Source organism: Meriones unguiculatus, chromosome 4, assembly GCF_030254825.1.
Source record: "Meriones unguiculatus strain TT.TT164.6M chromosome 4, Bangor_MerUng_6.1, whole genome shotgun sequence".
In the NCBI taxonomy this organism is placed as follows: domain Eukaryota; kingdom Metazoa; phylum Chordata; class Mammalia; order Rodentia; family Muridae; genus Meriones; species Meriones unguiculatus.
The window spans coordinates 112,296,956-112,416,884 of NC_083352.1; the positions used below are offsets into that span (position 1 = coordinate 112,296,956).

Below are 119,929 nucleotides of genomic sequence, written 5' to 3' on the forward strand. Positions count from 1 at the left end.
TGGCTGGAAGGGGAGGGAGAAAGTGGCAGAAATAGCTGCTGAAGGTCTTGCAGGCTGCAGGCCTGGTGTGCTAGGGAAAGCCCTTCAGAGCCCCATCTTAATTGAATCAGGCTGGGCTGTCCCCAAGACGCTGACCTGCTCTCCGTGAAGGGCTGGTTCCCTTTAACGGTGGCCCTCCATGGAGCCACAAACACAAGGGGAGATGGTTAAGGGCAGGCAGCTCCGTTAGGGAGCTGAAGTGCTGAAGCAGCACGCAGGGGACAGTGTTCACGTATGCGCTCGTTTTAATTTCTTCCATTTCTCAGTTCTTTATCATAAGCTGGGAATTTGGCTCAGTCGGGGGAGCGGGTGGCTAGCACGCACGAAGTCCCGAGTTCATCTCCAGTTCTGAATAAACCGGGTTGTGGTGGTGCACGCCGTTAATCCCAGCAAGGTGGGGGCAGGAGGATCAGGGGTTCAAAAGTCATACTTGGCTACATAGTGAGTTGGAGTCAGCCTGGGATACACAATTCTGTCTGAAGGGCAGGAGGAGCTGGCAGCTCGGAGGGAAGTGATGAATTAGCCACCTGCACAGGCAGGATCTCAGTTCTCCGTGCCTGGCTGTATTGGGTGTCGCAGGATGTATGCTAGCGTCTTCAGTTTGAGCTGATGACGTGTTCCCTGGGCCACTTCACTGCGTCTGCCATTCATCCTATGTCCTCCTTTAAGGAGACTCACTTTTCACACTCAAATCTGGTTTTCTAATGCTGGCAGGAGTGGGCCTCTGATAGCCACACCCCACACAGAACTGTGCAGAACAAACCGGCCCTGGACAGTGGAGGTCTAGACTCTGGGTCTTACGGCCTGTGTCCTTGGGTTACATGAGCCAGTGTCCTGCCTTTCTGAAGGCCACACCCATGATGTCCTCACCTTTCTCATGGTGGACCCACTGGGTGGCGGGGTGTGTGTGTGGAGAGTGTCAAAAGAAAGGTGAAATGCTCATGATAGAGACAGGTAGCCCGGCCTCCAGATAGAGAAGCCAACTCTGCCATCTCTCCCACACATTGGTTCCGAGGCTTTTGTTGTTATTTCTAATAAACACAGTGTCACAGTGTGTTTCCGGGGCGGCATGGTGGTCGCACTTTGCCACTTCAACACAGCGCTCAGGCTTCATGTCATACTGTCAGATGGACATCAAAGTGGCCTTGCCGATAAACGGCCTCTCTGTGACTCCGAAGAGGGGGCCTCTGGTCTGGAGGTGAGATCATTTGCTGGGAGGTGGACAGGAAGTGCTACACCTGCGCCCTCATCCTGGGAGCTTGGGAGCAGCAAATGCAAAGGACTGTAGATGGGGGAGCTGGGAGGGTGGGCTAAGAAGACAGATGGGAGGGGATGTGGACAGCAGGGAGCATTGGCGAAGGAGTGTAAAGAGGAGGGGGTGCAGGAGAGACGGAAGGGTAGGGAAGCTGAGCTCTCACTAAAGTGTCAGAAGCCTCCACTTGCTTGCCCTTGATCTCTTCGGCTCCACGTTCTTCTTTTGCTGACTCCTTTTGTGTGTCTTGGAGCTCCCTGGCTCCGCTGAAGGGAAGAGAGATTAGCTCACCTTTAATTGCTCTGCTGGAAGCCTGTGCCTCGGTTGTTCTTGCATTTTATCATCTTTTGGCCCTACATCCTGGAAAGTCAATGGATTTCAAAGTCCTAGCCACAAAGAGGCTACCTCTGTGGGGACATTCTGGTGACATGCATAGTTCTTCCCAGGGAAAGAATCCAGGGGGCCATGCTGGGGCATCACAGATCACAATGTGCACAAAGCCATTGTTAGATGGAGAGTGGGAATGTTCAAGGATGGACAGGTGGAGGGGTGGGTGAATGGGTAGACAGATCCATGGGTGGAGAGATGGATGAGCAGAGCAGTATTTGGGGTGGGTGAGCGGTTGCATGGCTAAGTAGGTACATAAATACGTTGTGTATGGGGGGAGGCTGGCTGGCTGGCAGATGAGTGAGAAGTTCGTGTGTGGGTGGATGGATGGATAGATGGATGGATGGATGGATAGCAGGACGATGGATGGATGGATGGACGATGGATGGATGGATGGGTGAATGACAGCAGATGGACATGTTTAAAGGGAAGTAGCATGTTGGTAGAAAGACATGGGCAAGAGGATGGGTGAATGACTGGAGAGACAGGGGTGAGCAGGCAAGTGTGTGGTGGGAGAGTGTCTGAATTTCTGGGCAGGGCTTAGCAACTGAGAACACGGAAGAGGGACGGTGAAGCTAGTGGGTAGGGGATAGACTAAAGGTGAGCTGGAGGAATGAAGAAAGGTTGGGCTGATCAGAAAACAAGCTTCGTGCATTTGCAGGAACTTGAGCCAGAAACCCTAGGGCTTGACAAAGGCAAGTGGACTCCTAAAGAAAATAGCAGACACTGGAGCCAAGTCTGGGGGTGCAGGCTCAGGTCCCCAGCTACTGGTGCAGCTGAAGCAGGAGGATGGCAAATTTGGGGCCAGCCTGGGCTATGCAGAAGGACTAGACTCAGACACTGGATCACTCAGGGTCATCCAACAGTTTAATAGTCTCCTTTATGTTGTCCTCGGTGCCTAGTGCCAGGGAGAGAAAGAAGCTACGGTGGGGTCATGCACACAGACCCCGAGCACAGTGCCTGAGACACAGCACACAACTGAGCCAGTCACTATCGTGCTTGCTGTTTCAACGAATACTTCCCAGCGTCGGGCGGATGCGCAGCATGTCATGTGCTGTGTCATTCATCCTCCCAGCAGCCCCGCCCGGTGGAGCCTGCTATACTCACCGTAATATTCGTTATGAAGCATGACAAAGAGGCAACGGAGAAAGAATAAGCAAGCCCAGCGGATAGGACGATCCCCGGGGCCTGAAGGGGTCCCAACGGAACATGCCCCCCATAGGAACTATGTCTCCATCTTCCTGAGTCTCTGAGGACCCCTCTGTCCACCCTCTACCATGGAATTTGTGCACGAGCTGTGTACCTGTGTGTGTGGTGCGAGTGTGCATGCATGTGTGTGTGTGTGTGTGTGTGTGTGTGTGTGTGTGTGCGTGTGTGTTTGCAGGGGCAGGGAGTATGGTATTCATTAGCCTTGCTCATCCCCAAAACTCCCAAGAAACCCAAGCAGGCTGCCCAGTCGGCATAAATGATGGATGGTTCCCTGGAATCTGGAGATCAGACTTCAAACAGCTGAGCCTCTTGCCGGCACTGGTCAAAGGGAGCGGCATGGATGGATCTCAGCTCCTCCCAGCGAGGTGCCAGGCTGAGGCCCCAGCAGACATGTTTCGAGAGAGCAGTGGCCAGGAATCAGACGGTCCGATGCCGGGACCGGGCCGCCCTGTGACGCTGTCCCCTCCATGAGCGCTGTGGTTTTGCTTCCCTTTCAGTCACAGGGCTAAGCGGCAGCCCTCCTCTATGAATATTCTAAGTTGTAGTTTGTTGCCCCTCCCCCTCCCCCTTTTCTTCCTGTTTGTTTATTGGGTTTGTTTGACACAGGACCTCACATAGCCCAGGATGGCCTTGGGCTCACTATTTAAGCAAAGATGACCTTGAACTTTTTTTTTTTTTTTAAATTAATGTGTATGGCTGGCTTGCCTGCCTGTATGTCCGTGTGCCGGGTACACGCCTGGTGCCCACGGGGTCAGAAGAGGGCAACAGATCTCCTGGAGCTGGAGTTACAGTGGCTTGTGGACTTTGAACATCTGATCCTCCTGCCTCTGCTGCGTGAGTGTTGGGAACACAGGTGTGAGCCATCACACCTGTGACACTTGTTTGTTTGTTTGTCTAGGATTTATTTTATTTTTAATTACGGGTATTTGTGTGTATGTGAGTGTGTGCATGTGAGTGCCGGTGCCCAAGAAGGACAGAGGTATCCGATCCCCACGAGCTGGAGTTAACAGGCAGCTGTAAGCCGTTCGCTTCGGTGCTGAAAATGGAACTCAGGTCCCCTGCGAGAGCAGTTAGTTACCTGCTGTCAACCGCTGAGCTGCCTCTCCAGCCCCCTTGCCTGTTTCTTGTCTATCTGATTTCTTCTTGAGCTAAGAAAATGTCTGGTCTATGGAGAGAGGACTGTCACCGGCCAAGCGCTCTTGGATAGGCTGACCACTGGCAGGACAAGAGGAGTTATTATTCCACAGCTCACATACCTGGACTCCAGTGGCGCTGGCTTCAGGCATGGCTGGATCCAGGGGTCCTAAGGTTAGACCTCATTTGGCTCTCCTTTGCCCTGGGATGATGTAATTTCAGGGTGGCCTTGGGTAGGGAGGATAAGAGGGTTTTTTTTGCACATGTGTTCATAAAGCTGGCGTGGCAGTGACCCTTTGGTAACGGCCAAACGCCGTGCCTGAGACAAAGAGCCTTTATGCTGAGAAGAGCAGAGCAAAAAGGTTCGAGCAACTCTCCCTAATTCCATGCCCCGACCCAATTTCACCTGGATCAGTTAAGCATTTTTAGAGCCTTTCCTTACTTCCTCTCTTGTTTACTCGTGGGCGGCACATTTTGTGCATCTCACACGTGTTCATATGCATGGGAACAGTCACGCTCCACATGGGGTCGAGCGGCGTTCCTCACTGAACCGGAAGCTTACTGATTCTGCGAGCGCAGATGGCTAGTGGGGTCCGGGAATCCCCCTGTCTCTCCCTCGCACTGGGATGACAGGTGCACACTGGCACCCCTGGTTCTTCTCTGTGTGTCCTGGGGATCTGGACTCGGGTCCTTGTGCTTCGGCATGAGCGCTTTACTGACAGACTCACCCGTCTCCTCACCCACCAGCTAAGCACTCTGGTTACTTAGGTTGAACTGGACACACTAGCCCCTCCCTCAGTAACCCCCAGAACCTTAGTGTGTGTAGTTGACCAGACAGCGCCATCAGTGGTAAAGAGTTCCTTGTGGGCTGAAGGGATGGCTCAGTGGTTAAAAGCACTGGCTGCTCTTCCAGAGGACCCGGGTTCTGTTCCCAGCACCCACACGGTGGTTTGTAACCATCTGTAACTCCAGTCTCGGGGGATCCAATGCTCTCTCCTGGCATGCCCATGGCGCACAGACATATGTGCAGGCAAAGTACCCACACATATAAAATTAAATTTTAAAACTTTTCAGACACCTAACATTGACCTCTCTCCTCAACATACATGTTTATATACATACAGATTTATATGAATTAGAGTTTGTTTGTTTGTTTTAAATCCCCTCATAACCTAAGAAAGCAGGCACGTTCTCTGTGGCTGATCACTTTAGGGATTGGAACAGTGCGGTTTAGGGAGGGTAGCGCCCTTGTCCGAAGTCATTCTGTACCGGCTGTTCTGTCCTGAGCCCTCCCTCTTTGCCACGAGGTCACACTGCTACCCTACGGAACCTTCCAGGGACTCCTTGTAGAGTAAACACACAGGCACAAGGCTGAACGGAGCCTGGTGGAGTGGGCCTCTTTGCCTGCACTTCCAGGTGTGTGGGGATCCGGGCACATCTCCCCTGAGTTTAGAGCCCGGCTGTGTAGGTGTTCACTCAATCACACAGGATCTTTGGCAATGGCCTTGGGCTTACAGAAGGACCTCTGCAGAGTCCTGTGGCTGGTGGATTGCCTACCACCTGGCCCAGGGCTCATTACGTTGGTATGGACAATCGCAGGGACCTTCTTACCGGTCTCCTGGGATCACCTTGCATCACTCAGCTCTCCCTGGTACCCTCTCTGATGGAGGGGTCACATGAAGAACCATTCTGTGCTCAGTAAGATGTTTGGCGGCATCTCTTTGCCTTCATCACCTAGACAGCAGGAAGACCTCCCCCGCCCTCAGAGCTGTGATAACCAAACCCCTGTGCGGATGTTGTCACGTGTCCTCTGGGGCAAACAATGAAACATCTGCCTCTTTCGCTGGGAGAAGTGCTCTCCCAGGCTTTCAAGACAGGTTTCTTCCCAGAGACTGCAGGTTTCAAGGGTTCCCTGGACAGAGGGGAACTCTGGGTAGGAGCTGGTGGCAGGCCGGTGCTTGGGAATAAGATATGACAGCCAGGGTTGCATGACTGTCCCTTCAGGACTCACTGAAAGAGGAGGGTAAATAAGCTCGCCCTAAAACAGAAGAGCAGGGAGAGCAGGCCTCACAAGCTCAGCATTTAGAACCCCATGCAACTCAGCACAGGGTCACATGGGCATGAGGACACAAGGACCAGAAGGGCAGGCAAGGAGCTTGGGGGTCTGCAGATGGCAAAGGCAGCACCTCAGACCTGTGTGGGAAAGTAGCTTGCCCTAAGGATGATTTCCAAAAAACCACCTACAACCAGGCCTGGCAGCTCAGGCCTGGCATCCCAGCTGATCAGAAGGCTGAGGCAGGAGGATGGTTGTCAGGTTTGGGGGCAAGCATCACTGAGCCATCTCACAGGCCACTCAAATAATGTTCTGGAAACAAAAGGTATCCAAGCACAAACTTGACACTCAGGTGACAGAATAGAAGGTGTTTACTACGTCCAAAGTCAACGTGGGCCTTAGCATCTAGATCGCACGAAGGAATCCTGCAAACCAATCGCTACAATAACAAGCACGACAGTAGATACCACAACAACCACAGCAACATTCACCAGCCATCACAACAACCATAGCAGCAACCACCAACCATTATAACCATAGTCACAACACAGCAACAAACACAAACTATAAGAGGTGAAAGTAACTTTTTATTTACCTGATGTAATTGTTGTCTCTGAGGCTTACTCCCTCCAGCTGGAGGCTTAGTCCTGGGAGCTTTTCGCCTCCACATGATCTAATCTAGGCCTAGAATGTTTTCAGCCTCTGAGACTTACTGCTGAATAAGCTCACCCTTTCTAGCTCTTTCTGAATTCTGGCTGGCTGGTTCAACTCAGCTGTATAGCTCAAAACTCCTCTCCGAGCTGACTGACTCAAACTGGCTTCTCTTGGTTTTTGACTGAACTACTTTGCTTGGCCTCATACTAACCCTGGCAATATGTTCTAATCTTCTGACTCCTTCTCATTCTCTGGCTCATTCTGTCTTCCCTATGACTGGCTTGTTTTCTCTCTGCAGTCTGTCTCTGTACAATTGTCCCAGCAAACTGCCTCCTCTCTCCCTCTGCACTGCTCTCCTAAGTCTCCTCTCTTTCCTGTCTGTTCTTGTGAGAACTGGGCATGTCCTCTTCTGTCAAATCTTTCTCTGATTCATCACATTGTCTGCCTCTCAATTAGACATAACTTTTAAACATGGGTGCTTCCTTCTACAAACTAACTCTGCCTTCATTGTTTGCGATTAAAGGTGTGTACTCAGGGTGTGTCTATATTCCAGCCAGAGTAGCCATGTTGCTGGATTAAAATCCTCTGCAGTGAGAACAACTACAACCATAACAACAACCATAGCAACAATCACATCAATAGCAACCACAGTCATAACAGTGACCACCACAACAACCATAACAACCACAATCATAATAACCACAGAACAACCACCAACCATAACAACAACCACAACAACCACATCAACAATAATTACAACAACTGCAACCATAACAGTAACCACAGAAACAACCACCAACCATAACAACCACACCCATAAAACAACCACAGCAACACTCACCAACCATAACAACTACAGCCATAGCAGAAACTACCAAGCATAATAACCATATCATAACAATAATCACAGCAACAAACAAACTATAATAACAATCACAACTATAGCAACAACCGCCAAACATAACAATCATAAGAGTAACCATAGCAACAACCACCAACAATAATAGCAACCACAATTATAACAACAACCATAATCATAACAACCTCTCAAACATAACAACTGCAACCACAACCATAACAGCCATCACCAACACAATCAATGCAAAGCAATGACCCCAAGCAGAACCATGACCACAGTTATAACAATAGCCACCAGCACAACAACAAACACAACCACAATAACCACAGTCATAACAACTGTAACCATAGCCATCACCACACCAATAACAACAGCCACTACTACAACCATAGCTATATCCATAACAGCAGCCACCATCATCATCACAACAGCTCAAATACACACACATACACACACACACACACAAACTCAAATGCATATAAAGCAAACCCGAGATTCATTAATAGTCAATGAAAGGAATATTTCAATATTCTGAGCTGTTTCCTGGCACACACCGGACAGCCAACATTCCACTCTGGATAAAAGCTAATGGAGGCTGAGATTGGGGCTGGAGGACTCTTAGCACTCAGAGGAGACGCCATCAGAGGCATCAGAGTCCGGGCGCACTTAGTTAAGAGTGTACACACCCTGGAACACAGTGTTTCAAAGCCACACAAAGCATGTTTACAAAGTCACATCAGGGCCGGGAACAGGGCTCAGTTGACAGGGCACTTGCCTAGCATGCGCGAAGAGCTGGGCTCAATCTAGCGCAGTGTAGACCAGGTGTGGGGCACTCCTGTCAGCTCAGCACCTAGGAGATAAAGGCAGGAAGATCGGAAATCCGAAATCATCCTTGGCTCTGTAGCCAAGTTCAGGGCCAGCCTGGGTCTGTGTTGAGAAGAGAGGGTTCTCTTGGGTGCCACTGAGAACTAGGACGACAATGAGTGACTTTGAGGGGAGGAAGCAGTGGACTGGTGAACCCATGTCAACATGAGTAGGTCTCTTGAAGATAGGAAACAAGGGGGGCGGAGAGATGGGTCAGTGGTTAAGAGCACTGGCTGCTCTTCCAGAGGATCTGGGTTCAGTTCCCAGCACCTACAAGGTAGCTTCCAGGGTCTGTCACTCTGTTCCAGGGCTCTGGCACCCTCGCTCAGACATACATGGAGGCAAACCCCAATGAACATAAAATAAAATAAAAAGAAAGAAACAATGTCAGAGTCACAGCACAGAGCACATGGGTAAGCTGAAGCAAGCATAATGTTGCAGGCAGGTAGGTCTGTAGGTCAGGAGGATGAGGCACAGGTGAGTTCAAATCCATCCTGTGCTACTACACACTGAAATATTTTCTGGGGGGAAAGAAGGCCAAATAAAACAAACAACAACAAGTATGAACTGAGACATACACAGGAAACACTGCTTTTCAAGATCTAGCACAGAAAAAAAAAAAAACCGAAACATAATACCCACTAAGCGGATAACAGCTGCTGCCTGAGGCAGAGAGCATGGCCCGAGGGGGAGGGGGAGGACAAGGAATAAGGAATGAGTGGGGGCTGGGGAGATGGCCACCAGCAAAGGGTTTGCCTCACAGGTACAAGGACCTGGGTTCAATCCCCAGAACACAGGTTAAAAAAACAACACAAACCAGGCAGAGACAGGGGGCTCCCTGGGGCTCCCAGCCGGCCTAGCCTGCTTGCTGAGTTCCCAGTCAATGAGAGAGGCTACCTCCAAATAAATAAAATGAAAATGGATGCCACCAAGGGAACATACCCAAGGTTGACCTCTGGCCTGCACGTGTACATGCGGACACGTGTGCACATGTGCCCCGTATCAATGGGGTTTCCTGAAGAAGCAGAACCCTTTGCGTATTAAAATGTAGAACATTTTATATACCAAACATATTCAAGAATGGGTTTAACTGGCTTACTCTGAGACAGTCCCAACACTGTGAGGATGGTAATGTGACAGCTGCCTGGTCCTTGAGGTGCCTCAGCAGTCCCAAGCCGGCACCAAAGATCGGGAGGTTCCTGGAGACCTGAAGGTCCTTAGTCCGTGATGGAAGTCTGAAAATGCTGCTTCTGGTATCAGTGAAGGAAGCAGCGGCATCAGGAGGAGCTGCAGGGTCAGTCAGCTCTTCAGCAAGAGGCAAGGCCAAGCCAACAAAAAGCAAGTGGTCTTCCTTCCTGCATACCTTTAATCTGCTGCCGGCATTTGGTAGGTCCTCCTACATCAATTAAGGAAATTAAAACAATTCCTCAAGTGAGGCTCCCTGCTCAGCGCTCTCTCTCTCTCTCAGAAGTGAGAAGACAAGCAAATCTTGCATTTTCTTTTTGTTGTTGTTCGAGACAGGGTTTCTTTGTGTGGCCCTGGCTGTCCTAGAACTGACTCTGTAGCCCTGGCTGGCCTCAAACTCATAGAGATCTGCCTGCCTCTGCCTCTTGAGTGCTTGCTTACTCTTGCATTTTCTGGGCTGCTCCTGTTGTGGCCAGGGAGGCATGTGGCCGCCCATCACCTGCCCTTGACCTCTAGCCTGGACACAACTCTGCCTGGAACTCCTCTCATCTCCCCATATCTGACTCCCTTCTTACTGTGGAGTCCACCTTCACCTCTGAGAGGCCCTCCCTGACCAACTGGGAAAAGCTCTCAGCAGAGCACATGCGTCCTCCCCCCCACCCCCTAACACACACACACACACACACACACACACTTGTGATTCCTTGGTAGCACTCGTGACTGGCTGAAGCCTTTTCATTTAAAACAAACAAACAAACAAACAAACAAAAATGTGTTTCGTTGCTTGTCTTTCTTCCGTGATGGGCAAGCAGAGGTGAGGAGGGAGGGACTGAAGCAGAACTATCAAGCCGGAGCAAGAGAAAACCCTGCTGAGGCTTTACTCCAGTGACAACCACATTCAGCTCAGGAAATGGAACATTCATTCTGACAGCCCTGGCTATGTAGGAGGCAGAGGAGGGATGGGGGAGCCCAGAGCAGAGCAGAGGTCACAGGGAGAGAAGGCAGTGGCAGCTTGGGTTGCGTCAGGATGATGGAACCGATGAGGGTGGGTAGCTTCCTACAAACCGATCTGTGTGATGCAATGGAAATGAAGCCAAGGTGGAGAGGGCAAAGGCCTTATCTTGGGACACCACGTCTCATTAAGTTTTCTCCCTGCAGGGCAAGGCTCTCTGCCGCATCTCTGCCTCCTTAACCACACAACAGATATGTATATGAGAGAACAAACCAGCAAAGGCCAGGAAGGGCCCAAGCGTGGCCTGTGGAGGGAGGCCTGACCCCTTCTGCGTGCAAACCTTCCTACAGTCTCTCACGAGATAGAGTCTGTCCGCCCCACTGCACAGGGTGAAATGGGGGCGGTGGCTCCCCCCCCCAGCCCAACCAACCCTCAGCTCTCCAAAACCAGCTGTCCAAGATAGCACGACAGGATGACTGACCAGTCCTGAGTCTCAGCTGCCCCCTCACCTGGCCTTACGTTTCTCCTCAGTAGCTACCACCCACCTGCCCACCCATCTTGCCTGCTTGTTTGTTAATAGGTGACTGTCCACCTTCCTCTCGAATCTAGCCTTGTATTTTAGAATCTGGAAGGGAATCAAAGCCAGGGCTATTTAAAATTGCCACCTGCCTTCCCCAGCTCTCCCATCCTCCTCTCAGCTTCCAGCCTGTCTGACATAGTCTCCCCCCCCCACTTCTGTTTACAGTCGCTCTCCAGGGAGCCCGGCGGACCCGGAGGCTGGTTGGCTTCGCAGCTGTATCTCCCACGCCCGCCCTACGTGCAGCGCCCGCATGCAGTAGGCGCTCGGCGGCGTCGTGGCCCGGACAGGCAGACAAGCAGCCTGGGTGGGCCCCGCGGCCTGGGCCGGGACCGGGCCGGGCACGGAGGGGTTAAGCCGCGCGCGCTTCCGACCCGCAGGTGGCGCCGTCCGGCCTCGGTGCCACTCGCCGCGCTCCGAAGTGCGGGACAGATTCGCAGCGAGCGCGGAGCCGAAGCTCAGCCCGACTTGTTGATCTCGCGCAGGCAGCCGCGGCCGCCGCCGCCGCCGAGCCGAGCCGGAGCCCGGGGTGGAGGAGGCGGAGGCGCTGCCGATCGCCCGGGCCGCGCCGTCCCCGCGCCCCGCAGAGCGCCCCCGCCCGCGCCCCGCAGCCCCGGCGCCGCCCGCCCGCCCGCCCGGCCGGGGTAGGCCCAGCCCGGCCCCGGGACCGCCGCTGCCGCGGGCGGGGGCGCGGGCGGCCGGCGGGATGCGCGCGGCGCGGCCCCGGGAGCCGGCCGCCCTGGGGGTGAGTGTGGCTGGGGTGGGGGGCGGGGGAGGGGATGCGGGCCCCCCCCCGGGGCGGGGGGCGGGGCGTGCGGGCCCCGGGAACCCCCCGAAATCACCGGTGCGTGGCGGAGGAGGGCACGCTCCGAGAGGCCAGAAGATTCCGCCGCTTTCCCCGCCTCCCACCTCCCCCACCCCTTCCCTCCCGAGCCCGGGCAAAGGCGCAGAACCCGGAGTTATAAAAAGCCATCGCCGGGAGGAGCGAGGAGGAGGAGCGGGAGGAGGGGGAGGAGGAAAGAGGAGCGGGGAGGAGGCGCAAGAGGGGGAGCACCGAGCAGGCGGATCCCCAGGACTCCGCGTCCCTCCTGCGCTAGGGTGGGGGGTCGCGCAGGAGGCGCAGACCCGGCTGGCTTGGCTGCTCTGCCCCCCTTGGTCTCGGGTCCCGGTGCCCTGAGGAGTGGGGTCGTCCCAGGACAGGGCTTCCCGGTGACCTCCGACAGGTGGGCAGCTGGCAGCCGCCACAATCCCCGCTCGCCCCAAATTCTCTTAATATTGAGGAGGAGCGAGCCCAATGCCGTCGCTTCGCTCCCACCCCAAATCCTGATCCTGTTGGGGTGGGAGGAGATGGGAACTCACTAAAGAGAGGAGAGAGAAAAAAAAGAAAGAGAGAGGAAGAAAGTTCTCCCGGCTTCTCCCCGGCCTCCCCGCTGCGGGGCTGGGCCGGGCGCTCCAGCCCAAGAGCCGCAGAGCAGGAGTTTCAGCACTCGACGGGGCGGACAGCGCCCCGGGCGGCCGGATTGCGCCAGGGCGGGGGCGGGGCTTCCTGGGAGCCTCCCGGGGACCTCTCCCGCCGGGAGGGCCACCCCTCCCTCCATCCCGGGGTGGGGCTGACTTCAGCACCGGAGGGAGGGACAGCGGCCAAGCGGCCCTCCCCCACCCCCACCCCCACCCCACTCCCCTGAGCTGTTTAAACCTCCGGAAGGTCAAGGCCAGCGGGGGGGGGGTACCCTGGGGGAGGGGCCTCCCGGCGCGGCTCTCTGACCCTCGTCCGCTCTCTCGCTCTTCTTTTTTTTTTCCCCTGCCTGGCAGCCGTCGGGATGGAGGTGAGACGGTAGCCCGGGACGCCCGCCCTCGCGCACCCCTGCAGCACCGCGGCCCCGCAGCGCTCCCCGCCCCCCGCCCCCGCGGCAGCGAGCCTCGCCGTCGAGCGACAGCGGCCTGGGGTGGGGGCAGGGGGGGGCGGGGGCGGCCAGACCAGCGATGCCGGCGGGCATGACGAAGCATGGCTCGCGCTCCACCAGCTCGCTGCCGCCGGAGCCCATGGAGATCGTGCGCAGCAAGGCGTGCTCGCGCCGCGTGCGCCTCAACGTCGGGGGCCTGGCGCACGAGGTGCTGTGGCGCACGCTGGACCGCCTGCCCCGCACGCGGCTGGGCAAGCTCCGGGACTGCAACACGCACGACTCCCTGCTCCAGGTGTGCGACGACTACAGCCTGGAGGACAACGAGTACTTCTTCGACCGCCACCCCGGCGCCTTCACCTCCATCCTCAACTTCTACCGCACCGGCCGGCTGCACATGATGGAGGAGATGTGCGCGCTGAGCTTCAGCCAGGAGCTGGACTACTGGGGCATCGACGAGATCTACCTGGAGTCGTGCTGCCAGGCCCGCTACCACCAGAAGAAGGAGCAGATGAACGAGGAGCTGAAGCGCGAGGCCGAGACCCTGCGGGAGCGCGAGGGGGAGGAGTTTGACAACACCTGCTGCGCGGAGAAGAGGAAGAAGCTCTGGGACCTGCTGGAGAAACCCAACTCGTCGGTGGCCGCCAAGGTGAGTCTGAGTGGGCGTCCCCGAGGGCCGCTGCCCCGGGGGAGGCCTGCGCAGCGGCCCCTGGCTCCTCGCGAGGCGTGGACCCCAAGCGGGGGTCACCAAGGACCGTCGCTCCAGCATCCTTCCCGTGCGTCGGCAGACGTCCCCGCGCCCCCGCGCGTCCCCACTTGATTGGGGGCGGAGGGGGATGGTTTATAAAACTCTAAACCGCAACAGCAGAGGCCCACGTTGTCGGGTAGTCTCGGGTCCCTCCCTCCGGCCCAGGTCCAAGCCAGGGTAGCTAGCCCTGCAGTTGTAGTATCTGTAGCCCGTATCATAACCCCACTCTGTCCACAAGGAAGGGTATGAACGCAGCCCACAGGCTCGCCTGCCAGAGCCTGGGGCACCGCCAAGTATTTTAAGAGATGACGAAAGATAGGGAAGGGTGGCTGCAAGAATAAGCCTGCCTCCAGGCTGGGGGACTGTGGGTGAGGGGCCACGCCGGCCCTTGCTCATGTACCTGCAGTGAGTGTGGTGCCCTTTGCAGTTGGCTGTTGGAGGAGGATGTAAATTTCCAAACCAGATAAACACAGAGAAAGAGGCAGGAGCGAACACGGTCACGAAGGGTGGGTTGCTGGGCAGAGGCGTTCGACTTGGGGACCAGCAGAGGCCTGGAGTGAGGAGCAGGGCAGGTGTAATTCCTCTGAGTCAGGCTGGCACCCGGGAGTGTCTGGAGGGTGAGGCCTGCCTCACGTGGCCTGTGTACTGGGCGCCAGGAGCAGAGGACAGCACAGCGTGTTCAGGGCTACATGGGAGGCTGGGAAGGGGCACAGAAAAGAGATGTGTAGGAATCCAGAGAGATCAAGTTCCAGAAGAGACAAGAATGTCTCTGAGAGCAGGGCCCAGGAAACAGAACCAGAGGCAAATGATTGAGGTTGCCTGCTCAGCCAGCCATACTTTTGTAGCAAGGCCTGGCTCTTGGCCAGCCTGGTCTTCCAGTGTGGAGTCTTGGTGGCTCAGCTGACCACTCATTGGTCCCTTCTCAGAGGGGCCTCTGTGGGGCTATTTCCAGATAATTGACTTGCTCAAGAAGGGCAGTAGACACAGGAAGGTGAGCATAAAGAGCCCACAATCATTTTCTCTTGCCTCTGTGCTCTGAGGACATAGAGGCCTCTGGGCTTGGTCTCCTCCAGGAAGACTGTGACCATAATCCTTCCCCAGTTTCCGTGTCCAGAAAGCCTCTCTCTAAGACGAAGGTACTCACCCTTAGCCGGCTTAGGATCAACAGACTTATTTTGCTATTTCTAGGCCTGACACAGGTTCCCCCACTGCTCAGCCCATTGAGGCCCAGGCAGGCCCCTCCTTCCTCACCTGCCCCATCCTTAAGACACAGATCCAGGGACAGGAAGTGGGGATTTGCCCTCCCCGAGAAGAAACAGGCAAAGGACTGTTTGGGTTGGCATCTGGCTTCAGGGCACAGGCTGTCGGCTTGCAAGAGGCACTGTGTGGGAATAAACAGTCTTTCCTCTTGCTCAGCTTAATCGGCTCACCCGGACAGCATCATGACCTCGCTGTGATCCCAGCCTGGGCTGTCAGCTCACATTCTTGCAGTTTCTGCAGCCAGAGCTGAAATGGGAAGGCGGTCAAGCCCACCGTCTCTCAGTACAGAAGCCCTGACAGCCGCTGAGCAAACCCCCAACAAATGCAGGGCTCAGAGCGGTGAAGTGACTTGCCTAAGTTCACAAAGCATAGAGAGAACGAGGAGTTTCTAGAAATGTGTCCCCCCTCCAAGTGAGGTTCTGAACAGCCTGTTCTTTCTGTGGTGACGGGGGGCCACAGACGCACCCTTAGTGCCCTCCCTCACTTGGCTTCCCACAGTCCCTTCCCCAGCAGCCCAAGGTGCAAGTTGAGATCGAATTATTCATCTGTTTGAAACCCATGGAGGTTTCCAACACATTCAGCATGAAATCCATATGCCACCACGAATCCGAGGTCTAGACTCTATCCCTCAGAGCGTTCTGGTCTCATCTCTCCTGTTCTCTTCTGGCTCATGTGGCCCCAGTCCTACTGGCTTTCTTCCTGTTCCCAAACATCCGAGGGTTTGTTCTACCCCAGGACCTTTGCATTTCCTTTTCCAGCTGCTTACAGTTGCCTTCCCCAGATCATTCCATGGGATCGTTCTCTTCATGTCCTCATTTGCTACTGTCCCTCAACTATTTCCTCCTGGAAACTTCCTCGTACTCTGTCACCTCATGTAGTATTTTTTCTTCATGGTTAGAGATCGTATTTGGTCTACATGTTTCTGTTTTACACCCACAAGGATGCATCATACACATTACTGTGTTCCCCAGCATGTATCATGGCGCCTGGTTCAGGGGGCTCCAAATAAATATATGTAGGTGGATGGGCGAGTGGGTGGAGGGTTGCGTCTGGGTATTTGGGTGGATGAATGGGTGGGTGGGTGGGTGGAGGTATATATGGGTGGGTGGGTGATGGATTGGTGGATGGGTGGGTGGATTCATGGATGGATGGATGGATTGGTAGATGGGTAAGTGGGTGGGTGGATAGATGGGTTGGTGGGTGGATGATGGGTGGGTGGATGGATAGATAGATGATCATTGGGTGGATAGATTGGTGAGTGGATGGATGGATGCATGAACTGATGGATGAGTACGTGAATGAGTAGACGGGTGGACGGATGGGTGGATGAATTGGTGGATGGATAGACTGGCGAATGATGGGTGGATGAATGAATGGGTGGATGGGTGGATGTACCAAACAAACAGTCAGGCACTGACTATGTCAGGGTTCAGGGACCTGTCAGCCACTTCTTCCTCACAGCCTTCCCCGAGCCTCTGTTCTCTCTGTCACTTGCACCTGGCCCCATCCACAAGCTCCAATGTCAAGCCTGTCAGCACAATGAGAAATGGGGGAGGGAGGAAATCCTCAGAAACCACACAGGCTAAATGCCAAATGTTCAGTCATTTCCAGGTGCCTGTGAGAAGCAGAAATGGCCACATCTCATGTGTCCTAGAGAAAGGAAAGACCAGGGTTATGGGGTCAGACAACTCATCACGGCTCTCCGGCCTGAGGCTGTTTCTTCACCTCTCCCTTTCCTCCCTCCCATCTGTAAAATGAAGCCTGGGACCACTTTGCAGTGAGGTTGTGCTTGTGGAAGCTGAACTTAGTGCTCAGCACTAGTGGGAGGATGCTGTTGTTACTGTGCTAAGTTGCTGCATCCTTTCTCTGGGTGAGGCGGGGTTCTTTCTCCGGGCTGGGTGGGCAGCAATCACTTTCCTCCCGACAACACCCTGGGGAGACTGAGCTGAGGCTGTGAATAATTGATGGGTTGCTCTGCCAAGTGAGGGACAAACCAAAGCCCAGGCCCTGGATTCTCCATCAGGGGAGTGGAAATCAAAACCCCTCAGGTTGTTTGGGAGGCGGGGCTAGCCCTGGCAAGGAGGCAGTGCAGGCATGCCAGGGCCTCCTCGGAGGCTCTGCTGTCTGGGAACACCTCTCTCGGTAGGGTGTGAGGAGAGCTGCTGTGTTTATTGGGCTGGGCACCCATCAGTGCTCCCTGTAGCTGATGTGATCCAGAAATTTCTTCTGCAGCCTTCCTGAGCAGTAGGGTGTTCATTAGGCCTTCTTTGGGTTAAGTGACAAAGCAGGAAAAAAAAAAAAAACACAAACAGCTTCATTGAGGAGGAAGATGTGTTTTCCTGACATTCTAGACTAGTGGAGCTTTGGACTGAGTGATCCTATCAGGATTTTAGATTATTTTAAAAGTTTTTTTTTTTTAATTACATGTATTTTTTTGCTTTGTGTGTGAGAGAGAGAGTATGTATGGTGGTCAGAGGATAATTCTGGGGAGTCAGTTCCCGCCTTCCTCCGTGTGGATCAGGCTTCGAGGAAAGGGTCCTTACCTACCTACTCATCTTGCTGGCCTAAGTGTTGTTGCTTCAAGCCCTTTGTATTTTGTTACATTTATTTACTATGTATTTATCTGGCGGTATCTGTGTGTGCTTGTGTGGCCACATGCAATAGCCACACATCCCAATGGCTGTGGGAGTCAGAGGACAGCTTGTGAGAGTTGCTTCCCTCCTTCTGCCATGCGGGTCCTGGGACTTGAACTCAGGTCATCAGGCTTGGTGGCAGGTGCAGTCTGTCCTCCGTTTCGCCATCTCGCCAGCCCGGATTCGAGATTCTTTCCATCTCTCTGCTTCTCTGTCCCTGAAAATGACTTGTCCCTGTGCCTGACGCCTCATGTCAGGGGATGGCTGCCAGATCCAGCCCTCAAATGTAGACACAACAGCTACCCCACAAAGAGGGGCATTTCCCTCTGTTCTCCATTCTGTTTCCCTTCCAGGGGAACCTCCCCCAGGAGCACCCCAGCAGATGCTTCCGATGGTGTTGGCCATTGCTCACATTCTCATGCTTTCGTGGTAAGGGAATCTGAGAAAGCGAGTGGCTGTTGTTTTCGGGTGGTTGAGGGCACGTGTTTGATGAGTGAAAACAAGACCCGTGGAAACAGGCTTTGGGAGGTGACATGCCTTCACCTAAGCCTATGCTAAAAGGTGATGTAACCGTGTGTCAAGTGAGTGGAAATGGCGGAGCTGAGTGTCTTAATTACTGTTCTATTGCTGTGACAAAACGCCATGACCAAGGCTAATTTTTTAAAAGAAAACATTTAATTTGGGGCTTGCTGACAGTTTCAGAGGGTTCATCCGTGACCATCACCGCAGGGAGCATGGTGGCAGGCAGGCAGGCAAAGCACTGGAGCAGTGGCTGAGAGCTACCACCGGGCACACTGGGCCCGGCATGGGCTTTTGAAACCTCAGAGTCCGCCCCAAGTGGCACTCTCCTAGTCCTTCCCAAACATTTCCTCCAACTGGGGACCAGGCATTCTCATTCAAACTACATCAAGGTTTAGGTCCAGAGTCTTCCCAAGCTTGAATGGGTCAGTTACACGGTCTGAGTGAGTGTGTCTGTCCAGTGGGGACAGTGGCTACACCCACCCTCAGGGTTATTCCAATGAGTCAAGGGAGTTGCAATGAAGTGTATCTCGAGAATATAAATCATAAGGGCAAAGCCAGGAGTGGCGGTGCACGCCTTTAATCCCGGCATCCAGGGAGGCAGAGGCAGGCAGAGTTCTGAGTTTGAGGCCAGCCCGGTCTACAGAGCAAGTTTCAGGACAGCCAGCGCTACACAGAGAGACCCCGTCATGAAAAACCAGAAAGAGAAAAAAGGGGAGATGATAAGGGTAAAATTTGGGGACTGGGAGATAGATTAATTGGCGAAGCGCTTGCCTTGTGGGCATGAGGACCTGAGTTCAATCCCTAGCACTGTGTAAAGGAGCTAGGTGTGGTAGCAAACAGGTCCGCGTGAGAGACCCTGTTTCAAAAAGCGAAGTGGAGGGTAACTGAGGAATGTCACTTCTGTCTCTGCCCTTCACGTGTCCACCCCTCCCCACCCACACTCTTCTACACAGACAGACACATACCATGAGAAGGCTATGTTTTATTATTATATCAAAAGCGGGGGTGGCCTTTAGCTGGGGACAGTGACAGGAATTTGGTTCCCACTGACTTTGGGGTGCAGTACATGTGGATTGATTTCTCATCATTTCTTCAGGTGAATGACTCCCTTTGTTCCTGGGAGTCTGTCTCCTGTGCAGGAGATGGGAGTGAGGAGGAGGCCTCCATGTAGGCCCAGGACATGACCAAGTGCCAGTTCCTGGCATGAGGCAGCACTTGGCAAATGGCCACCCCAGCTCCTGGCAATCTCTCAGAGCCCCCCTTTCTAGCTCTAAGTCCTATTGTGGTGCTGGATGCGGCTTGATGAGGTTGCAGCTTTCCCCACCTGAGTTTTTATGCGCTCCCATCAAACATGAGGAGCCACTGGGAGCCCAGGGCCCCCTGTGCTCTGTGCTGCCTGGTGAAACCAGCCAGGGCATTTCTGATGCTGACTTTATTTAGAGGGATCACTTGCCGGAGACTGTCCCAGAGCGGGGTGTGCGTCCTGCCTTCTCCTGGCTGTGGACTCTGTACCCTTCTTAGCCTTGCTTCCCACTCAGTACCTGAGAGTGCTACAGACTGGCCCCTTGGGGCCATGGGAGGGTGAAATATGGCCGTGCCCGGAGAGCACTGAAGTCACACTCACCAAATCCAGGCTCCTCACTGGGCAAAGGGAACCCAGGGGCCGGCATGCTCCTTTGACTTGACTAGCCACAGTGAGATTGGGGCCATTCCCAGGCCTTTGCTGCCTCATCTGTGATCCGGGATCTCCCCACCCCAGAGGAGGGGTGACAGGGTTGAGTACTGGCAGAGGCCCTTAGGAAGGCAGAGTGCTGACCAAGGGAGCATGGAGGTGGGGAGAACTCTCATGACCAACTCCAAACCCAGTGCTGTGACACCCACCCCACCCCATACTTGGTACCTCTAGGGCCGGGGTGGGAGCTTCTTGGCAGAACTGGACAGCGCAGGCTCAGCCTGGCTCTTCACCCTCTTAACCCTGAGATTTGGGGCAAAGCATGATGGTTCCTTCAGGTGACAGCCACCAGGAATCGGCAGCACTGCCCGCCTCATTGAACTGCCCCAGAGGTCAATTGTCAGCCACACAAGTGGACGTGACCTGAAAGGTTTAGGGTCTTACCGCGCCTCTTAAGCCTTCTGTGGGATAAACTCCTTTCAAGACACCATTCTGAGCAAATGCCACATGTTTGCTGTGAGCCTGCAGGCTTTTTCCTTGGCCGCTGGAGCCAGTGTCCCAGCGAGAGCCGCCCTCAGCCGCTGGCTTGTTGGAGGAGCAGACTATTGAGGCATCGCAGCTGCCTTGTTCCAGGCTGGCTTTCAGCTCCTCTTCAGGATGGAGCTAAGGCCATGAGTCCCGGGGGTTGCTCGCTTGCTAACTACTTTTGGGGGCTGTGGGGCAGGGAAGGCCACTTCCCACATCTCGCTGCATGTACTTAAGATTCAATTCTGAAAGAATTAACCAATGATCGGTCAGTGTGAGTGTCCCTTGGTGTGTCCTGACTGTATTGTGAGCTAGGAGAGCCCCTTGCAACAGAACACCTAGCTAGGGTGGTCTCAACAGCACAGACCCCAGGCCGGCTGCACACACTCCATTTTGCCTTTGTTTCTTGGATTAAAATAAAAACAACAGCAGCAGTGGTGACAGTCACTGTCGGTGCTGAGCAAGTGCAAAGGGCATTCAGTGGGGCTGGGGAGACTTCTCGGTCGGTGAGTTATAAGCATGAAGACCAGAGTTCAAGTCACTGGAATCTACGTAAAGCCAGGCACCGTCCCACGCAGCTGTAACCCCACAGCTTCAAAGGCAAGATGGGACGGGGAGACAGGAGAGTTACCAGAAGCCGGTGGGCAGCTAGCCTGGCATATGCAGTGGTAAATAACAAGGTAGAAGTACACTCGAGGGCACCCTCTGACCCTCACACACCGTCGCACACCTGTATCCTGCACAAACAGATACAAAGGGGGCTCTGTAGTCCCGTTGATCTGTTCTCCTCTTATGGCAGCAGAGACTGAGGCCCAGGGAGATGGAGTGGCTGGCCCAGGACCACACAATGAACAGGAGGCTGGGAAAGAGCCCACCCCAGTGCTCTGGCTGCTGTCTTGGGCAGTGAGAAGTACAGATAAGTCCCAGGGATGGCGCCCCAGAGGCCGCTCTTCTCCCTGGGAGGCATGAGGAGATGAGAGAGCTGTCTAATGTCTCCTGCCTGAGTTGGGAGTGGTCCTGCCTGGCCCCGCAAAGCACCCGATGGACCAAATGGTCCTAGAGACACAAGAGCAGCTTGTGTTATCTGTAAGCTAATCTGCGAGGAGGAGTCCCTGCCTTCTCCCTAGGTGGGCATTCTCGATTTGTGCGTCTCTGAGGACTTAGGTGTCACGAGGTAAGGCTGTGACAAGAAGGCCACTTGTCCAGTTCCAAGCAGGAGGACGGGCACAGATAAATGTCCAAGGTGGCAACCCTCATCATGCTTTCCCGTCGGCAACATAAATAAGATGTGATGTTGTGTGAGACTTTCCCACAGCCTGGGGTGTGTCCCGGGTTCAAGCCCTGCCCTTTGTACTCCCAGGTTGTGTGTGCCCCAGAAGCCCCTGGCCTTGCTGGGACTGGGAAGTGAGCGTACCCTGGGCTCACCTGAACTCTGCTGACCAGGACCTCATGATGGGAACATGCCCCGGGAGATGATTTTTTTTTTTTGAATTTTCTAAAATTTAAAAAATATAATGTGGTAGGATCCACATCCTATAAGATTTCCCATCATCACCATTTTTAAGTGTGTAGCTTAGCGCACTCTGGTGTTAGTGCAGCCAGCCTCTGGAGTGGATCATTATCAGCAGGGAGCGTCCATCCCCATTAGACAGCACTCACCCCCACCCCTGGGAACCACACTGGGACTTCCTGTCTCTGGATTTGACTCCTGTAGGAAGCTACAAACGGGAGTCACACACATCGCCTTTCGTAGTGCCTGGCTTCTTTTCTTATAACATAATGTCTTTGGGGTTAATCTGCCCGGTTGCCTGTCATAATTTCTTTCCTTTTAAGACCGAATGCTATTGCTTCGTATAGATATCTACCTTTCGCTCCTAGCTTCATTTGCTGATGGACTCTTGGGTACTCTCACCTCTTGGCTGCCGAGAACGTGGGGCACAGAGAGCCGTTAATGCGACTTTCAGTTTTTCCAGTCTACGCCCAAAAGTCCTCTCTCTCTCTCTTTCTCTCTCCCCACCTCTCGTGTGTGTGTGTGTGTGTGTGTGTGTGTGTGTCTAGGTTGGAGGACGAACTTGACCTCAGGAGTCATCCCCTTGCTTTTTGAGACAGGCTGTTGTGGCCTGTCGTGTTAGGCTAGGCTGGCTAGCTGGAGAGCCCGGGGAAAGCCCTGTCCCCGCTCCACCACATTCTCTTCTTTGCTGTGACTTCTGCTGACTGGACTCAGGTCCTCATTCCCGCCCAGCCAGCGCCTCACCCTCCGAGCCATCGCCCAGCCTTCTGAGCCCTTTATATATTCAGGACATTCATTTTTCATCGGCTGTGTCGACTGCGGCTGTCTTCCCCCGCCCGTGGGTGTGTTCTCTCTGTGGACAGTGGCGTTTGCGCACAGCTCCTTTCAGTTTTGATGAAGTCCAGCTCGTCTGTTCCTCAGGCAAGGTCTTGTGTCGGCCAGGGTTGGCCTTGAACTCACCACGCAGCTCAGGATGACCCTGAATTTCTGATGCTCCTGCCTGCACCTCCCAAATGCCGTTCTTAGGATAAATCCAGGACTCTGAGCCTGCTAGGCAAGCGTCTGCCGACTGAGCCGCATCATCCGCCCGGCCTTTGTCTATTTATCTATTTTTCTTCTGTTCAGGTGCTTGGGTGTAGTCGCTAAGACACCACTGCCAAGTCTAGTTTCTCAGCCTCGTGGCCTAGGTGTCACATTTGGCCGTTTGCTCCCGTGTCAGCTTAGGAGTGAGTGTCATTCTTTCCCCTGATATGCTGTCCCCAACCCTGTATGTTGTCCTGGGTGACTCTGGAGGTCAGGAAGTGCCCGGCAGGTGCAGAGGATGGTTTGGGAGGAGAGTGCCACTGCTCATGGGGTCTCACACCGCAGAAGCTCTAGAAATGTCCGTTGTGGCCATCTGGGCCAGGGGCGGGTGTCATTGCTGTAGGATGATGGACATTTTCAGATGCATCTCATGCGGCCCCTTTTTACCCAGGGAGGCTCGCCGAGGAAGGGGTGTGTTTTGGCCTGCGGTTGAAGGGGGTATGACCATGGCTTGGGGGAAGCCTGACAGCTGGAGTGAGGACTCTGGACTCTTGTCCAGATGTGGGGGCTGCTCACCATCCACTGCTCTCCCTGGCTCCTCCTCCCAGAGCTCCTCCCACCTGCTACTCCCCCCCCCCCAGCCAGGAGCCTGCCTTCCACACCCAGCAACTCACTCTTTTGCTTAAGATCCTCCGTGGGGACTGAGGACGGAGCTGTCAGTAGAGAGCTGGCCTAGCACGAAGGACGCTCCGGGTTCTGTGTAGACCAAGCACGGTGGTGCACACTGAGAAGTCAGCACTCAGAAGCTGGAGGCAGAAGGATCAGGAGTTTAAGGTCATCCTCCACTACCCAGCGAGTCGAAGGCCAGCCTGGGCCAAATGAGGCTGGCTCAAAACCACAGCAACAACCCTGACAGGGCCCCCACAGCTTCCCTCTCTCTGTGCCCTTCATCCTCCTTCCCCACCACTGCTCAGTTCCCCTCAAACCTCTCTTTCTCACACCTACCAGACACCTTCTCACCTCCTGGGCTAGCTCTTGATTTTGCCGGGGTCACTCCTCCTGGAGATGGTCACATGATCACTCCTCCTCACTGTGTTCAGATCTCTGTTGGGATGCCCGGATGCCCACAGTTCAGGCAGTCTGTGGTCGGGGGGGGGGGGGGTCCACTCTGCATTAGAGGCTGTCCCCGGCCCAGTCTATGCCTTTCCCCTGCTGGCTTCTTACACACACACACACACACACACACACACACACACACACACACACAGTGCTCCCTCTGAACAGTGGGCTCTTCCCCCATCCCACTGTGATTTTAAATAGATGGCTTTGTCTGCTTAGCTTAGGGCTGCCTGGCCAGTGCCTGAAGCAGTAACTGCCACAGAATAAAACCTCAAGGCCTGTGTGATGAGTGAGTGAGTGAGTGAGTGAGAGAGTGACTGAGTGAATGAATGAATGAATGAATGAATGAGGCTGTCACCAGGATAGCTGAGAACTCCTACTAATTGCAAAAAAAGGACCTTGCTCGAGTATGGGGGACTGTTGCTGTCAGTACTGACATGTGGCTGGAAGTAGGGCTGTCAGTCACACCAGCTGCCCTTCCCTGAAGAGCCCACCCGGAGCCTCACACAGCCCAGCATCTTGCTCTCAGCTCTGCCTGTTTAGGAACGGACCTGGGATGCGTAGCTGACCTGTGTGCCCAGGCAGCATCCCAGTGTGTTGATTGCCCAGTGGAGAGAGGGCATCACCAAGACAAGGGCGAACCCTGCCCCCAGGTGGTGGATTGTAAGAGGGTGGAGTCAGAGCACCGGGCGAGGAGTCAGGATCCCGGATCCAGAGTGTTTGTGAGATTATGAGGCAGTTCCAGGGAGCCATTTCCCGGTGGGCACAGGTATTCATTCTGCCTGTGGTGTTAGCCTAGGGCAGAATGCCTCAGTTTCCTCTACTGCACAATGGAGCTCACTGCAACCCTGACTTGTAAGGGTAGTGATGAGATGATGGTGATGGACCAAAGCCACAAACAGACAGCCCCAGTCCGTGTCTGTGGGGCCTGGTCATGTCCACTCAGTCAGGGCTTATCGCGTTCTTGCTGTACACGAAGCACTGTGCTGGGAGTTAGTGGCCTTGCAGAGGGCAAAACAAAGACACCGGCCTCGTAGCCTGCTTTCCAGAGGGAAGGAGGGGAAGACAAATACAGACACTGATGGGGCCATAGCAACCACAGAGAGGAGTCATGAGACAGTCAACAGAGGTGGACACTCTCTAGAGAGGTCACAGGGCAATAACAATTGCCCTCTAGTGAGGAATGCAGCTCTGACTATTGTCGGTGTCTTTTCTTTATCTTACATAGGAAATATTCCTGGATGGAAGACAAACCCGTTTCTATTTTTTGTTTGTTTGTTTGTTTGAGACAAAGTCTCATGTAGCTTAGCCTGGCCTCATGCTAACTACATAATTGAAGATGACTTTAAGCTCTTGGCATGCCTGCCGAGTGCCGCCATGATCATAGGAGTGCCCCACTATGCCTCGCTTTCACATCATTCTTGAATGTGGAGGGAATTGTGGAGTAAGGGCTGTGGAGTAGGCAGAGAGAAGGGGCCCTTTGCCCTCACTTACAGAGACAACTATGGACACTTGAGGTGCCCGCCCATTTCCACTGTTCCACTTTTGCTTGTTTCCACCATAATTGGCCACTGAGGCCTGGCAGGCAGGAGCGGGCCCTGAGAGGAAAAGTTTACTGTCAGCCTCATGCTGTGGCTTACACCCAGCAGGTGTTAGTGAATCGCAAAGCTTCTAAAACCAGACTATCATAGTCAATAACAGCCATCAGGACCCAGCCCTGATTCTTTCCCTTGCTCCTTGGAGCCTGTGTAGACCTGCTTGTGCCCAGAGGTAGCTTTGACTGGCCAAGGCAACTAAGAAGAAAGTCCAAGGCAGCGGGCATTGCAGCAGGCCTCCTGTCACCGATCCACATACCGAACCCCTCTACCTGCATGGAATCTCCCTCTTACCTGTTCTCACATAAACGTGCCTCTTTGTCCTTGCTCTTGAGGTGGGGGTGGGGCTGCAGTTTGACCCAGTCCTCCTCCCAGCCTGGGGACAGTCTGTGCCGCTCCAAAGTTGCCTTTTCTCAGGTTAGGTGGATGCGCGTGTGCCCAGATGTCACCTGTTTGTGCAATAACCGATTAGTGTTTGTTAGCATATGCTGGGCACTGTGCCGAGTGCTGAGGAGGCAAGTGTTAGGACCCTTTAATCACAGGTGGCAGAGATGCAGCTCAGAGTACCGAAGGCTATCTGGAACGTTCTGAGCTAGGTGAGGCTTCAGGTGGGGCAGGATCTGGGAGCCTACAGGTGCCATGGGATCTTGGTCCCCTCCATCTCTAAGTTCTTTCCTTACCTTGGCTTCCAGTGGGGAGCACCAGCATGGCTCCTGGCACTCCGAGCTTCTTGCAGAGCAACTATGACAGCAAAATCTGAGAGCCGATTTTCACTGGCCCACGTCTGGGCCATCCAATCCCTTAGCTGTGTCTGCTGTCTGGGTCACCACTGGCCAGTGCTGAGAAAGACTGAGAGTGGAAACGAGGGGCTCCCTCCGGAAGGAACTGCAAACACTGCGGCCGAGAGAAGGGGACCTATGTAAGCTGGCAGGAAGACTCCTGGTCACCATGGTGTTCACGGGCAAGTGAAGCATGAACAGAGTGAAAAACCAAAAGAAAGATAGTCACGCCACACAGAGCAGGTGTGCTGTGAAGGACACACGGGAGGCCTGCTTCAGAGGAAGGGAGGACTCAAGGGGCTTTAGTGTGAGTCTGGGGTGCAGACAGAGAGGCCTTCTCCCACAGGTGAACTCTCCTGGCTGTCTAACCTCTGCTATGTCCCTGGAACTACAGAGTCCCTGTTCCCTACAATGCAATCCCTCTTTTTTTTTTTTTTTTCTATTTTGTTCTGCCTTTTCTTCCCTCCCTGCATGAAGTAGGATGTTCTCCCCCTGCTTTCTTCCTCTCCTTGTGTTCTAAAGTGAAGTGCCTGGTTTATAAATAAAATTTGATGGGAATGCAGCCAAGCACATGCATTGACCTGTTAGGTACAATTCAGACGTATGACCACAAAACCTAGATTGACGACGATGATGATGATGGTGGCGATGGTGATGATCGTGGTGATGATGATGATGATAGTGATGATGGTGATGATAGTGATGATGATTTCGGTAATGAAGCCTGAGACAGGAAAGCTCACTGACCTGTGATCTGAAGCTGCCTTAGGGCCTGGTGCGGAGGAGGGAGAATGCAAGCTAGTTGCGTGACCTTGCGCAAATCGCTCGACGTCTCTGTGTCTGCCTGTGCCCACCTTACCCTCCAGACTTTGGCTCACATATCAGCTCTTTAGAGAGACGGTCCTTGACCCTGAATGACTAGTTTGGATGTAGTGGTGCTGAGGCCTTTCCATGATAAAGTGTTTCTGGTGTGTAGGAAGGTTAGACCTGCTATTCAGGGGCCTTCCTCCCCTTCCAGAAGCCAGCCCTTCCTCTCACACACAGGTGTTCTAGGGGGTGGGTGGGGGAGAGGGAGTGTGTCCTTAATCCCTGTGCATGGAGTGGGCAGCGTCTGGCCTTGCTCACCTTGGCCCTTCTCAGCCTGTTTATCCCTAGCTGGGAAGTAGGCGTGGTGGGCCCCAGTGTTGGGAGTTGAGCATCTCACAGGGTGCCACTGTATGCCCAGCAGGGTGCAGAGACAACACTGGCGTTCATCTTTTCCCTTCCCCAGCCCTTGCCTAGCAGTACCAGTGACCTCATGACCTGTTTACCTCCACACAGTGGCCGTGCAAGGAGTGGCAGGAGTGGGAAGGGAAAGGCTCCCACAGTCACCCTCATCCTGGCTGGGCACAGATGGCTTATCCAGCTCCACAAGGCTCTGAAAGCACATCCCATGCAAGGTTCCCTTGTCCTGCCTTCAGCAGGCTGCATGAAGAGCAACCTTAAAGCGTTAAGCATTTGAGCTCAAGTTTGCATCTGGGCCAAGAGGACACTCATTGCATGCTGGCGTGCCAGATGGGTGAGCAGGCCTGGGGACAGAGCAGGCAGGGGTTGGGAGTCTCTAAATCCTGAGGCACCTGTTAGCAAGGGCCAGCTACACATTTGTGAGGTGCAGCCAAGAAAAAACCAGGGTACCCTCCTTCAAAACACTGTCAAGTAGGGACAAAGTACTCTTTAAAGGGGCACACCTTTAATCCCAGCACTCCAGGCGCAGAGGCAGAAGCACAGGTAGATGGATCTCTATGAGTTTGAGGGCTGCGTCATCTACAAAGCAATTTCCAGGACAGTGAAGGCTACATATTAAAACCCTCTCTCAGACAACCAAAATCCATAAAAACCAAACTAAACCAACCAAACTAAACCCCTCTAAACCCCTCTAGATATAGAATGGAGCCCTTGGGTGCTAGCATTTGGGGAGGGGTTGGTTTTTTGAGCCAGGGTCTCTCCGTGTAGCCCTGGCTGTCCTGGAACTCAGTCTGTAGACCAGGGTAGCCTTGAGCGCAAGAGATCTACCTGCCTCTTCCTTCCAAGTGCTGGGATCAAAGGCATGCACCACCACACCCGGCACCCAGCATTTATTTGAAGATGAAGGGTTTCTTTACCTTCATTTTGTATGCGTTGGCGTGGTGTGGTCACACATGGTGTATGTGGAGGCTCACATCACACCTGCCTTTTATATGGGCTTTGGGGACTCAACTTGGGTCCTCATGCTTGAGCAGCAAGCACTTTACTAATGTCCTGAGTCCTGCAGGAAACACTGGGCCCTTCTTGTCTGGGCAGTCCTTAAGGTCCTCACCATTCAGAATGATGGAAGGCTCTCTGGAACTGTCCATTCAGGTTCTTTGTCTGGGGATGGGAGGGCTACCAAAGGGTGACGCCAACAGTCAGCAGCTGAATGGAAGGACCGCAGGGGCGGGTCCCAGGTGGCTGCCTGTCAACCCACCTTCGCCAGAGGTGGGTGGCAGGGACAAGTTGAGGCCACAACAGACAGGCTATGGAGGTTTTGGCCCTGCTCTGGAGAGATGGGCCCTAGTAAGCAGAGAGATGCCCACATGTCACGTGAACTATACCAAGTTCAGCATGCAAAAGAAGCTGTAAAGTATAGAGACTGTGGCCCTATTGCCGAAGTGCCCAAAAGCCATGAGCATTTTACAGCTTACAGTTGTAGGCGGAGGGTGTTTTTGAGACAGAGCATAACGTAGCCCTGGCTGGCCTCCAACTTTCGATGTAGCCAAGGTTGACCTTGAACTCCCGATCCTCCCGCCGACCCCTCGCCACCACCCCGAGTGCTGGGATTACAGGTGTGTGCCACGGTGTACTGGTTTCTGTGGAACTGTGGTTATGTGGCGTACTGGAACCCAGGACCTCATGCAAGCTAGACTAGACTTTACCCTCCAAGTTGTGGCACTCAATCTTCCCTGGCCTCTTGTTATGCTCAAGCCCTCAGCAGTTGGGGGGGTTCTGGCCAACCTCACCAACCTCAGCCTGAAACAGGCTGATGGACATGCCTAGAATGCTTCCCCTGCCCACACCACGGCACAGCCGCTTGACACATGCTATGTTAACCATCTTTTTTTTTTTTTCTTGTGGTGCTAAGGATGGAACCCAGGGCCTTGCATGAGCCAAGCAAGTGCCCTACCTCTGAGCCAGGCCCTAGCCCTTCCCTTGGGGGACTCTAGGAAAACACTCTACCACACCATCACTGAGCTATCTCATTAGATTCTAGGCCAGTTCTCACTGCTGACCTCACCCCCACCCCCAGTCCTTTCGGGGGTTTCTAGGCAAGTGCTGTACTGTGAGCCAGGGCCCTAGCCTTTCACTGGCGTGTGCCAGGTAGACACGCAAAGCCATGGCCACAGCCACAGTCCTCTGCTCCATCTTTTTATTCTCAGCATGAACACAGCCCAGGGTGGCAAGGGTGTGTGAAATGGCTTCTGCTCAGATGGGTCTTGGCTTCCCAGACCAAGTCGGCTCCTACCTGGTAGACACCAACACCATTCAGAGCAATTCGTGAGTTCAACCCATTAGGTGACGAGTGACTTCTGAGTCTTTCACCCCACCTCTGACTGGATCTGGGAGAGAAGGCCACTGCAGAGGCCAGAGCAGGCCGGCCGTGGATGCTGAGGCTGTCGACTGAACTGGCTCCAAGCGCTGGTCCTTCATCTGTAACACGAGGGTAATAAAGTCCTCAGGGATGTCAGAAGCCACAGGGAGATGAAGCACAGAGCAGTACGGCATTTGGCAGTGTAAGCCACTGCTTCCCCCATCTTCCTCCTCGCTCGTCATCTGAGAACCTGGTGGATTCCCAGCAGCCGGATTTGAACTGTGGCGGAGGATGACCTTGAACCTCTGATCCTCCTGTCTCTACTTCTCAAGTGCTGGGATTACAGCTGTGTGCCACCACACCTGATTTATGGGGTGCTCGGGATGGAGCCATAGGCCTTGTACGTGCTAGGCAAGATTTGACCTACTGAGCCACATCCCAGCCCCTTGAAGGAGTCAATCATTCAGTGTTTTGTCCTTATGGAGAAACACCAGGTCTGTTTCAGGCAGAGGGGCCTGGGTGTTCAGAAAGTCTCCAGGGATATTAGGGTGCTGGGGTTTGATGTTCAGGATCGGAATCCTGGCACTCATTCTCACTGCTGCGTGTCCTGTATTGGAATGTGATGGTTCAAACCCAGGGTCACTGTCACCCTTGGTCAGAACCCCCAGATCCATAATTGGACCCAAGGAGTATGGCCAGAGCACCGTTCTGTGTGAGAGAAGCTAACAGGCAAGGCCAGACAGCTGATGTTCCAGGCTGGAACTCATGTCCAGAGTTGGAATTCTGAGGCTCAAGGTCAGAACTCCGCAAGCACGTGTGGAAAGAGCTGTGGCTCTCCGCTCATCCCAGTGCGCGCCCGGTCCCCCTCTGCATGCCATTAAGGCCCCATCATCTCCTGGCAGCGGTCCCGAAGAAATAGAAACCACAGAAGGTTCCCAAGCTTCCATTTAGCCATCTGCTTCCTACCATCACCGAGCAGTGAAAGGCTGGTTCTCCTGCCCAACCCACCCAAATCCCCAGGGTCTGTTGTCATTTCTGCACAGTGCTAGGGACGAAGGCCCGGTCCTCCCTCGGGCCCTGGAGGACCTCAGCATACTGTCATCCAGAGAAGGGAAATACGGTGTCAGGCGAGGGTTACAGGATGTGCCAACGGCTTGTGGCTACCCAGTGTGGGGAGGTGTGACTAGCAGAAGCAGATGGGGAAGTGGAATAGTTTGCTGGTTGCTGCGGTCTCTGTGAATGGCCTGCGGGGCCAATTGTGAGAGCTTCATCCACAGCGGAGTGAGGGCCACTGGAAAAAAATCATCTTTAAAGTCTGTTTACAGTGTAGAAGTGGCAGGTGCTGCGGAAGGGGCTGGTGGGAACTGCTGGCTGGCGCTCCTCAGGCCTGTTGTTACAGCCCGCCACACGACTGTGCCCAGCCCTTCCTCCGGGTTTCTCCTGGTTTTTCTCAAAGGCCGCTCTTTGAGTTTTCTCTGTCTCCAGTCTGTCTCATCGCTCTGTATCAGCATGTCCCCTATGAGGGCCTTGGCAGACTTCACTCAGTTTCCCTTAAACTACCCAAACTTTGTCCAGCATGAAATAAGTATTTGTCAATGAATGAATGAATGAATGAATGAATGGAGTGAGTGAATGAATGAATATTGCTCCGTCAGAGACCCCCTGATCATTTCACACAGACGTGACCTCTGTTCCAATCACCTGTGCATACAGGTGTTTAAGACAATGGCCAGACCCTAATTCCAGGGCCACACCCAGAGCCGACAGGTCATTTCTCCCCTGGCACTTCTCCAGACTCCCAGCATCCCAGCATGGAAGCCAGCAGAGCGTCTTGTTTCCTGGCTTTCCCAGCAGGACTGGCTCCTGTCAGACCCTCTGGAGACACAGCCTGCTGGAGACAAAGGGGGGCTGTGGCTGCGGGATCAACTCAGCCGTTGTGAAAACAGAAGGTGCCCAACATGGGATTTGCTTCAGTTTTCTCCTATCTCATTTATTCTAATGAACTCAAGTGAATTAAAAGGGAATTTGACTTCACGAGTGACTTGCCACAAGCCACACAGCAGAGTCATGGCTAGTGTGGCCGGTGGAGAGACGAACAGGTGCCAGCAGGTCCAGATAACGGGAGTTGGGTCCAGACAGTTGGCGAAGATGGGGGTGAGAGTTGAATTTCATCCTGAGTAACGAATGCTTTTCTGGGACTGGGAGACTGGGGAATAAAGGGTGCTCTCTGTAACAGCACCCCATCAGGGCAGAGCAGTCCCTTCCTGCAGCCCCAGGGATTTGCCACATCCTGTGCCAGCATGGCACACACCACATGCAGGGGGCTTGTCTGGCCTGACCCTCATCAGCCCTGCTGTCTGATAAGGTCACCTTGGGAACCTCGGTGCCAGTGGCTGGGTCCTCTCCTTACCTTTGGCCTTCAGATTAAATGGCTCTGACAGGGATCCTCAGAAGTTTCCCCTGTGGGCCATATCAGGTTAGCTGCCCTCTCTGGTTCTCATTAAACTTTCTGCCTTCTTGCAGGAAATCGCCCAGAAGGAGGCAAGTGAGATTTGGAGGCCTCTCTAACACACAGATGGCCCCTTTATCCCAAAGGGAGGAGGCACCAGGCCCCTGTGTCTGTCAGAAAAACAACGTTTGATTGATGGTATATTCATATTCATGTTCAGAAAGGTCAAGAATCTGGTAGCTGTTCCGTGTTCAGCTCAAGAGACCGACTGTCTCATGTGCCTCAGTCTGCTGCTGGGGCTGCTCTTCAGCTAGAATCCAGAACAGGTAGATTCCAATACCAGTGAAGGAATGCCTCAGCCGCAGGATAGATGAATATACCACTGAGAGCGAGGGCAAGCAGGCAAAAAGCAAGAGCTTCCTTCTCCCGTGTCCTTTTGTGTGGACTGCCAACAGAAGGGAGGGCCCAGATTTAGGGTAGGACTCCCCACCTCAAATGATCCTGTCAGGAAAATCCCTCACAGGTGCAGCCAGCTGCTTGCTTTTAGCTGATTCCAGATGTTGTCAAGTGGACAACCGAGATTAGCATCATGGGGAGGGACACACTGCTGGCCAGGAGACCTTCAGGCCACCTTTACTCTGGGGTCTTTGAGCAGGGAAAACTCACAGGCCTCTTAACTGGACTTCTGTCCCTAAGCAAGGGCAGATCCCAGGTCCCAAGCAAATGGGGTGGCCGCGTCTCTGCAGACCACAGGTCAGTGTCCCCAGATCTGCGTCTCTTGTGTGGTTCTCAGGACACTCACGGCACACTTGACATGCCTTAGGCTCCTTATAAAAGCCCTTATGCAGAGGTCTACCCACATGTGCTTCTGTCTTCCCTGCAACATCTTTTCCAGGGGCCAGCAGAACCCAGGGAGCCCTCACTTCTTGCCCAGCATCTGCAAGTGGTCCAGGGCTGAGCTGGGGTCCAACAAACCTTCTCATTCCGAAGCTGGGCTCTGACCATAACCTGCCCTAAGTGAACCCCCGACCTCTCCACCCTGACTGTGGAGGCCCCCATCACAGCATCTAATTCAGGTACAGAGCTGAGAGCCACATGCCTTCCGCTGGGTTGTGCTGGACTCCGCACAGGCACCGGGCCCAGCTCCCCAAGCTGTCTGCACTGACCCATTTTCAGCACCCCGTTAACAGCCCTGACCAGGAGCTTCTGGCAGCTCCTTAAGGGGCCTCCCCAGTAAACAGTGCAGGCCAAGAGGCCAAGTCAGTGCTATTATAAAAATCGCTTAAAATGGAACTGTTTAAATCTGGGAGGGCTGTCTCCTATACCTTTATTTTCCTTGTCTTTGCGTTGGTTTGGATTTTGAGACAGAATCTTGTTATCTAGCCTAGGCCGAAACTGGAGATTTCTTCTGCCTCAGCCTCTCAAGTTCTGAGATTCCAGGTGCATAAGGTGACACTCGGCGTTGAGATTGCTTTTGTGGGAAAGCAAACTTGACTGCATTTCCTCTAATAGCTATAGTTGTCTGACCTTTGACCCCAGAGTCATCTGCTGCTGTTTGGACGCAGTTTGTGAGGTGAACGTGCTCACAGCATTTCGTGAGCAGAGAGACACGAGCATCCACGGTGGGGAAGCCCACAAGCCGGCTCCCACCCCCACCTGGATGGTCCCGCCCTGAGTGCCAACTGTGCTGCCGTAGAGACCGTAGACCCACTTCCTGTCATCTGTCGCATGGTGGGCTTCCACCACCTCCTCGCTCAACACCCGCCTCCCTGCGTTTATCCCCCTCCCCCCCAGCAACCAGAGCCATCCTGAGAGATCTCAAGTCACACCGAGAGGCCTGTCACTCAAAGCCTCCAGCGACTCCCCTGCCGGGCCATGGAAAAGCCAGTTGCTCTCGGTGCCCAAAGACCTCACGGGATTGTTCCTTCTGACCTTGTCCCCTCACCTCCATTGTGAGGCTACCCCAGGGCCTTGGCACTGGCTGCTCCTGCTGTTATTGGCCGGACTGGCTTATAGTTCGAGATCTCCTTTGTCGACAGCGCCTCCTTCCCTGACCGTCTGCTTTCTCGTGTCAGTGTCTACCTCACCTTTTCCTTGCCTGCGTCTTTTCCCTAGAGCCACTGAGGCCTCCTCCCCGACCCACACCGGCCACACCTGAGTTTATAAGACGTGAGGCAGGGGCTTCCAGCTGTTTACCAAGGTGTCCCAGGAGTCCCTAATTGTCACCTAGTAAGTGACTAATGCTTATTCACGGATTGAAGTTGTGGCTGAAAGTCCCTGTCAGCTGGGGTGAAGGCTGCAGGCCAGGCCCTTGGGTACCAGAGGCCTCTTTATCTGTGTCTGTCCTCTTCGGTCACACCGCCTACTCATAAGATCCCATCTCCATCCCCTGAGGTCTGGGTCCCCCTAGGCCTAGCCTCCCTTCCTTCATCTGCCCAGTCTGCTCTTTGGCTGATTCTTAGCAGGGGCGTGGCCTCAGAGCCTGAAACCCTCCATGCCTCTTTGACTCTGGAATGTCACTCACTGGATGGTCATAGTGTGCCACCAACCCAAGTGTGTGGACCATGCCCTCCGAGGTCTCGGGTTCCGTTGAGTGGCCTGGGCTGGGGGCTGTGTGTGGCTATCAGCCAGTTCAGTCCACAGCTGTTTCCGGGGTTGCCCCGAGTCCCTTTAGTACAGGGGGATGCCAAAGGCTTCCCTAACAGCCCATGAGCAGGTGGCACAGCCATACCTGACTGCCGAGAGCACCGCGCGGTTGGGGTTTGCCACATCCCAGCCGTCCCCTCACAATTATTCTTGGCCACTTAGGGGCTTACCACATGCCCTGGCTCCCCTGTCCCCAGCAGCCTGGAGTCAGGTACGGGAGAACTCTGTCTTCTTGCTTCCAGGTGGGCCACACTGTGCCCCCTGAGTTTCAGAGCTCTCATGGGGTCAGGTCAAGGTCAAGCCAAGTTTCAACCGAAGCCTGGTCCCAGCGGAGCCCCTACCCTGCTCTGATTCTTCAGTGAATCATGAACAATAGAACCCCTGTCCCTGGCTGGCTCTGCCTCAGCCGCCCCCTCCTCCCCAACCCCCAGCACAAGCTGATGGAGGAGGAGCGTGTCCCTCCCCAGTGCTGGCTCTGAAGTCCCCTCCCCAGCATCGTCCTGCCTTCATCTTCAGGGTGGGCTAACTGTCCCCAGTGGTCTGAGAGATTTGGCCTTTTCTGCTGAGTTGCTGGAGACTCTAGCCAGAGGGGTGGCAGGCCAAGTGCCTGTTTGTGAAGGGCTTTTAAAGGCTGGCCAGGTCTCCCTTCTGCCTCGTCTGCCAGGAACGCAGCCTCCCCTGTCTCCAGCAAACCCTCTGGCCAGTTGGGCCTTGTTTCCTTCAGTGGTGGCATTCCTGAGGTTTGGCTTGGCAGCTTTCCGGGCCGACCCTGGACGACTTAATGAAGCTGGGAGGGGCCCTGTGCCAGCTCCACATTAGCTCAGATTTTAGAGTCCCTCAGGGTTCCTGAACCTTCCTGCTTGCCCAGGCTGGGAGGCAGAGAAGGTAAGCCAGGCAGGGAAACAAGAGGTCAATGGTTTGGAGACGCTGTGGGACCTTCAACAAGCCACACTGCTCTCTGGGTCCCTTGGCTGTGAAAGGAAATCCAGGGGCTGAAGAATTAACTCCCCCCCCACACACACACCTTAGCTCCCTACTGTACCCGGTCATTGGGAAAGTGTCTGTTGACCACTGTCTTTATCTACCTGGCACTCTCCTAGGTTCTGGGGACATTACAAAAGATAAAGCCCTGTCTTGGGGATAAAAGTCCCTAGTGGGGCATGGTGGGTTTTAGAATCAGAAGGCCTAAGGTTTTGATACTAACTTTAACTTTTTGACTTTTGTTTGTTTTTTTAAACATGTGTGTGTGTATGTGTGTGTGTATGCATATGTGTCTCTGTGTGTGGGTCCACATATGTGCATTCATGTGGAGGTCAAAGGACAACCTTGGGAGTCATTTTCCAGGAGCCTTTCCTCCTGTGAGGCAGGCTAGGCTGGATGGCCAGTGAGTCTCCATCTCCTCAGCACAGGGGTTTTAAAAAGCCAGCTTTTAAAATGTGGATTGGTTGATTAACTTATGTATATGAGCACTCTGTTGCAAGTATGACAGAAGAGAGCATCAGACAGCAGCGTGCATCTGATCCCGTTATAGATGGGTGTGACCCCCCGTGTGGTTGCTGGGACTTGAACTCAGGACCTTTGGATGAGGAGCCAGTACTCTTAAACACTAAGCCGTCTCTCCAGCCCCTTAAGTTTATTTTTAAAATGGTATTCACATAAAAATGACACACATTATGGGGCAGAATATGGAATGTTGATATGCACACGCATCCCCTCAAGCATTTATCGTCTCTTTGTAGTGAGAGCATTCGTAATCCCCTCTCTTAGTCTCCTTTCTGTGGCTGTGAGAGATACTCTGACAAGATCAGCTTAAAGGAGAAAGAGTTTATTCTGACTTACAGCTCCAGGCTGAAGTCCATCACAGCAGGGAAATCAAAGCACAGGAGCTTGAGACAGCTGGTTACATCTTATCCACAATCCATGTCAAGGCGTGCTTCCCGGTTCCCTTTCTCTACTAATTCAACTCGGGATCCCAGCTAGGGAATGGCACCACCCAGGGTGGGCATGTCTTCCCAGCTCAGCACACTCAAGAGGGTCCCCACAGGACCAGAGGCCTGTCTCCCAGGGAATTCTAAATTCTCTCAAGCTGCCAATTAGAACTGTCATCTCCTCCCTTCTAGCAATTTTGAAAGACACAGTTTTAACTCTAGTGGCCCCACTGCACAGAAGAACACCAAGGCTCATTCTTCCTAACTGTAACACTGTGGCCGGCGTTTCCTCCTGACTGTAACACTGTAGCAATCATCCAGCCCCAACAGTCCTGGTCTCACTGTTCTATTCTCTACCTCTGTGAGAATGACTGTTTCAGATTCCACATCAGAGCAGACCGTTCGGCACTTGCCCCTCTGTGCCTGGCTTATTTCACTTAGCCTGACATTCTCCTGGAGCCTCCATGTTGTGCATGGCAAGATTTCACCTTTTTGGGGACTGAATAATCTTTCACTGTGCACATACACCACTTTTTTTTTTTTTTTTTTTTTTTTTTACCCATTCATTCATTGATGGACACTCGGGCTGATTTTATAGCTGAGCTCTTGTGAGTAGGGCTGTAATAAGCATACAGGTTCAGATACCTCTTGGCCAGAGTCCATTCCCTTTGGAAACATTTGCAGAAGTGGGATTGCTGTGCTGTTTGGATCTTCCTATATATAAGTCAAGAGACCTTGGTTCTGTTCTCTGTGGTGACTAGTTGACATTCCCGCCAACAGTATGGTCCCATCTCCGGGTACCCTCCCCAGCACCTCCTAGCTTGTCTTTGTGCTTATTCAGCGGCCACAGTCATTTTGCTGAGCTTCATTTCGTCACCTGGAAAGGGGGTTATTCTGAGGCATCCATGAGGTAGGGGGCATAAGTGGTTTTGGAAGTAGCTACTTCTGACATTTATTAAGCGCCTACTGTGTTCCAGGGCGTAGACACTGCCAACAACCCTTATAGTCTGCCCATGAGAACACTGAGCTGTACTGGCTTCAAATCCTAGCCACACCATCTCCCAACTGTGTGACCTCGGGCAGGCCAGTGGACTTCTCTGTGTCTCTGGGTCCTTATCATCGGAACTGGTAACATGGCTGTGGGGTTGGCTAAGGGGATCATAGGGAAGGATACACCACACAGTTCCATGCACATGAGGTTATGGAAGGCGAAGTCGACCCCGGTGAGAGCTCGGAACAGCTTCCTTCGATGGAAGCCTTCTGCTGCCTAGTTAGAGTCAGGGGAGGCACGAGCATGTCTTTTTATTAGAAAGCATTTCCAGGACTGAGGAGACACTCAGTCATAAAGTGCTGGGTGATCAAGCGTAGGGAGCTGACTTAAGGCCCAGAATCCATGTGAGAAGCCAGTGGTGGAAGCACAGCTGTAGTCCCAGGGCTGGGGAGGCAGAGACGGGAGAGTCTCTGGGGCTGCTGGCCAGCCAGGCTAGCCAAATAAGAGAATTTCAGGTTCAGCGAGAAACCCTGTCTCAAAATATAAGGTGGGGAACTATTGAGAAAAATGGCGGCCCTCTGGCTCCTATACACAGGTGCGCACATGTGAACGCAAAGAACCCATAAACATGTGCATTTTATTCCACATGCACCAAACCTCACTCGATGGCAAGACTGCATCCACTAAAGAAAGGTTCGCTCCTGAGTGCCAGGCCAGCGTGCATGACTGAGATCCTCTGTGTCCGCGCTGCCTCTAAGCGGGTGTGTGAGCGGTTTATGCTCTCAGGGGCCTGGGTGGGCTCGCTGATGGGACTGTGTGGCCACAGATGCTGCACACACGTCCCCTGGCACCTGGCACTCTACTGGTGAGGGTTAATAACCACACCCCGTGCAGCCCTGGCCCATACTGAGGCACCAGCAGCGATAGACAGGACCTCTGGTCTCTGTAGACAACTCAAATACTGGTATCAGAAGATAATGGCAGGGGATCGGCAGCCAACTGCCTGTGCCAGGAGGGCTGAGGAGGCCTGGGCACCAGGCAATTAGCATCTCGAAAGGGTGTCTCTGCTGAATGGTGGCTAATGGGCAGATAGGACCCCACTGGGTGCACGCAGCAGCTGAGCATAGGGAATGGCAGCCTTTCCCAGGAGCCAGTGAAAATCTGCTGCTGGCTCTGGGTTTTGTACCAGATGAGGTTACACTTTGGTAATTTAAAAATATAAATATTTTACCTGTCTGAGTGTGTGCCTACATGTGTGTAGGCACACCACAGGCATGTCCAGTGCCCATGAGCGCCAGTAGAGGGCACTGGATTCCCTGGGAGTTACAGACGGTTGTGAGCCACCGTGTGGGTATTGGGAATTGAACCTGGGTCCTCTAGAAGAGCAGCCAGCGTTCATAGCCAGCTCTCTGGCCCAAGGTTATACTTTAAAGAGGTAGTCTGATAAAGATAGGAGTAGCCTCCTGCTGCTTCCCGATTCCTTGGTTGGCCTTGTGAACCAAGGAGGGTGTGGAGGCTCGGGGAGGGTAATTAGGTCCAGGATCAAAACATCCAGTGCTAGCCATAGGCCCGGTACAGGGACTGGATTTCCAGGCACTGGGTGTCTCCACTCAGTGAAATGTTTGTGACTCAGGAGCCATTTTCTCTTACCAAGGATGCAGTTGTGAGCTGCCCCCTCTTTTTTGTGTGCCTATGTGTTGTGTGTGTGTGTTGTGTATGTGCATATTTTGCATGCGTGTGGTCACGTTTGTCTGTGAAGGCGTGGTTCGAATGTTATCATTCATTACTCTTTCCCCTGATCATGGAGGCAGGCCTCTCCCTCAAGCCCAGAGCTCACTGATGTGCCTGCGCCTGCTAGCCAGTTTGTTTAGATGAACTGGTCCTGACCTCAGCTTTCGGAGACTAAGACTCCAGTCATTTCCACCCAGCATTTCTGTGGACACAGGTCCCCAGGCTTGTAGGGCAGGCACTTTAACTACTCTGATCCCATCCTCTGATCCCAACTCACTCCCCCCAACCTCTCCCCATCCCCATGAGACAAGGTCTCACTATGCAGCTCTGGCTAACCTGGAACTCAATATGTAGACCAGGCTGGTTTTTATAGACCAGGCTGACCTCCAATTCACAGATGCACTTGCCTCTGCCTCCCCAGCTGCTGGGATTACAGGCGTGTGCTACCGCGCCCAGCTTTCAACTCACTTCTTAAACTTACAGGTTGATTTAAGAAACAGCCTGGTAATACTAAAGCCAATATTCATAAATAGTCATAAAAGACCTGATATTCATATACCGAACGTGCATCCCTGCCCCAAACAAAACCAGGGACTACAGCAGTTCCTGGATGTAAGCTTTGAATTTAAAATCCGAGTGATCTGGCAAGCCAGGAAGAGCTGGCCATCCCAGACAGAAGACAGATCTTAAATGAAGCCGGTGAAAACCAAGCAGATTCCTGAACTCCTAGCCACTGCGGCCAGTTTTGCCCTAATCTGGGAGGCGGGCTAATTTCCTGATCACGTACCCAAACTGAGCCAATCACTGTTGGCGATCTCCAGACATAGAGTTCTGATTGGCCAAGCATGTAGAATGCAGAGTTCTGATTGGCCAAGTCTGGAGAGGGAGGCCCAACTGGCCCTCTGTGCGTCATGACCGGATCCCAGAGAAGGGATGAATGGAAGAGATGGCTCTTGAGAAGTGTGGGGAGGTTGTCACCAGAACGAAGCCCCCAGAGAGGCTCGGAGCCACCCCACGGTGAAGGAGCGCGCTGCCCCACCCCCGGCCCCTCCTGGGCTTCTGCCCCATCATCAGCTCTGAGAAATCTACCTCTTTGAGATCAGCCACCCCAAGGCCTGTTGTTGCTGGGATTTGTTGGGATTCCCATGACTTTTCTCCTACCCATGTGCACAGACATGAAGACAGGGTGCCATCACACCGTTCGAGGATCGTGGGACAGTGCCAGGTTCAAATCCTGATGTGGTCGCTTGGAGGCTCTGCGATTTTGGGGAAAGACGGTCTCACGTGGCTGCACCTCGCTCTCCTTATTCACGAAAAGGAAAAAGAACAGCATCTCTGTGAGGGTCGGGGTGGGAACCCAAGAAGAGAGAGGTCTTGGGGACAGCGGCGTTGGTCGGGGTGGGGAGGAGTTCCCAGTATCTCTGTCTTGTGCTGCTCTGACCAGGCAGTTTTGCTCTGGGACCCGATGGCTGCAGCCCCTTTCACATCACACCCGGTCAGCCTGAGGGAAAGAGGTCTCACTCCAGGCGTCCCCAGGCTGCCTCTGAGGGCACGAGCTCTGAGTAGGCTCCTGGGCCTGGCCTGGCCTGGCTGGGGGTTTATTCCTGGGGTGTCCAGGCGGAGTAAGGAAGGGCTGGCTATGAGGCCGCTGCCCGGGCGTGCCAGCAGTCATGGGGGAGTCCGCTGAGAATGCGTTCTCCCATTCTCAACAATCATTTCTGATGCTGAAACTCAGAGAGGAAGCGCATGGCACCAGGCTCCCCCCGGGTGGTTAGGGTCCCCCGAGGGTATCTGATGCTTTAAGAAGGAAGAGAGACTAGAATGCTTTACACACCTGCTGCGGGGTAACCGTTCAGTCCTGTGGCCACCCCCAAAGGTGGGTGAGCCCATTCTGCAGATGGCAAACGTGTGGCCAAGAGCCGAGATGACTGGCCCAGGAGGCTGTGTGCCGGCTCTGCATACTTAGAAGGACGCCTGTGTTTAGTAGGCGCCTACTGTGTGCTCGGTCCTTCCCAGTCCCATCTCCTACCTGCATGCCCTGCAGAGGCGTTGCAAGCGGATTTCTCTTTTGCTCTCTCCCCACTCCCAGCCCTTTCTAGCCTGGCAGCTTCACACTAGGAGTCTGGAATCTTCCCGGCCCTGGGATGAGGAGGTGCGCCACACACGCCAGGCCTTTGTCCATCAGGGCGCCAGGGCTTAGTCCCCACCCCGCTGCCCCTTGCTTGGGCCCTTCCCCAGCACTGGTCTCATGCCAGCCAGTGTCTGAGCTGCTGCAGCCCTGGCCAGGCTCGAAAAAGGAATTATTTCTGTCTCATGCATAGTTCTTAGCCTGATTCCCAAAATGGGAAGTGGCGGGAGGGCTCCCCGCCCCCACGGCACAGCAGGGAGGGATGACTCCCCACACACTTACACCATGTAACAGGAAGGGAGGGCTCCCCGCCCCCACATCACGCAGCTGGGAGGGAGGGCTGCCCACCCTCAGAGCATGCAGCAGGGAGAGAGGACAGTGTACCCCTGCAGCTAGGAGGCAGGGCCCCCCCACTCCCGTAGCATGAAGCAGGGCAGGGGCTTGGCAGAGCTGGGAACAGGAAAGGCCGAGCGAGTACTCTGCCCACCACCTCCAGAATCCTGCACTCAAGGGCACGTGCCTTCACTCATTCACATGCACCCATAGCCACAGGGCTCACTGCTCCTCTGCTTTTCTGTGGGCTGTGGAAGGAGGCTGGATGCATCCAAGGAAAAGGAGCCACCTCCTGTAGGGCAGGGGAAGCCGGTGACGACACAGAAGTCAGGTCACGTGTGTGGACATTACACGCTAATAGAGGACAGAGTTACAGAGAGGCAACTGACCAACCCGGAACACTGCTTTTTCTTCTTCCTCCTCCCCTCTGTGCTCTCCCTTCCCCCTCTCTCCTCTTTTCCTTCTAGGAAGCTCCTCTGAGGGCTTAAGGACTGCCATGGCTTTCGAAGGTCTTCTGCGGGTAATAGACCACCGTGTTCCTGTTTCCTAACACCCTCCAGTGTCTGGTGACTGGCCCTGTCTAGTCTGTCATGATGACCAGCTTTGTCACAAGCCAGGCAGCTGTGGGGTCCATATGGTGGGTGGCTGGGCCCGCCTGCCCATTGTTTGCATGAAAATTAAGCCACCTCTCCACATGTCCGTCTACCTGGCTGCTGGGCTGTTGGGCTGTCTCCAGGGTGTTTGGTGGCTGTAAATAAGGGAGTCATCAGATCTGGCTGCCCCAGTCAGGGATCAGCAGAGACCGAGGCTAGGGACTTGTGTGCAGCTAGGATCAGGGCTCAGTGTGATAGGTATCAGGCTGAGTCTTGACAGGAATGGCTCAGTTTGCGTCTGTGACTGTGTGAGGGTCAGGGCCTAGAATTGGTATCCTCGGAATCATCATGAGCAGGGTAGGGGCTTGGCTTGTGCTTCGCTCTGGAGCAGCAGGTAGAGTCCTTGGGGGACACCCGAGTTCTGAGATGTGTGTGAAGTGCTGGCTGTAATGTGGCCAGCCAGTTCTAAGGATTCAGTGAATATGAACTGTCCCTGCTCTGTCGAGGGGCCGTACCTTGTGAACAGGCAGAAGTCATATGCAGAGGGAGTGGGGCCCAGAATCTGACCTCTGGCCAGTCCCCAGAGCCTGTCAGGGGGTTTCCTGTCCAGTATGTTCTGGTCATCATAAAAATATGGTGACTTCTCCAACTTCTCTGCCACAGCTGTCTCCTCTATCAGCACTGTGTCCCTAGCACCCATCGCGGAGTAAGTGCTGAGAAAACAATCATCAGACAGGCACGGGTCACGCCAGCTGCTGTCCCCCGAGCCAAGCCCTGCTCTCTGCTTTCCCCCAGGCTTTTCAAGTCTTTTAGAGTCTGACACTTCTGATGAACAAGCCTCCCCTGCCTCAAAAAAACCCACCCTAAACAGCGCCTCAGGGCTGACCTGTGAAGACACCCCCCTCGCCCCACGCCACAGACCAGCACTCCCACTGTTTCCTTGTGCGTCTTTACAGGGAATCTCCACAAATCTGTTTATGGCCACATCCCACCAGCCTGTGGGAACAGTGACTTTCGTTCATTTATCTGTCGCTGGCTCCTGGCTGCTTAGAATAGCACCCGGCTCATAATAGGTCCTAAGTAGAAAGATGTTAAAGATCCATCCTGCCCCACCCCTTCCCTAATACTAATGGGAGGTTGTCATTCTGCTGTTCTGTGCTTTAATTTAGCTACTCACAAGCAAATCTACCTCAGAGATGTAAGTAACATCAACCAAAAGCCACATTCATAGTCCCAGGCTGCAGAGACGCCATGCTTCTGCCAACTTCATTAGACACTCCACTAGGTCTGATTTTTTTTTTCCATCCATGAATGTGACCCCTTTAATAAGCATCTCATTTCAATTCTGTAAGGGTTGCTGCTCATTTGGGCTGAGGAGACCACATCTCAAAGGGGTTAAGACATTTGCCTGAGGTCACACACAGTCAACCTCTGGGTCCTCACCAACTGCCCACCAGTACTCCTTGCACAGAAGGTCCCCTGTGACATTACTGTCAGGACCTTGGTTAATGTCACCTCACAGTGGAGCTCAGGAGAATCATGGCCCCTGGATGGAGCCAGAATCTCTCCCCCCAGAGTTGTGCAAAGGTGGTGTTCTCAGTGGTAAGAAGGGGTGTGATTTTGATACAGAGGACTCTTGTAAGGTCTGAGATGTTTTCAGTTGTCATAACTGAGAGGCCACGGGTATTGCCCAATGCCCCACATTGCCTCGGATGGCCCAACAACCAAACAGTCCCCCCAAAATGTCTTCATGACAAAAGTGGGGTTGTTGGGCGATGGTTGCAGAGCCCTGGTCCTAGACTCCCTGGAGCCAGATGCCAGGCTCTCGCCTCTCTATGCCTGTTTCCTTTTCTGTGAAGTAGGGGTTGTCACCCTAGCAGCTGAGGTGTGGGATCACGGAGGCTGTGACTGGCTTGCAGGGCCCTGCTTGGAGTCAGTGTTGGGGGCTGGAGGAAGCAGACAGCGGTTGCCCCCTACACCCCTCCCACAGCTCAGCGTCCCCCAGGGAGTGTGACCTCAGCACAAAGATGGAAATAGAACCTCACTCTGATGGGAATGGAGGAAATTTCCCTCTCCAAAGATTGTTTCCATTTTGGGGTCTAAAAAGCAGTTCCCAGGAGACCCCAGGACATGGGTTGTGAAGATGCTGTACAACCTCAAGCCCTGCACTGAAGACATTGAGCACCCCCCCCAATGGAGCAGGACACACACCCATCCTGTCCTGAACAAGCCCCCCCCCCAGACTACCCCATTCACTTCTCTTGGGCCAAACCTCTCTCTAGTCACATTTGCTCTTCCCTTTCCTAGAGGGTCTCAGAGCCTAGCCTTTTGGGCAGCTGAGTTGGTGCAGGCCAAGCTTGGACATCACCCTAGCCCATGCCACCTCTCCCTACCAAGTAACCCTGAGCAGCCCACAACCAAGCTCCTGGGCCTCAGCAAAGTGGACACCTCTGTGTTTAGTATTGAAAGGGTCAGGGACACTGTGTGGTGATATCTACACACAGCTGGTGCAGTGCAAACAGGTCACACATCTCAGCATGCGCAGAGACAGAACCTTAGAGCATTTGAGGGGTACCTGTCCTTTGATACAGCCGTTCTTCTGGACACATGCTCTTAGGCAGGCATGAGACTGTGCGCTTGGCTAGTCTTTATGGTGGTGTTTTAGATAGTGCAAGGTTGGAAACAGCTTCATAGGAGGGACCAGCTGAAGACTCAATGAAACATCAGCTCAGGCCAGTGACACAATCATTAAAATTTGGGGTAGCAGCTGGGTGGTACATGCCTTTAGTCCCAGCACTTGGGAGGCAGAGGCAGGCAGATCTCTGTGAGCTCGAGGCCAGCCTGGTCTACAGAATGAGTTCCAGGACAGCCAGGGCTCCACAGAGAAACCCTGCTCAAAAAACAAAACAACGAAAACAACAAAAAATTGGGGGTAGCAAAGTCTGGTGTGGTAACACACACACGCATGCACACACACACAGACACACATCCCCATCACCGGGGAAGAGGAGACAGGAAGATTCCTGGGGCTCACTGGCTGTTGGCCTAGCTGAATCTGAGCTCCAGGCCCCGTGAGAGACCCTGCCTTAAAGAATACAGTGGAGAGAGAGAGGAGGCCACCTTCTACTCACCTCTGGCCTTCACTTGCCCATGCAGCTGTAAGTACACCTACCCCCCCCAACACACACACAAAGCTGGGGTAGCTGTGTGTGCTGAAGTGTAACAACCTATCATTAAGTGAAGATGTAAGATCCTGAAGGGTAGGCAAGGGACGTGCTGCAGTGTCTGTGGAAAAAATGCAAACGTGTTCTTGGCCACAGCATACCCCTCAGGAAGATGGGCAGCTGCAAGGCTCAGGGAACCTAGATCCAGGCCTCCCTCTGTTCTGTTCTCAATATGTGGCCTCCAGCCATCAAAACCACATTCCATAAAGAAAGGAAGGGGAAGTGGATTTGGAGATAAAGGCAAAAGGAAAACACAAATACCTTTTTTCCTAAGCACTTTGACTTCAGGCAGTAGTGGGAAGGAATGCTCTCCTTGAGAGACTTCTATCTATAACCCATCAGATAGGACTGAGTCACATGATTCCTGTAGCTGCAAGGGAGTCTGGGAACATAATTTTTTTTTTTTTCTGGCTGGGCACTTTGCCATCTAAATAAAAATGGGATTCAGAAGAAAGAGTTTGCCATTCATATCCCTTTGCTTCAAAGTTCTGCTGGCTGGGAAAAGCAACTGCTTTTGGCTTGGGTTCGAGTGAGGACAGGAAGAAACCCCCTTCTAACTCTGTACCTTTTTATATTTGTTTCAAGCTTATACGTGTATTTCCTTTCAAAACATAGCAAGGGCTAGAGAGCTGGCTCAGTGGTTAAGAGCACTGGCTGCTCTTGCAGAGGACCTGGGTTCCATTGCCAGCAACCGCATGTTGACTCACAACCATCTATAGCTCCAGTTCCAAGGGATCCAGTGCCGCCTTCTGACCTCCGTAGGTGCATTTACACACATGCAGGCAAACAGTCATAGACATAAACAATAAATAAATATCGCTAAGATTCTTTTAAAAGAACACTGTATGTAACTGCAGCCTTTGAAGAGGTGGTGCAGAACACAACAGACACCCAGTGAAACCGGCTCTCCTTAAACCGACATTGGGGCCTCTTGCCCTGATAGGGACAGAATGCTTCTCCTGGCCTCACCTACGTCTCATAACCTGGGCTGGATCTTTATATCTTCCAAGGGTGTCTGCGTCCCCAGGAGCGGATGAGCGGAAGAGTAACCCCTCTTCCCAGCTGCAGAATTTCTCCCTGGCCCCAGCGCCGTTCAGAAGATGGCTTCTCTGTGGCTCACAGAATGAGAACGTCTGTGGGATGGGGGTAGGCGAGCTGATGCTTTGCAGAAAGAGGCGGCCTCCCGCGTATCCCTGGGCACCAAGCACGGCTGCGCTGTGATAAGATCTGGGGTGTTTCTGCCTCGGTTCTTTCTTTAATCCTGGTGATGCTTTCATGACTGGCCAGAAGGTCACTGTGGGTGGGTGGAGGCTGAGACACTGCCTAGCTGTGGTCAAGACGCTTGATACCAGAAGCAGAAGTAGCAGGGATCATGAATGTGCAAATCTGTGGACACTGTTGGGGTTCCATGGAGGGGCTATGGATTCAGGATTGACCTATAGACCATCTGCTACTTGGGGAGTCCCAGCTGATATCTGGTTCAAGTTCAACGATGAGGAAAATCCTTGTCATCCTCAGGAGTCTGGGTGAGAATGTGAGCAAATGGCTGCCGTGGTCCCAGCCATGAGTTCCTCGAACCTGGATACCCTGTCTCCTGTGATCCCCCTGCTCTACTGCAGGGAGCTTCTCAGTATCCATCTGCCATCTGCCCTGCTCCACCTCCCTGTGACAGCCAGGCTCTAAAAACCCAAGTCAGAGCCAAAACCCTCCTGTGGCTCCCACTGCCCTCAGGATAAAACCAGGGTCTCCCCTTACCAAGGTCTACAGCCCCGATATTCCCCAGCCTCCGCTATCGCATGCTTTCTGCTCATTAAGTTTCATCCTGGCCAGCGCGTCATTGCTACCCTGTGCAGCACCCTCTTTCCCTCTTTTCATTCAGATGTCCTCCAAATGTCACCTCTTCAGAGTGACCTCCCAAGACCCAGTGTCTCTGGCCACCCCCTAAAGCAGCTCCCCCGCTCCGAGCCCTGTTTCCTGCCTGCATCCCCCTTAGCATCGTCCTGCCCTAGTTTGCTTCTCCGTTGCTGTGTTAAACACTGACCAAAATCAATTGGAGGAGGATAGGGTTAATTTGGCTTCTATGTCAACATTGGTGTTATTCTTGTTCAGGTCATATTTAGGCAGCCGTGTTGATGGGGCTTAACAGGTGTATATTCTCTGACATTTCTAGGAGACACACTCTCACAGCAAACTTCCTGTTCCTCTGGCTCTTACAATCTTTCCACCCCCTCATCTGCTCTGATTCCTGAGCCTTAGGTGCAAGAGCTGTGTTGTAGATGTGTCAGTAGGGACTGGGAACCACACAGGCCCTTTTCCTCTTCATTTTGATTGGCTGTGGTTTTGTATACTGTTCTCCATCTATTGCAAAGAGAAGTGTATTTGAAGAGGGTGAGGGCTGCATTTATCTCTGTGTACAAGGGCAAATATTTAGAATGTAGTTAGAGATTATGCTGGCTTAGTTGGCTTAGTGCTTGTATGTCCTCATCCAAGATTCATGAGTTCACTAGCCCAGGGTAGTTGTCTAGGTTTCCATGATTTCTTTGTTGTTGAGTAGGTCTTTGGTCCAATTAGAGAGCTGTTGGTTTCTAACAAGGTATGTGTGCCAGTACCGCACCTTAGGGTTATAGAAGTGCCATGCTGGTCGTTGTTCATAGATGTCACAGCTTGGTAAAACTCTTGGTTGTTTGCCTCCTTTGCCTCCCAAGTGCTGGGATTAGAGGCATGCACCTCTATGCCCAGCATTGCTCGCTGTGGTTTCCATTTGCAATAGTGACTACACCCCGTGCTGGCTACAAAACCTCCAGCTCAGCAGAGGTTTTCGCCGTGTCCCTCTTCCAAATGCCCTTCGGCCTTTGCAGGGGTGCCTTGTGCACATGAGGAAAGGGGAAAAAGCGAAGTCAGAGTCGCTCCCTGGCCCCAGGCTCTGGTCAAGCAGCATCTTCTCGAAGTGGCCTGGCGTGCCCCCTGCTGCACCCGTCTGAGACTCACAGTGACTGAGCGGAGTCCTGTCCCACCCGAGCTGCCTCTGCAGCGTGGACAGTGGCCACATCCCAAGGCTTGTTGAAGTCTCAGGAAGAGGAGGGGCTTGGGGTGACAGCTGTGGCCATGAATCTGTTCTCTTGCTGTGGCAGTCCATTCTTGAACTTGCTGTACACTGGTAGGCGGGGCCGTCCGAGGCCTCCCTCAGGGAAGGCAGATCACACCCCTCCCTGCATATCCTGTTCTTTGAATTTAAAGCATAACAACAACAATAATAATACGTCAAATACGTGGCAGGATGACAAGACGGCTCAGCGGGTAAAGGCTGCTGTAAGCCTGGTCATCGGAGTTGGAGCACGGAACCCACATAGCAGAAAGAGAGAACTGACTCCTGCAAGTTGTTCCGACCTCCACACAGGCAAGGGCACGTGTGACCCCTGCACCAATAAATAAATGCAATCCATAAGTTCAAGCCTCCCATGTGAGTAGAAACAAAAGCTGTGCAAAGGCCCTGAGGTTCTCTTTTATGTTCTGATCACCCCATTCTGCCCCAAGAGACACAGCTCTTGTTGATCCAGGGGCTCCGGCCTGGAAACTAGGGCTGGGCACCACGACACCAGCCCCGCCCCCTCCTTCCTCTTTGGCCAGGAATAAATGACGTCACTCCGTGCCTCAGTTCCCCCATCTTCCCCATGAAGATACTGCTAGGACTCACCTCAGAAGACAGTTGTGAGAATTAAGGCGGACTCAGACACACATGGTACTGACATTAGCACCCCACGAGTGCCTGCTAAATTTATTGTCTTGTTTATTTTATTTTTACCTTTGGTCTGATTTTGAAGTGGCGGGGAGGTGCCTATTGCCCAGCAGAGACTGGAAGAAGGAGTCATTCTTTCTTGGCTGAAATGGGAGGGAAGGAGAGAGAGAGAGTAAGAACAGGGAGGGGAGGGCATGGGAGCACTCACTCTCACCTTGAGCTGACCCAGGGTCCACTCTGGGGAAAGCCCCACACATTGTTTGAGTCTCTGCTGTCACCTTGAAGTCCTCACCTTGAACAAGGACCCGCCTTCGTCCTCGCAGTAAGCTCTGCAGATCGTGTCTACCCTGGCTGACAAGGGAGCAGGGAGCCCCATCGGTTGGTCCTCAGAGCTGTTATCTTTCAAAGGATATTCAGAGACACTGTCAGATCCGTCTGGTTTAATCGATCCGGCTCTCCTGGCGTGCCACCGAGAGCGTGACCTTTTTCAGGCACAGGAGAGCCCAGGTGAAGGGTTCGGAACGAGGCAGTTTATTTAGAGAGGGTGCAAGGCCACCATCTGCCCAGGGCCCAGCATTCCAGAGCGTCCTAGAAGGGAAGGGTGTGAGCGGCCTTCATCCCTGATTTGGGTCCCAGAGGTTGTGTGCAAGTCCTCAGTGTAGTGTTCCCCCGTCAGCCCATGTTGTGACACAAGGGATGAAACTCCTTTGTTGTGAATGGTAGGGTCCCCAGGGTGAAGAGGGAAGGGAAAGGTGGAAGAGGGGACAGGCTGTGGGTGAATGTGTGAGCTCTCTGAACTCTTGTCTTCCTTCATAAAAATGATCAACCCTGCTGCCTGTGGCTCCTTGTGTGTAGAATCAAACCCAGTGACAGATGACAGCATTTTCTTCATCCTGAAAATGTAGTTAAAACCAGGAAGTCCTGTGAGCCCCAGGCTCTGTGTGCACTCTGCAGAAGTCGACCTTGGAGGAGGCAGGAGAAAAAAAATGGGGCAGGGGGAGAGACAGGTCCCATCAGGACAATGGGAGGAGCCAGGCATGGTGGTGCATGCCAGCACTGGGGAGAAGAGAGATCTGAACCATCCTGGACTACATAGTGAGAGACCTTGTCTCAGCAAACTAACAAATGAAGAAGAAAAAAAAAAAACAAAAAACTAGGACGGGGGGGAGGGGATGGCTCAGTGGGTGAAACACTTGTCATGCAAACTTGAGGACTTGAGTTCAAATCCTCAGAACTAACTTAAGGCCAGACTCAGGAGCGTGTCTGTGATCCCAGCATTCTGGTGTGGAGGCAGAGACAGGAGAATCTGCAGAAACCCAAATCCTGAGGCAGGAGGATTGCCACAAGTTCAAGGCCAGCCTGGGCTACAGAGTAAGCTTGAGGTTAGCCTTGGCTACAAAATGAGAGCCAGTCTCAAAGCAGTACCTCACAGATTGAGCCCCAGTGCCTAAGCTCTTTGCTGCTGTCCTCCAGCTCTGTCCCTGCTGTGGCCTCCCTTTCCCCTGCAGCCTACGCTTCCTTTTCCCAGACTCCTCAAAGGGGCCCATTATTACATCTGCTCTGACAACATCCCGCTGCCCCCTGCATCCACCGACCATGCCTCACCTTGGACCTGCCCTGGCGATTCATGCCACCCATCACCCAACCTGGCTTTGGTGGGAATGCTGTCACCTGCTGTCACCTTTTTCTGCCACTAATGTGACTATTTACTCCCAAGAAAATGCCCTTAATTTACAAGGCATTAGTTCTAATGCTGGATGATTAGGGTCATTAATATTCATGGATGGCACTGCAGGGGAGACCTGGGTGTTAATTAGCGTTCTTTTCTGTGCCTCCTTTCTCAATGAGGCTGCTGGTGGCTGCTGCCTCTGCTTTAGCCTCTTCAAAGGGAAGCGTTATACCTGCCCTTTCATCTTTTTTTTTTTTTTTTTTTTTTTTTTTTTTACTTATTTCCTAGCAGCCTAAAAGCCTCTCCCCACCCTCCCTGAGCCGAGGGGGTCCAGGGTGTCAGGCAGGCTGGAAACCTGCAAAGGGAAGTGCAACTACTGGGGTGCCCTCGGGTCTGTCTGGAGAAGAGGAGGGAAGGGAGGCAGCAGGGATGAGTATGTGCCCCAAAAACAGAGCCCCATCTCATACGCCCACGCCTTCCTCCATCTCTAGTCAAAAATGTTCTAGTGTTTTTACATAAGGTGGAATGTAAGCCAGCCAGCCCAACACCCCAGCCCTGGGTCTGCTGAACAAACGGAGGTGTGTGGGGTGTCTGCTTTTGGGGCCCAGATTGGAGAACACATATCACACTCCTCCTTCATGCTCTCTGGGCCTGAGGTGCCAGAAACAGTCATTGCGTATCTGAGGAACGGACTTCAGGTAAAAAATGCTGTATAAACAGCATCAGGTTGCCACAGTAACGGAAGGGCTTCCTTCCTCCCTAGGGAAGAGAGAGAGTCCCGCCTGGGGTCCTGGAGCGGCCTCACACACCCACACCATTCCCATCAGCTGTGGGGCAAGACTGCAACCCGACAATACCTCCCGGGGCCAGGCAGAGCTGGACGGGGTGCCTGTGCCTCTGCCTGGCTGCCGTGTAGCTCCGGTCAGTTACTGACATGAGAAAAATGGGCTCAGGGCTGCCAACCTCTGACTGTGTCAGAGAGATGGGCAGTGTGGTTATGGGTACATCACTGCTGGCAAAGAACCCAGACAAGAATTGTTCTATAAGAGCCATGAGGACAAACAGGCTGTGGCTGTGGGTTGGCTCTTGGGCTGGCCAGTGCCATCACCATTCTGGAATCTAATCAAGGTATGTCATTCACAGGGTAGCCGTCCCACTGCATCCCAGGCCTGGAGCAAACAATTGAGAAGGCAGCTCTGTGAGGGGAGGTAGGAAATAGCCCCATTCCCTAAAAGCTCAGGGTCAGACACTGGAATCTGTCCCTCACATTCTGGGTCTCAGTGACGACTCGGGGTCTGCCATTAGAGCAGGCATGGTGGCACATGCCGGGAACCCCAGCCTACAGGCTGAAACTAGAGGATGGCATTTATAGCCTACCCGGCCTCCTCAGTGGGTTCTTGCCAGCCAGGGTTACAGAGTAAGACAATGTCTGAAGAAAAGCAAGACAAAACAAAAGCCCTAGGCAGGGACGCGCTGGCCTTGCAAGTACAAAGATCCCAGCCAAAAAGCTGTGTGTTCTGGGGCATCCCCGTAATTCTAACACTGGGGAGGTAAAGACAGGAGGGGTGACTGGGGTCTGCTGGACAGACAGCCTAGTCAATGAACCCCAGACCACTGACGGGTGTTGTCTCAAACAAAAACTATCACACACACACACACACACACACACACACACACACACACACACACACACAGCGGCAGCAGCAGATCCTGATCATAGGTTATGGAAGGGCCACTTGGATCTAACCTGTACCTGTCTCTTCTTGTTGAGTGACACTGAAAGGGGGTCTCCTCTTCTTTGTGCCTCAGTTTCCCCATTAGTATGATGATTTCTGGATGGGATCTTTCTCATAACTGTTATATTATCTCTCTCTTTCTCTTTTTCCCCTTCTCCCTCTCGCTCTCCTTCTCCTTCTCTGTTTCTCTCATTTGTTTTTCAATGCAGGGTTTTTCCCTGTAGCCCTGGCTGTACTGCTCTGTAGACCAGGCTGGCCTTGAACTCAGAGATCCACCTGCCTCTGCCTCCTGAGTGCTGGGATTAAAGAGGTGAGCCACCACGCCCAGTGACTGTCGTTCTTTTAAGCTCATCCCAAAATCTTTGTCCCCCAGCCTTCCTGTGTGATTTGCTGAAGCTTTGGAGTTGGCACCTTATTATCAAGAGTGGGTCTGCACTTGGTCCCTTTGACAATGATGTTTTTTTTTTAGGAACTTTGGTGACTGCACCTGGATGGGAATAGAAGAATAAAATATCTGGGAAAGCCCCTACCTCAGTGGTGGCCTGTTTTCCTGGAAGAGGAAATAAGTGGTGGGCTTGTCCCTACCTCCGTGGTCCTTACTCTTGCCTCATTGCCTGGAAGGGTGGAGCTAGGGCTGCCCCCTAGGCTGGCTGTGCACTCTCAGGAGCTAACTATGACCAGTGTAAAGCATCTCAACCTTGCTATCATCCATGGCTAGATGTTCTCAGTGAAGAATAGCTCTATAAGTTAGAGGATGTGTTACCACAGCCTGACTCCTCCCACCACATGCCAAGGGAGAAAGGGGGGTTAAAACAATCCCTTCAGATGTGTCTGAAGGGCACATTCACCCTGAGTGAGAACTGCCAGAGGATTTGTAGTAGCCAGTGGTGATCAGTGTGTGACCCTGTGGTGCCACAGTCAGGGCTGCTGAGGGATTCTGGGGAGCGAGGAGGAGAGGCTCTTTGCTTCCTTCCCTTGAACAAGGCATACTTTCCCATGAAGGCAGTGACAGCCATGCTGGGTTCAGGAGGTGAAGCAGCCTGGAACAGAGTGAGGGCAGAGAATTCAGGACTGTGTTGTATGGGATACTAAATCCCATGCCTTTTACTCATTTTTCTAATTTGTAAGCCAAAATCTTTCCTGACTGGTATATTGTAAATGATACTTTCAATTTCATCTTAACATCACCTTCCTCAGAGAACTCTCCCCACTCAGAGTGAGCATTTTTTTCTTCATGTTATTCTAGGCTTTTCTTCAGAGGTGTCTCTCTCGGTTTACAGATACACTTATATGTGCTGTGACCGGTTTCCCACTGGACTGAGTTCATGGTGACAAAGGCCTTCTTTATCCTCTCTTCCCAATGGCAATAAACACTGGTGCAGAGCAGGCTTTCAGTAAGGATTGTTGTTCATTACGTGGATCCAATAAATGAGAAATGCATGAATGGAAAAATAAATGAATATATGACTGGATGATGGTAAATAGAACGGATGGTGGATTGATAGGTAGAGAGATGTGTGACGGATGAGTCAACAGATGGGTGACAGGGTGGATAGATGGTTCCTGAGTAGATGGATGGATGGATAAATGGGAGAGTAGATGGGTGGGTGGATGGGTGGATGGATGTGTATATATGGGTCGGTAGTTGGGTGAGTGGATGGATGGATGATGGATAGGTGGATGTTTGTGGATAGACTGGTGTTGGATGGATGCTTGGATGGGTAAACGATGAGTAGCTGAATGGGTGGGTGAATGGATGGATGGGTGGGTGGAGAGCAAGGTGAGTGGACAGGTGGGTGGGTGAACGGCTGGGTGGTGGCTAGATGGGTGTGTGGATAGGTATTGACTGGATGGGTGAGTGAGTGAACAGACGGGTGGATGAATGGGTCTGCTGGTCCACTGCTGTTTCTCTCAGTGTTTCCATTTATCTAGCAGTGGATCACTGGACTGTACAGAAATATTTTATATTTAATATTTTGTGTGGTCGGTGAATCAAACTTTGCAGTGTGATTCCATTGTGAGTGATCCTTGTGAACCGAGACTGTCGCCTCACAGGTAGGCTCTCCCAAGGTCTCTTCTCTGTCAAGCTTCTAAGAAATGTCCCAAGCCTTCGGCATAGAGTCAAATCTTGCTTCTACCTTCTCGGAGCAGTGTGATCTCAACTAGGCAACTAAACGTCTCTAAATCCATGTTTTCATGAAGACAGAATCCAAACACAGCGGTAGAGATGCTATTCATCTGTCTCATGCACATTCATCGCAGCCATGCTTGTTTACCAGGACATGGCGTTACGGCAGCAAATGCAAATGAAGGAATGCCCCCGAGGTTTGACTTATGTTCCGGTCTTTTCAGGCCATAGCTGTGGCCAGTGCTCCGTCATCCCGAGCAAACCTGCTTTCTCTTCCTGCCTCAGCTGTGCCGCTTGAAAGTCTGGGCTGGGCCCACACAGAATCAGGAGAATCCTCCTTCCTCTCAGCCTACTGGGCTGAAGGGGCGCAGGGCTCAAATACAGCACAAGCCACCCCTTTCCGTGTGGCATCTGGGTGGCGCTTCCGGAGCAGATGGGGCAGGCAGCCGTGGGGATGGGTGGACACGTGACCTGGGACTCATATCTGCTTACTCGGTCACCAGCACCTGCTCTGGCACCTTCTGAGAGCACCCTTAGCCCCCTGGGGCTCATAGTAACCACCTGCTAGTCAGTCTCTACAATGAAGCCAGGCCTGGTGAGCTACACCTGGCCAGAGCTGAGCAAGGGCACCCCGGGAGTGTACTCACAAAGAACAAAGACGTGGGCAGAGCCCAGAATAGTGCACGAAACCCACGGCTTTCTGTTTTCTCCCTGAGAGGGTAGCTGAGTGATCCTCGGCAGGGGACCTGGGATGTCTCTGCTGCAAACACTGTTATTATGAACCAGCTAGGGTGGGGCTCTGGGATCTGAGAGCGCTGGCGGCAGATACCACCCCACCGCCATCACATGCACCCCGGCCTCGGGGGAGGATGACCCCGAGAGAATCCTGAGCCAGTCTTCACACCGCTTCCAATTCTGGTTACATCCCCTTCCTTCCTCCAGACTGTTCTGTAGATTACCTTTGGATAAAGCTGATGCCACCTGGCAAAGCCACTCACGCCCCTGTGGATCCTAGTGTCACGTGACACAGCCAGCACCTTTTCACTCCAGCTACTCACTGGAAATCCCAGGACGTGTTCCGTGTGCTCATGCGTCTGGACCATTGTCACCCAACGCTGCCACCTAGAAAGCCTAGCTTTGGCTATAAAATCACTTCCAACGAACTGAAGGGGGAAGGGCAAGGACAGTGAATGGCTGCCTTAAAGAACTAGAAGCCCATGGCTAATGGCTGCAAACATGGCTGAATCCAGGCTTTCAGGTTACACTGTGGTAATTCCATTTCCTCAGTCTTTGGCCCAAGCTCCTTTGCATTGGCTTTTACTGTCAAGGCCAATGAGGATACCTCCCTGCAGCCCCAGGCTGCATCCAACTATCATAGTGGGCGCCAGTGGCTCTGTCACAGTACTGTCTGGTACACATGGGCCTGGAGGGACCCCTGAACCAATATCATGAAGGTTCTGACCAGGCAAGTTTGGTCCGTACCCACCTCTGGAGCTGTTTTCTGAAGACAGGGAGGGGAGGCTCCAACCGAAGAGGATGAAGAAGGTGAAGATGCTGGAAACAGAAGGTGTCCATAGAGTGCCTGTAGGTGGGGCTGCACTGAGCTGATGCCTGCTTGAAGCAAACATCATTGTCGTGGAGGTCTTGGGGAAGGGTGGAGATACCCCCTTGGGTGGCGCCTTCTTCAGGACCAGTGGTCTGTCCTGAGAGTCAGAAACGTGAACTCCAAGCATGGCCTGAAGTCTTTCACGCTTCAACAAAGAGCCCTTCCTTCCTCCCTGGTGAGCCAAGCTGAGTGACCCACTCTCCCCAGACCTTCCTTCTTTCTTAGCTTGTGACTGCTGTGTCCCGATCACCAGGCTCCTCCTGAGCACCTTACCGTTCAGATAACTGCTCCGTATGCAAGTTAGTCCCTGGGATTGGAAACCACAGGAAGACACAGGCTGTGTACAGTCAAGTGGGCAAGGTCTACCCACATCCCTCGGCCCTGAGCCAACACATTCTCCATCGTCTCCAGCCATGGCCCTCTACCCCTCAGACCTGAGAATGGGGTTGCAAACAGTCTCCTGGAGGCCGGCTCCGTGAACAGAGGAGGAAGACCGCACAAGGATTTTGGTGAACCAACAGGAAGTCTACATGGAGCTCACTCTTTCAAAACTTGAAGTAGAAAAATTAGCGGTTTAAAATGTAATCTCCTAAATACGTGAATGGTAACAGTTAGTACAAGTTTTTTGAAACACTGTTTAGATGAAGCAAAGCTTACCTGTGGGAATAGACCCAAACACCAGGCACCATTTTTAACTTCTCTTTCTCCTTGCTACTGATGGAGAAACTAAGGCATACACATATGTATTGTGTTTTATATATGTGTTTATGTATGTATGTATATATGCATGTATATTATGATATACATATATGCATATATACATACATGCATATATACATACGTACATATGTACATATGTACGAGCTATATCCCTTAGGTTAGATTGGCAACTGCTTTCAATAGCAGTCTTGATTATGTATCTCTAGAAGGTGGCATTTTGGAATGGAGACATAAACGGAGTGAGAGGGTCAGGTTGCGGCTATCTGAGGGGAGAGCTTTCCAGATAGAAGAGACTGTGCCAAGGCCCTGAGGCAAGCCAGCACCTCTCTGTCTGAAGGCAGCAATCAGGCTTTTGGGCTTTAGTGCAGTGAGAGTGGAAGGAGATGAGGGTAAAATAATGGAAAGTCCATTCTGGGCAGGGCCCCCAGAACCTGATTTGAATTTAGAATGAACAACTGTAAGGATTACCTACGGATGGACAGACGGATGGACAGATGGGTGTATGGCTGGATGGACAAATGGATGGATGAACTCCAAACTACTTTCACAGGAACATTTATATGTGACAGGGTGTGTGGGCGTGCCCAGCGCCTCGTAGGTTCTGAAGTCTTCAGGAAGGTGACTGTGCGGGTGTCTGTCAGTCTTTGCGGGTTGTATGAGGTTTGATTTGAGCCTGTATGTGGAGAGGGGATCTCTGTGAGTGTTGGGAGGTGGCGAGAATGCAGACACCCTAGGTGTCAAAGGCAGAAGCGATGGCTCTCGCTCACCATTGCTCACAGCAATGTGTCCATCCCAGCAAGCCAGGGACTCCAAGACAGCATCAAAGACCCTGGTCTGGAGACTCCTAACCACCCAACCTCACCACTCACAGTCAGCCTCCGCACCCGCATAGAATGCTGCAACCGTGCTCTGCTCCCATCCTTGGCTGCCCCTGTGCCCCGATAGAATGCTGCAACGGGTGCTCCCATCCTTGGCCGCACTCAGCCTCTGAGACTATTTCTGCCTTCGTTAGGTACTGGCATCCCAGCTGCTGGCAAGCAACTCGGGTGGGGTTGCCATGGCGACCCTCGGGCATGGATTCCCAGAGATGCTCCTGCATCCTCCCCAGCCACTGCTGATTGCCGGGGGAGAGCGTGACTCACCGTTAAATATATCACGGTCATCCCAAATTGGCTGCTCAAAACCAGCAGCCGGATGTGGGGACAGGCGGCTTCTGGAGGGGGCAGGAGTTGGGATGCTGAGGTGTGACCTTCTGGGTACCACTGGGACCTTTAGATGCTGCTGTTCTTAGCTGCTCTCATCTCTGCTTGGCGTTCTTGCTTCTCCCAGTCTGCTTGGGGTGTGGCCCCAGACCTGCCGCTGGTTTTCTGTGCACACACACGCACGTGCACACACACACACACACACACACACACACACACGCACAGGTGGACAAGCACATGTGTGCATGTTTGAGTGGACATCACACATGGATATTGGGTGTCTTCCTCAGTCACGCTCACCTTATTTTTTAACAGAGGTTTTTATTTAATGTTTATTTAATTCTTGTGGGAGGAGGCACACACATCATGGCATGGGTGTGGGGTCAAAAGTCAACTTGCAGGAGTTTACTCTCTCTTTTTGCCATATGGACCCTGATGGTTGAACTCAAGTAACCAGGCTTGGCAGCAAGCACCTTTGCCCAAGGAGCCATCTTGTCAGCCCCTCGACCTTATATCTTAGTATAGGGTCTCTCAATGAACCTGCAGCTCCCAAATTGGAGTAAGCTAGCTGGACAGAGAGACCTCAGGATCCGATCCGCCTGTCTCTGCCTCCCCAGTATGGGGATTATAGGCATATGCCACCGCCCTCAGCCTTGCACCTGGGTTCTGGGTATCTGAACTCGGGTCCTCGTGTTCCCACAGCAAACTTTCCCCCGCATGGCTGTGCGGTCTTGGATAAGAGGCTTAGACTCTCTGGGCCTCTGAGCACCGCTCTGTAGCTTGGGCGGGAGGTGTGTACTGACAGACCGAGACCTTGAGAACCGAGCTGGCTGGTGGAAGACAGCAGCTTCCTGGGTGCAAGATGAAGGGCTTTGCTGCCCATAGTCCAGAAGGCACGGGATCTTCGGTTGCTTTCCTTTGTGCCCGCAATCCATGCAGAGTAGTCCACAGGGACCCAGCACACACAGCTGGGGAATCCCCCAGGGCTAGGAAACCCCCTCTCCAGGTGTGTCCGGCAAGCCTGGCAGCCTTTGCCCTGATACACGCAATCTTCATGCTGCTGGCAGAAGCAAAGATGCCTTTTTTGTCTGTGGTCTCAAACGACATGCTGGCTCAGTCTGCCCAGGCTGCTTGATAACCAGACAGCCCAGAGGAGGCTCAGGAGATACACAGACTGGGAAATCCACGGGAGCTGGCCCCCAACACTTCCCCACAGGGCTCTGGACAAGCACATGCCATCTTGTGATAAGAGCCATTCTGGCAGGGTATGGGGTTGAGGGGGCGTGGCTGTTGCCATCACCCTTACTCCTTCGCTGCTGTAGGTCTTGTGTGTCGCAGCTCTAACCCCTTCCAGCCGACATACACCCATCATCCTAACGTGTCCCAGGGAGGAAACCACACCCCGGCCTCCAGCCTCCTTTTCCTCTCACATCCCCTGGTTCTTTCCGGGGCAAGAGAAGCTACTAGATATTGAACCCAGGGCTTTGTGTGTGCTAGGCTAGCGCTCTACCACTGAGCTGCAGCCCGTCTGGCATTTTACCTTTCATTTTGAGACAGGATCTCACGAAAGCCTTGAACTCATTCAAGCCTTTGGGTGAGTTCATTCAATGGCCCAGATGGGCCTTGAACTTGAGTCGTCAGGTCAAGCAGCTGGGCTGACAGGTGTGCGCCACCCCACCTGGCTAGAGGTATAATTCATAGGCACACAACTGGTTCATTTTGAGTCTATGCATCAGTGAATTTTAGTAAGTTTACAGAATTGAGCAGCTGCCACCACAATTAACTTAAGGGCATTCCTAAAGTGACCTCGTGTCCATATGCCTACTGTCGTGTTCCCCTGCCCTTGGCCAGGTGAGCGCGGGTCCACCGAGACCTCTACGGTGCTATTCTTAGACAGTTCATGAAAGCAAAATGCCACAGTAGTCACCTATCGTAAGCATCAGTTTCTGAGTCAGAATAAAGGGGAAGAGAGACCAGAATCCATGCGGGTCTCTGGTCCTGATGCTCTTGTGTCTACAGGTTCAAGTCAAGGAAGGAATCAGGTGTGGAAGGGTGGCATTCCACAGGACTGACAGACCACAAGGCTGTCAGGACATGCCTCAGTTCCATGGTGGTTAAAGACGGCTGGTGCCAAGTCCATCTTGCCTGGTGGGCAGAGGAAAATGCAGCCCAAGGTCGTCAGCACCTTGGCTGCTGGTCATTGTCCTTTCTCTGTCCCCCAGAAGGCTGAGTCTGTAGAATCCAAGACCTTCTTGCCAGCCCCAGCTGTGTCTACTCAGAGAGGGCCACGGTGCCCATGGCGGCCCAGGGCTCTGGCTTTAACCATGGGAGGGTGAGGATGCTTTCAAGGTAATGCCCCTCTTCAAGTCTGTGGGACACTGGGGAAGGCACCTCACCTCTCCAAGCCTCAGTTTCCTTTTCCAGCAAGCAAGGACAATATTTGGAGACGGTGGAGGTTTAAGTAAAAAGGTACACAGTGTCCTCCACACAGCGCCATGCCCATCACAGCCGCGTTGACCTTCACGTTATCACTCTGGAGAGTTATTTTCCACGTGATAAAATGTTGAGTCTTTCCTGGAAGGGGAAGCCAGCCTGAGGGAAAGCCTCACTGAGGCAATTTACTGAGACAGCCTTTGCCTTCCTCCTGTTTCCCCGAAAGCCCTAAGTCCCAGTGGAGCTCGCTCTACACGGCTCCCTTGGAATCGCCTCGGCTCTTTGACAGTGACAGCCTTGAGGAAATGGTGGACTTTATCTCCAGCCGTGGAAGTGCTTTAACTATGGAACGTCATTCCTGCAGTCACCTGGATACATGGACAGCAGAATACATGGAGTCCACCCAGAGAGGGAGAAAGAGGAGGAGGAGGAGGGAAAGGGAGAAAGACCACAGAGCCAGAAAGCATGGAGCCCAGAGTCTACTGGTGTGTGTGTGTGTGCATGTGCACACGTATGTGGAGGTCAGAGGTCAAGGTCAAGTAACGTTCTTAGTCACTCCTCCACCTTAGTTTCTGAGACAGTCTCTAACAGAAAGCAGAACTCACCTATTCAGCGAGGCTGCCGAGTGAGGGAGCCCTGGGGGGTGACTGTTTCCACCTCCTTGGTACTGGGACTCCAGGCACAAGCCTCCGTGCCCAGCTTTTCTGTGGGTTCTCGGGCTCGAACTCAGGTCCTCATGCTTGATCCACGAGCACTTTACCAAGCTGTCTTCCCAGCTATTCCAAGAAATCTTTCAACACCTGCTCTTCATCAGACCATTGCTTCACTGGACCGTTGCTAGGCATTTGAGGGCCGAGCATCGAAGATCTAGGGAGAGAACCGGGGCTCATGGAGGTTCATTCTAAAACCCGTTCATTCTCTCGAAAACCAGTAGACAAATAATAAGATCCAGTTTGATATATAATACCTGACTGTAGACGTGACATGTGGGGACTAAGGGACAGGGGAATGGACAAAACGGACCAGTCAAGGGAAGCTGTCCTGGGACAGCAGAAAATGGAAAGTGAGGAGAGGAGAGGACAGGTCTGAGGGCAGAGGGTTGTAGGAGAGGGTCCAGCAGGTGCAAAGGCCCTGAGGCTGCAGTTGTGTTGCGGGGGCCAACGGAGGTCAGGATGGCAGCGGCGAGGGGAGCTGAGAAGGAGCATCTAACGAAGAGGAGCCAGGCACGCAGCGTTTGGGGAGGCGTGTGAAGGTTCTGGCTTTTGCCTTGAGTACAGTGAGAGATGGGAGCAGGGGGGACCTGCTGTGGGTTCTGACGGGTCCCTCCAGATGGCTGTGGTCATACTCAGGCTCATCAGAAAGTGCTAAGAGGTAGGTGCCTCCTGGATGCTTTCAGAAACCAGGCTGGCAGCCCACTGTTGTGCCAGGTGTTCCGAGTCTCAGAACTGGTGTCTCGGGAGTGTCCTCTTGTCACCAGTCTCGTCGGGGCTGCCTTGGCCAGTGCCTGGACCAGAGGCTCCTGTCAGAGCACACAGCTTCCCTGGGGTGACTCGGAGATCGCTGGAAATACTGTGTAGGCCATTCCTCAGCTCGGGGGTCGGAGGTGGGAGGGGTGGGACAGTATATCTGGACAGTAGGAAGCCAGCCCAGCACCAACACTTCCCCTGAGAGGTTGGTGGTACCGAAGGTCAGTTTAGGTTCAGGCAACTGGGTTGCGGAGACAGAAGGGCTAGGTGATGCTGCCAAGTAGACAAGACATTTCTTAGCATCTCTGCCTTTACCCGGCTAGCGGGAGACTCCCACCTTGGATCAGATCAGCCCACAGTCACAGTCAGGTCAACTGCTCTCACTTTGACGTGGAGGGTAAAACACGTGGGCTCTGGACTCAGGACCAGATCCAGGCCCTGGCTGAGTGCCAGGGGTGGGCACCTTTTCCCCACACTCAGTCAGAACCACGTTCCCAGGAGCAGGCCCCAAAGCCCTGTGCCCTTGACAAATTTATCACTGTCCCCTGGGGGAGGCTAAATGTGGGCATGCGGCTGCCTCGCCTCCTGAGAACTTGGCCTCCCTCCTCCCTGAGGAAAGCAGGGGGAAGGTCCCTCAGCACAGGAGACACTTGGAACACTTCTACTTTCCGCAGCTCTTGGAATATTGATCAACATAGAAAGAAACAAGAAAACACCTCTCAGATTGGTGCATTTGAAATGCCAGGTCCAGCCAGACTGCACAAATGTCAAGCCACAAGACAGACGGTGGGTGGATTCTGTGGACGAAGGTGTCTTCGCCCTCTGCTCTGTGCTGGTCCCTGGGAGTGACTTGGTGATGGATACAGGAGCCTTTTTACACGCCATCACTCTGCTGATGTTTGTATGCACAACTGTGGCCCATTTAGAGATAAGGTCGAAATTCTAAAAATACTGCAGCCTTGGGTTTTGAACGGCGAATATAGTTCACTGTTGGAAAGTCAGAGTGCTCAAAGGTCACATGAGGGGAAGTGCTCTTTCACCCCAGCTCTGGTCCTCCTCAGAGGCAGACACTGGCACCAGAAACCTTCCAGAAATAGTATGTTCATATGCTAACAAGCCCACATAATACATGTTTTTCTTCTGTTTTTGCCAGAGTTGGAGCCTGTGTTTGTATGGTCCTCACCTGGTTTTGTTTGCTAGCTGGACAACTGAGAGCATGTTCTCTGTGTATGCTCATCACAACACACCCTTCTCTGTTACAGCTGCATAGTATTCCACGATGAGTTTTAATGTCACCCATGATGAACACAGAGCCCGTGTGAACACAGAGCCTGTTTCCAAACTCTTTGACTAAATAAAGAACACCGAGGAGAATAATCTTTTTTTTAAGATTTATTTTATTTATTTATTACATGTACAGTGTTCAGCCTACCCACCAGAAAAGGACACCAGATCTCATTATAGATGGTTGTGAGCCACCATGAGGATGCTGGGAATTGAACTCAGGACCTTTAGAAGAGCAGCCAGTGTTCTTAACCTCTGAGCCATCTCCCCAACCCTGGAGGGAATAATCTTACTCCCAATCTTAGTTAAGAAACTTAGGGAAAGTGTGGTGTGCCTTTTGATATGGCCCGCCTGCTATCTGGAAACTGAGGCTTGCCTGACGCCATCACCAAGTGTGGGGGGGTAATTCTCCATAGTGGAAGCGGCAATACAAAGGCTCCTGGGTAGCAGCGAGCTTCGTGTAGTAGGAAAGCAGCCCAAAGGCCTCCAAGGCTGCCATGGAACAGGGCTGACAGGTAGTTCCCAAAGGAAGAGGCAAGCCAGGCCACAAGGAGCCACAGATTCGATGAACGAGGCTGCTGCATGTCAGGAGGCACGTGTGGCTAGCAAGACGGGAGGCGTTCTTTCGTTTCATTTTCCAGATGTTTCTTCAGCGCCTGCCCAAGCAGGAAGGGGCTCTTCGCTGCCACAGAACTCAGATGCATACTCCTTCCCCCAGCCCAGCCCCCACAGACTCCAGTGGGGGACTCTACCACTACCCTGTCATCTCAACCAGAGGGAACGGGGGCTCGTGAGGCCCAGGATCCTCCAGCTCTCTGGCTTTCTTGCCTTCTCTTCTCCACCCACCTCCAGCCTCACCCCACCCCATCTCTCCTTCTAGTGGTCACTAGCCTGAGCCCAAGGACAGCAGCCTGTTCCCTAGAAGTTCTGAGCCAGCGCCCAGTGCCCTGTGGAGGCTCCAGACAGCCCGGGGCTGAGACCTCCAGAAGCTCAAGGCTCGCTGTAGTTAGGTATCTTACATTTCTGCATCTGCCGGGAGCCACCTGACATGGACTCCATGTCCTCCACCTTCCTCTCCAGGCTCTGAACTATAAGCACTAGAAAGGGGTCTTACTAGTTGACGTCAGCCCTGCCCCGACCCCCACTCCAGAGTTATTTAATCAGATCTTGAAGGTGGGCAGAGCTGGGGTTCACTCAGCAGGAGGAGCTGGGCACAGCCCAGGGAAGAGATGGAGGAGGCTGTGAAAGGAGGGTTAGCAGGAGTCAGATCCTCCAGGCCCTCAGTCACTGTAAAGAGGGGCATTTGTCCTGAAGTCACTGGGGACCCTTGGAAGGCTCTATAGCAAAAGAGTGGCGAGATTAGATGTTGGAGAAAGAGTCGTAGATTCTCTGGAAGGAGAGGTCAGAGGAGGCCAGAGCAAGGCCCAGTGGAAACAGTTTTGACTCGACATCTTCCCTCCTCCCCCTCTTCTTCCTCACTTCTCTTTCTCCTCCCCCTTCCTTCCTCTCTCTCTTTGTCTCTTGACTCCTTTCTCCTTTGGTCCTCTCTTCTTCCTCTTCCCCCTCCTCCTCTTCTTCTTCTTCTTCTTCTTCCTCATCCTCCTCCCTCTCCCTCCCCACTTCTTTCTGTCTTTTTCTCTTCCTCCTTTTCTCCCTTCATCTTGTTTCTCTTTCTGGCTTTGCCTTTCTCTCTTGCCCTCTCTCTCTCTCCCCTCCCACAGCCTCTGTCACCGCCCACCCTGCTGTCTTCCCCCACCCCGGGGCCGGCCATAATTCACCCTGTGTGGCGCTGGCGCCCGGCGCCCTTGCTCTGACACAGCCCATTATTTTCACTAAAGGCTGGAATCTGTTTCCCTATCCTGACATCTTGCTTAGAAAAACCAAAAGAGGAGTTGCCAGGGCCTTAGAAGGGGAAGCAGCTGAAGATTATAGAGAGATCCCATCACTGAGCCCCAAGAAGAGCCCCTCCCCCACACACAGGTGCCACTACCTCCCCCGAGGGTGGCTGGCCTGTGGCCTCCACCTGCTTTGTCCTCTGTTCCACGGTGGGCCCGTGGAGAGTTCTCTCTGGTAGGGTTTGCAGAGATGGGGTGAACTGACCGTGTGTTTTGCAAACGAGAGACATAAATCGATGCTGTCAGCGAGAACCCGTGCTGCTGGACAGGAAGCATATTTCACACCCTGCTCCCTGGTCCAGAAAACACAAAAGCACTTTGGAAAATTCATACGGTAGATGGTTAAGCTGTGGCCGCAGATAGCTAGCAGCAGCAAGGAGAGATGTCCTGGTCTGTTTTCTGGTGGTGCCATGGCTTCCAGCCCATTTGAAATGTGGAGCCAGGCTCAAGGAGAGCTTGTCCCTTGCGACTCACCCTGCTGGAGGGGGAGCGCGGTATAGGCAGGGAGAAGCTGGAACAGAGGGACCTTTGGACTGGGTCACCCTGTCCTAGGGCAGCAGGAGACTCAGCTCTCACCGCCACACCCCTGAAGCCCAAAGGAGAAGGGGGAGGCTTTGCTCCCTCCCCCTTCTCCAAAAGCGTAGCAGTGGGCCAGGGGAGGCTGGGCCTGAGCAGGGCTCTGAAGGGGACTGTTGGAAAACTGAGCAGTACCATTTCTAAGGAAGGGCAAGTGTCTAGGAGAGGCGGGACGCAGGGGGCCCAGCTGGGGACGGTGATGGCAGGGCCGCTGTGGCATGGCTTTGGCTGTGTGGCTGAGCTGCACAACTGCACCCGTTCCTTTCCATCTGGTCTCAGCTTCATATCTGTGCAAAGGGTGTGGCCCAGTGTCGGGCCACTTCACCCACACACCTGAAAACACCCCCAGCTGTCAAGTCTGAGGTGGTTCACCTTTGCCATAGAGTAAGCATTTAGTGAGCGTGTGCCCTGTGCAGGTGGAGCCTGGGCTGGAGCTGCTTCCCGGGTTTGTGAAACACCCCTCCGCTCAGGAACCCCACATGCAAGTATGAGAAGCAGTCAATTTGCCATGAAAGAATTGGCCAAGGGCTTGGAAACTCTTAGAAACTCACAGGGTAGATGAGGGTAGAGTGGTGTTAGTTAGTTAGTTAGTTAGTTAGTTAGTTAGTTAGTTAACAGGGTCTCATAGCCCAGGTGTCTTTAGATTCTCCATGTAGCCAGGATTGACCCTTGACATCTGACGCTCCTGTCTCCATCTCCTGAGTCCCGGGATGAACTTCATGTGTGCTGGTTCTGAGGAGAGCGTGGGCCGTGGAGATGAAAGGGATGCAGGGACACAAGTGAGAGAGACACAGTGGTCTCTGCAGGAGGTGTAGGTGGCATGGGCCAGGGCAGTGGGTATGGGGAAGTAGTCAGAGCATGGGTTCTTTAAAGGAGTACGCCTCAAATAGCAAAGAATAGACATCCATAGGAACAGCCAGGGTGGCGTACAGGGACAGGAGTCAGGGACTCCATCTGGCCTCAGGGAGTCCCCAAGACTCTGGCACCTGCAGCAGATTCACTCCAATGGCCCATCTCTGCCTGCTGGTGGCTGTCTGGGACACTCTGGGCAGGTGCAGTAAGCCTCGTCTCCAGTGTGACACTGGGGAAGAGGCAGTGGAACCTTGCTTCCCCGTAGCCCCTCGGGCAGCTGTGTCCGTGTGTGCATGCCTGTGCTCTCCCTGCCTTCTGCATGGACCTCCCTCCTCACTTCCTCTCACACATACGTGGGTTCCTCAGCTCCTGGACCAGCCCTGGGAGCCTTGAGCAAACATCCCAGTGTCCAGTTAGACGAGATGGAAGTGGCTCGTAAGTTCCCAATGCCCCCATGTGCCCCAAAAGTGGTGGTACACGCCTTTAGTTCCAGCACTCGGGAGGCAGAGGCAGACAGATCTCTGTTCAAGGTCATCCCGGTCAACAAAGTGAGTTGAGGACAGCCAGGGCTTGTTACAGAGAAAAACTCTGTCTCAAAAAAAATTTAAGGGGGGGGGATGCTGAGCAATATGACTCAGTTGATGACATGCGTGAAGCCCTGAGTTCAATCCCCAGGAAGGACGCCATTGAACTGAGTATAGTGGTACATCCCTAATATTTAGGAGGTAGAGGCAGGAGGATTAAAAGTTCAAGGCCACCCTTGGCTCTGTAGACAGTTTGAGGCTAACCTGGGCTACATGAACCCCGTCTCAAAGACCAAAATCCAAGCAAACAAAGTGCATGTAAGTCTTAGAGAAAATCTCCAGCTGGAGGAAGAGAGGAAAGTAGACAACACAGTGTTAAGGACAAACCCAGCTGCACTCATCCACTCGCTTCTCCTGTAAGGCCAATCAGAGCCACGTGGTGTTTTCTAGCTGCAAGGGAGGCAGGACGCATCCTTACTCTGGGAGGCCATTGTCTCCCTAAGTGTTGATGGAAGGGGTGGATGAGTCACAGCCATGCTCTGCCCGCATGCTTCCCTCCTCCAGCACTGGCTTCCCTTGAGGCTGTTGTCATGGGCTGAGGTTACCTTATTTGTTGATAGTCTCTGAGGAAGAAATGTGGGCAGCTGAGTCCACGGCCGCCCACCCAGCAGTGTCGGTGAATGAAAATGAGCAAGGGAGCACATGCAGTTTGGTGTTGCTTCCTTCCTCACTAAATTTTCTTACTCTTTTTTTTTTTTTTTTGGTTCATCTCTGAGTGACAAATATTGGCTGTCATCGTACATGCTGCAATGCTGGGAAGGTGACACGTCTCTATCACAGAAAAACATGGTTTAGCTGGATGTGTTTTCCGGAACGCTATGTCAAAATGATGCTGTGAAAATTCTCAACCATGAGCAAGACAGAAAAGAGCATCCTCTCTCTCTCTCTCTCTCTCTCTCTCTCTCTGTGTGTGTGTGTGTGTGTGTGTGTGTGTGTGTGTCACTTGGCTGCAGGCTGGAAGAGAAGTACCTGGGCCTGAAGCAGGAGCAGCCTATGGGGTCCAGCGTACACAGCAGATATGTGAGAATTCAGACATGTTAGGAGTGGAGAATAAGGGCAGGAGCTCAGAGGGATCATGGGCACAGAGGCCCTGTGGCTTCCCACACCCAGCCACAGGTCCCTCCATCTGTGGAGACTTTCTTGACTCATCCCCTCGGGGGTCATCAGACTATACATTTGTATATAGTAAACTTGCACTCGGGAGGCAGAGGCAGGAGGATCAGATTTGAGACTAGCCTGAGTTGCATAAGGAAACTGTCTCAAAAACAAACAGACAAACAAAAATCCACATTTTTTATACACAAAACCTTTTTTTTTAAGCCTCACTTCGTGGGAACAGGGAATTTCAAGGAGGTGAGGTGTATGTGTGCTCATTTGCATATGCAAATGTCTGCCCACAAAAATGATAACAAAAAGGCCACTGAGCTGCCAGGTGTTCACACTCTGCAGAGAGTGTGACAGGGACAGACACAGAGACAGGTTGTTGGCTGTGCCACAGTCCTGGCGTGTGAGGTCTGAACTAAAAGAAAGGCAGTTCTGGTCCCTTCCTTTCTCCAGTCAGTGCATTTTCTGGGAAGTTCAGCGTACATTAAAAAAAAAAAAAAAAAAAAAAAAAAAAAAAAAACACAGCAAGGCTGGGGATGTGGCTCAGTGGGTAGAGCCCTGGGAACCACACCCAGCACATCTGTAATCCCAGCACCGGGGAGGCAAGAGGGCCAGAAATGTAAGGCTACCCTCAGCTAGGAGGGAGTCCAAGGACAGCCTGGGTTACATGAGACCCGGTCTCAAAAAGACAAGAGCAAAAACCTCATAATCTAGGCTTGAAATGTATAAGGTAAATTGTCACCACCTGGAGAGCCTGTCACCATCAAGACCAGAGTTTTGCTTTGAGGATCAGGTCCATCTGTTGTCTTCCGGTCCCCGGACACCCCAGCTCCTGCGCACTCCTGCCCATGGCATCCTGTGCTGTCATGGGACATCCTCACGGGTTTCCAGAACACTTAGCTGGGATCCTGGACCCAACCCTGATCCACATCAGCCCTGTGTGGATAACTTGGGTGGTAGCAGCTGGTAGCTGACTGGTGGGTTGTTGTTTCTAGGGCTGTTGTCAGGGTCCCTTCCCCGTGCCCAAACATCCTCCATCAATTAGTCCTGGGCGTCAACAGGCCTCGAAAGCACCAGGGTGGACTGAGTCCAGGGAAGCCAGCGGCCCTGACACAACCCACCGTGATGTCTCCGCAGCACTGTTCGCACCAGCCAGCTAGGGGACACCGCTGCTCCCGAGTGTGTGTAGGAGGCTGGGGACCTTAGAAATGGGCTGCAGAAGTTACACAGCACCTAGCTTCTGAGAACTGTTTTTTTTTTTTCACTTAAGAAGTCACTAAAATCCCTTCCCTTTCTTCCTCCCTCCGTGTTACACCCTCTGCCACAGCATGAACCGCCCACTCTCCTGCCTCAGAGATGGAGGCCACCTAGAAAAGGAAGCTCGTTATTGCTGGCCTTGGAGTAGGGTGTGGCCATCCCGGCACTTACGCAGTGTACGAAGAAGGATGGAAAGTTCGGGGCTAGCCTAGGTTACATAATTAGTTCTGGGCCAGCCTGGGCTAAGTGGCAATACCCTGTCTCAAGAAGGAAAAGAACAGAACAAACAAAATTGTTGGCTTTTGACAATTTCTAGGGTCTGTGCCCTCTGGATTTCACTAAGTGAAAACTGAGTGACAGTTTCATTTTGTGGGGCTGGAGAGATGGCTCAGTGGCTAAGAGCACTGATTGCTCTTCCAGGGGACCTGAGTTTGGCTCTCAGCACCCACAAGTAGGTCCTAGGGATCTGCTGAGGCCTTCTGGCCTCACAGGACACACACACACACACACACACACACACAGAGAAAGGGGGGGGGGGAGAGAGACTCAATGTTTTTTCCTTGTGCTGTTTATTTATGGAGCCGAGCTGATGCCAATATGGCCGTGTGGGGTTTCTAACCCTCCCTGCCACGGGCAGACCAAATCAGGTTCAGAGGGTGCCCTGACTTACCCAGGGCCACCCAGCAGTGAGGGGCAGGACTGGAGCTTGGCACCCTGCCACAAACTCATCTTCTCTTTCTCGGGGCAGAAATAGCTCTCTTTGCCATCTTCTCCCAGACAGGGAAGCAAGCAGTAGAGCTGGTGTGTTGGGAGCTCCATCCAGCACTTACTTGAAGCTCAGGGTGTGGAGCTCAGAGCCTGCAGCCGCCCAGCTGCCCTGCGCTGATGACAGGCCTGTCTGCCTCCAGCGTTACAGACCAGCGTGGCTAGCAGCCTGTATTTAACCACGCCTGCCAGGATCCACAGTGGAGGGAGGAGAGGGGACTCCCCCATCACACCAGGCCTGGGGGGTTAGGGTATTAATCATTATGGATTGTTCTAATGACGTGTGCGCACTCACGAGTACATGCACCTATGTGTGCGTGTAGATCAAACTAAGGCCTTCCCTCACAGGCTAGGTGAGCCTTGTACGACTGATCCAAGCCCCCTGCATTGTGTGTTAAGTCTTGTGAAGATGGGGTCTCATGTAGCCCAGGCTGACCTGGAATTTGCTATGCAGCCCAGGCTGCTCTCTTGCCACCGCCTGCCAAGTGCTGGGATTGCAGGCATAGGCCGCCATGCCCAGTGGATGTGACTTTGGAAAATGAACCCAGGCTTCACGCATGCTGGCCCAGCACTCTGGCAACTAGAGCATTTAGCTGGGACCTCTTTTTTAAAGCACAGTGGAACATGCCTGAAATCCCAGCACTTGGGACGCTGAAACAGGAGATTTAAAAGTTTAAGTTCAACCTGAGCTACTGAGACCTTGTCTCCTAAACAAAGCAATCGCCTGTAGAATAGTTCGAGCGATCCCCAGCTGGGAGTGGTTTGACTTATGACATGTTGAATTCGCGTGATGGTTGATGGTGGGTGACAGTGACTCATTCAGTGGACACCTTACTTGCAATTTTGAATCCCGATCTTTTTTTATTTTTTCTCCAGGCTTCTGAGGTGTGGTGTGGCCTGACAGTCCAACTCTTTGGGCTGGCCTGTCCTAGAGGCAGAGGCCTTCCAACCCAACTGTTTGAAAGCTGGAGACAGGAGGATCAAGGTTAAAGGCCTGACTGAGTATTTTAATGAAACCATTAAAAAACAAACAAACAAACCTTGTATTAAGGACAGGATATAAAAGTCAGTGGTACAGTGCTTGCCTGGTATGTGCAAGGTTCTGGGTTGTTGAACCCAAGGAAGGGGGTGAGAAAAAAAGAAGAGAAAACTCTGGACAGGTCGCCCCACATCACCAAAGGTACACATGGAAGCAGTTGGCCTCTGCTGGGAAGTTTGGTAGTGGTATCAATGGGGTTTTTGTTTTTCTGTTGTTATTTTTCAAGACAGGGCTTCTTTGTGTAGCCCTGGCTGTCCTGGAACTCACTCTGTAGACCAGGCTGGTGGCCTTGAACTAAGATACCCGCCTGCCTCTGCCACCTGAGTGCTGGGATGAAAGATGTGTGCCACCACCACCACGAGGCCTGTATCAGTGAGGTTTTGCTTCCAACATTCAGCTTCTCAGGGCAGAGCTCCATCGTGAACTGACGTCTTGGGCATCGCTCCAAAATTTGTGTCCTTAACTTTTTTGCTCTACCTGCAGCCCAGCTGGTCATGTCCCCTCCTCTCTTTGGTCTGAAGCATCCCCTTCTATAAAAAACTGGGGTGCTGGTGGTGCCCACCTCATCGGGATTCACCTGGCACTCAGCTATGGATGCCACCGTGGGAAAGAGAGATGTGGTGCACCGTAGACACAGGGACGAGGGTGTGACTGCATGACTCGGGGCCACGCGCGTTTCACGGGATGGTCTTACTTCTGGTTTGCACCACTGAAAGCCACTGTGCGCCGCATGTCAGTACCGTGGCAACCAGAAACCTCTGCCCTCCCCCGGGTTTCCAGAACGCCTCCCAGGAGACAGTGCCACCGTCACTGGGCTAGATCATAGTCTTTTGAGTCACACAGCCCAGGCACAAAGCCAGTTTGTCACTTAGCTGTGTGACCTTGGGCAAGCTGTTTAACCTCTCTGGGCCCTTTGTGTAGCATCTTCTGCCACCCGGTGGCACCCTCACCTTCCTCCCTCCTCTGTGCTGACTGTTGCCGTAGTTACTGTTACGTGCTTGGCAGCAATGAGCTCTGGCTCGTAATAATTTAGGGGAGGGAGGGACACCCGGCTAGCAACCGGAAGGTGCCATAAGAGGACGAGACAGACTCCACCTGTGAAAACGTGAGGACTCCGGCTGAACTACGTTTGCTCAAACTGACCTCCAAGTTACAATTCTCCTGCCTCAGCCTCTTCAGTACTGGGACCAACCGTATGCTCCACCAGGCCTGGCTTTGCTCACTCACATAATTTAATTTATTGGAGTGCTTACACACACACACACAAACACACTACAAACGTGTGTGTGTGTACATATATATGTTTAGATTTATATGTACAATAGCTCTCTTTGTTGGGTTCTGTTGAGAAGCAGGGTAATCAGGCCACCCTGTAGACACCCCCAGGTCCTCAGGATGAGGGCTTCCCGCCCTTCCTGGAGTCTCACACCCAGCCTAGCCCAGCCCTGTGCACTTCCTCCATGGTCCCTGCAGAACAGAGAGGTCAGGCCCTCTGGCAGGAGAGAGAGGAGACAGTCCCACTCCTCATCCTCTGAAACATGACAGGAAGCCCCCTAGACCCAGCCTGTCTGGGGCATGAGGACTTGAAGACGCAGGGGAGGTCAGGCCAGGGATGGAACCCAGGGCCTCACCCTGCCGCTCATCCCCAGCCTCAATCCCACAGGCACCATTGGCTCAGTTCTGGGGGCGCCTGGCAAGGTGGTGAGAGCCAGGCCATCCTCTCGTGCTCAGGGAGGAGGCTACAGGAAGCCCAGTGCCCAGCTGAGTAGAGAACCAGGATCTAGCCTAACCCTCTGTTGGCTACAATTAGCAGATCAGGGCCAAGAAGGCCAGAGCAGGACAGGACATGTGTCCTCAGTCCCCAGCTCCAGGCCTGACCCTAGAGCTCCTCCACGGCTCTTCCCGTCAGCTGACTCCCAGCAGAAATGGCAAAGTGCAGGCTGGGAAGGAGCCTTGTCCACAGCAATCTCAGCTCATTCTTTTCGTTCTCCCCCGTTTTGCCAGCCTACAGTAGGTGTTCCGTCTGCTGATGTTTATTATCAAGGAGCCGGGCAGCGTCTTCATTCTAAACGCAGGGTGCGTGCAGTCTCTGTACCCTGGGCGCAGCACTGTGTCCTCTGCAGGAAGAGGCTGGGTACAGCTGAGAAAAGACGCTGTTCCTAAGAGAATCCAGCGGGGGCCAAGGCTGAAACCTTGTGTGCCCAGATGAGACTGGGGTCCTTTGAGGGGTTCCGGAGAAGCTGGGGACAGGAAATGGGAACCCCTCCGCTGGTTCAGATGTGCTCTGTCCCAGAGGAACTGGGTGCCATTTTACCCACAGCAGCTGACCCGGGGCCTCAGAAATAGAAGGATCAGTAAGAACTTGCTAGAAAGAAATGAAGATAAGGCAGGGAGGGCAGAGAACGGCACCGGGTCCCCTGGAGCTGGAGGTGCTGAGCCACCTTCCCAGCACCCAGAACGTGATGTGTGTGACATGCGCAGAACGGAACGTGGCACACGGTGCGTGAGTGCGCTCAGCAAACAGTACTATTTCCCCCGTCTACAGAATGGAAGTCACAGCACAGACTCATGGGACTATGGGGCTGGTGATGAAAACCCCTCCCTCCCTTTGCCTGGATGTGCCTCTCCCAGGCTACAGACAGCTCTGCTCTTCATTCAGACAGCCGCTCCACTCTCAGTCTGCTTTCCATGACTGTAAGAAAATCCCTGGGGCAAGGAGCTTTATTTAGCTCACCGTGTCACAGGTTGGGGGTTGGAAGAGCAGAGAGCGGGCCTGGGTGAGGGCCCCTTGGCTGCAAGCCTTCCTGGCAGGTGGCACTGCAGTGGCTGGCATCTGAGAGAGACGAGAGATCACGTGGCAGAGGGCTGAAAGTTAGGGACCCAGAGGCTGGGGAAGGAGGGGGGTTGGAGGCTGGGCCAGAGGGCCAGCCTTATAATCAGTCCTCTCCCCAGGGTTAATGTGAGAGTCCCAAGACCCAAGACTCCACCACACACCAGCCCCTTAAAGATGCCATCACCTCAACACTGCCATGTTTGAGAGCCATGTCTCCAACAGGTGAACCCTGGGGGTCAGAGGGCATCCGGTCCATAGCAACTCCTCAGAGAAGCCCCTGTCATCGCAGTGAATGGCTCCGTCACCCGGTCACCACTGCCAACATCTTCTTGCATTTGAAGCTCTGAAGTGATGTGAGTGGTCTGCTCCTGAGAGGCATGTCTGCTTCTCCTGCCCAAAATGTCACACAAACACACACGAAGACAGGGTCTGATTGTCTGGTTGCTCTTGTGTCCTCCAGCTATGGGATGGCACCAGGAGGGTGATGTGGGTTTCGTAATCACTTGCTGAAGGAGTGAGTGAGTGAATTAACAAATGGCCTGACACCATCCCTGAAACCACGACACCCAGCCAGGAGAACCGTGGTGCAGGGGTAGAGAGGGTCTCGGCTGTTGGTTGCAGCAGGTCATCATGGTGCTTCGGGACCTCCAGTCAAGGTCACGCTAAAGCCAGCAGGGTGCGTGCTCACTCCGGGTGACGCTTAGTGGGATTAATGCAGACAGCATGTCCAAGAGGGACTAGAGCGTGTGGGACAGGCCACGCTCCACTCCAGGCTCCTCCTTTTCTAGGATAGCCTCAACACCCTCCAGACACTATACCCTGGCCTGTGAACATGGCTCTGTTTTCTTTGCCTGCATTTATTAGACACCTGCTGCATACTGGACATGGTACTCTGTGTCTCCCTTGGTCCTTTGCGGTGACCCTGTGCTGCTCACTTACTTATTTTGAAATTTTGGTTCCTTGATAGTTACTAAGCACCTACTGTGTGCAGACCATGTAGAGACAAAGAGGGGACAAGAAGCTCACACCTTTCATGAAGCTCGTAGAGGGGAAAGTAGGCAATGAAAGAAGGAACACGTCCTAAATGACCTTCGGTAAGGAAAATAGCTGAGGAGAAGGGAGGCCTCTGGGAACAGCCCGGGTCCCTGTGCCCACCCTGGCGATGGGCAGGTGTGTGCCTTGGGACTTCATGGCTGCTTAGAGGAAGCTTAGCTATCTGTGAGGGAGGAGGGAGATGGCCCGTGAATGTTGGCCAAGGCTGAATAACTTCACTTTTGCTCAGAAGTCCCCACAGCTCCCTGTTGCCCGCAGTGAGCGCAGAGCAGGCTGCTGTCACACCATCCCTGTCTCAGGAAATGCCCCCGCTCTCCCGGTGGCTCTCCTCGCCCACACCCCACAGATCTGCCCCATCAGCGATTTGCTTGGCCTCAGCCCCAGCGTATGCCTTGAATTCAGCTTCTGAGTCCATAGCATCCACCATCGCCTTCCCGAACACCTGCTCTGGCCTCCTCCTCGCTCAGACCTCTGATTCCACTCCAGCCTTCCTCCAGGTTGTCTTTAAATGCAGGGAGTGGGAGGGGCGTGTCAGGTCCCAAAGCTCCGTTAGGCCACACTACCCCCTACCAGTTGACCAGGGAGCCCTCCGAGGCTCCCGGGGTTCCCAGAATGCATCTCGTCAGGTCTGTGAGGCCCGCCTCATCCTCTGACAGCCTTCACCTTCCACCCTAGCTCCAGGCCCAGGGCTCTCCTTACTCTTTCTCTCGGGCGTCAATCTCTCCACAACCTCGGGATCTTTGCCCTTGCTGACAACTTGTCCTGGAAAGTTTTCTGGCTCCTCCGAATTCTCACAGATCACCTCCTCAGAGCAGCCCTGCAGGCCGTGTGAGCTCATGTCCCCGCCATCTTACTTGTTTATTACATCAACCTGTGCCTGAGAGCTTGGCGTGTGGAGGGGCAGATGGTTGCTATGACCAGAGGAGGCGACACGGTGGGTAAGACTGGGGGGACCTGAGAGGCCAGCCAGGCCAGCGCAGACAGGGCCACATGAGCCTCTGTGGCTTCAGAGCGGGACTCTAAGGAGGGACAAGATCTAGTTGTCGCTTGTCGCTTGTTGCTTGTCGGGACCGTGGTGGTGGGACAGTAAGCACAGGACACCGGGAAAGAGTGTTTGACTCCACCTGGAAAAGCCACTTCAGACTTTCCTGAGGAGGTGGCATTTCCTCCCATGTGAAATGAAAGGGAAAGAACTCCCGGGCCAGCCCAGGGGTCAGCAGACAGGGCGGCACCAAAGCCTGGGTTACTTCCCCTTTGCAACAGGGAAAAGTGAAGCCAGTTGGGGTCAGGGAAGGACAGGAGGAGGAGCAGAGGAAAGCTGCAGGCCCTTCTTGGTGGCTCCTTTGTCTGAGGTCTCTGAGTGACTGGGTGCCTCCTGCCTCAGTGGGACCACCCGTCAGACGGCTGGACAGTCCCACGTGCAAGCAGCCCTCCACAAACTCCATTTCCTGAGGTGTTGCTGGGGTAACCATTGCTGTACAGATTCCTACCAGAGACATCTAGTCTCTAGATGTTTCCTGTCTAGATTCTAAAGAGAAACCACTCAAGGAGTGGTGTGGCGGCTTCATAAGGTCATCACAGCCCCAGGCTTTTTTTTTTTTTTTAATAATTTATTTTTTATTTTATGTGCATTGGTGTGAGGATTTCAAATCCCTTAGAATTGGAGTTACAAACAGTTGTGAGCTGCCATGTGGGTGCCGGGAATTGAACCCAGGTCTTTTGGAAGAGCAGACAGTGCTCTTAACCACTGAGCCATCTCTCCAACCCCCACACAGCCCTAGGCTCATCTCGTCTTTTTTCTCAGCCTCTCCTGGAGAGTACAGCTTTCAGCATGATGACGCCTTATGGCTGCAATAGCTCCAGCCATCATATCATCATCCCTGGCAGCAGGATGAAGAAAAATCTAGAAAGAGGAAGCAGTCTTCTCTGTTTTAAAGCTATTTCCGAGAGCCCACACAACCCTTCCCACTCCCGTGTTACTGGCCAAACATGAGTACCATCTAGAAGCAAGGAAGGCTGGGAAATGTAATCTTCAAGCTGAGTATCTGTTAGGCAGTTGAAAACTGGGGTTCTGTTGGTATGAAAGAATAGCACACGGGCACTTGCTGCCTGCAGCACGTGGCTTCCCTCAAGTGGCCCTGGGCCCACGAGGAGCTCACCCCTGAGATGCAGCGAATGGGGGAAGAGAGGAGGTAGGGAGAGCGAGCATTCTGGGAGCAAGAGGCCCAAGCTCAGAGCATTGGAGCTGGAGCTCCCCTTCTAGGCAGCTTCCTTTCCTTTCCCTGAACGGTAACGCAGCACCCCCAGGCCCATGACTAAGCCTCCCCGTGATGTTCGCGGTGTTCGTTCTGAGGGGCTGCACTCTGCTGCCCACAGTACCTCGTGGGAGCAGCTCAACGTCGCCAGCTTCTCTCAAAGGACAAAAATGGTGGCGCTCTCCAGGGTGTCCTGGCAACGCTCTTCTGCTGAGAGTGGTCATTTCGGGCTGCACTTAGGGTAAAAGGACCCCCTTGTGTCTGCCCCTCAGCTCTCTCTCCCTCCTCCCCCCCCCAAACACACTTGCCCAGCCCCGGGGCCTTTCATCACCTGGATGTTTCTCCTCTCCTTCACCTGCTTCAGCTGGATGCTTCTCTCGGGCCAGCTTCTCCTTATCCTTCAAGCCTGAGCTCAGATGAGTAAATGAGTGAGTGAAAAGACTGAATGGGCCGTTGTAAACACCTAAGCCGCTATTTGAGGTGACAGTCATGCACACTTGGCAGGCACTACCAACTGAGCCACACTGCAGCCCAGAGCGCAGGGACTTAACCAGCATGTTTGCTGGCCCCTCCTGCTGGACATAGGTCACCATTCATCTCCAGACATCATTGATCCTATGCACACGGCCCTGGATTCGATCCGCTGCAGTGCCGAAATGGTTTTTTATTCATTCCACCTTCTTGTTTTAAATTTGTGAAGAAAAAAGACAGGGGTGAGGCTGGGCCCAGGCCTGTCATCCCGGCTGGACCAGGAGCTGAGGTGGGAGGATCGTAAGTTCAAGGCCAGCCTGGACAACGTAGTCTGCTGTCTCTTCCTCAGGTGGTGTAGGTGGATGACGTGAGAAAGCGCTCCAGCAGCTGGTGCTCTTCCGTGTTCACGGGCGTCTGCCGGCAAATGTGGCAGTGAGGATGGCCCTCCTGGGGCACTTGCTGTAGCTTTAGCCATAGTCACATGGTCGCCTCCCCCACTTTCTCCCCCTTCCCCACCCCCAGCATCTCTCCTGACCCACGGGGATGGGGGGAGGAGCGCTTTCAGCTACGAAACACCAAGGCTAGCTTCTCAGGGACTGGCCCCTGTATCCCCATCCCTCCAAACCAGGGGTCGAAGGTGCCGGCTTGAGGCTCTAGAAGCTGTGGGCTCCATCCTGCCTAGCCAGCCACACACCACCTCCTAACTGTATTCTCAGTGCCGCTCTGCAGCAGGGACAGCCTGCGCCATTTGTCAGCGCTGACTGACAGCCCCATCGGCCCCCTGACGGCCCGTGTCCTCCGCAGGTCTAGGGGACTGGCAGTCACCCAGCGGGAAGGGCAGAGTCCCTGGCTTTCCCTTTCAGGAAGGAACCTTCAGAGCACCTCCTCCCCACCCTCCCCGGGCAGACCAGGGTTGACCTCTGCTTCCCTCTCGCTCGCTTGGTCGCTCGGGAGACAGGAGGGAGACGATCCCCAGCCCCTGACCTCCACAGGGAAACCTCTTCCTTCTGCACAGCTATGTTCCATATCCTAAAGGATATTTTATTGTGTGTGCATGTGTGCACGCCACAGTGTTCATGCGTGTGTGAACTCACTCACTGTGAGTGCATGTGTCCAGGCCATAGTGCGCGTGCGTGCGTGCATGCTACAGTGTGCACATGGAGGTCAGAGGACAACTTGTGGGGATCTGTTCTCTCCTTCAGCCGTGTGGGCACCAGGAGGGGACTCAGACCGCCTCGCTTTGCAGCCAGCACTTTTCCTCATGAGCCATCTTGCTGGCCCAGCGCTGGGCTTTTGTTTGGTTGGTTGTTCTTGTGGTGTTGGGAACTGAACTGAGGACCTCAAATATGCCAGGCAGTCATTCCACCACTAAGCTGTGTTCTAGTGGCTTTGAACTTGTGATCCACCTTCCTTTTCACTTCCCAAGAGCTGGGATGACGAGAGCCCCACCACAGCTGTTTTATGTGGTGCTGGGGGCGGAAGCCAGGGCTCTGCGCATGCGAGATCAGCGCTCTACCCACTGAGCCACATCCAGGCCATCATTCATTCATTGAGATGGGGTCTTGTTGCGTAGCCCAGGCTGCCCTGGAACTAGCAATTCTCCCATGTTAGACTGAGTGCTGGGATGACAGGTGTGTGCCACCATGCCCATCTTTGTTCTGTGTGGCTTTGCTGAGGTCTACCATCAGCCCTGGGGACTCACGTTTGAGGCTCAGTCCATACCCACAAACTGGAAAGTATCTCTGGAAAACATGCTGCCGAAATACCCTGTGGACATTTCTGAGAGAAGGGAAGCCTGTGCCCCTGGGGGACAGTTGGGGTGGATGGGACGGATGCCGCTGGGAATACAGACCAAGCTCCCGTGGCTGGAGATCCCAAACCACACAGAGCAAGAGCTAGTGGGCTTCTCCCTAAAAGATCAGTCTGGTGCTGGGGTTAAGCTCAGTCTGTCTCCCAGCCGTCAAGACAGAGAAAGGAGAAGGGGTCTTCACCAGTTTCAGGTGCCTTTTGCTGCCCAAACCTGATCACAGGACCACATATAGCTGCAAGGGAAGCTGGGAGATGGAGCCTTTATCCTAGATGGTCCATCTAGGAGAAGGAAAAGACTAACACTGTGGTTTGTGCTCTTTACAGGGATCTTGAGGGGTCAGGAGAGACATCTATTTGCAGTTATACCAATGAAGTGGGTGATGGTTTGGGACAGGGTGATGGCTGTCCTGTGGTGGAGAGGGAAGGTCAAGCCTGGAAATGTCTGTGAGCAGGAATTGGCCAGATGTGAATAAGGGCAAAATAAGAAGGATGGTAGGACACCCCCACACACTGCTGAGTGACCCAAAGAGGCAGAGGCTGTAATTCTATGCAGATCTCTGAAACATTTTTTTTTTCACACATAGTAGCAGGTCTGTTAATAGCTATTCTCATTGTCAGGGCACCAGGATGGCCCAGGACTGCAACAGCACACGGGTATGAAGGCCTAAGGTGAGGGGCAAAGATCCTGAGGCCGTGGGAGCCTGCCTCTGGGAAGGGGTGGCTGCTCCTTACCACCACCTAGTGTCCATCACTAGAAGTATAAATTGGTGGAGCGCCTCTGATTTGCTGAGGGAATCCAGCAAACCTGGATTTTTATGTGAAATCTCCCAATTTAGCCGGATGTGGTGGTGCATGCCTGCCATCCCAACACTCAGGAGAATCCCAAATTCCAGGCCAGCTTGGTCTGTGTAGTGAGTGTCAGGCCAGCAGAGGCTACACAATGAGACCCTGTCTCAAACAAAAACTCCCAATTTGAAACATGAACAACTAAGGCAAATGGCTCTGGCTGGATGGGTGGCCCCTGGGCAGTGTCCTGAACCCCTGTCCCCCTGTGACAGCTTCTCTTGCCCAGGCCCGTGTGCCCACCATCATCCCCTGCTGCTCCAGCCTCCCCCCTCAGCCCTTGCAGCAGGCAGGGAGAGGACAGCCCCTCAGGCTGCTCCCAATCCCTTAATCGGATCTGCTCCTGTGACCCTTCCAATTAAAACTCCCTGATGTAATCCCCTCTCTACCCCCCCCCTTAAATCCCAGGAAGCGGAAGGACCATAAAAGGAGCCCCTTCCCGCGTCCTTGAGCACTTCTTGGGGTGCCCCCGCAGCCTGAAACCACATCCCAGAGCCACCACTGAGTGACCCCGAGAGGCAGAGGCTGGTGTGTTCATTCCCTCCTCAGCTCTGTGCGCCCGCTCTGCCAGGCACCAACTTGGGAGCTGGGGGCACCGTGAAGGAGGCAGGTCCCACCTTTGCTCCTTGGCTGGCTTAGGTGTGTCTTTGCCTGCCTGGACCTCCCTTTCTCACCGATGCTGCATTACTTAGTGTTCAGCGGTGGCTGGTGATGGTAGAGGATCTAGGACGTCATTTGCAAGTAGCAAGCCCCTAGCTAGCTGGGGGTTCACAGCCACCTGTGACCCCCAACTCCCAGGAGGCCAAGGCAGGAGGATCCTGAGTTTGAGTCCCACCTGGTCTACATAACGAGACCCTGTCTGAGAAAGATAACAACAGAGGAGCTCCTTCCCTCCTGTGACACTCCTGAGGTTATGGGGACTAAAAGCAATGGATGTCCTTTGCAGAAAATGACTGCCTATCGTATTTTGTTGAAGCTTGCTTTACTTCTCCTGTACAATGCAATGGTTTTTAATTTTGTAAATTATTGTTAACATTTCAACATCTGCTCACTTTAAACACTGACCCCTCTCATCTCCCACCTTCCTCTCATCCTCCCCGCCCACCCCACAAACCTCTCTCACATTCATAGCTATTTATTTATTTATTTATTTATTTATTGCCTTGTGGCCCACTAAGATTAAACAAGGATGTCTGTGTGACCGTGGCCTTGAAGCTGTTGCTTGGATCTTGTTGGGCTCAGCAGCAGCCACACAACTGAAGACAATTCCCCTCTCCCCGAATCTCCCTCTCCCAGGATCTACCGGTGACTGGTAACTCAGAGGTGAAGGCTGGGGCCCCTGTGAGTCCCTTCCTCTTCCTGACTGGCAGTTAGGACTGGTCCTGTGTGGGCCCAGTGCAGGGGATGTGACGTCATGATTATGATGACCGTACTGAGACTAAAGAAAGGGCTTTGTAGCCCTTCTCAGTTCATGCCTCTTTCACAGCGTTTCCTGAGCTGTTTGAGTGTGTGACATAAGGTGCTTGCTCAGGGCTGTTCTGATCCCTGGATGGACCATCTTTGGTTTGTCTGATCACGGCTTGGTAGAATTCTGGTTGTTGCTTCTCTGCAGCCCTGAGGAAAAACAGTCATTAGACACACGTAGGAGAAGTGACTGAGGAGCCCCAAATGCCCTAAGTAATTTGCCAAGGGTCCTTTCATCTCTGCTAAGCATGGTGGGCCGAGTGACGATGGGTGGGTGCATCCTCTCCTTTCCCTGCTGAGTCTTCTCAGAGTTGAGCCCTATGCTATTTGACATTTGGTGCCTTATCTACCTACCCTATTGGAAGGGCAAAGAAGGGACAGGGAGGTGACAGCAACAATGGGAACAGTCACTAGGCTTGAGCCACTGAAGAAAACCTGATCCAAACAGCTCTGAGTCCCTCTTATATCCCTCTCCTGTTTGGCATACTCAGGGCACTCCAAGGCCCGGGACCTCACTATGGGAAGAGAATGTGGGCACAGACCCCGCCCCACCCCAGGCTGGCTCCTGCCTCTGAGTCTGCAACCTGGAGTCCTGCTCTGACCTAGTGATGCTCCAATCCTAAGAAAGCAGGGACTTTTCCGGGCCTGACCCAGGGCCAGGAGGACCTTATGTGGTGACTGGCTTTCCATGCTAGGACCTGTACACACGGCCTTCTGGGCCTAAGATTCGGATGAAGCTTGCAGGGGTTAGTAACAGATTACCTGCACGACGGCCTAATGACAGGTGGATTTCCTGAGTGTCGTGGGCAAGTGCTCATTACTTCCACCCCAGTCGACAGATAAAGAATTGAAGGCTCAGGTTCCAGAGAGGGCTCAGAGGTTAAGAGCGCTGGCTGCTCTTTCAAAGGTCCTGAGTTCAATTCCCAGCAACCACATGGGGGCTCACAACCATCTATAGTGAGATCTGGTGTCCTCTTCTGGTGTGCAGGTGTACATGCAGACAGAATGCTGTATAAATAATAAATAAATAAATCTTTTTTTAAAAAATTGGAGGCTCAAAGAGGGAAAGTAGCTTGCTTGTTCAAGGCCAAACAGCTGATGAATATAATCACTAAGACTCGAACCCAAGTCCCCAGCCAGTTTATAAACGAATATAGAGCTTTGGATAAATAAAAGCATTAACAGTTAAGAGCAACTGTGCCACACTGATTTAAGGCCCTTCCATGGATTCTTCCTCAGTCTTGCAGTGATGGCCACCCTACCAAGGTGGGAAACTGAGGCACAGAGGGCCTAACATTTGGAAGTTCTCCAGGCAGGAAGAGTGGCCTGATTCTGACGGCTTTGGTGGTCTAGAAGAAACCTTGTCAGCAAACCATGTCAGCAGGGCAGGCCTACAGAGAGCAAGGCCAGTTTGGGCTCCCACCCCCATGACTGAATGGCCCTCTCTCATCCCTAAGATCCAGGATTAGGACTTGGAGGGCCTGTCTCTGGATGCACGGGGATACAGCCTTGAGGTAACAAGCCATGGGGTGCACACAGCCAGATCCATAACTCCCTCCTGTGACAGACCCTTCACTGGCGGGTATGGGATAGCTTCATCTATAACTCAGTCCCGACACAGACTATACGCTATGTGGGGCTGCCCCGAGTTGTCTGGGGTTAGAAATGAGGCTTCCCCTGCCAGCCTCTGAGGAAACAGAATCTCCCGGCTCTTAAAGGGATAGACCCCAAGATCTGTTCCTGGCAGGAGCAGAGATGGGAGCAGGAGCCAGCAGGTTTCAGCCTAAGGCCTGTGCTTGTGCTGACCAGGTTCAGGCCCAGTGTGTGCCTACCCTGTGCTAAGGGTGACACAGGTCTCCAGAACTACCACAGGTCTCCGCAGAGTTTCACAACCTTAGCCCGGATAATGTTCTGTCTCTAGGGTCACCTTGTGCATTGTGGGATACTGGGTGGTACCCCTGACCTCTCCCTGTCTGATACCAGTTGCACCCCTCCTGTGGGCTGGAGCAACCACGTACCTAAGTGTCCCCAAGGCAAGGTGCACTCTAGGAAGTAACCTCATTGTACAAACAAGGACACTGAGGCAAGGAGGGGGCCCAGCACTCAAGGCCAGGAATGGCAGAGCCGGGCACAGCTGCTCATGAAGAGTGATGACATGATTATCTTGGAATTAACGCATCTGTCATTGGATAGGCAAAGCGGGCAGGTTTGCGTGTCGTTTTGTAGAAAGTGGCTGCAATGAAGAAGGTGAGTGAATTTTTCCCAGAGTTCTGTAGGTAACGGGAACACGCGCAATTTGGTGTCCGACCAAGAGAAACAGGCTTATGTTCTGTGCAGGCAGCTGTGGGAAAGCCGAGCTCTGGGAGGAGGGGATTGCTCAAGGCGCAGCAACTGGAAGGCCGGAATAGGCTTCCTCGATTGGCTGGTGTTTGTGCTGGTCCTCAGCCAGCTGCAGGCACTCAGCTTGCCTCGTTTGATGCCCGAGCCTGAGCAAGATGCCCAAAAAGGCTGAGGGTCAGCCCTTTCCCTGGCACCGACAGGTTCTGGGTGGCAATGGGCACATGTGCACGTGTGCCTGTACTCACACATCCACACACACGTGCATACGCTCACACATGACTGGAATGAGGCGTCAGAATCCCCATGGTACAGCAGTACAGAGCCAGGGCCTGAAGGTGGAGCGCCCCTTGTATCCAGGGATAGCAGAGACCATGTCAGAGGGAGGGAGAGGACTGCACAGGCATGGTTTCGGTTTGGTTTGGGTTTGGTTGGTAGGTTGGTGTTGTTTGTTTGGTTGGTTGCTTGCTTGTTTATTGTGAGCAGAAGATTTCATTTAACCCAGGCTGGCCTCACATTCACTATGTGGCCAGGGTGCCCTCAAACTCCTGCCCCAGCCTCTAGGATTGGTTAGAAATGGCTGAGATTCCAGGTGTCCACAACGTCATCTGGTTCATGCGGTGCTGGGGCTGGAGCCCACAGCCTCCCTTACGCGAGGCCAGCTCTGCACCCACTGAATCCGCTCCCCGACTCCCTCTCTGAACTTTTACGGCCTCTCATCTCCTACTATTTGGGAGGTGCGCGATAGTGTTTGGGATTGCCATGTGATGAACTCCCACAAGCCATTTGCTCCCTGGGTCCCTGAGCATAGGTTCTCTAGGATGAGTTGACTGAGCCTGAGTTTCCTGTCCACCCCAAAACCAGTCAGCAACAGGCAAGAGCACAAACCTGTGAGCTGTCCCACCCTGCCCCAGGCAGTAGCAGAGGGATGGGGACGGGTGGCCAATGAGAACATGCAGGCATTGCGACAGGCAGCCTGAGAGTTCAGTTTTGCACGGGGAAGTCATGGAAATGCATTAAGCAGAAATTAATGTTACTGGACTTTTTTTTCCAAGACAGTTTGGTGTGTGTGTGTGTGTGTGTGTGTGTGTAGCCCTACTGTCCTGGAACTTACTCTGTAGACCTGGCTGGCCCTCGAACTCACAGAGATCCAGCTGCCTCTGCCTCCGAGATTAAAGGTATGCCCTGCCGCCACCACCACCACCACCACCACCCCTTCCACCACCCAGTATAGATTTATATTTTTTACAAGAAGACCCCAAAGCTATTCCTTATATCTACTGGATTCATTGATCTCAACAAATGATCATTGAGCCCCTTCTCTTGGCCAGTCCTCTTCTATCATCATCATCATCTGTGTGTGTGTGTGTGTGTGTGTGTGTGTGTGTGTGTGTGTGTGCGCACGCGCCTGTGGGCCACAGTGTGTGTCTGTGTGGAGGTGAGAGGACAACTTTGTGGCATCAGTTTTCTTTCCGCCTTTGTGTGTGTGCCAGGCTTGTGATTGCACCTTCACCCGCTGAGCCCTCTCACCACCCCTGGTGCCCTCTTCTTGACCCAGGGCTCTAAATGGTGAAGCTGGTAAAGCAGCTTGGGCCCTTGAGCCTAAAAGTTCCTATTTGCCCTCCCCTTCTTCAGACACATGTGGGACATCTGCACCCATGGGAAAGTGACCCGAGAGACCTTGTGCTTTTTCTGTTAGCAGATGACCCTTAGGGCTCATCTGACAGTTTTAAGATTTGTAGTTACTCTCTTGGGTGTTTGGCCTGCATGTATGTCTGTGTACCACACGTGTGCAGTGCCAGCAGAGCCCGGAAGAGGGCTCTGGTCCCCTGAAAAAGGAGTTGCAGACAGTTGTAAGCACTGGCAATCAAATCCAGGTCCTCTGCAAGAGCAGCCAGTGCTCTTAACCACTGAGCCATCTCTCCAGACCCTCATATGCCAACTTTCTCTCCTCCGCTGAGCTAACAACGCCTCCTTTGGTGTGTGGGCCGGGGAGCTGGTATCTCATAAAGCCCAGGTTCCTGGTGTGAGTAACACTTAATAGGGTTGATCTAAAAATGATATATGAGCTCTGTGTGGTGGTCTCACCCATAATTCTAGGACTGGGAAGGTAGAGGCGAGAGGGGAAGGAGGGAGAGTCTAGCCTGGTTAACAAGAATAAACCCCGTCTGCAAAAACAAATGACAATGAAATAAGCCATGAGACAAAAATTGCCCAGCTCAGCACTCGGCACTGGACATCAGCACCTCACCTCAGAACAATACCCACAGTTACATTTAGCCCCCTGACATTTTTGTAAATAACATTTTATTGAGAGGCAGCCACACCCATTCATTCTTTTTATTTTTTTATTTTTTATGTTTATGTTATTTTATTTTTGTCCAGGCTGGAGGGGCACGGCCGCAGCCAGCATTTTCCCTCTGTTTTTGTAGAGAAGGTTTGCTTGCTGACAAGCTTGAAATTGCTTTCATTTTCTAGCCTCAGTTTTCACATCTGTGTCACAAATGGGTTTAGAGAAATTATCTGTTTTCACTCAGCCAGCCATGACATAACTGATGAGATGTTTAAAATGCACTTGGATGCTGCGATGGCCATGTGTGAAGGCCATGCTTTCTCTTGTGGGTGCCCGACTGAGCCTTTCTCTTCTCCCTGCAGATCCTGGCCATCATCTCCATCATGTTCATCGTCCTCTCCACCATCGCCCTGTCACTCAACACGCTGCCTGAGCTGCAAAGCCTGGACGAATTCGGCCAGAGCACGGATAACCCGCAGCTGGCCCACGTGGAGGCAGTGTGCATCGCGTGGTTCACCATGGAGTACTTGCTGAGGTTCCTGTCCTCGCCCAAGAAATGGAAGTTCTTTAAGGGGCCGCTCAACGCCATTGACTTACTGGCCATCCTGCCCTACTACGTCACCATCTTCCTCACGGAGTCCAACAAGAGCGTGCTGCAGTTCCAGAATGTGCGGCGCGTGGTCCAGATCTTCCGCATCATGCGCATCCTTCGCATCCTGAAACTGGCCCGCCACTCCACTGGCCTGCAGTCCCTGGGCTTCACACTGCGCAGGAGCTACAATGAGCTGGGCCTGCTCATCCTCTTCCTTGCCATGGGCATCATGATCTTCTCCAGCCTGGTCTTCTTTGCCGAGAAGGATGAGGATGACACCAAGTTCAAAAGCATCCCTGCCTCTTTCTGGTGGGCCACCATCACCATGACGACCGTTGGGTATGGGGACATCTACCCTAAGACTCTGCTGGGGAAAATCGTGGGGGGCCTCTGCTGCATCGCCGGGGTCCTGGTGATCGCTCTTCCCATCCCCATCATCGTCAATAACTTCTCCGAGTTCTACAAGGAGCAGAAGCGACAGGAGAAAGCCATCAAGCGGAGAGAGGCTCTGGAGAGGGCCAAGAGGAATGGCAGCATCGTGTCTATGAACATGAAGGACGCCTTCGCCCGGAGCATTGAGATGATGGACATCGTGGTGGAGAAAAATGGGGAGAACCTGGCTAAGAAGGATAAAGTGCAAGATAGCCACCTGTCTCCCAACAAGTGGAAATGGACCAAGAGGGCACTGTCCGAAACCAGCTCAAGTAAGTCCTTTGAAACCAAGGAGCAGGGGTCCCCAGAGAAGGCCAGATCCTCTTCTAGTCCTCAGCACTTGAACGTTCAGCAACTGGAAGACATGTACAATAAGATGGCCAAGGCGCAGTCTCAACCCATCCTCAACACCAAGGAGATGGCACCACCGAGCAAGCCGAAGGAGGAGCTGGAGATGGGAAGCATGCCCAGCCCCGTGGCCCCTCTACCCACGCGCACAGAGGGCGTCATTGACATGCGGAGCATGTCCAGCATCGACAGCTTCATCAGCTGTGCCACGGACTTCCCCGAAGCCACCAGATTCTCCCACAGTCCTCTGGCGTCCCTCTCCAGCAAGGCTGGGGGCAGCACAGCCCCAGAGGCAGGCTGGCGGGGGCCTCTGGGTGCCAGCGGCGGGAGAATCCTGGAGACCAACCCTGCCCCTGAGGCCGGCCGCTCTGGTTTCTTCGTCGAGAGCCCCAGGAGTTCCATGAAGATCAACAACCCCGTGAAGCTTCGGGCGCTCAAGGTCAACTTCATGGAGGGCGATCCCAGCCCACTGCTGCCCTCTCTGGGAATGTATCACGATCCTCTGAGGAACAGGGGCGGGGCGGCCGCGGCAGTCGCAGGGCTGGAGTGCGCCTCCCTCCTAGACAAGCCTGTGCTGAGCCCAGAGTCCTCCATCTACACCACAGCAAGTGCCAGGACACCTACTCGCTCTCCGGAGAAACACACAGCAATAGCGTTCAACTTTGAGGCAGGCGTCCACCAGTACATAGACACAGACACAGACGACGAGGGACAGCTGCTCTACAGCGTGGACTCCAGTCCTCCCAAGAGTCTCCACGGGAGCACCAGCCCCAAGTTCGGCATTGGAGCTAGAACGGAGAAGAACCACTTTGACAGCTCCCCCCTGCCCACCTCCCCTAAGTTCTTACGGCCCAACTGTGTCTACTCCTCCGAAGGGTTGACTGGGAAAGGGCCTGGGGCTCAAGAGAAATGCAAGCTGGAGAACCACACCTCCCCCGACGTGCACATGCTGCCCGGAGGAGGATCACACGGGAGCACCCGGGATCAGAGTATCTGAGCTCCCCACCGCAGAGAAATCAGGGATTTGCAAGAGAAATCGGGGAGGAGGGATGTTTGGCTTGCCTGCCGCTGAGTTCGGCCTGAACTTGGAGACACGGGCCCTGAAGAATCCCAGTGACAGGAGAGACCCTGAGAGCCATGCCGGGTCCGTGGGCATGTGACCAGCCATGGGGACCACAGCTAACAGCATCTTCCTGAGATGACATGAGCGGAGCTGACAGCCACCACTAAGACCTAGCCTGGGCCACGTACTTCCTAGTCTCCTCTGGAGGCTCTCTCAGCCTTCGGGTGAGCCACCACCGTCTCTCATGGCTTCAGCTGGAGGAGGGTGCTGGAGCAAGGGGCTGCTAGTGAAAGAGTGAGCCGACCAAGTAGTATCGGGTGTCGCCTAGTCACCCCCAAAAACCAGGATCCTCCTGTTGGAAGGGCACAGGGGACTCTTGATCGTGAGGAATTCTGCGCACCATCAGCCACACCCCCAATGCATAACCTTAAACGGCAGGGGACATCGGTGGTTCAGTATTCCGTGGTCCCTGGGGCTGTATTCCGAGACACCGACAGGGTGAGCTGACAGTTTGGACTCAAGTCCTTCTGCCCACCTGGCGATGGAGAAAGGGTTCCGACGGCTGGCACGCAGCCGAGGGGATAAACCGGGCCACTGTCTCTGGGCTGCCACAGGGACGAGCGTTCCAAACAGCTCCAGCCTGGACTCAAAAGATATGAAAGCGTCAAATATGCAAACCGAGATAGATTATTCAAAGAGACTGTGCGTGACTGAAAAACAGCATTTAAAAAAAAAAACAAAAACAAACAATAAACTTCATTTTCTACATGAAAAAAGGAAGGGAAAAAAAAGCCTCACTGAACTGCCCTGTGCAGGCTTGTGACTGCGTACTGTTGCAGCAGGGAACACCTACTATGAAAGGAGTTTTTTTTTTTCTTTGTTTCTCGTGGTATTCAAGCTAAAAAATAATAATAATAATAAGTTAATAAAAAGCACTTTATGTTTTTCTAATCTAGGTTCTGCCAGGGACAGTGTCAAGATCTCCCACTTTAAAACAAGCACTATTTCCCTTGGGCCGCATGCTGGCCCTGCACTTGGGGTGTTACTTGTGCCCGTTTCTGGCCACGGTGGGTCTACCGTCACCACATCAGAGTTTGGGGTTCCTTCACGGCCCCTCAGGATCACCCCGCATGGGTCAGGAGGGGTCCTCAGCCCTTGAGGCAGGGCTCTCTTTGAAGTCTTGTGTGCAGGAGGCACTCGCGTCTCAGCAGGAGTTGGGTGTCGGGTGTTGTACCGTTCTTCCTTGTCGACCAGCCATTGTGTGTTCTGTCTGTCCTGAAAGCCTGACGCCCCTTCCTGCAGCCATCTAGGCAGACGGCACAGCCAAAAGCAATAAGTACCCATGTGTATCCCTAGAGGTCCCGGTGTACTTTCTGGTGTCAGTCTTCCTGTCCTAGCGTGTTGGCCTGGCGTCGTCCTGCCGGCTTGTGACCCAGCGGCACAGTGTTGTTGGCCCTTCCTCGGTGACACCAGTCTGCGCGATGCTATCATTATGGCGGTGGTGTTGTTGGTCAGTCTGTCTGTGGTACAATGGGGTAATGTGGTTTTCTTACCATGGTGTTAGTGGATAACGTCCCAAATGCTGTAGTGTCCTCCTCGCTGTCCTCAGAACAGTGACAGGTGTGTGTCTTCCTGATGGGGCAAGGACATGCTCCCGATCACCTGTCCTCGGTAGAACGCGTCTGCCCGGTGGTTCGATGGCGTGATCCATCCGTCAGCACACTTAGGTCACAACGTTCTGCCTCCTCCAGTCTCCACGGCTGAGGTCAGGCCACCTGTCCCAGGTAGGATGCTAAACGGTCATCCACCACCCTTAAACGTCTCTACCATTCACGACACTTCTCATTCTCTCCAGAGACCAGGGTCCCCCCTCCCTCCAGAGGGCGCAGCTTGGTATTTGCCATGTGAATGAGGAAGAGAAAAAAAAAAATGAGAAGTTGGCTCTGTGTCACCGTCCTCAGAGCTTTCTCAAAACAGCACGAGACCGTGATGTCACCTGCACCAGAAACACCCTGGAGGCAGGAAGCAGGGGGCCTCCAGAGCCCCCTTGCTGAGCTCAGCTTGGTGCAGGGGGCCTGCTGACGTGACCAGGGGACCGTTCTGCTGACCACCTCCCATGTCTCCTCTTTGTTTCTCATCACCATAGACGTCACCCATCAGCACAAATGTGAAAATTCAGGGAAAACAAACAAATGTTTTTTTGATAAAAAGTAAATAGTTGTGATTTCGGATTCAGATATTTTTAGAGCTATCTGTAAAAACTCCTACTGATGATATAGTCTATTTTACATATCAGGAAGTAAACACGTCTTAACATAGCCATATATAGCCAGAAGAAAGTTACCGCCCCTTCTTCAAACCAAGGCATTTCATTTGTTGGTTAAACCGATGGCGGGTGTACAGAGTAGAAATGATTTCTTTCTTTCTTAAGAACCACTTGGTGCGACTTTCCTTGTAACCAAAGGCCCCTTCTGCCTTGTGTCACGTTGGATCTGCCTGTCCCTCTCTCCTGTGCTTTGTCTGACCTTAAAGTAGCATTTTACAGAGCAAATGGCGGATTCAGAATGCCCTTCCCAGCTGAATAGGCAGAGTCCGACAGAGTTCCTGTACAAACAATCATTGAAACAGTGTAAACTATGTGTAAAAATTTTCCGTTTTGTTTTGGCTTTTGTTGGCTTTTTTTTTCTTGCACTTATGTATGTGTGTACTGTGGGAATATAGCTTTTTTTCCCCACGTGTGACTCAAGTTAGACTACTGTAAATTTTTCCTACCAGCCCTCTACCTGCTAAAAAGGAACACAGTTTCATTCCGCATGTACCTGACCTGGGTACCTGTGTTTACAAGTGCGGGGTAAGCTGGATAAGGCTCACCAAGATGAAGCTGAATACGGCAGGTGGATCTGAGTAGTGAGGAGGGGAGCCAAGGTGTGGAGGCAGAGGCCACCTGAAGTTGGTGGTCCATTTCCTCCTGGCCTGACCCAACCAGAGCAAAAGGAAGTGAGGTACCCAAATAACACCAGGGCCTGGTGGTGGAGATTATGAAATCAACAGGACCATCAAGAACCCAGCTGAACCTGAGTTCCGGCACCCATCACGTCATCAGAAAAGGCCAGGCATCAGGCAGCTGCGCTTGCCCATCACACTGGGAAATCTGACCCCTGGGAGAGGTGAGGAGAAACCAATTCTTCCACCTTTTCATCTTTGGATGTCCCCAGAGCAGTGGATCTGGGCTACAGATTTCATTCTGGGATTCCATCTTCAGCACCTTTAGAGGAGACAGAGAAAAAGAGAAGAGGACTTTTGTCATTGAGGAGAGAGGAGATACCAAAGTCATGAGGAAGCCACCCTTAATGCACTCCACTCACCCCAACAGTTGCTGGGAATCCGAGCTTACTTTCCAGCTGAGCCTCACCTTCCACCTCTTCTGTGTTCCATAGCTGCAGCCTCGTCTCTTCCCCTTCTCCTGAAAAGATCCGCCTTTCTAAGGAGAGAGAGAGAGAGAAAAAAAAAAAGACTCAACAGCATCCTCTTCTCTACAACTGTAATGTATTGCTGATATTTGTAATTATTACATATTTGTCTGACTCTGGTCATGGCTGAAATGCCTAGTCCATGAACAAGGAGATATTTAAAATTCACAGACAAGGGTCCCTAAAGCCAGGTCTCACTCTCTCTATAGCTATAAAGATAGATAGTTATAGGTATATAAATCTCTCTCCTTTCCTATTTCTCTGCCAACTCGTCTGGAGTGAAGTGACCACAGGCTACATTGACTCAAAGGAGGGCTCACAGAAAAGCTTCTAGAACACACTCCTTCAGAGACGTACTTGGTGTGTTTGTAGCTGAGAAGTTGGCAGGAGCAAGATGGGGCTTCCCAGGTCCCCAGCAGGACAATAGAACACTCTAGCTCCAGGCATCTCATAACCTATTACTGTTTATATGACAACACCCAAATGCTTTCATGTCACCAGGCCAGGGCCACCCAAACCAGCCCTGGCCACACCTGGAAGTAAGAGTTACCTCTGTGTTTTCTGTTGCCATTTTTTTTGGCTCCAGAAACATCTATATCCTAGGACGTCCACACATCTCAGAGTAGACTATTTTTTTGTTCATATAAATATATATATATGTATTTTAGTATATTTATAATAGGGCAATTGAGTCTAATTTCTTTTGTAACAGTAATATCTTGGGGGTTTTATCATTGCTCATAGCTGGTCTTTTCTGCTCTCCATCATTCCTTTCTACTGTTCGTTCCTTGGGCTGTTTTGTTTTTGTTTTTGTTTTTGTTTTTTTCTTTTCTTCTGTGGGATTCCAGTCTGGGGGTGGGCAAAAACTGGGGTTTGACATCCTGGAAGATTGTGTTCCTGGCACTGCGGGGGGTGGTTGTCTGTGTCCCCTTATCAGGTATGTGTTCCCCTGGCTGTTACTCTTAAGAATCCAGATGTGCAAATCAGGTGCACAGAGGTGCAGTTGGGACCTGGGCAGGGAGAGCACACACCCTTCCCTCTCCTGATCTTAAAGGACTGAGCTTTCTGGTTCCCAGATATTGGAGCCAAGACCCTACTACAAACGATCTTGTCCCTGAGCAATGACTGAGCTCAGGGTCATTCCTGAGTCCCCCTTGGCCAGACTGTACCAAGGTCCAGCTTCCTGCTTCCCAGAGCCACCAACTGGATCCAGGGACCAGGGCATATGCAGTTTCTGGCAAACCTCAGAAGGATGTGCTGCATCTCCATTCCATTTCAAAAAACACTGGCCAGACGACAGCCCAAAGCTGCGACCTCCCCATCCAGTCCCTCTCGGCAGTGCCAAGTATGAGACCAGCAGCAAAGGTGGCAGTATTTTTCCAACTTCCATTTTTCCAAGCCTCCAGACCTTGGTCAGCCCTGAACATTCATCTGAGTCGATTTTGAGCCTGGGGCAGGTGGTGCACAGACACCACACAGAGTGAAAGGGATGCTCAGCCAGTCACCTGCCTACCTCAGCTCTGGACTATAACCTCTGCCAGCACCAGAGATTTGAGTCAAGCCAGGACAGCCCCATCTCAGACAGTGAGGATGTCCCCACTGAAAGAATGCCAAGAGGATGCTAACCCACACACAAATTTATTATTCTGGTGGTTGGACTCTCTTTTCTTCCCATTGGATTTGTTCTGTCTTGCGGTGCTGGGGACCGTAGGGCCATGGCTGTGTCAGACAAGCGCTCAGCCCTGAGCTCCATCTCCAGCCCCTGAATGTATTATTTTGGAATGTGATTCTAATCAGTTTCCTCATCCCTAAAATCCCTGGTAATCAGGTTTGTTCCAGAGCCATATAAAACAGACAAGATTTTGTGTGTGTGCATGTGTGTGCGTGGGTGTGTGTGGGTGTGGGTGGGTGGGTTGGTGCGCATATGTGTGTGTGTCTGTGTATGTGTGTCTGTGGGGGGTGTGTGTGTGTAATTTTTGCATAAGAACAAAATTAAAAATTATTGTCCTGTTGTTTCCTAGGTTTCCTGCCCAGATAAATAAACACTGGCTGTCTTCTTAATAAAGAGGGGCTACGCTCTGACCTTCTCTCCCTGCCCTAGAATTTCTCCCAAAGTTCCAAATGGCGACTTGAACTGAATTTGGAAGGGCCGTTAGTCAAGTGAGCCCTCCTCTCCACATCTAGCCCTACCTCTGTCTGTCCCTCTCAGTCAAGGTCCTGAAGTAATCTGAAAGCTAGCAGGAGAACATGGGCAAGGAATTGAACCAAAGTATTAGCCACTCAGTATGAATTGGTCCATTTCTACTCAAAGCAATGAAGCCCTTTCTCATCAGGTCGGTGATCTGCTCCTGGAATGCAGTGCATGATGGGTAAGGGACTCCAGAGTACCCACTGTACTGCAGCTATTCCCAGGGAGGCTGGATAATGCACAAATGGGCCTTGGAACTACTACAGAATGGGACTGGAAACTCAAAGCAATTTCTTCTTTGTGTGTGTGTGTGTGTGTGTGTGTGTGTGTGTGTGTGTGTGTGTACATGGCCTTGTGTGCACACGTGGGTATCTGCACAAGTGTCTTGACCATTCTGGGTCCAGATTCAGGCCTCGCTCATAGAGAAGGGCTTGGAGCACAGCTAGTGGGACCTCAGATCGTAGGGCAGAGCCTTCTCAGGAGGCACCAAAACAGGAGGGTTGCAGCAGGATTCAATTTCCTAAGCCTGTTCCTTGCAATTTTTCTGACCCTGCCAGCCATTGATCCAACCCGTTCCCAGTGGCCTAACAAGGACCACTCAGGAAAGAGATGCACGCTGCCCTTTCCCCGGCCAGCAGAGGGCCAACCACAAAGTCCCACCTGTGGTTGGCCACGGCATGGTGCTTCAGCCCCTTCCCCTAGACCCTGTGCCCTCAAAGAGACTCAGTGATCGCCCCACAAGCCAGCCACCCACTGCCCAGGCAACCCCAAATGGCGCCATTCCCAAAGGGCTCTTTTTTTTCTCATTAAAATAAAGTGAACCTAGTCAAGATCTCCAAAGGTCTCTGCCCCAGAAATAAATCCAGAAAAATATAAAAAGGCAGAGGTAGCTATAATCCAGCTTTGTGGAGAAACAAGGCTCCAGCTGCTTCTAAGAGGAGAGCCTGCACCTGCACATCCATCCCCAAAAGGCCTGGCTCCTACTGTCTGCCTCCACTCAGCCCAGAGCTGGCAGGCTCTCCCTCACTGGACATGGTGGGTGTGGAGGAGGTGGCATGTGAACTTCAGAGTGAGCCCAAGTCCAGTTAGCTTCAGTGGTTTTGAAAGGCAAGGTAGGCCAGTATTCCAGAATCGGCTGGACCACTTTCTTCTAAAACTAAATTAGACAGAAACCAGTTTTGAAAATCTCAGTCCACAGAGGCATTGCCCAAGACACTCAGCTGCAATTACAGAGCAGTTGAAGGAAATGTGGGGACCGCCTAATTCTGTTCCACTTAGATGTGCTCCAAGCCACTCAGGCACTTCCTGCCTCCCTGAGCGAAGCTCCATCTGAATAGACAGGCAGCCTCAAGGGTCTAGCTCAACAGCACAGCTCCCAGCCTCTGGGATTCCCCAAGGTTTGGGACACACACACCCCCAAGACCAGCAGGCATCCAAGAGCCAAATGTAGTTACAGGTTGTGCCGGGAGACTATCCTTTTTCTCTTTAGGCCCATTTGACTTGAGTCCAAACTAAAAGGCAAGGAGTCTCCTTTTTCTACACCAGAACTCATGGCTCTCTACAGTCTGCTGTTGGCACACAGCAGTCATCCAGCCTGTGTTTTGGGGTGAATGGATGTGTGGATGGGTGGATGAGTGAAGAGAGCATTGCTGGACTCTCACCTGGATGGGAAGGAAAGCGTGGGGTCCCCCTTTCTTTGAACTGCCGCCACTAATACTCTCTCTTCTGTGATCACTTTTGGAGTCACAATAATGCCCACAGTTGATGCCACATACTGATAGGGGCAGCGGCCTGCTCAGAATCTCGCCTCCCATGTTTAGGCTGGCCAGCACCGGCTTTCTTCCTGCTTGCTCTACTTCTGTTCACAGGGAGGTCACCTACAGACCACAGTGGCTATCGAGTAGGCCAAGCCAAGGGTCCAAGGAATTGCAGGGGTGGGGGTTGTCTGGGACTTGACTAGGGCAGGAACATGGGAGCCAGTATCTACAACCATATCTCATTTCTTAAGCTGTAAGAACAAATGGTCTCTCCTTTTCTCCGAGCCCCCAAAGGCCCCCTTTCAATGACAAGCACCCCAATCCCATCATCTCAAGTCCTCTGTCCCTCCCACAGCAGAAAGCTGGCGTTCTGCCAGCAAAGCCATTTTGATTGCCCCACCCTTCAAGGGGGCCAAGCCAATCATATTAGCCATACTCCAGCAGGGTCCTCAGCCACTCTTTTTTGGGTTGTGTTCATAAGTCCTGCTCAACCTTCATCGATGGAGGGCTCTGGCCCTTCCTGTACATGTGACAATGCACATTGGTGTGCTCATGCGTGCACATGAGTGCACACACAAGGAAACCAACAAAACCCTATGTCGTCTTCTGCATGTGGCAAGATGGACTTGTGACCCTTGTGTGGCCTCCGGCTGCTGTCCTGTCTTGTGAAAAAAAAAAAAAAAAAGTTCACGTGTTTAAGAATTTTCAAGCAAATGGTCCCTTAATGAAGTCTGCCGTTCAATAAAAGATCCAGAGAAAACGAGCGTGGAGTTTGGTTTATTTCTGGCTGGGGTGGTTGGGGTGGCTGTAAGAAAGGCTGAATCTGAGAGTCTGAGGACCTGGAGGGTCCATGCCGGTTGGCTTCACTTTCCCTGGAAAAGGAAGTACATAAAGATGCAACGGGCTTGTCACCCCCAATACACAAGCCATCTTAGGCTGTGTCCATGAGTCAAATCCCCCTGCTGGCCCGTGTGGCTCTTATATGTGCTCTACCTGGGTACCCCTTTCCAAATCGTAAGAATGATTCGCTATAAACTCGGCAAGATTGTGCATGCCTGTCATCCCAGCACTCCTGGGAGGAGAAGCAGGAGCAGCAGCTCTAGGCAGCTGGGCTCCGGGAGACTCAAGTCTCCCAAAGCCCAAAACAAAATAACAGTCAAAGAAGGAAGTTGCTTAAATAACCACAGGGCCAAGAGGGTGACAGATGTACAGAGCAACCTGGATTCCAAGAATAACGAAAAGGTGGGTGTGGTCATCTGGAGGACACACCTACCAAGCTATCATCTCTAGTTGGTTTTTATCTCCTAGGGACCTAGGATTTCAATGCCATAAGAATCTTAGGAGAACCAGAAATCTGGAGCTGGCAAAGTGGCTCAGCAAGTAAATGCCCTTGCTGCCAAGCCTGGTGGCCTGAGTTCGACCACTAAGACCTGCAGGGTAGAAGGAGAGAAACTCCACAAGTTGTCCTCTGACCTCTACAGGCATACTGTGGCATACTCTCTCTTTCTCTCTCTCTCTCTCTCTCTTTCCCTCTCCCCCCCTCTCTCTCACTGTCTCTCACACACGTATACACACATTCAAATAGATAAATGTAAATAATAACAGTGATGGAAAAGAATCATTCTACAAGAGATCTGCTAACTTTTAAATGTTGTTTGTTGAATCCTAGTTCTTTTACGTATACTGGCCAATGGAGGCACATGTGCAGGACAGCCATACCACTAATTGACCACAGCCACAGCCACAGGCTGACCACAGCCAGAGGCCAGCCATAGCCAAAGACTAACCACAGCCACGGATAACCACAGGCTCATCACAGCTACAAGCTAGACATAGCCACAGGCCAGTCACAGCCACAGGCTATCGGCCATAGCTGTAGGCTGATCAGAACTATGGATCAGAAATAGCCACCAGTGTTGAGCTCTCTACCCTGAGTACCAAGGTAAAGAACATCCATTTGTTTCCAACTGCTGTGAACCCCAGAACCTAGCAACTTGAATCACCTGCTCTCCTGTGGTTTTTATGGTACTGAAGACCAAGGAGCAGCTTTACCTGGGTGACTTTGATGTCACAACACAACTACAGTCATTCATGCTACTGGGACTCAGCCACATGCTGCTCAGGGTAATCTCACATTACCTCCTAGTGGGTAATGTGGTTCCATCAGTAGAGAACCTGCCTAGCATGTAGGTTCTATCCCCAGCATTGCATAGAGCAGCCATGATGGCACACTGTTTTCCCAGCTTTCAGAGAGGAAGGGAGGAAGGTCAGCAGTGTAAGGTCAGCCTCTGCTAGAGTAAGTCCAAGGCCCGCCTGGGCTGAATGTCATAGACCATTTTCTATTTGGTTTGAAAAAAAAGAAAGTGTATCCAGGTGGTGATGGCACACACCTTTAATCCCATCACTCAGTAGGCAGAGGCAGGTGGATCTCTGAGTTTGAGACCAGCCTGATCTACAGAGCAAGTTTCAGGATAACCAAGGCTACCCAGAGAAACTGTCTCAAACAAACACAAGAAAGAAGAAAGAAAGAAAGAAAGAAAGAAAGAAAGAAGGGAGGGAGGGAGGGAGGGAGGGAGGGAAGGAGGGAGGGAGGGAGGGAGGGAGGGAAGAAAGAAAGAAAGAGAGAGAGAGAGAGAGAGAGAGAGAGAGAGAGAGAGAGAGAAAGAAAGAAAGAAAGAAAGAAAGAAAGAAAGAAAGAAAGAAAGAAAGAAAGAAAGAAGAAAGAAAAGAAGGCTGGAAGGCTGGCTAATGGTTTATTTCCTAAGGCAAGATGCTAAAGTGAGCACCCACACACCATGGCCCATGACCAGTGCCTATAGGACAAAGGATGTTTCAAACCCTCAGCTTGGAGACTGTCCTTTAGAAATGGAGTTGGCTGCCTCCACGCAGATCAAACTTTGCCGCCTCAGTCTCCCTCTCAGCTGAAGTGGTCCTGAGGGCTGTGTGAGATGCTAGCAACCTCACTGACCCCAGCCCTGGATGCCAGACCACCCTCCTGCAGTTACATCTCCATCTGCCTCTGAGGGTTTGGTGGGGGTGGGCTGAAGGGTGGGAGTGAAGGGCAAAATTACCTCCAGCCGAGGTCCATTAAAACAGGATCGAACATCAAAGCCAAAAGTCCCCCTCCTGCCTCTGGGTCCTAGCCCCCCATCTCTAGAGGCGATCCCTGCCTACAGCTCTCGTGCGCCTGCCCTTCTTGGAGGGGATGGTGGCACACACACGTGTAGAGTGTTTTGTTTTACCTTTCTGTGTTTCACCTCGGAGTTACCTATGATGGGCCTGCCCCACCCCTCACACCCTCATTGGCTGCATCCTGGACCACATCCCATATAAGAATCCTGCCTGGGCAGTGGCCAGTGTCTATGGCTAGGCATTCCAGTTGCAGCCATCCTTCCCCTACAACAGGCAGTGCTGAAGTGAATGGCCTGTCGGGGCTTCTTCTGGGCTCCACAGAGCTGGGATCTGCTTTTCCACTTCCAATGTTGCCTGCCCAACTGACCCCCCCCCATAGCTTGATAACTGTAGGAGCCCCCAGCCAGGCTTCTTGGTCCTGCCTTCATCTCTTCCAGGCTCTTTTTAACACTTAGCTGTCTTTTTTTTTTTTTTTTTTTTTTTTTAATTCACTGTTTTGAGACAGGGTTTGTTGGAGGCAGCCTGCTGGTTGAAGTTGTAGCCGTTCTGAGGCAGGACTCCCACTTTCCCAGCAGGGCCCCTTGCTCTCTATCTGACTTCATCTGGAAACTGTCTTTATACGCACACACCCCTAACTACATTTGCTATCTGGCCTCTGACACATCTCCCTGCCATCTCTCCCCTCCCGGCACCTATTTGATCCTTAGGTACTGTGTTCCCATTCATATGATAGGAGTGTGCTGCATAATACAGATCAAGCATGCTTGGAGGGTCTAGTTCCAATCAATTATGTACACCTATTCTTGGAGCTCCTCCCCGCTTTGTTCTCTGGAATTAAAGTCATATTAGCCATCAGCTGGTTCCCAGGGTGTATGATCCCTGTACCGTGCTCATTCCAGGCACAATCTTCGTCTAGTGCCCCTCCTGACTTCATGGGCTGCTGGGAGACAGTTCCCAAGCAGGAAGAGAACCAACAGGGCTTTCCTGTGTAGCCTTGGCTGTCCTGTCCTAGACTCTGTAGACCAGGCTGGCCTCAAACTCACAGAGATATGCCTGCCTCTGCCTCCTTAAATGCTGAGATTACAGGCGTGAGCTACTGCACCCAGCTCAGACTGGTCCTTTTAAAGAATAAAGTACAGTAGAATATAAAGGATAGGATAGGATAGGATAGGATAGGATAGGATAGGATAGGATAAGATAGGATGGGATGGGATGGGATGGGATGGGATGGGATGGGATGGGATGGGATGGGATGGGATAGGATGGGATAGGATAGGGTAGGATAGGATAGGATAGGATGGGATGGGATAGGATAGGATAGGATAGGATAGGATGGGATGGGATGGGATGGGATGGGATGGGATGGGATGGGATGGGATGGGATGGGATAGGATAGGACGGGATAGGATAGAATACAGAGTCAAAGTCAACACACATCACTCAGAATTGGGAACTGAGACTCATGAAACTCTCATTGTGTACACACTCGTGTATGTTACAGTGGTGGAAACCATCCCTCTTCCTGCAACTCAAGGTTAAAAGTTTCTGCGAAGCACAGCCTGGTGCTTTGGTGCACACCTTTATTCCCAGCACTTGGGAGCCAGGGACAGATGTATCTCTGAGTTTCAGGACAGCCAGGGCTACGCACAGACAGAAAGCCTGTCTACAAAACAAAACAAAACAAAACAAAACAAAACAAAAGATCTAAGAGACAGCAGTGTGTGGACAAAGGGCCCAGCTCAGCCCTAGCCAGAACACAGACAGCTGGAAATGTTTTTGTCCCTCTGAGTCCCCACCAGGCTTGGTCTGGGCCCTGCCTCCCCTCATGCTGTGCCTAAGTACACACGTTTAAGACCCACTTCAAAAAAAAAAAAAAGCCACGTTGTCATGATTGCCTAGCCTCCCTGCTCAGCGTAGGTGTGGCTGCGTCCATGCCCATGATCTGAGCTCAGGGCCTGTTTGGAGACCTGGCTCTCTTGCCAGCCACTGGCCTCCAGCAGCTCTCCGGAGAGCTGTTTGTGCAGAGCCAGTCTGCGGGACCTGGAGGTACCTCGGGCTGACTTAAAGACCCAAGTGAAACTCTGGAGGGAGCAGGGCCTGGCAGGCAAGCCTGGTCTCTCTGTGTGTGCACCCACATACCATTCTCTCGTTCCTGATTCAGATGTCCACCGGCTGGGAGAGGAACCCCAGAATGACAAAAGGCAGGCTCCCAAGACTGTTCCCCCATTGCCCACGGGGAAAGACTTGTGCTATTTAGATGGAGAAGGGGTCAGTAAAGGAACAAATGATCCTGTTGTCAGACACTTGGGCAATGAGGCCCTGTGCCAGGCAGCAAGAGGCTACTGAATGAAGCAGTGAGCTTTGGGGAGATGCCCAGCTTCATTTCAGGCCTTATGGTTTAAGATAATTGGGAGTTTGAAGCAGTTGAGTTCAAGTGCTATCCACACGGTATCTTTGCTATGGGATCTAGGGCTCTAATTTTCCCTGTCTGGACCTCTTTGTATTTCCAGTCTAAAATGAGGAAATGGTATGTGGAGCGCTGCTGAGGCTTCAGTGGAAGGCTATAGTGTTTATCCTGAGAACAGGCATGCAGTAGGTACTCAATAGTGGCAGGCCTCTTTGTATTAGCTTTGGATGGTTTTGTTTTGTTTTCTTTGTTGTGGGTGGTGATGGTGGTAGCAATGTGTGTGTGTGTGCGTGTGCGTGTGCGTGTGCAGTGCCCATAAGAAGCCAGAAGAGGGCATTGGATCCCTTGGAGCTAGAGTTATAGATAGTTGTGAACCCCTTCATGTGAGTGCCTGCAGCCAAATTCCAGGGCTTTTGAAAACAACAGACAAACTTAATTGCTGAATCACCTCTCCAGTCCCTATCATTACTGTCTTCTCTTCTTTTGGTTTTGTTTGTTTGTTTGCTTGATTTTGAGACAGGGTTTCCCTGTGTATCCCTGGCTATCCTGGAATTTGCTCTGCAAACCAGGCTGGCCTTGAACTTACAGATATCCCTCTGCCTCTGCTTCTGAGCAGGGAGACTAAAGCACAAGCCACTATGCCTGGCTTGTTTGGTTTTTCGAGACAGGGTTTCACCATGTTGCTCTGGGTGGCCTCAAACTCAAAATCCTGCCTCAGCCTCAAAAATCAAGCTGGGCAGTGGTGGTGTGCACCCTTAATGCCAGCACATGGGAGGAAGACCCAGGCAGATCTCTGTGAGGCGGAGGCCAGCCTGGTCTACAGAGCAAATTCCGAGACAGTCAGCTCTACACAGAGAAACCCTGTGTGAAACAGGGCTCATGGGGGGAGATCCTCTTTGAAAAACAAAACAAAAATCTAGGAGTGCCAGTGTCCCTACCCTCCTCCCTGCTCGTGGCTCTCCTCAGTACGCTCACTGCATCCTGAGGTGCAGAATTGATCCTTAGTGAGACTCTGTGACCCAGGCCGTGCACTTCACAGTGTCAGCAGTCCTAGAAAACACAAAATCGTTCTCGTAAGCATTTATTAAGCACCCACTGCACTCTAGGCACTATTCCAAGTGTGCCTTGCGCATTCGCTAATTCGTTCAGAGCAACAACCCCTGAGATACCACAGAGGGATTCATTACAATCAACAACCCATGAAACCGTCGTCTTTCCCTCACAGATGAGCCGCCTCTGTCTGTCACTGGAAAACAAGTTACTCTGTGCCTCGGTGGCTTGAATAATGGTGAACACCTACCACCTCCCTGTTTCTGGAGAGCAGAGATCTCGGAGTGTCTTCACGTGTGGATTTGCAAAGGGTCTTGGTGATGTGCTGCCAAGAGGTGACCAGACCTGGAGTCATCAGAGTAGAAGTGCCCCTAAGATGATGCTCAGTCCTCCAAGGGGTGGCTGTGTGCATCTGGAGGCCAGAGGCCTCAGAACCTCATCTAATTCTCTGCTGGGAAAGTGTCCCAATAATTGATGTTCCCTAGAGTGAACAAACCAATAACAGAACTCTTGATCTCTTTCTCCAAGTTTTTAATTCTGGTGAAATACATTTAGCATCAAATTTGTCATCCATAACCTCTATTCCTCCTCCTTTTCCTCCTCCTCCTCCTCCTCTTCTTTTTCTTTTTCTTTTTCTTCTTCTCCTTTGATAGGGTCTCATGTAGCCCAGGCTAATTCAAACTTCCTATGTAGCTGATAATGGCCTTGAACTTCTGATCCTTCTGTCTCCATCTCCAGAATGCTGGAATGGCAAAGCATTAGCCACCAACCTGGCTCTGCCCTGACCATTTTGAAGTGCACAGTTGCAAGCCATCACCACCTTCCACCTCTAGAATTCTGGGTGGCCCATTTCTCATCTGTTGGTCCAGGGTGGTATAAGAAAGCAGGCTGAGCAAGTCATGGGAAGGAAGCAAGCCAATAAGCAACACTTACTCCTTCAGTCCATGCCCCCAGGGTCCTCTGCCCTGACAACCCTCAGTGATGGAGTGATCTATGAGGTAAGACAGGCCTGTCTCACCCAAGCTGCTTTTGCTCAGACTGTTTATCACGGCATGGAAACCCATCTAGAACATACAACCAAGATACCTCATTTTCAAATTTTTTTCATTTCTCCCTCCATCAAAGCCTGGCTTCCTCTGGCCTCCTGTAGCCTCTGACACCTCTCCAAATACAGCCCTTAAGTCCCCAGATTCAAACCTCCATCTCTTGCACAGGCCAATAAACCCAAGGAGGTAGGAGCCAGATGCCTCAGACTCTGAGCCTGGCTGCTTTGTTATCTAGCTGTGTGACCTCCAGTAAGTGATTCCACTTCTCTGTGCCTTGTGAGCTGGCAGACGTCACGGCTGGATACAGGGTCTGAGCTTGAGTTCTCTTTTATAACGATCCTTGTCTCACTCGGCTGATGTCAGTTGCCACAGTTTGTCTCTCACTCCTTCCACGCCGGTAGTCATCATGTCTTATTCCACCTTGTGCTCCAAGTGCCTAGCGCAGAGCCTCACCGAGAACGGGTGCTCAGAAGGGCTCTGCGGAGCAAACGATGCTCCGTGAAGACGCATGAGATGCCCTTTCCAAGCCAGGCCCAAGGGAGACAAAAGATGCTCCCAAGGAGTTTATATTCTCATGGACTAAGACTGTCACTAAGTAAATACACAGGCAGACAAGAGAATAGGTTGTCACTAGGCACGATGGAGAAAGTGACTGGAGTGACTGGAGACTGTGGTCCCAGAGGGACAATCCAAAGCTTCTTTGAGATGGTGATGGTGAGATATAACTGAATTACCAAGAGGGAGCTTGCCACTGGGTGAGTGGGGACAACAGACCCTGGAGCAGAGTCCAGCAAATGCAAAGGCCCTGAGGCAGGAGCGTGGCTGGAGGGATGGATGGGGAGGAAAAGGGTGAGGGTAGGAGACGGGAGAGAGAAGCCAGGAAGACTATTATGCTGTCTCTTGACAAGGTGAACTGCTTATAGCTTGCGCTAAACAATGGACTGCGGGGACAGCTGGAATCTAGGCCAGGCGAGGAGTCCCTCGTCATGAGCCTCAGTCTCAAGTCAGAGGCAGCTGCTCCCCTGGCAGCACGTGAGTACCGCCTGCGTGGCTCGGAGGGCAATTGCTGCCATCCATCCTTGTCTGGGCTCCCCTCGAGTGAGACTCTAGGCCCCATTAATATAAATGAGGGCCTTTGCTGACTCAATTTCCGAATGAGTGCAGACAGTCAAGATCCCTATTCCAGGAAATGTGGAATTTACATAATGAAAATTAAAAGAGGAACTTGGGAGCGACTCCCAAGTGCCGCCTGGATAGGAGCGCCGGGGCCTGGCGTCTGGTGGAAGATGGATGACGGTGCTGCCAAGGGCTGCTGGGAGCTCCAGACCCCTCCTCTCAAGAAAAGCAGAACCATGACAACACCCCCACATTCATCAGCCCTCACCAGCCCTATTCTGAGCACCTCACTTTTATACAGTGGGCTGCAGCACCATGCCCATCATTTATTGGTGGGGAAACTGGGGCTTGTATTGTAGGAGTACCTGCTGAGCTCACACAGAAAGACCTTGGAGACACACACATGCACATGCATGCACACATGCACACACACACACACACACACACACACACAGGTCATTGATGGAATAGACAAATGTCTCCCCCTGGAGTGGCTATAAGAAAACCTGAAATAAGAGAGACAGGCTGAGTCCCGGTGTGTGGTCAGCCTGGACCCTTGTCTGTTTCATTATCGCACATGGCGGTAGGGATGGAACCCCAGGCTTCTTGAATGTTGGCTCTACCCATCCACCCCCCAACAGCCACATCCCAGTTCCCATGTTTTGGGTTGGGTTTGGTTTGGTTGAGTTTGGGCTCCTGTTTCTGGTTTTGTTTTGAGGCAGAGTCCCATGTAGCCCTCAGACTTACCATGTAGCTAGACATGAACTTTTGATCCCCCTGCCTCTGCTTCCAAGTACAACCACACCCTACTCAAAGTCTTGTCTTTCTTCTTTCTTTCTTTCTTTCTTTCTTTCTTTCTTTCTTTCTTTCTTTCTTTCTTTCTTTTCTCAAGACAGAGTTTCTCTGTGTAGCCCTGGCTATACTAGAACTAGTTCTGTAGAGCAGACTGGCCTCAAACTCAGAGATCCACTTGCCTCTGCCTCCTAAGGACTGGAACTAAAGGTGTGCGCCACTGCCACCCGACTGTCTCGTCTTAAAGGAACAAAATGTTCCCAGGCGTGTTTACATTCTGGTCACATGCTGATGAGCTAAGGCACTAGAAGCAGGCAGGCCTTTCTCTGGAGACTCAGCCAGTGTGAGAAGACTGATGTGTCCATCACAGACTCACGCAACAAACATGGGAATCCAGATCACTGACATCAATGCTGCTTTCGGAATCCTCAGTACTAGCACAAAAACCTTCAGAGAACAAAATGCCAACGTCACAGGACAGAGCCATCCTTAACATGCCTGAAGCTCTGGGTTCCATGCCCTGCCTGCCTAGAATCTTCAGAGCTGGGAAGATGGAAACAGAAAGATCATCCTCTGCTGACCTAGCAAGTTCAAGGCCAGCCTGGGCTATAGAAGACCCTGTCCTTAGCAGCTGGAGAGACGGATCAGCAGATGAGAACACCGGCTTCTGTGCCAGAGGACCAGGGTTTGATGCCCAGCACCCACATCAGGTGGCTCACTCCTGCCTGTAACTGGAGTTCCTCCGGCTCTCCAGGGTACCCGCACACATGCGGAGCACATAAACTCACACAGGCAGGCATATACACACACAAATAAAACTGAGTAGATCGTCAAAGGCCCCGTCTTCTAAAAATCGCTTCATACTGCTGGTTTTCATTTTATGTCTTTTTATGTGTGGGGGGTGATTTGAGGGAATGTGAATCTGTGCGTCCCAGTCGTGCCTGTGGAGGTCAGGAGAGGGCATCAGATCCCCTGGAACTGTAGTTACACATGGCTGTGGCTGAGTGCTGGGACTTGAACCTGGGTCCTCTGGAAGGAGCCAGAGCTCTTCATTGCTCCAGCCACGTTGTTTGTGTGTTGTCCGTTGGCCTGTGACAAGGTCTCTGGGTTACCCAGGCTGGCCTTGAACTCCTAATCTCACTGCCTCTGCCACCCTAGTGCTAGAATGAGACAAGATCCACCACGCCCAGCAGCTTAAATAATGATATCCATATATGTACATAGGTCAGTCATATACAAAGGATCCTGAGTACACATGAGCATGCGGCTCCCGGGCGTGTCTGGCCGTGCTCACTCGCTGATACGCTGAGGCCACTGTGCTGTCTAGCTGAAGGAGTCCCCCAGCCTGTCAGCAGGCTTACACCTCTAAACAACAAGCATAGACATACGTATTTTACTACCCGTGTGTCGACAGCCCTGCCACCACCACGTGCCACATGAAGCCGCACACGCAGACCTAGACAGAGAAGGGGAGATGGCTCAGCAGTTAACAGTACACACTGATTTTGCAGAGGACAGTAAATGATTCACAATCCCCTGTAACTGAGCTTCCTGGGGACTGAACACCCTCTTCTGGTCTCTGTGGGCACTGCACACATGTGCACAGACCCACATACAGGCGCGCACACACATACAAACATTGAAAACAAGATAACTCTTCTTTAAACTAAAACTGCATGTGTAATCCCAGCACTCGGGAGGCAGAGGCAGGTGGATCCCTATGAGTTTGAGGCCAGCCTGGTCTACACAAAGAGTTCCAGAACAGCCAGGGCTACATACAGAGACCCTGCCTCAAAAATACAAAAACCAAACCAAACAAACAACAGACACATCCTCTTCATTTTTTTAAGAAAAAGAAAAAGAAAAAGAAAAAAAAACACAGCTTCAAGCTTCTGTTCCTGCCTCCAGCCCTTTGCACTTGCTGTTTCCTCCACCTGGAAGGCTCTCGCCCCAAATAACCGGTAACTTCCTCCTTCACCTCTTCCAAACTGAGCTCAATATTCACTTGCTCAGTGAAGTCCTCCCTCACCCACTTGCATTGCCGCCGCTTTCTGTCACCATCAGAAACACAGATGTTGCCCTGCCCCTGTCCCACTTTCTTCCCTGGCATCTAGTGCAGCTTGACATGATATAATGTCTACCTACCTGGGCAGGGGCTTTCTCTGCTTTACCCACTGCGATGCCAGCCTCGGAAACCCTGCCTGGCGCTCAGTAGGTGCTTGTTAAAGGAATGAGAGAAATTGGGGAATGAGGCTTCTTGAAGACAGCCTCAAGCCAAATGGAAGTCCATCTCAAGAAGTGAAGAACAAGGCTGGGGAGATGGCTCAGCTGGAAAGTACCTGCTGGACAAGCATGAGGACCTGAGTTTGAATCCCCAGCACCCAAGTAAGAAGGCCAGATATAAGTGAAATGCTGGCCAGGCACTGTGGCGCCTGACTGCTATCCCAGCACTTGGGAGGCCCAGGCAGGCAGATCTCTGTGAGTTCAAGGCCAGCTTAGTCTACAAAAAGAAAGTTTTTTATCTGCTGGAGAAGCAGATAAGAGGACTACAAGAGAGCTCAAATGCCAAGCAATCAGAAAGCCCGGTCAGAGGCTCTGTCTCAATTAAGGTGGAGGGCTAGAGAAACCAATGGGTCAGTGGCTTTTAGCATTGGCTGCTCTTGCAAAGGATCTGGGTTCAATTCCCAGCACTCACATGGTGGCTCACGTCTGTGATTCCAGTTTCAAGGAGGATGCCCTCTTTCTTGTCTCTGTGGGCACAAGGCATGTGGCACACATATACACAAAAAAAAAATTCATACAAAATAAATAAGCCTAATTTTAAACATATGTGTGCATGTGTGTGCGCGTCCATTTATACATATGTATGCATGTATACACATATATATTATATACACACATAAGTACATATACGTGTGTGTGTGTGTGTGTGTGTGTGTGTGTGTGTGTGTGTGTGTGTGGAGACCAACTGAGAAAGACACCTGATATTGTCTCAGTGAGAGTTTTGGTTTCTTTGAAAATCCAGTTACATTATGTGGATATGTCTTTGTTTTAATCTCGGGTGTGGGATAAGATGCTGATTCACAGCAGGTGGCTATGATTTGCCGCCTTGCGCACTAGCAGGGGCGTGATTTCTTGCTAGCTGTAGATCGGCAGCCGCCCCTTCCCCTGAGGATCCTGGGTGCTGCTGTTGCCATTTGTCAAGTGGTGGTGAGAAAAGAGAGGAGGAGAAGTTGGAAATACCCTGATGACAAAGATTGGACTCACCCCACGGAACTCAGCGCCCCTAATCAGCAGGAAGGAGTCTGAAAGATCTCAGTGCCCCCTCTCCCCACTAACCTTCAGTCTCTCCTACCTGGCTTTGGGGTGTTAGTAGAGATTGGGATGGAGAAGGGTGGTATGGCAGGTAAAAGAACCCTCCACACACACACATGCATACCCACCTTCACACAAAGAACTAAACGAAGTCAGGCATGGCCGTGCACACCTGTAACATCAGCACTCCAGAGGTTGAAACAGGAGAGGGTGGAGAGTTTGAGAACAGCCTGAGTTGCTTAGTGAGGTTCTGTTTCCAAAAGTAAAAATAAAATGAACATAGGAGACACAACTCCAGTGCCATGGTGTCCCCACAGGAGCTTTAGGGCGCCATTGCTGGCCACCTTTGCTTTATGTGGGAGGAAAACAGGCACAAGAGGTCAAGTCACCTGTTCAAGATGTCAGAGCACAGGCATCCCCAAGCTGACACCCAGTCACCCTGGCTCCACAGTGAGACAGGCGCACATACACACAGAAACACACAGTGTGGCAACACCAGGCTCTTCTAGTTCTAGGGCAATTCTGAGAAATGGAAATTTCTTGCCCCACAGTGGGTGTTTGTAGTCCCCTCTCTCCTGCCAGCATTCCTCCCAGCTACTGTCCTCACATCCCTGCCTGCAGCAAACCTGCCAAACATGCGTCCTTGGTGACACAGAAAGCTGTGGGCCGGCCCCAGTTGTCATGGCGATGGCCAGCAGCCCCTGTAAACAGTCTGGCTTCCTGACTGCCTACCCAGCTCATTTCATGACCCCCTGAAGTTGACCCTTTCTGGGTGGCCTGTGGGCTGGCAGCCTGCTTCTCTACTCTGCTGCTACCTGTGAGGGTAAACAGGCATGGAAGGTGTAGAAACAGAAAGCCTGGGTCCCTCCCTTCCTTCTGGTCCCCTTCTTGGCTGGTGACTGTCCCTTCTCCAGGCCTCTAGCCCTGCTTCACAGTGTGGCCATAGGAGTTAAAAAGCTCCCTTCTTCCATCCTCCCTCCCCCCACCTCTTTTCCTTCCTAACCTCTTTCCTTCCTTCCTCCTTTTATCCCTCCCTCCCTCCTTTTCTCCTTCCCTCCCCTTCAGCATCGGCCAGGCAATGGCCTAGATGCTGGGGACACGGCAGTGGTCAGGGTAGAGCAGCCCTCAAGAATAAGACAGCAACACTTGGGAAGAATGTGTGAGCAAGTCGGGGCTGCTCTTCCTGGTCTCACAGGGAAGGCTTCCCTCAGCAATCCAAACTGCACCAGAATGAAAAGGCCAAGATGCATGAAAGTTCTAGACGAAGCAGTATGGGAAGCAAGAGTGCAGGGCAAAGGCCCTGAGCGGGCCATAACTTGGCCTAGGCTGAAGGGCTTTCCTTCAGAACGACGACGCCTGTAACTCTCAGGGTGAATGCTGCCCGTTCAGGTGAAGGGAAAGTGAGTAGAGATGTGGGGTGTCGCTCAAGACCGCAGGAGAGGTCCTCCCCCACAGCTGCTGCAGGTTCAGCTCCCTGCCCCTGGCGGGGCCACCATCTGCCTTGCTGTCTTAGCTGCTCTGCCAAGAGACCTCAAAAGAACGAGCAGAGCAGATTCCAGAGCTTCCTTTATGCGACAGTGTGACCCCACGACCCGAAGAGAGACAGAAACACAAAGAGCCTTTTTAAAGGGCTGACAAGATGGCTCAGGAGGTAAAGGTGCTTGCTGCATTGGATGCCCAGGGCTCACCTGGTAAGGGAAAGAACAACTTCTGAGCATTGTCCTCTGACCATAACTCCTGAACTGTGACAGATGTGCTCTCTCCTCCTCCCCCTCTTGAAAATTTTAAAGGAAGAAGGGGTCCTTGTCTGAGATCACATGACTATTGCCTGGCCAAGCTAAACCCATCCCATGGTCCTAGCCAACAGCTGATATGGGGACAGTGGTGGGTCAGGCCCCCTCCTCATAGGCTGTATGAAAATGCAAACCGGCCACAACGAGGCATTTGGAGTTTTCAAAACAAGCCATGTCTTTTCCATGGACTGATTTTAAAATATTGACTCAGCTGGGTATGACCCCAGTACCCAGTACCCAGGAGGCTGAGGCAGGTAGGTGAATTGCCATGGAAGATTTGCCAGTCTGCGTTACAGTGAGTTCCTGGCCAGCCTGGGCTGCTGAGCAAGAATGTGCCTCAAAAACAAACAAACAAACAAACAAACAAAAACAATCATTTAGTTAAAATAAAACGCTGATTTTCTTTTAGGATCATTTGTGGTGCATTAGCTGAGCCGGGGCCTGTGCTCACAGCCAGCTCTGCTCCAGCAAGGGCCACTTACTCAGTACTTTTGAGTCTCATAAAGGGGAGAGGAAACTGAACGCAAATCTGTTACCTACTTGGTATCAGACAGGCTTTATAAAACAGCTGGCTCTTGTCACTCACTCACTATAGGCCCTTGAACCTCATCCATCACTTTCAGGCGGTGTTCTGAGAACCTTACTGTTAGATAGAGAAACCGAGGCCCCATTTTCCTTTGCTCATTTACAGAACATGTAGGCCAGTGGCCCAGGTCATGGAAATTAGGACTGGGAGAGAAAGGCCAGTCGGTTACTGCCAGTACTGGAGAGAGCCGCCAGGGATGTAACCAGGGAAAGAGGGGAGAGGGAGAAAAGGGAGATGAGGCGAGGCCTCTGGGCCTGCTTCCCAAACCCAGGCTGCGTTCAGGTGTCTGCCAAGACTGCGTGGAATCTGGGGAGGCCACACCCCGGAGAGAAGCCTGTGGCATCTTTTAATCACGGTGCCAAATGCCTGGGCCCCGGCTCCTCTCCGGCGATCCAATTACTAAATGCAGCAGCATTCTTGAAAAAAAAAAAAAATGTCTTTCTTCTTATGTAACTCGGCCGTGACAAACGCCTAGCAGATGGTGCAGCGACAGGCTTCCCGCAAGCCTATCCTTCCAAATTAATGTATGGGCATTTAAATGAGCCCAGGAATCCAGGAGAGACATGCCATTTAAGGGGCTGGCCAGGCCTCTACCTCAACATGTAGGGAATTCTAATGGCCTGCGCTGGGGTTGAGCACTGGTCAGGACATACCTGGTTTGAAACCCCCGTGGAGACACCATGGACCTCCCCAAAGCTGGAGAAGGAGGTGCCTCCTCTATCCTTTACGTCATTTCCCCCACCACCCACCCCAAACTTTTACATTGTCTTTGAGAATGTGGACATCTCCCCCTGCCTCCCGTGGGGAAGTGGTTTAGTCATAAACTGTGTCAGCTGCTGGCAGCCACCACGTCCAGCCCCCAGCCTTCCTTCCTCGGGGATGAGATCATGCCGTTTGGAGGCGATTATAGCTGAAGAATGCTAGGGATGTGCGAAGCCGTCCTCAGAAACCTCCTTCCTCGTCACAGGCTGTACCCTGTGGGATGGACCGGAGGCCAGGTGCAGGCCTCAGGCTCATCCCCGGATCATGTTCCCAGCTCAGCTCTGATACACAGGGATGCTGGACTGCAGGGTTGCTCAATCAGCTGGCCTTAGGAGTGTAGAACTGGGAGAGCACTGAGGTCGTCTCTGTTCTGATGGGGAAACTGAGGCACAGAGAAGGGAAGCAGTCATATGGACGGGTGTGACAGAGCTGGGTGGCAGTCCCGCTGCTGTCCTGAAGATGCCATTGCCTGGAACCTTTCCATCCAGCATGCCCTCTGCTTCTGGTCTCAGGACCCTGAATCTCTACTGGGAATCAAACCTTCCCTGCCTTTAGGTCATGTGGTTCAAGTAAAACTGCCCCCGCACCTGGCTCAGTCCTAACCAATCAGAGCAGTTCGTTCCTCCCTCTTACCTCACTGGTTCAGGTGGCTGAAGCCAGAGAGCTGAACCAGGTTAGTGAGCAATAACCCCGGGGCTTTCATTAGCCACTTAACCGGGGTCATTAAAATGAGGCCATCTTTCTTGTGCTCTCAGCCTGGAGGGAACAAGACCCAGGGCTGCTAGCAGCCACCTATGCCACTGTCATTGTCACTGTCTTGAGTGAGGTGACCACTCAAGAATGGAAGGCGCAGAGGGAGCTCATGGCCAAAGGAAAATGACACAGCAGGCTTTAACTAGTAAGCCCCTGGAGCCAGCAGCACCTGAAAGCAGAGTTCCCAGAGTGCTTAAGTACACGGATGAGTACGTTCCCCCTCTTGCCAAAGTTGGTTGAGTTCTGCCACTCATCCCCCAGAAGGCTTCAGCTATGGAACAAGACTCAAAAACAGGGTGCTGGGTGACAATGCCCATCCCCAGAATTTCCCCCACCCGTCACACAGCAGCAACACAGCTCAGAGGCAACCCCCATGGGATGGTACCCAACTGCTGGTCCATGACCATTTTATATGCCACACAGCCTCTGCTGCCTGCTTGGTCAGGAGCGCAGGCAAGTCGTTTTCAAACTTCAGCTCCATCCAGCATCCCCCGCCCTAAGGTCTCAACACATCCTGTGTCCTTCCTGGGCCTAACTTGCTTGCCTGCCTGCCTGCCTGCCTGCCTTCCCTCCCTCCCTTCCTTTCTTTTCCTTTCCTTTCTTTGTTGTTTGCACTGTGGTTTTCTTTTTCTTGGTGGTATGACCCCATATAGCCAAGGCTAGCCTTCAGCTTCTGACCTTCCAGCAGTGATGGGATTACAGGCTTGCTCTGCTACCGCTGGCTTCACATCTTTATAACCACACGGGGAAAGAGCATCTGTGCCGAGGGCTGCTTAAAGGGACTGAAACGGGCCACTGCTGCTACATGTGACAACAGTGGCACTTGGCAGGTGCTCTGAGGGACTCTGTGTGCTCAGAGCCTGAGCCACAGCCAGGCCCTTAGAGTCCCGCTTGAGAAAGAAGGAATTTTGAAAGAAAACAACGGCCAGTGGAGACAGGAGTCTGTTCTGAGGTGAGCGGGACAGTCCCCTTGCTAGCCCCTGGTGTTGTGGTGCATTGCTCAGTTCCTGTAACCCAGTCCCTGACCCCAGACTGGCACACAGGTGTTGAGGAGATGCTCACTGGGTGACTCACACTGCCAGAGTAGGGACAGCATCAGTCCTGACTTTAGGCAGGAGGATCAAGTAACAGCAACCGAAGCCAGTTCCTGACCAGGCCAAGGACAGCTGGATGCCCCCCTCATCAGCGTCTCAGGCTACCTGATCAAGTGCTGAGCCCCCTCCCCACCCATGCCCCCAGAGCCCCTGACCTGGGGCTACAATGTAAGGTGCTCGGTAGATGATCCCTGAGTAGACCTGACAAGAGTCGGAGGCACTGGGCAAACATCTCACAAGTCAGAGAAGCCAGGCACAAAAAGCCAAAAATCACATGGTTCCATTCATACAGTTGGCAAATCCATCATTTAAGGCTGGCTAGGTGGGAGGAATGAGGGAGGGGTGACCCTAACAGGGACAGGATTTCTTTCGGATGGGAGCAAACCTGTTCCAAAATTATGATCCTGTGGTTTGAATAAGAATGACACGCATAGACTCATATATTTGAATGTTTGGTTCCCAGTTGGTGAAAATGTTTAGGAAGGATTGGGAGGTGTGGCCTTGTCAGGAAAGTTGTGTCACTGGGGGTGAGCCTATGCCAGGCCCAGTCTCTCTCTGTCTCTGTCTCTCCTTTATACTGCCTGAAAATAAGATGTGCGCTCTTAATTACTTCTCTAGCCATGTCCTGCTCCCCACCATGATGATCACGGACTCACCCTCTGAGGCTATAAACCAGCCCCATTAAATACTTTCTATTATAAGCTGCCTTGGTCATGGTGTCTCTTCACAGCAGCAGAGATTAAAGCAGCTCTAGTGACAGTTACAAAGGTGGTTGGTATGCAGGGAGGACCAAATGGTGCTCATTCGTGGCTGAGCAGGGCAGTGCCTGCCTGTGTGTGATATCAGCTGAGGGTGACTCCATGCAGCAGACTCCTATGAACAGAGAGCTCCTTCGCTGTCTAAAGCCTCTCTTGGCTTTTCAGTCCTCTGGGGACACCCCTCCGTAGGGTTTGGTGGACCCCAGTCATCTAACACTCACCAGCTCCCTGCCAGAGCAAGAAGAGGCTTCACACACAGCATCTTGAGAAGCCAAATGGTCTGGCTGTGTTTTTATGGCTTCCTCGTTTTATTTTGTTTTGAGGCCGGGTCTCATGTAGCCCAAACTGACCTCAAACTCGCTGAGGATGACCTTTGTGATCACCTCAGTTGTCAACTTGATGACACCTACAGGCACCTGGGAGGTGGGCCTCTGGGCATGCCTGTGAAAAGTTATCTCGATTAGGTTAGCTGAGGTGGGACTACCTACACACTTATGGATGGCACCATGCCCTGATGTGGAGAGTGACATAACAGCAGCATTCATTCATTCATTCATTCATCCACCCATCGCTGTCTGCTTCCCGAACATGAATGCAATGTGACCAGCTACCCCAGGCTCATGCTGCTTTGCAGCCCCTGCAGTGATGCACTGCACCCTTGAACTCTGAGCCAAAATAGGCCCTTTCTCCCTTATGTTGCTTTTGTCTGGGTATTTTCTCACACCAACAGGAAAAGCAAAACAACCTAGAACTCCTGACTGATGATGCCCAGGGCCTGAGTGCTAGGGTCACAGGTGTCTTTTGTTGTTGTGGCAGGCTGGCCTCCATCTTGCTCTGTAACTGAGGATGACCTTGAATTTCTGACCCTCCTGAGCACCAGGATTAGAGGCCACCACACCTGGTTTGTCTGATGCTGGGATAGAACCCATACTTCCTGCACTCTGGGCAAGCATTCTGTCAACTGAGCCACATCCTGAACTCCGTTCCCTGTCATTTTTTTTAAGATTTATTATTTATACGGTGTTCTGTCTGCATGTACACCTGCACACCGAAAAAGGACACAGATCCCATTATAGATGATCGTGAGTCACCATGTGGCTGCTGAGAACTGAACTCAGGCCCTCTGGAAGAGCAGCCAGTGCTCTCAACCTCTGAGCCGTCTCTCCAGCCCCTGTTCATTGTCATTTATAACTTAACGTCTCCTCTTCACAGGGTTACAACTGCCTTTCATCATGTAGAGAGCCCTCTATTAGCATCTCTCATCAAACCCTCGTGAATAAGAATTCACATAATTGGGGCAGGGTTCTACCCTTGTACAAAGCAGGGACAAGGTCCTAGAACAACCCATGGTTCTAGGCCATTGTGGCTGTTGACTTCTGTTCCATGACAACTGTGTACAAACACAAAAACAAACAAACCAACAACAACAACAACAACAAAAAACTGGGTGACTTTATCCAAAATTGCAAATCACAGCTAGCATTTCAAAAAAATTCATACTATACCTATACAGGCATATATATTTCCATTGATATAAAAAAGCCAATAATGATGGTCTATTAGGCAGTGACAGTAGCAATAGCCTTTCTATGTTCTGCAGTCATCTGGACAAAGTATCCAGTCCATCCTGCAAGGTAAGCTTTCTTTTAAAGTAGATGTATTTGGGGCTGACAAGATGGTTCAGCAGATAAAGGATTTGTAGCTCAAGTCTATTGATGGGGGTTTGATCCCTAGAACCCACAGGGGAAGGAGTGAACTGACTCCTGAAAGTTCTCTTCTTACCTCCAGCTGTGCACACCTGTGACTGCACATACACACAAAAACAGGCCCAAGTATGCACATGAAGATGCTAGCTCACCACACACACACACACACACACACACACACACACACACACACACGGTACATGGCCACCTTTATGTAAGCAAAAGTAACAGTACACCCAAGGACACATTCTGCTTTATCTCAGTTACGTCAAGAAACAAAATCCCTGTGTTTATAAACCTGGGAAGGAACCTGAGGCCCAGACCCCGAAAGGCACCATGTCTAAAGGCAAACTGTGGTCCCCTCCATGCAGAGGGCGGAGATGCCGGGCCATGTGGGACTGGCCAGTTTCTGATCTCTTCCTGGTGTGTCTCCTTCCCGAACACTTGTTCATTTACATTTATAAATATCCTCCAAGCTGGGTGCGATGGCGCACACCTGTGATCCCAACAACAACAACCAAAAAATAAATAAATAAAAACTGGGTGACTTTATCCAAAATTGCAAATCACAGCTAGCATTTCAAAAAATGCTCTGGGAGGGAGAGGCAGACAAAAAAATGATAGATAGATAGATAGATAGATAGATAGATAGATAGATAGATAGATAGATAGAATATTAGCACCAACAGCTCAGGTTTTAAGATCTACAATTAATAAATAGGGCCTCCGGAAATTAAAAAGCTTCTGTAAAGCAAAGGATACTATCAATAGACCAAAACGGCAGTATACAGACTGAGGAAAGATCTTCACCAATCCTACATCTGACAAAGGGCTAATATACAGAATATATAAAAAATAATAATAAAACAAAAAATTAAACACCAGCAAACCAAATAATCCCACTAAAAAGGGGGTACAGAGCGAAGCAGAGAATTCTCAACGGAGGAATCTCAAATGGTGGAGAAGCACCTAAAGAAATGCTCAACATCCTTAGTCATCAGGGAAATGCAAATCAAAATGACTCTTAAGATTCCATCTTACACCCGTCAGAATGGTTAAGATCAAATACTCAAGTGACAGCACATGCTGGTGGGGATGTGGAGAAAGGGGAACCCTCCTCCATTGCTAGTGGGAGTGCAAACTTGTACAACCACTTTGGAAATCAATCTAGTGCTTTCTCTGAAAACTGGGACTAGCCATACCTCAAGACCCAGCTCTACCACTCCTGGGCACACACCCGAAAGATGTGCCACCATACAACAAGGACATTTGCTCAACCATGTTCATAGTAGCTTTATTCCTTATAGCCAGAAACTGGAAACAACCTATATGTCCCTCAACCGAAGAATGGATAAAGAAACTGTGGTACATTTACACAATGGACTACTACTCAGCCATTAAAAAAAAGGAAATCATGAAATTTGCAGGCAAATGGATGGAACTAGAAAAGATCATCCTGAGTAAGATAACACAGACACAAAAAGATACACATGGTATATATTCACCTATAAGAGGATTTTAGTCATACAATACAGGGTAGACATACTATAATGCACAGACCCCAAGAAGATAAGTCCAATGGACATCTTAGGCCTCCTGTGAGCCCACTAGTTAGAAGAGTGGGGGCTATTTCTGACATGGACTATGTTGCCTGCTTTCTAACCACTTCCCCCTGTTGGGACTTCCCTACCAGGACACCGGGGAGGAAGAGGAGCTCAGTCCTCATGTGAATAGATGAGCTGGAGTGTTTGGGTAGCGGGCTCCCCTATTCTCAGGAAAAGGGGAGAGGAGATGTGGGAGGGTGGGTGGGACTGGGAGGAGATGAGGAAGGGGCCTATGACCAAGATGTAAATTGAATTAACTAATAAAAAATTAAATAAATAAATAAATAAATAAATATCAGAGCCAGGTGCGGTGGCGAATACCTGTGATCCCAGCACTCTGGGAGGCAGAGGCAGGCAGATCTATGTGAGTTCGAGGCCAACCTGGCCTACAAAGTGAGTCCAGAATGGCCAAGGCTACACAGAGAAACCCTGTCCCAATAAATAAATAAATATTGTGTCTGGCTCAGTGTTTAAGAGCACTGACTGTTCTTCCAAAGGACCTGTGTTCAGTTCCCAGCACCTACATGGCTGTCTCTAGCTCCAGTTCCAGGAGTTTTGACACCCTCGCACAGACATACATGCAGGCAAAACCCCAATGAACATAAAAAACAAATAAATAAACCTTTTAAAAAGTGGATTCTTAAAAAAAGAAAAAAATTAAAAAGCAGGACGTGGTGGTGCACACCTTTAATCCCAG

The 119,929-nt window shown here is 52.3% G+C and overlaps 1 protein-coding gene across 2 annotated transcripts; it reads left to right on the forward strand.

Moving 5' to 3' along the window:
- The first annotated feature begins 11,795 nt into the window (after nucleotides 1-11,795).
- Kcnb1 (potassium voltage-gated channel subfamily B member 1) lies at nucleotides 11,796-98,006 on the forward strand. Of its 2 annotated transcripts, none has more exons than XM_060382803.1 (3): nucleotides 11,796-11,910; nucleotides 12,978-13,715; nucleotides 87,831-98,006. In XM_060382803.1, the coding sequence occupies exons 2-3, from the start codon at nucleotides 13,149-13,151 to the stop codon at nucleotides 89,835-89,837; spliced, it is 2,574 nt and encodes an 857-aa protein (XP_060238786.1). In that variant the 5' UTR covers nucleotides 11,796-11,910; nucleotides 12,978-13,148; the 3' UTR covers nucleotides 89,838-98,006. The 2 variants fall into 2 exon arrangements, with proteins under 2 accessions (XP_060238786.1, XP_021493492.1); XM_021637817.2 differs by lacking the exon at nucleotides 11,796-11,910 and adding an exon at nucleotides 12,256-12,388.
- The last annotated feature ends 21,923 nt before the right edge of the window (nucleotides 98,007-119,929 follow it).

Excerpts from the sequence above, each read along its gene's own strand:
- Kcnb1 (XM_060382803.1), top strand. The coding sequence starts at position 13,149 with ATGCCGGCGGGCATGACGAAGCATGGCTCGCGCTCCACCAGCTCGCTG. Across the intron at positions 13,716-87,830 it reads ACTCGTCGGTGGCCGCCAAG|ATCCTGGCCATCATCTCCAT; the intron begins GTGAGTCTGAGT and ends TTCTCCCTGCAG.